This window comes from Carya illinoinensis, chromosome 1 (genome assembly GCF_018687715.1).
Source record: "Carya illinoinensis cultivar Pawnee chromosome 1, C.illinoinensisPawnee_v1, whole genome shotgun sequence".
Taxonomy (NCBI): Eukaryota; Viridiplantae; Streptophyta; class Magnoliopsida; order Fagales; family Juglandaceae; genus Carya; species Carya illinoinensis.
The window spans coordinates 5,847,746-5,956,188 of NC_056752.1; the positions used below are offsets into that span (position 1 = coordinate 5,847,746).

The window sequence follows — 108,443 nt, forward strand, 5'->3', positions numbered from 1 at the left end:
AAAAGGAATTGAATTCGAAAAGAGTTCCAGAGAAGATAGCAGAGGAAAGGAACCCAAATTGAATGATAATATTGACTGCTGATCAATTTCTTAATTCCAAGGGACAGAGTGAAAAACAGAGAGAGAGAGAGAGAGAGAGAGAGAGAGAGAGAGAGAGAGAGAGAGAGAGAGAGAGAGAGAGAGAGAGAGAGAGAGAGAGAGAGAGCACCGACTTGAGAAGAATGAGAAAATGGTCCTTTTATTCAAAGAATGAAAGGCTATCAAAGTATTTTTATTGGGAGACTGTTAGGGATTGTGTTGTTCCATGCACAATTTGCAGAGAAAAAGGTAGAACCATTACCTGTTCCAAATTCTATTTGGTGAACATATCTGTGCATCCAGCATATACGTAGGGATGAGATTCTCATTTGTCAAAATCTAATGCATCCACACCCATACTTTGAAAATTCATTTACCCTAAGAGCATTGACATTGGTTTCATCAAAACCATCTCTAAAATTTAGCTAAAAGGACATGTTTTACATCAAACTAAAACCATTCAAGATATAACTCCAAGTCAAAATAATGATATTTATAACAAAAATCATCACAAAGAAATAATACCAAATAATCTATAGTAACAAAATAGTGGCTTAAAAATGACTTATCATATTCTTTTCCGAACTATATTTTTTTTCTTGGAAGAGTTCTTTTCTACACTATGTTCTACAATATAAAATAAATCAACATGATTATAACTGATATCAGGCTCCAGTACATTTTGAGGAAAAACCAATAAAATTCCCGATTCTTTACTCTATTTTGGTTAGGGGTGTAAAAAAAACTAGTAAACCGGTGGGTTGGGTCCAGAACCAAGTTTGGTTCAGTTCGGTACCGGTTTTATTTTTCTTTAAATAGATCAAATTTGATTTTTCTTTTTCTAAAACCAGACCGAACCGGTTCATATATATATATATATATATATATTAATTTTTTATATTGTATATAATTTTTTATATATAATATAGAAAATAGTTTTGTATTATTTGATAATTTACTAATTAATATAATACTAAATTTTAAAATCTTATATTACTATAGTTTATTGTATTAATAGTTATACTAATATTATATAGTGCATATTAATAGTAATGCTAATACTATATCACTATATATTATAATATACTTTAATATATCACTATATTATATATTATAATATATAACTATAGTCTATAATACAATTATAATATATATTATAATATACTATATTATATATTATAAAATATATAATATAGTATATTAAAACCGAACAGGACAAGAAACCGGTAAAACTAGAGTACCGGTTTAGGAGGGTAATCAATATGTAATTGGTTTTGAGAAATGCAAAACCGGTACATACTGATTCGGTCCTAAATTTTATCTAAAACCAGATCGGACCAGAATGGTTATACCCCTAATTCTAGTATATAAAGAGACCTTGAAGCACATGAATATGGTTGACCACTTAATCTTAAGTTAGGAATTGCATTTTTAACTTCTATTGAAACTTAATCATTGTAACTCATTCTCCATGTATTCGATATGTTACTTCAAACACTAAATTTTTAGAAGTATTTAAAGAAATCCAAATGACCAAATTTTAGCAATACAAACAGGGCTAGGTTTAGTAATTTTTTCGTACACATGGTGTGCATGCAGTGTTCACTATTTACCACATAACCACTCATCTAACTTATAAACAGAACAAAATATGAAGTGAAAATGCAATTGATGTATATAGTTAGTAAAACTGAAAATCATGAACCCCATCCGTCACAGAAAGATTTAGAAATCAAATGAACAATAATTTGATAGTTAGGTATTACGTAAAAAATAGCTTTGGTTGAGACCTGGGGGAAACTCTACAAGATAGCCCAAGTCAAATACAACCTGGTACCATCTTTAAAATTGCGTTTTAATAATAAGGAGATTTTAGATATTCTGTGAATGGTAATAAAATAATAATAATAATGAATAATTATTAAAATAATAAAAAAATATTATTAAAATACTTTAGTATCCAAAAACTCAATTGGGATCTCTTTCTTTTTCTCAAATAAATTACTTCATTCCTTCATTTTGAGAATTGTCAAGATCGCCCCGATACAGGCTAGGCCCAATTCGAGGCCAAAGCCCAACATTTATATTGAAACATACTTTCTAGTACCGTTTAATTAATAGGTGTACAAACTACCAGGACAAAAAGAAAACGGAAAGCTCCTTTCCTGTGTCTACGGCCAAGCCTTCGAGAAAACGGAAAGCTCCTTTCCTGTGTATACGGCCAAGTCTTCGAGTACTCAAAAGCCTCATCTACAAGAGGAGCGTGAAAGAAAGAAGATCTCTACCAACAGTTCCGCATTTACGGTACATTTCTTGCACCGTACCTGATTTTCCTAATCTCTTTATCTCCCGCATTTACGGTACATTTCTTGCACCGTACCAGATTTTCCTAATCTCTTTATCTCTGTCTTCCCTACATTATGACATAACAATAGGAGAAGAAAGGGAGAAAAACATACGACAAACCCTTTTGTTACGATTATTATACTTCTTTTCATAAACGTTTTCCTGATATTTCAAAATGGTCGGATTAGCCAGAGATTAAAGGCTTTTTTTTTTTTTTTTTTTTTTAGGACTGGGGTTTATAAATGTTATTTCTCACTTGGTTTTATGACAGATAATTTTGGGTTCATCGTCGATGGCTCGCCGACAAATTTTAACAGAGATGGGATACGAGTTCACAATAATGGTATGGTCATACTAGTGAAAAAAAAAAAAAAAAAAAAATTCTTTATCTGGGATGGAGCCTGTTAGAATATTTAATGCATTGAATAAATTTATTCTTTCATATCTTGTAGACTTGAGCATGGTACACAGCAGTTTCCTATGTTTTGATCCTGTCTCTTAATTTCTTATTCCTTCGATTCAGTTAAGTAATCAATAAATTGAGTTGATTTAACAGAGCTTCACAAGATTAACTGGGCTTGTGAATTAGAGTGCAGATCGACATAGATGAGAAAGTTATTAGGAGAGAAAAAGCCAGCAGATTTGGTAATGGCTCTAGCTGAAACGAAGGTATATTTAATTGTTAGCTCTCTCTAGCTGTTGAACCTCTAGGAATTGGAGCTCAATGTTAATTGTATGCATATCTGTGCATATATTTTATGATAAAATCCTGTGAGACAGAACCCAGGTCATTTTTATCTGTAGCGATTTCTGTGAATGGAATGTGAATTATGTTTCAGATTTTGCCTCAAACTGATATGAAAATAAAATACTCACCATTGCAATTCATCGAGCTTTAGAGGCAGGAGTGTATCTAGGGGGTTGAAGGGATGTGCCCCCTGAAACAGCTTAATCAGCATTTAGGTTTGGGAGCACCTTGAAAGTAAGGAAAAAGACTTCAAAATAGAAATTGGAATGAATTATGGTGGAGTTATTCTGTGGTGGGTTGGGCGTGGGCAGTACACCTCATCCTCCACTAAAACATTAACTCTAGCAGCGCGAGGTGTTGTGAAACCAACGATGACAAACAAAGTAGAAGCAAACAATCACACGACACAAAATGGTCTGGCAACGTGCCTATATCCAAAGAGCTGTAGAAGATTTTGTTATGCAGGAGAATCAAAAAATACACTTTGGAACAAAATATTTGTGTTCAGAACACTTAGAACCGTTATTAAGTACATATTTATAGTGTCACATGACGAAACCTTAATTTTTACTTTTCTGCATTATTCGCTCGAGTGGCATGTCGAGCGTGCATTGAGTAAACTCTTTGTTCGAGCTTTAGCTTGAGCGGATTATCGAGCGTACGTCGAGCGAACTCTCTGTATGAGCTTTGCTTGAGCAACCTGTCGAGCAAGTTTTCTGTCTGGCACTTTTTCTGATAGCCCCCATAACTTATCATGGGAACGTCATTTGTTCCCCATCTTTCTGTGATTTTGGGTACATTATTTCTTTTATATACTTGTATGATGATAATTTTCATTAAACCTTCTTGTCTTGATTTTCTTCTTAGGCAGATGCCATTGTATCCAGGCTCAAAACTACCGCTCAATTTGAGGTGGAGGCTCATTCAACACTGTTGATAACTGCAGATACGGTATGCCTTGATTCCCCTTTAGTTACTACCTTTTTGATAATTTAACTGATTTTAGCATAAACTACATCCTTCTACTCTCTCTCAGGTAATACCTGAACAACCGGTTTTCTTATTTTTCTGGGCCTTGATTGCCCATAAGTCACAGCTCTAGTAATTGATGAATCTACCTCCTTTAAGAGCCGAATGGGAACCAGGTCTTTTGATACCTACACACTTGAGTTGCACTGTAGTTGAACTTGCACAGAGCATGGTTTATAAATTACTTGATACCAAACCTATTATATGAGATGGCTCTGTAAGATGAGTATGGGAAGAAGATATGTTTCGAGCCTATTCTCCCAGTCCTGTTCATGCAGTTTGTCTAAATTGCCAAATTTTATTGGTTTTCCATCAATAATCTTCTTGATAAGTTTTAATCATAAATCCTACTTCTAACTGCCCTATTTTTTTTTTTCAAAAAACAATTAAAACTTTAAGGGGTTATAATCAACTTATAATGTTTATCTGGTGGACAATCTTCTTTAAGTCCATCAAGTAAAGGCTTCCAAGTTACAAGAATGTATAATAATCCAGGCAATGGATTTTTCCTCGATCCCATGCAAGATTGACACTTCTTTTGAACATATTTTGTCATATCTAATCTACAGACAACCTGCTGGGTTTTGGGCTGGCATATTCATCTCGTTCTGCATAACATATACATCCTTTGCCTTTTATGATTATGAAGATGCCCCTTACTATTTATAGAGCCTCTTTGGCTTCTGTATTTTTGGCAATGGTTTCTGGCACTTTTATTTGGATGCGCTCTTCCTGATGAGTGAATATTACATGGTTTTATGCCCACCTAATCTTAGGACATGTTAAAAATGTATTTCTCTTCATATGGAAAAGGTATTGTTGCTGTTTTACATCATATCTCCTTTTCGTTAATCTGTTTGTGTCAGATTCACCCGGGTTTTTGTTATTGTAATGAATTCCATTAATGTTTTGCATATAGAGATCTAAAATGTCATTAATTAGAAGCAATTTGGCTTTGCTAAGGCAAGAAGAAACTAGTTTTTGAAGGTTTTATATCCATTACATTCTCGTGTTGTTGATGTCACATATTTTCCAGGAGAGTAAACAGAGGGAGGGAATTGAAGCATTTTGATGTAGATAATGATCAAATATGTAACGTAGATCGAAATAGGTAATCATATCAAACCAAACCCTCTGATCACTTAAGTTTTGAATGAATCTAACAGAGGATGAATATTACGAACTTAGTCTGGTGATGCGTGAAAGCACATAAAATTCTAAAGGTGTTGGTTCTATGAGATTTATATTAGGATTTTTTTACTTAAAAGTGGGGATAAATAAACATATGGATCGAGTGAGTTTTGCGAGTCTCTCAAGGAACATTAAATAATCAATAAATATGGTGAACCTATTTTATTATATAGTGAGAGAGCCATCAATATCATTTTTTTTTTTTTTTTGGGTAAGAATTGCCCTTCAAACGATGATGCATCACTTCTTAAAATAAGAAGAGAAAACATTCACATAATCTAATATCATAAATCAAAGCTAACTCTCCCCACAAACATTCAATTAGCAAGAGAATGATATGAATAGCATGCAACTTATAATATAGCTTAAATATCGTTCATATATACAACATTTATTGAATTTTAATTCAATATGGTTGTAGAATTACATGGTAAACTCTACATTATATATGTGTTTATCTCTCTCGCTCCAAATAACTCTAAAGTTCAAATAGAAATCTTGGAATACCGTGATTCAAGCTAGAAACAATCAATGTTTTCTTTTTTTCAAGTTCTTGTCAAATAGTATGACCTCTGAATTAACTCGATCGGCTAATATGCTAATTAATGGCAACGTTTCCACTTTCCACTAACCTAATACATGATCATAAGGCAGCTTCTAGCTAATTTAATTAGATGAGTCTGTTTTGTGTCACTCCAACGCCTGGCATCAATATCAGGAGAATGTTGTGATGAAAATCAGCAAAAAATTCATTGAGATTCTAGCTAGCTCGCCCGTAGAAAAATGTTAACGACATTTACGAAAATTTTAAATAGCTAGTCATTAGGTGAAAACATAAACAATAGGTCAGTAATAATTGCATGCAGTGCGCATTATTCTAAATGTTTTTGAATACTCAAAAGCTTGTTGGAAGAAGTACATGGATTAGACAATATTAGAAATCAAGACCATATTAGAAATTAAGAATTAAGAATTCATTTCAAAAAAAAAAAAAAAAAAAAGATGTTAAGAATTAAACTATTATAAAACTTTCTAAAAAGAGAGAGAGATAGAGCTCAGAAAAGTTATGAAACTTATGAATTTCTTAAAAGATTCAACGATATATATAGGCGTATAAAGAGGACTATGCTTTTGACAGCTAGCTCACTATGCTAGTACTATTCTAGCACTATGCACTATGCATATGTTGGCTAACTCACTATGCTGGTACTATGCTAGTACTATGCACTATGCATATGTTGGCTAACTCACTATACTGGTACCATGCTAGCACTATGCACTATGCATTTGACGACTAGATAAATGTGGTCATACAATTCAAGATAGTTTATAACACTTTCCCTTTGGATGACCATATTTAAAGAATATGCCTCGTTAAAACCTTGCCAAGGAAAAACCCTGTGGGAAAAAACCAATGGCGAAGGAAAAAGAGTACAATATTCATGTATATCGCCGAGTGCTTTAGGATTGCCTCATTAAAACCTTGCAAAGGAAAACCCAGTGGGATAAAACCTCAGCGAAGGAAAAAGATTACAATCAGCACAAGTCTTCAAGACATTACTTCCCCTGAAAAGTGCATGATAACAGGTCTTCAAACCTCCGCATTCCAATGTTCTGCATAATCTTCTTAAATGTTGCAGTTGGTAGTGCATGATAACAGGTCTTTAAACCTCCGCATTCCAATGTTCTGCATAATCTTCTTAAATGTTGCAGTTGGTAATACTTTAGTGAATAAATCTGCCAGATTTTTACTTGACCGTACCTTCTTGATATCAATTTCAACTTTCTTATCATGAATTGCAATGATCTTCTTGTGTGTATCTGAAAGATAATTTGCATCTGTACATCCAACTAACTGTGGACTTGATCCATGTTGATAAAATAATCATAACTGGATCTTTCTGCTCATCACTACTCTTCTGGATTTGTACTCTTCTGGAGTTCTTGTAAATAACACAGTTAGTGGAGAATTCATCAACATTAAACCGCTAACCTCATTTTTTAATAAAAATGGTGGCCAGCCTTTTAAGATCAGACAAGCACCGCGGATTTTCAACTCTTCTGTAGGTGTCAAGCGTGCTGTCAGGCACCGCAGCTGTCAGACGCCGCAGAGCTATGAAGCTATATTCCATCTCTTTTCTCTTGCTTCACGAGAGATGCTGTATCATAATTTTCTCTATAGAAGAGATATTCAGCTCATCTTCATTCGCATCTCATCTTCTTCACTTTTCTGTAATCATACTGCATTTTTACTATGCAATCTCTTTCTGCATTCTTATCCTGCAATCTCTCTCTGCAATGGCTCAGCAATCTTCTCAGGGTCAATATATGAGGTATTTTGTACCTCTTTCATCAGCTTTTCCTGCTTCTGCCACAGGTGCTATCATGCAATATAGTAATGATCTGACTAATAAGTCAGATAATGAAGCTATCTATGAGCTTGTTAGTCTCGGTACCCAATACTCATCATCCATTGTCGCATTTTCTCAGCGACTGCAATCCAGAACTTGTGGAGTTGACAATCTCCACGAGAATATTGCTATACTTTAGCGATTTCTTCTGAAGTCCAACATGAAGATAGAATCAATAAAGCAAGAGAATAGGAATTTAAAATCCTTGCTTAAATCTTCTTTTCGATTGCCCACCCCTTTAGATAGGGATGCCATGCAGATTCTTGAAGAACAAGAGCGTTTAAAGAATGAGGTAAAGTGCTTCAAATTTCTATAATTCTTGCTTCAAGATAATAAAATAATATTTCACAAATATTCATATTTGTGTTTCTATCTTTTGGTAGATGTTCTGTGTGCTCCCTTTTATTTCTTCTTTAATAATGCACACTTCATATCAAACCCATAATATGAATCTGAAATACTAATTGTATTAAAAGATGGTATTTCATGACTAATAACATCATCTATCTTCCCCTTGAAGCCGCAAGGGTTTCAGATTTATATTTCAAATATGTGCAGTTTTTATGAGCTCTTCTAGAGCCTCAATGACATTTAAATCATATATATAAACTGCAATAATAGCTTGTTTCTATTTGCGTTTGGATTGTTTTAGATCATATAAGGATCTTTGAAACTTGATAGAATAGATATTTCCAGATGTATTCATATTAGAAACTTCAAACATTTTCTATCCTTCAGGGATTTTCATATATATATATATATATCATGATCCAATGATCCATATAAATATGCAGTTAATCATGCATATCCAAACTCTCGGCAACTTTCAAGCTAATAAAAATCTCAATATGATTTCAACCACTTTAAAATCATATCAATATTGTTTCTTCAAGAAACTAACTTGTGATTTCTATATCACATTTTTATATTAAAAGCTTCAGGTTTTTTATATCATGTATATAAATATCCACTGATATTTAACAAAAATCATCTCTTTAGGTGTTTGGACTTCAAGTCTATATTTATCACATTTTACTTAGTGATATCAATTCTGCAGGAATTGAGAAACTGACTCGTGATTTATATATCACATTTTTATTTCCTTTCCATAAATACCCACTGACATTCAACAAGTATCACCTCTTTAGGTGTTTGGACTATAAGTTCCGATGCATCATATTTTACTAGTGAATCAATTCTGTAGGAATTGTTTCTTTCAAATTTGGCCAATATTTTACGTCGTATTCTTCGACGATTCTTGATTCACTTTCATCATTACTTCTGGTAATGTCAATTGCCATCTCATATGGAAATACATTGTCGACAACAATTTTATTTCTATTCATAATTTCTCCATTATTTATGAAATGTAACGAGATCTCATTATTTTCAGGTACCTGTCCCTCTTCAAGGGAAGACATTTTCATGAAAAATGTCTTCAGGAGGCACTCTTCAAGAGTTTATATAAGAGAATTTTATACAGAGAATTTGGATGGACTTTATTGTTTGTTTTGTGGGAATGGCCTCTTCAGGAGTACCAAATTATTTGTGTCTTTCTCTTTTGAGATACTCTATCTTTTGTATCGATAAGTTTCACATGCCTTTATACATGTCTTTAGACTGCTGAATTTCTTAATTGTCCTACAGGGACTTCAATCCTCGCTGGGATTTTAGCAGCTAGAATATGAGACATTTTTATCTTATTGTATCCAAAATTTAATTATCATCTAAACTTCTGGTTCACATATGATAATCAAGATAACATCGAATAATTTCATCTTATTTGCTTCAAGCAAATTTTTCTTTCCGCTTCTGGTGGTAAAACTTTATAGTAAAAGAATCTTCTGGTTCTTTTATGGACGTCCATATGAAAATCATTCGACTTATCGTAATTGATTTTGGATGATCAAGATAACCATGAAAATATACAAATATTTTGAATCATATCACCTTTTGATGCATCATAATATTTGATTCAATAATTTGTATAATATCATCTCAAAGAGAAAGCTTACAGCTTTTCCAATACGAGCTTCTGGCCCGAAAAGATATTCATTATCACGTCCAATCTCTTAGTTTCTTTGAATGAAACGCATCATTCTTTTCACTTCAGGGAATAGAATGATATAAATTCATTATCATTCACTTCAGGGAATGATATAGATCTAGTAAGACGTGAATAATGATTCTTATCAAAAGCTCATTATTTTGCTCAGTCACTGAAAGACCTGATACAAATTTAGAATATATTGTGAACGTTTGCATTTCATATTGCTACTTCAGGAGCATACTCGATATTGCTACTTCAGGAGCACATTCGAGACGTTCATTCAAATATATATTCTTTCCACAATTTCAATTATGCAACTTCAGGTGCATAAATCATAATGAGCTTTTGGTACAAGTAAATATCATCAATAATTTATAACAAGTATAAAAGAATAAATAAAACTTGTATCTAAACTATGTAAATAAACATAGAATTTATCAAACTTGTAACCAAATGTTGAGGTGATACCTGTGATCTCGGATTCAATAATTTATCAAATAATACCTGTGATAGTTGTTGACTTTAATCCTCCAACGTAACCAAATGCTTTACTCCTCCCACCTGCTTTCTATTCCTCGCAAGTTGTTTGAATAAAAAACAAAAAAACAAAAATAGTAAGGGTCCCATGTGTTTCTAAAAGTAAATCCGTACAAAATGAAAAAGAAAGAAAAAAAAACTTTGCTTTTTGATTTGAAAAACTCTAAATATTTTTTTTTTCTTCAGGATCACGTGAATATGTCTCCCATGGTGCCAAGCCCATCCTCGAGCTTTTATTATATTAGCCAAATCATTGGCCACATTGACCAAGTCATGAAGTGGTTCTAGGCCTTCTATCTCAGCTAATCTCCCATGGCCAATGCATTCACTTCGAGAACCTTTTGAGCTGCAAAAGCAAGTCATGATTTGATGTCCTTGTCCAGCTTAGTCTCATTGACTAGATCAACGGCAGTGTGGAGAAGTGAGGTTGAGATAGACACCACAAGTTTCTCTTTGCCCACAATGCCCTCAAATGCTTGCAACGTGGCATCTAGAAGGTGGGGCTGCCTACCTCACCTTTGTCTACATTCAAACAAAGGTGCTGCACAATATCTTCAACAAAGACGGCCACCTCCCTCCAAAGTCAAGAAAGTGGGGCTGCAAAGTCAAGATCTCCTGCGTGCAATGGCTGCAAATGCCGCAATAGAAGGTGGCTTTGATTGCACCATTGAGATTCAAGATCTTCGGCGTGCTCTTGCGCAAATCCCAGCGCCAACATGCTCCTTCGGTTCGAGGAGCTCAACCTTGAACTTATTAGATCCTCACACGCTGGAGGCTACCGAGTTGTATGGCCCAGTTGTTGCCGGCTCCAGACTGCCCGAAGATGAAATTATCGGGCCTAAAGATCTGGCCGAATAGACCGGATTGGACAGAATCCATGGTCCCCGGTTCAAACTTCCGTCGGATGAGCATGGATCCAGTAACAGCCTGCACTCTCCTTCTCCATGCCAAAGAAATCGAGCTCAACGGTTACCGTCGACATGTTGTGTCTTTTTCCGGACGAGTTAGCTTCGGATTGTGAGAGGAATGTTGGGGCCGACGAGTAATGTTATTTTACTGTCATTGGATCAACCTGAAAAGAACTTTTCATGTATATGGCGTTGGGTAGATTTCCATGGGTTTCTTCTTAAAGGCCTCGATCACGGACTTCCAATGCAACCCAACATGGCTCTCTTGGAACTGAGGAGTCAGCACCGGTTTCTACGTGGGAGAGATACACGAGCTGAAACTGCTGCTCCCTGTGTGGTCCAATTCCGTGGCACATCTCGAACGGGTGTTCCCATTTGCAGCACACGTTTCGCAGCGTAAGCCGGTGACGCAATCCCCCACCAACACCACGAAATACTCGTCCCTCTTTTACGACAGCATCGAGTGGGTGATCGGAGCCGATGGAGTAATCTTCTGGTGCTTGAGAGCAAGTGGTGGTATTGCCAGATCTGCTGTCATAGTGAATCTGACGGTGGTGGGAGATCAAAGCCAATGAAGGGTCGGGTTGCAGCCATGTGGCTGGCATAATGTCTGGTTTCCCGTGCAAAAGTTGGAATACAAGTGTAAAACCTGTATCTGCATGGTTGTCTTCTGTTTGGTGGGAGGGACTTTTCAAGTGAGAGATATATTAGAAAAAGGATTGGTTTTGCTGGTGGCCTTGTCTGATCATGGTCTTTCCCATGAGAGAGAAACTCAAGAACCATGCAGCAGAAGAAAGATTTTTCACGCATCGTGCTGATAACGTGTTATAAAACTTTCTAAAAGGAGAGAGAGAGAGAGATAGAGCTCAGAGAAGTTATGAAACTTATGAATTTATTAAAAGATTCAACGATATATATTGGCGTACAAAGGGGACTATGTTTTTGACGGTTAGCTCACTATGCTAGTACTATGCTAGCACTATGCACTATGCATATATCGGCTAACTCACTATGCTGGTACTATGCTAACACTATGCACTATGCATATGTCGGCTAACTCACTATGCTGGTACTATGCTAGCACTATGCACTATGCATTTGACGACTAGATAAATGTGGTCATACAATTCAAGATCGTTTATAACATAAACCTTATAATTAGGGGATTGTCGCAGTAATATATTATTTGGAGTGGCCCCAGATTGCAACCAATCTAGTAATTAGGGGATTGTCGCAGTAATGTAAGCATTTAGAAGAAGCTTAAATAAATATTCCTCTGGGAATGGCCTGGTGATCGAAGTACTGATTCCAGAGATATATATGTCAATTAAGGAACTCGATCAATCGGGATCAGCGTTGATCTGACTCTCAGTCAACAGAATCTGATCTGGATCCATCTCAAATTGCATGCACTTCAAGCCTCATCAGTCATGATCTAATCCCCTAATTTGCTTTTTCAAGTGACTTAGCGTCTAACCAACTGCCTCACATAACACGATAATATCAAAAATAGAGTAAAACCACACAAAAATCTCATTTATAGTCTTTGGTGCCATATCCGTGGGGTCATTTGAATGACTTTCAACAAAAGTTTGTGATAAGAGTTGTTCTATTCTTCTACTTTAGTAGCTTTATACTGTTGAGGAAAAGTAAGTGTGTGATCATGTAGAGCTCTCCATAAATTTTTTCTCGTGATAAGGACGTATAGAAATTCACAAAATATTCCTATTGGATGAAAATTTCACAAACTCATGATCAAGGGCCTGTTCTACTAGATCAATTGCAATCCCTAAAAACGATGTCTTCTGTTTTCCTTCTCCATGTCGACTTTCTCCTCTCCTATGGTGAGACTTGGGCAAGTTTGGCAAACATGAAAGTGTATTAAAATTATTAGAATTTCTAAATTTTTCATGACTTCTTTTCCAAACATTACTCAAACATAAAACACTTTTCGATTTCGATTTCAAATTTTTAACATTTTTATCTAATTACTACTCAAACACAAAAATCAATACAACCTTTACAAACCTTAAAACAAAAATTATATTAAAAATTAATATTCAAACATCTTTTTAACTTATCTATTTATTTTATTCAAATGGAAATCAAAGATTTTGTGCGGCCATACCATGTTTTAATACAATATATATAGTAAACCTTAATTATCAAGTCAGGTTAGATTAGTAAACCCTAACCGACAGATCGGGTTGGACCAAGAGCCAAAACGTGTTAATTATGGGTTCAAGCCTTCGCTCCATAGCTTGAGCCTCATTGAAAATTTACCAAAAAAACTGTAACGAATCTTTATCGAATCAAATCATCAAACCGTACCTTACACAAATAGAATCAAGCTCCATGCAAAGAATTCCAACAGAACCATCGATGGGTTATATAAATTATAAGTTCTATAAGTCCCACAGAACACCCTTTTTCCTAACTGTTGATAAGTATAACCTTAAATAACAAAAACGCTAACAAGATTTGCAGAGAAAAAAAATCAGTCAACTGGATTACTACTATTGGACAATATCATCAGGCCATTAATACGCATTTCACTTTTTTCATTTTACGGCTTAGGGTTTTATTTTTCATATATTCATTTGCCTTGATTTTTCTATATAAAAGAAATTCCAAATTATTTGCCTATAAACTACAAGTTCCACAAAATTCGAAAGCAATCTCTTACAAAAACTTTATCTGACACAACTACTCGAATACAAAAGGTATATATTATTTTCTTATACAAATAACTTCCCATTTTTATTATCTGTTAGAATATTACCATACTTATGATGGAATATAATCAAGAAATTTTGACATACATATGGTAATATGACTTATTTTCTACCATATTTAGTTTATTGTATAAATCCATTAGTATCAACTAGTTTCATTGAATTATTGCATTTTCACTCTTTATTAATTGGCCTCATTCACTTATAAATAGGGGCAAATGTTAGGTATTCAATAACAATTGAGAATAGTATAGATATAGCTCTCAAATTCTCTCAACATCCATCTCTCTTCTCTATTTCATTTTCGATTCTATTATATTTTCTAACATAGTATTAAAGAGGACATCATCCGGGTGCCTCTTGTCGCTATTGTCAATGACACAAATTTTTGTAGCAGTCGTTGTTGTTCCCTTGCTCTTTTATTGACAGTCCACAACTATTGCTAGGTTGGTTCTATTATACTTGTCAATTTCCACTTCCTCGTGCTCTCCACTCTGTGTTTTGATATGGCATCAAAGTCACTAATTTTCTATTGTCTATCACAACATTTCTTTCTATTCGTGCATGATAAGTCTCATATTTGACTGTTCTTTTTCATTCACCACACATGTCCTACGTAATGGACCGCTGCCCCCCTTTCACGTAGTCTAACACCCGTTCCCCTAGGATTAAGAATAAAGTCATGTTTAGAAATTGGAAAACCGGAGTACTACTAACCTTGCCTATAAAATTTTCTTCTTAATGAAGTACAAGGTATAAAAGATTTCATAATTTAAAATAAAACATATTTCATTAAAATCTAAAAGAGAGTATGCAGAAGAACTTATTAAAAGAATTGAAAATAGTAAAGGTGTAGTCCTCAAATAATTCTCTTTTCCTCCTCTTTTCTCGGTCACGTTTTCTATTTTATTACATTTGCTGACACTATTATAATAATTTCACAAAACTTAATAGAAGACATGCAAATCTCAAAGATTTTTTTAAAGAATTCTAAAAATTCCTTAAAAACAAACATGCATTCGATTATTTCCTTCAAATCTTTGTAACACTTGGACATTAAGAAAAGAAAGAAAAAGTTAATGTAGTGGACAGCGCATTTAGAAAAATAAAAAATAAAAATTGGCATCATTGGATTAAATAATGTAAGCATTTAAAAGAAGCTTAAATAAATATTCATGTGGGAATGGTCTGGTTCTGTGAAAGGCTTGATTTGAGAGAGATTACAAAGATTGTATTTTGATAGTTATAATTATAAGATAGAAGTATTGATTCCAGAAGAAATATATATGTCAATTAAGGAACTTGATCAAAATCAACGTTCATCAGTCTCTCAAACAATAAAATCTAATCTGGATCCATCTTAAATTGCAAGCACTTCAAGCCTCATCAATCATCTAATCCAAATTCTAATCCCCTAATTTGCTATTTTGAGTGACTTAGTGCCTATCCAATTGCCGCACATAACAGGCTAAGGTGGCCCTTCGCTGCTTGACTGGAGAGAGGGAGGAGAAGAGGTGCTTGGAGGCAAAGGTAGCAACAGCGAAAGAGCAGGCCGAGTTGGCCCGAAACGAAGCCTTGGCTGCTTCGGTGGTGACCACCTTAGCCTAGGAGTTAGTTGGCAAGCTGACTGCTTCGGTGGCAATGCTAGAGAAGTTGATGGGTCAGCTTCAGACGAAGAGCTAGGAACTGAGGGACCGTCTAGACTCTGATGCCCAGCAGCTCAAACTGCTGGAGGGGGAGTGCTCCTAGGGGGAGGGCAGTTTGCTCCTCTTGCTTTTCATTATATGCGTCCCCCATTCCTCCTCTAGCCAGGCAAGGGAAGTAGTCGACAAACACTAGATGCGGCTTCATGTGAGGCCTATATCTACCTTTCACCCTTGGTCTCCTCCTACAAGGCTTCACCTTCTCGATGGGTCAGGGTGCACGCCATGTGTACCCCGCTTGCTCTTGGCTTTAGCTCATGTACGTAGCATTCCCTCGCTAGGACCTATTCTCCCCAGATCTCTTCTACCCCTTGAGAGGTTGGGAACTTTTTCTTTATATGGTAGGTAGAGTTGGTTGCCTTTAGGCTGTTGAGGGTTGGTCGGCCAATTATGACATTGTAAGATGATGGGGCCTTTACTACCAAGAAGTCAACCATGATAAAGGTCGTGAAAGGAGCACCCTTGAGCGACATTGGAGCCGGTTGGAGTTGGGCAGCATCTATTCCCATCCAAGTGAATGCTTCCCAGAAAGGGATGTCCGTCAAGCTGTCGTTGTCACTGAGGATCCTTCTCATAGTGAAGTTGGCAACTAGCATAGTCACCACTAAGGCATCATCATGCAGATAAAAAACCCATTCCTTGTTGCCTTCCCCGAAGGAGATTATGGGGCCCGGCTCACTTCTCCTGTACTTGGGTGGGCGGTATTCAGTTGAGTACACCTCTCGATATAAAGGCTTCCTGGCATGTGCTTTTCTCTCAGACAAGGTCGCTCCTCCGGTGTTAGACCCCTTGGCGATGGTCCTGATTTTGCCTAGCGGAGGTCTTTCCTGGCATCATGACTGGGGGTGGCAGCACGGAGACCTTTGCTTGGTTTCCCTTTGACATGGGCTTTCTGCCCTCTTTAGCCTGGTGCCTCTCTCGGCGCTTCTCTCCTAGGACCACCTCCTCCATACTTGCTCTGGACTAGCAATCCTCAGTACTAGCAATCTTTTGTTTTGTGGGTGGTAGACTGGTGGAAGGTGCAATAGTAGCGAGCTGGCTGATCGTCTTCTTGGGTGGGCTGTTGTTCGAGCTTTTGGATGGTAAGTGCCGATTGGTCTAGTCGAAATCCCAAGCCTTTTGAGGGGGCCTCCTCTCTCTTTCTGTCGTGCGGTCTCCTTTCCATCTTTTTGGGAGCTTGGCCCTTTGCTGGGACCTTCCCCTTCTTGTTCGCCCACTCCAATTCTTTCTTCCTCGACTCGATCAGAGCGTGGAGTGTGTCCTCAGCATTGATGAAGTTGTCAGCGTAATTCATGAATGCTTGTAGTGTGGCGAGGTGGTTTCTCCAGGCCAGCTTTGCCATGAACTAGAACTAGGGTCATACTCTTTCCAAAAGCGCTGCCAAGGTGATCTTGTCGTCTTGATCATCCATCATCATGTGCTCCTTGTTGAACCAAGACAGGTATGCCTTCAAGCTCTCATCCCTCCCCTATTTGATGGTGAGGAGGTATGTCACAGGGAGCCTTCTTCTCCTGCTAGCCATAAACTCGTAAGAAACAATCTAGCCAGCTCCCTGAAACTGTCTATGGACCCAGGTGTGAGGGACTTGAACCACACTCTCATCGGTCCCTTCAAAGTCAGCGAGAAGGCTCTATGGGCTACCTCCCCTGTAAAAACATGTAGAGTCATGTGTGTCTGAAGGTTTCCAGGTGCTCAATAGGGTCTGGGTCCCATCATACATTTCCATGAGGGGGACCCAAAACTTCGGTGGCAAGGGCACTACCGTCACCTCTTCGATGTACGGTAAGCCCATGCTGGTAAGTAGCTGGTTCACCAACGACGTGGTGCCCATCTTCCTTGCCATCTCCTCATATTTTTCCTTGAGGTTACGCAGCTCGTTCTGCATATTCCTCCTCTCGTCGTCTATGTCGCCTTGTCCTCTGACGTTTCTGGACCCAACATGCTAGCTATTGCTAGGTTCTACATCGTGCCCTGTCTCATTGGTGGTTCCCTCAAGTGACTTGTTCTCCTTTTGGAGGACAACCACCTTAGCTGTCATTTTTTCCACCAATTGTTCCATTATAGTAAATTAGTTTTTCATGTTATGGCGTTTGTGCAAATGCCGTCAATATACTAGTGGTGGCGTTTAATTAAACATTGTTAATTTATACAATGCGGCGGCAAGATACTAGTGGTGGCGTTTAGATAAATTCCATTCATTTATATCAAAATGTTGGTAATGAGTTTTTCAATTCTCAATGTTTGGGCAAATGCCAGAACACACAAGTAGCGACCACCCACTATCGGCATTTGGTTGGGCTAGTAAATAAACACCGTTAATCGATTAGCCGCATTTATTGTAACCATTGACGACACTTTTCAAATGCCAACAAATCGCATGTTTTTAGTATTTCTCAATTCTATAGGGGATTGTTCTCAACCTAGTTATGTTTGTAATTTTGTAAAAACAAATTGAAAATTGAATTTTTCACTTTAGTAAATATAGGTAAATTGCTGAATCACTTAAATATTTGTGTCTATCTCATGTGTGTGTGTCCTTGTTAATTCTCTATCCCAAAGACACACACTTGTTAATTCTCTATCCCAAAGAGGACAAAGAAAGGTCAATGCTGGAGTATGAGATTTGTGCGGACTAAGAGCTCCTTAAGTTCGAGTAGGAACTTATGCAAGACCTCATGCGAGAGAGTACTAAAACCATAAATTCGGGCTCATTTTTTTCCTAATTGGGAAATTGGGACTCTTGAGTTTTGGCAAAAAATTGAGGGGACCTTTTCTATGAGTAGTATAGTACCTTTTGATTTGAGCCTCTTTGTGCAATTTCTATTCATAGGGGAGCTCAATGTATAGTGATGCTAGTATATACCCTACTGGCTAGCTTGCATGCAAATCTTCAGCTAGAGACATGTTTGATTCTTTAAGGATCGATTCCATTACAGTTACTTACAATCCCTGAAAATGAATCCTTTTCCTGTGTCCACTTTCTCCTCTTCTCCACCGACAAACGTAGGCTCATTTATCTGATTGGTATTAAGAGTCCATCACATGAGCATTTTCTCAATCAATTTGAGACAATTTATTTTTTCAGATGACTAGTTTGGTTATCATATGCTTGAATCCCCATGATTCTATCCTCTCTGAACATTTAAATTAATGTTTAATAGTTTGACATGACTTGTAATCCACTGCTTGAACCTTGATGTCTATATGCATTTCCTGGATAATCTTAAACTGTCTAAAAATTCATTCATTAGAAGCAATTTGGTTTTTCTAGGGCAAGAAGAAATTATTTTTTGAAAATTTTATATTTGCTAAATTCTCATGTTGTTGACATCACATATTTTCCAAGAGTAAACTGAGGGAATTGAAGCCTTTTGACTTAGATAAGGATCGATATGTAATGTAGATTAAAATAGGTAATTATATCAAACCAGACCTTTTGATCACTAGCTTGAGTCTTGAATGAATCCAACAAATGATGAATGTTACGAACCTAGTTTGGTGATGCATGAGAGAGCATGTAAATTTCTAAAGGCGTTGGTTCTTCGAGATTTATATTAGGGTTTTTTACTTAAAAGTGGAGATAAATGAACATATGTTTTAACGTTGTGTTTCGCACACATTTGGGCCAAGTTCCAACAACTAAGGTCTTCAAAGATGGGCCCTGCACAAGTAGAAAATACTATGGTTTGAGAGAGTTGTTTGGGGCTGGATAACCTCTGATGCCAAAATTAGTAAATATTCTTAGAGTGTAGTAAATAGGTAAGAAAGTCTAGGGATCAGAGAGAGTATTCTTGTACCTAGGATTTGCTATTTATACTATCAGTTTGAGGAGTAAACAATGTCTGCTTCATGATGTCCATGTTCCCTGTACTGGTCATTGTGTCAGAGCTTTTAAGTGTGGCATGGGCATGGCTCTACGATGACGTCATTTAATATGGCGTGTTGTCCGAGTGGTGGAGCCATTAATGTGGCGTGGTTATCCGACTTCCTTCTCTCAATCTATCTACCTTCTGGTTCGTTTATCCTCATTCTATCAGTGGATCAAGGGCTTCCTGTATATCATGCCTGCTATGTGGACCGGTACTTGAGGGGGTCTCAAATCGATGAGTCACATTCTCTGCAGCACCATCCCTCCTACAGGTCATGTACAGAGGAGCCTCCTAGTGAGCCTAGTTAATAGCTTTCTTCTCCAGGCAGAGCTTAATTGGATCTCTTGGGCTTCGAGGAGAAAATCCTCTTGTAATTACCCTTCTCATTCTCATGGGACAAGTACGTGGGAACATATCATGATTCGATCCCTCCTTCTTACCAAAGGCCGGGAACCTTACTTAGGTTTTCTGAGATCCAAGAGGCTTTTGCGGATTGGCATTCCTGACGGCATTCCCCATCTTCTATGATGGGCTCACCTTTTCATAACATCTTGTCAACCTCAGTGGCAAGCGGTTGTGTGCGTCGCTTCGTAAACCACATTCCCCGAAATCAAAACGACAAGTATCCTTGTTGTCACAGTGCACAAGAGTCTAACCGTGACCTTCTTTTTATAAAACGTGGGATCGGGACCTGGTTTCCATCTCTTTCATTATGATTCTCCCTCTATTCTAGTTTTCTTGGCTTTTTTTCTTTGTGGCCAGTTCTTTTTCACTATTTCATGCCTTGGCAATGATGGCCTCTGAAAAATCTGTTCAACCAAACGTCTCCGGTGAGGGCTCTGCCGATACTGGGCCATTGTTTTCGGGTAGTGGATGGCACTCGACTACCAACAAACCAACGCTGGCCTCCTTAGCCCTCACCTACCAAGTTCCAGAGTCTGCTTCCTTCGAATTTCTTGGCCCAGATGAAGGCGATGTCGATGTACAAGGTCATTCCACTAAGGTGGCCCTATACCCTTCGCCCTGTTCATGGCCTTTTGCACCACCTTGGCTTGGCCCCTTTCTCAACTGCACCCAAATGCCTGGAGATTATTGATGTGCTGTAGCATTATCTGGCGGCGAGCTTTGTTGGAATCATTCCTGGACGACGCGGACCTTTCTAGCTACGACTTTCTTCTTGCCAATACGGTGCAACGTTTGAAGGGGAATGTCTGCAGCTTCAGTAGCCCATGCTCTAGTCACCTTGATATAGAGGTACCATAAAGTGAAAGACTGATCTCCCAAATTCTTCTTCATATCTGGTGGCCAATGGGAGTTCTCGGTAGGCTAGGTGAACCAGAGTTCCCAATAAGGACAGACTAGGGAAAAGTCTCGGAAGACAAGGTTGTGCATCCGAAAGCCACTGCTTACGAAGTGAAGTGCATGGCGATCATGCGAGAATGGGTGCAGAACCATCCTGACATTTTCGAGGCCCTTCTTTCCTAGGAGAGTTTGAGGAGCTCTCTGCCTCCTTAGGGACACCTTCCTTCTGATGATAGGCAGGTTGCCATGCGGCCCCAAGTTGCTTCACGGAAGCATTCCTCAGACCTTTCTCTGCCAGACAAGGGGAAGAAAGTTCGTCAGGAGAGTGTTCAGACCAAGGATAGGCTTCTTCCCAGGGTACGAGACCCCTCAATACAAGGAGAGGCTACCTTGGAGGCCCGCCATCCCATATTGTGGCGGTTCCTAAGCTAGTTGCTACAGGCGAGCTGGTGACAAGTTTTTCTATGGTGCCTTTACCGGTGGTGACTGTTGAGGCGTCCAAGGGCGAGGCCGAGATGGACGATCTCCTCTAGGGTATTTTCACGTCTATCGCTCCTATTGAGGGAAAACATTCTTCTTCACAAATATCTCCTCATTCTTCATCTCATTCGACTATGGGGAATCATTCCCTTGAGCTACTGATGAGGAGGTGGTGATTACTTCCAACAACCGCGTGGAGGTAGAGGACTATACTGGAGGTAGAAGCATGGTGATCTGCAGGGTTTCGAAGAGTCCAGTTGTCGATCACCTGTCTAGATTGAGTTTCCTGAGGAGGGAGATTCTACGGATGTTCTAGCCAACGTGGAAAACTGTCCACCCAGGCCGAGTGCCTAGCTAGTGTTGATACTATTTCGAGTATTGCAATTGGCCCTCATCCGAGAGGGTTGAGCCAAGACCCACTTACTCCCGTTGAAGTCTCTGCGGGATTGCCTGAGTTTGCAAGCCTTGCGGAGGCCCTTCTTTAATGTCCCAACTAGCCGTGGAGGGGAGCCGAGAGGAAGTCATTGGTCGAGTTGTTGAGTACTTGTCAGGCTTCTTTCCCGAGGTTCAGCCGTTTCTTTTCCACCTTTTACTTTTTTCTCTTTTTCCTTTTTCTTGGTCTTTTATTTATGTCGTCAGGGCACTTCTTAGCTTGCAGCCTCCAATGTGGATGATCAGGAGGCCACTGTTTAAAAGAACTTAGACCGTGCTCACGACAAAAAGGAGGAGAGGGAACAGCTGAAGCTCGACCTATCAAATGAGCGCAAAAGAGCGAAGAAGCTAGAGCGTCGTCTGTTAAGGAACAAGCAGAAGTAGGAAGAGGAGAAAAGCCGATTGGAATGCCTTAACCAAAATCTTCAAGAAGACTTATTCCGAGAACTGGAGGAGAAGAAGCGGTTGGAGTGGCTGAACCAAAGCCTTTAAGGGCAACTAAGGTGGTTCCCGAAACTTTGCGACGAAGAATGGGGACGCAGGGTTGTTGAAGGCCTTAGATCAATGCGGGCATTCCTTCTGGAGAGTCGAGCTGTGTTCAAGATCTTTCACTGAGTACCTTCGGCGGCTTACACTTGCCAAAATTCCCACCGATGAGGCATCTTTTCAAACCAACCACGACTTGGGAAGGAAAGAGATGCTGAATGCTTTCTCTGGTCTAGTCGCAACTGTGTCGGCATTAGTGGAGTCGGCCAACCTTGCTCCTGCCGACGCTGAGACCGATGCTCCTGGCACTGAGGCTTGAAGATTTTATTTGTTTGGTTACACTTTCTCCCCTTCTTTTTTATACACGTATCCATTTTGTGGCTCGGTGTATATATATAACAGAGTGCTACGGCCCGCAATATATTATAAGATCCGTTAACTCAACACGAACACGACACGATAATAGCGGGTTAGGATTTAGTCTTAACGGGTTCGGGTCAAAATGGGTTGACCCGTTAAGACACGATTGCTTAACGATTTGATAACAGGTCAACTCGTTATGACACGTTATAATCCGTTATAACACGTTAAGAAAGTTAAAGTTACAATTATACCATTATACTTATAAGTAAAATTGTTTGGATTGTAATTTTGGACTTGTATTTAGTTTTATAATTTTTATAAATATTTTGATTTTTAAATTTATATAAAATTATGCTAAATTTAATTAGGTCAAACTGGTTAATTTCGGACCTTTTTAAACTATTTAAATAAATAGTTTGAAAGTCGTATTGTGTCGTGTTAATGTATTTCATACTATTCACTAACAGGTCAAAACGGGTTGACACGACATGACCCGTTATGTTAACGGGTCGTGTTAGGGTTTGAGATTTTGACACGATAAGCTTAATGGGTCGGGTTAGGGTTGAGCTATATACTATAATATACATGCTTTAACACGACCCGTTAATACGATTTGACACCCCTAGCCACAACTGGGGCTCCCGCTTGGCTAAAAAAAAAAAAAATTGTCACATTATTTTTTAATACTTTAAAATATTTAAAAATATATAAAAAAATTTATAATAATATTAAACAATTTTTTCTTAATCATTAAGAAAAAAAAAAAAAAAAAGGGCTGGGAGATACCCCAAAGCGGGATCTGGCATTTTCCATATATATACATATTGACTAGTGCACATATCTTGTTTGTCATGTCTTGTCTTTGCCTCTTTTTCCCTTCTTATTTTCATTTTTGGGTGGTCGGCCTAGGGAGTGATGGTGAAGGGGTCCGTAGAGCTCATACCTACCCCGCTGGCTAGTCATGCTACGCTAGCTTGCTTACCCTCAATGGATAGTCACTCTTGAAATATGACCATCATTTTAATTGTTATTTGGGCGGCCATGTTCGACTGTGCCTTCAAAGTTTCTCGGCCCACTTTGCTGGCGTCCAGTTTAACCCTTTTGACCCCATAGCTGCTTAACCTTTTGCTCGTGTCTCTAATACTGGCTTTCTTTGTTGTACCCTACTAACCCTTTTTTCTCCCTTTTTCTTTCCTTTCACTCTGTCTTGCCGCTTTTCCTTAGATTTTCTTTCCATTTGCTCCTTCCTCTCCCTTTTTTTTTTTGGAACAAGTCTGGGAAGAATTCTTCTTATTTCTGCTGACCATTCGCATTTTGCACGCATGACAACACCATGTGAGTTACGTTTCTGCATTAAATGGTGTCCCTTCGATTTTTCTGTCATGGCTCCATTTTTTTCTTATTGGCATTAATTATGCACATCGTATTAGTGAGAGCTGTAATGGAGCCGAACCGAGCCGGTTTTTGGCTTGCTGAGCTCGAGCTTGAGCCTGAGCCCGAATTTGAAATTTTTTTTAAATCTTTGTTCGAGCTCGATTCGATAAGTTAAAATCTCAACTCGAGCTCGAGCTTGAGCTCGTCCCACAAACGAGTTCGAGTCGAGCCGAGCTCGAGCTTGAATTTTTTTCTGAATAAGATTTAATAATTAATGTTTAAAATAAATAAAAAAAGAACTAATATTGAATTTATACAACTAACAAGTAAAACCTTTACTAAATTATAAAATTTTAAAAAATTTATAAATAATTAATATCTAACCAGTTAATATTTATCCAAAATAACAATATATTATATGCCTACATATATTATTAATACATATACTTAATATGATAACATATATGTATTTCATATATGGTTTCCACATACTAGTATATGAAATTATTAAATTTTATCGACTAATTATTATACAAATTATAAAATATACTTATGAAGTATATTCACTATATAGACATAAGTAATTAGAATACATATTATATATTTAATTTTAAAAGTAGTATGCTTATATTATTAACTAATACATATATACATGTATAAGTGTATGTATATATTTATCAATATATGAATGAGTTTTAATCGAGTCGAGCTAACGAGTCGACTCGAGTATAAACGAGCCTTAGCCGAGTCGAGTCGAGTTTTGTGGGGTATGTGTCATTTACAAATCGAGCGGGTATCTGCTTTCACGAACGAGTTTTTTTTTTTATGAGTTAAGTTCGATTCGAGTTTAATCGAGTGAGTATCGTTCGGACTATTGAACAAACTGGTTCATTTACAGCCCTAATATTAGTAGATATGCTTTTGCAGCAATTGCAATAATCAAGGAATTCTGATTCTCTGGGGGACACATGGTGATTCGTGGATTTATGGTGCCTCGGGAGGCCAAACGTCAACCCCGCCTATATAAGGACCCTTCTCCATGTTAAGAAATCCATTATACTTACTTCTGCCTTTTCACTTTTATTATGTTACTCTTGCTTCCCTGCTTGGGTTCCTAGTTCCTTTGTTTTCTTTTGCTTTGCTTCTAAAGTTCATTTGCATTTATCTTTCATGGCTCTGAAAAAATCTTTACACCCTAGTGGGCGGCAGATCCTCTAGTGGTGCTCAAGTTGCTGTTTGCTGTGGCTGTCTGAGCGCTACAGGGTGGAACCACCCATCCTTTGTTGTTGGGGTCCTGGACCCTTTGTTCTCATTCTTTCCCTTTTGCCTATTGTGCCTCACGCGTTCTCGCCCTTTCTCTTATGAGGCTCAGCTTCAAAGCCATTCTTCTCGACTTGCTTCCTACACCGAACTCACTGCCTGGTTGGTTGCATGCAGTGGTGAATGGCTTGGTTACTGTGATGCCATGGCGACCGTCACTGTCTAAAACACACACAGCTACAAACCCTGAACTCATGTTGGCTTCCTTGGGCCCGAGATTAGTGAGATCTTCTGGATCTTTTAGACTATCCTTGGCCGTTTTACAGTCTAGGGTCAGGCACTGAAACTTGTATTGTTGAAAATATAAGCTTCCCGTTGTAACTTGCTCCTTGTAGTCCTACGGCCTTATGACGTAACTTGTTCCTTGTAGCTTTGTGACTTTTATGATGTAATTTGCTCCTTACAGCTTTGTGACTTATATGATTTAATTTGCTCCTTGTAATCCTACATAATTAATAAAATGATTTTGTGTATCCGGTTGTGTGGTTTCCTTATTTTTCTTACTGCATTTCTTTTTTATTTCTTTTTTATCCGTTTCATTCCATTTCCTTCACACTTTTTTTTTTTAACCCGCCAGTGCCTGGTTGCAATTGATGACCCCGCCATGTTGATGGCCCTTTGGCTTGTGCTTTTTCTATTGGGGCATTAGTCTTTTCGTTTGTCGGTCTTTAATGGGGGTTCCACCCCACCAGCCTTCAAGCTGTCGTTTTGTCCTGCTAATTTATTTTAATCTTATTTTCTTTTCTCCTTTCTTTTGGCTGCCTTTTCCTTTTATTCCTTTTTCCTTAGTCGCCTTTCCCTTAGCTCCTCTTTCCTGCATTGCCAAAGTGGTAGTTTCTGTTTTGTGAAGATTCCTTTGTTGAAGATTCTTTTGAAAATTCTTTTGTTGAAGATTCTTTTGTTGGAGATTCTATTAATGGAGATTCTTTTGATGGAAAATCCTTTAGCGCAGATTCTTTTGATGGAGATTCTATTGTTGAAGATTCTTTTTGCTTCGAATATTTGTAAGACTAAAACTTGCACTCCATTGGGGAGTGGTTAGGCTACCTTAAATTAGCCTACCCCTCTTGGTTCTCCAAGTAGGTAACTTCTTCAGGTTGCCATTGGGACAATCTGCTCTCTCACTGTGATAAGAGTCGGGGTAAGTTCTTTGGGCCGCCTTGAAGGCAGGATCCACTCTCCTTTACTAGAGGGATAAGGCCGCCTTTAGGCCGGCCTTTTCCTATTGAGTCCCGCAGGGAGGTAAGTGATTCGGATAGTTTATTACTGGACCCGCTCCTGCTCGTTAACATCACAGGAAAATGTAACATTTTGGGCCAGGCTGGTGCTAGATCTACTCTTCACTCGTAATTGAGGTTGTGGTAAGTTTTCGAGTTGCAACAAGAGTCAACCCCAATCTCCTCCATGCAAAGGACAAGGTAACCTTTTAGGCCTACTTTACCCCTTGTACCTCGTGGAGAGGTAAGTTATTTGGGTAGTTTGTTACTATACCCGCTCCTGCCTATTAACACTTACGAGGAACGTATAGTTTCTGATTTCGGGTATCTGAGGACTAACCTGCACTCCATCGCGAGAGGGACAAGGCAACCTTAAGGCCTACCTTTCCCTGTGATATTCCTTGAGGAGGTAAGTTTGGACAGCAATTGATAGGAGACGAGGTATGCTCTTCGGGCAAGGTTCAAGGCAGAACCCACTCTCCTCTGCGAGAGGGATAAGGCCACCTTTAGGACGGCCTTTCCCTGTTGAGTCACACAGGTAGGTAAGTTGTTTGAGCAGTTTATTATTGGACCCGCTCCCTCTCGTTGATATCACAATAAAGGTAAGTGTTAGGTCAAGTTGGTGCTGATCTCACTCTTTGTTGTGATGGAGTTCAGGCTAATTTATTCTAGGGTCGGTGAGGCTGATCCTGCTCTCCTATACTGGAGGGATAAGGCCACCTTTAGGCTGACCTTTCCCTATAGTATCCCTCATAGAGGCAACTCCAGGTAGGCCTGCAACCTGTGAAGCAAAGTCGGATCTGTGCATGGTCGGATCCGACCCGGTTACCCAAAACGCGCCAACCCGACCCGACCCGTCAGTACATGCCGGTTTGTATAGACGGATCTTTGTTTTTTCTTTTTTTCTTTTTTTCTTTCTGGTTCTAGTTCTGTTTTGATGAAATTCTGCACCCACTTTGAGGTCTTTTCCATAGAAATCAAATATCATTTCATTACTAAGGAGTGAGCAAAACATTAGTACAAAACTATCAAGAGAAGAACTGCAAAATAAACATCTTTTTCTATACAATTGCTGTTAAAACCATTAAAACCTCTACCAAACTATTAAAACCAATTCCACAATTTGTTGAGAAGGCAACAACAAAATTCCACTGCATCACATATAATTCGAAAACCTCCACTCATCCTTGGGTTTCCAAAGCTACTACCTACATTCCATTTTAATCTACCATTTTGCAAGTGAATCTACAAATCCAATATCAAAGGTTTAGAAACTAACATTAGGGAAAATCAAATCAGAATTTTTAATTCATGCAAATCATATAAAAATGAGTGAAAATGAAAATCATACCATTCATGCATACCATAAGCCTTGAGTTACTCCTCAATCTCATCATCATAAGCAAAGCTTGATTTTGGACCAAACTCTGAAAAAACACATGATGATTATTAAAATGATATAAAAATAAACATTATGAAAAAGTTTAATAAATATGTAAATAAGAAATAAATTCATTACCCAATTCCGCCTCAAAGCTTTTATTATCTAAGGAGGCACGAAGATCAATGGGTATTGAATCTTTCAACCAATTTTGTATACAAACAAGTGCCTCGACTGTTCTTGGAGATAGTGAACTACGAAATGGGTCAAGCACACAACCCCCTGCATTGAAGGCTGACTCAGAAGAAACTATAGAAACTGGAATGACCATTACATCCTGTGCAACTTTTGCCAAAATAGGATATTTTACTTCATTGATCTTCCACCAATCCAAAATATCAAAATTTGGAGCTCGTGCCTCACATCCATGTTCTAAATACTGATCAATCTCTGATTTGTTCATCAAATTAGACTCAATAACTTCTTGCTCATACTCAATCCAAAAACTCTGTTGAGAATTAGAATCAATCATAGTAGGATCAACTGAGGAAGGAGGCTCAGAATAGGAAACTCCACTTGAACTCCCATACACAATACTATACTCCCAATAAATGTCCATCATCAAGTGTTTCACTATTGCAATCATTTCTTCGACTAAATTACCACCATATATCTTTTTGAACTAAAAATGCAAAAGACTAAATTTACATCTTGGATCAAGAACAACAGCAATAAATATCATCAAGTTAATCTTTTTAATTGATCCCCAATATTTGTCATACTTAATCTTCATATTTTCTGCCATACATTTCAACACTGCATCATTACTTTGACTCATTTTTGACAAATGTGATTGTATGCCACAAAGCTCTTGGAAATATACATTAGATGTGACATACAAAGAGCTAGAAAGTCTCACAGTAGCATCATAAAAAATCTTCAAAAACTTTATCAATACTCTAACTCTCTCCCAATCATTAGAGTTAGGGGGGCCCAAGTTCACACTTCGATAATAACGAACAAAAGAATCATCTTCCTTCTTCAATCGCAAAAAATGTTTTTTATATGTTTCTGCAACTTCTATCATTAGATAAGTTGAATTCCATCTCGTGAAAACATCAAGACATACCAATTTTGTACAATCAATTTTCTCCTTCTCTATACACTTTTTGAATTTCTCCATTCTTGCAGGAGATGATCTAACATACCTAACTGCATTGCGCACCCTTGTGATTGAATCATCACAATCTCTTAGCCCATCATTCACAATGAGGTTCATTATATGGGCATAACACCTAATGTGAATATACTTCCCTTCAAACAAATGACCTCCTACAAACTTTATCAAATATTCAATGGCAACATCATTTGAGGAAGTATTATCAACTGTAACAGTAAAGATTTTGTCAATGCCCCAATCTTGTAAACATGAATCTACACACTTTCCAATAGTTTCTCCTTTGTGATTAAGGATCATACAAAAGTTTAGAATTCTTTTGTGTAGTTTCCAGCTAGAGTCGATAAAGTGTGCAGTAAGACACATATAATTTAAGTTTTTGATTGACGTACATGTGTCAGTGGTTAAACTAACCCGCCCAACCGTCTTAAAAATTTTCCTTAACTTATCCTTCTCCATTTTAAACAGTTTAATACAGTCTCTCACTGCAGTGGTTTGAGATGGCACTTGAAACCTTGGTTCAAGAGATCTACATACCTTCCTAAATCCTTGAGCTTCTACTATCCTAAATGGAAGCTCATCACAAATGATCATTTCAGCAATTGTCATTCGTACAGTTTCCGAATCAAACTTATGTGCATTTGCCGAGTTATTAACGTCACTATCTCCAACTCCCTCAAGAGGCCCATCACGACTCATATTCTGTTGATCCGTAAGTCTGATTCTATGAGGATGTTGCTTACAAATACCAAGATGCTGCAGCATACTTGATGTACCGTGTCTTTTGGGATGACAAGAGTAAATCTTGTGACAATAATTACACTCCGCTTTTGGGTCATTTAAAGGGCATCCATCTATTTTAGTGAAATGGTCCCACACTACTGAGGGGTCTTTATTTGCCCTCCTTTTACGAGGAGGGAGACTTGTATCACTAGACAAGTTAATATTTGATGCCTTTTGTGATCGGTTATCCAAAGGAGTAGCCATCTCATTATCTCTTAAATTGCTATGAGTGTCACTTTCAAATCAATCCATATATGAATTGAGATAAAATATTACATACAAAAATCAAGATATTAGTAATGCATAAATGCATCCAACCACACACACACACAAATATAAAACTGGTACAAGAAAGGAAAGCTTCCAAAGAACCAGAAGGTAATTTAGTTTGATGAGGTGCTCCAAAGAAGTGCATATGTGTTTAAGAGAAACATATATCCAAACCCATCTATTTGTAGACCAACTGATATACAAATGAAATAAACGAATGCAGTTTGGATTTGAAGAAAGGGTAGGAATGTTCCTACTAGCATACATTAAAGGGAGAAACACAAAAAATAAATCTTTGGCTCGTAACATCATATCATGCACCTTTCTTTCTCTTCTTTTTTCATGCCTCGACTAAAAAGACTCGTATTCTCTACAATTTTCTGCTCGAAATATTTTCTATAACTAAAGAGATATAAATATAACATTATTTAAATTGTCTATAAACAGCTTTTAACACTGCAGGGTTTATAGAGGAAAGCGTCCTACTGTTCCCACTTGAATGTAGAGCAACACCAAGAACTAGTATAAGCTCATGAACCACATGGGCACATTTTGGATGGGCCCTAGGTCGCAACAATTTATGAATCCTTGGGTCTTAGGCCCACAAAATTACAATTTTGGATTTGGACAAGAGTGGTCTGTGGAGGTTGGAAATAAGTTTCTCACGAGTTCTCTCTGATTGTCTGTTCGTGTTTGGTTATATAGAAAATTCTAGATTAGTAATAAAAAAAAATTATAAGATTTGTTTATTTTTGTTATAGACTTTGAATTGAAGTTTTTGTTTGTTTTATGAAAGATTTGATGTCATGAAGTCCAAGTTTTATCATCACCCAAAACAAAATAATAATTATAATAAAAAATTGAAAAATAGAACATGTAACAAAAGAATGTTGTTACACGTAGAGAGGTCCTACAGGTCCATCAAAGACAAGACATATTTATGGATCATTTCTCTACAAATAAAGAGTTTTTTTTTTGGATAAGTTCGTAAGACTACAAAACTTCTTTTGGGCAGCTAAACTTAGCTGTCATAATAAACTTGCAGTAAACTTTTGTCAATGTGAACACAAAAACAAGTCTGGACTTTTTGGAGAAATTCATGTTGACCGAATGCAGTTGGTTTGGTCTTGGTTTATGGGATGAGATTCTTCATAAATTGGGTGTAGGCATTGGTTTTAAGTGCTTGCTTTAATGGTCTGAGTTGATGAAATGTGATTTTTTCAAACATCTGCATTGATCAAATCTAGTATCTAATAAGCAATCCATCTTTAATTGTACCTGAAAATTTCAGACAGTTAAATTTCTTTAGTTGTTAAGGATGTCTGTTAATGAAACCATAAAAACTGCAATTTGGGTCCAAAGTGGGGAGATTAGAATTGCTTTGTGTGTAGTTTTTTCATTGCTTTATCTTATATGGCATATAGGCACTTCAATTGATAACTCTGTGCTTGGCGGTATTGTATTTTTTTTTTCTGCCTGATAAACTCTTTCATTATGATTGAACTGCCATTTATCTACATTTTGTATAAAATAAGATAAGTTCAAGTACTTACTGGTGTCTGGCTTATCTAAAGTGATGGTCATGTTTTGTTCTCATATCTACAGTATACATCAATTAAGCCTTTGGGTGATAGAGTGTTGGTGAAGCTCCAAACTTCTGAAGAAAAGACTGGTGGAGGAATTTTACTTCCTACAACGGCTCAAACAAAGCCTAAAGGAAGTGAGGTGGTTGCAATTGGAGAGGGTAAGACAGCTGGGAATACGAAAGTGGACCTCAGTGTCAAGGTAACTTTTACATATTATCTCCCTTTCCTTTCCTATTTATCTCCCTTTTCTCTTAGAAATTAACAGTTAAATAAAAAAAATCCATTATCCAAGCAATTTTTGAACCAAGAAAATGTAGTGGAGTATGGACCAAAACTTTCACTGTTTTTTAACCAAACCATTATCCAAGCAAGAAAGGAATGAAGTTTCCCAACCAATGCTGAGAAAAACTAGAACAGTTTCCAAATTCCCACTCTATTCTCAAATATGAAATATGGCTAAGCTATAATATCGTTTGATCAGAAAGGAAATGGACGAAACATGCAACACTGATCAGAAAGGAAAATAAAACTAACAATCTTTCCAAAAAAAATTAATCAGAAACGAAGCTCTACAAATAGAGAGCATAATCTTTTCATTGCAAATAGAGAGGGGAAGGACCCAGGGCACAAAATCATCATTCAGTTCTGGGGAAATGTGTTTAATAGAGGGACTTATTGGTTTGGATGACGAGGACGAACGGCGAAGTCGACCGACGAAGACGAACGGCATGGTGCACTGGAGGCTAGGGTTTGTATAATCAGAGGAAGGGTTTGAAACGAAAACTGCGGATCTATCGGTTTCGACCGATGTTAGGATATCTTAACCCGTAATAGAGTTGGATCCGAATAACCCGACATTTGTCGGGTGGACTCACTTCGGTTGCTGCGGACGGACCGACCCAAGACATTTTTTGCACACCCCTAACTCCAAGTAGTCTGTGACTAGACCTACACCCACCTATTGACGTCTGCAAAGAAGGTGAATTTTCATCTTCGGGCCACCAAAGGCTAATCCACACTCTGTCGCGGGAGGGACAGGGCAACCTTTAGGCCTACCTTTCCCTATGGTGCCCCGCGGGGAGTTAATCTTTTAATGCTTTTGTTATCTTAGATTTCGTTAGTTGCACTTTTTATTGTTGGTACCTTATTGGTAATGTGAAAGCATTGAGCAGATGTTTTGCACTATCCTAAAAAGTAGCAGTTTTATTAAATAAAAATGAAAGTACAAGCTAGGTGAAGAGGTATTACAAAATTAATGGACACATAATCCCGCTTTAGGGAGGTCGTCGTCCATCTTTCTCTTCAGGGTCGTGTACTATCCCTTTCCCCCTCGAAACTGGCAGGGCGAGTTGTAGATAGAGGCCTGCCACAGTTTCTTCGGTGGTTCCCAACCTTTTCTGTTCTGCTGGTGCCATTAGAGGTGGGCCCTTCATCTTTCTACTTTAGCTCTTGGACATAGCATTCCCTCACTGATACATGCTCTTCTCAAACGTCCCACACTCCCTATGGAGTTGGGAACTTCATTTTGAGGTGGTTTGTCACCAAACAACCCTTAAGCTATTGAGGGTGGGCCTCCTGATGATGGCGTTGTAAGCTGACGAAGTCTTCACCACTGGAAAGTTGACCATAACAGGGGCCATACGGGGGCTACTTCCCATAAGGACAGACAACGTGATGGTTCCGACCGGCTAGACAATGTTTCCAGAAAAGCCTTTTAAGGGCATGGGGCTGGCAGTAGCCGGGAGGCCTCAATACCCATCTTAGCAAAAGCTCCCCAGAACAGGAACTCCGCGAAGCTTCCTTATTGATGAGGATTTAGCGGGTGGTGAAGTTGGCAATCAGCATTGTGACCACTAGGGCATTGTCATGGGGGTACAAGACCCCTTCTTCATCATCCTCGGTGCACCCCTTCTTCATCATCCTCGGTGAATGAGATTGCTGAAGTAAGGTCACCTCTTTGTTGTTTTGCAGGATGATAATCTGCCAAGTATCGGCCCATCTGGTGTGTGCTTTCCTGCTTCATGAGGTAATGCCCCCGCATGTGAACCAACCCTCTAGCTATGGTTTGAATCTCCCCAAGAGGGGGGGAGGGGGGGAGAAAGGGGGGGGGGGGGGGGAGCTACCTTCTTGGTGCATAATGGGAGGCCAAGCGGTGGCCCTCTCATTGCCAATTGTCGTTGAGGGATGTTCTCCCGTCTGTTCTGATCATCTCAATCCTAGTGTCTCTATTGTTTTGTATATTCCTTCCTTCTGTGGAGAAACAGTCCTTGGTATTGTGTGATGTGGACCAATGATATGTCTAGTAGCAGCGCATAGTTCTCCAGTCATCTTCCTTTTGTATGGTGAACGTGGGCTGGTCGTACCATGGTCCAAATCCCTTTGCCGGGGGGTAGCTGCTTCTCCTAGGAGCCTTTCTCCCCTTTTTCATAGGGCGTAGCCTTGGTTGGGGCCTTCTCCTTCCTCTCTACGCACTCCACTTCTTTCCTCTGCAACTCTGCCAACGCATAGAGAGTGTCTTCCGCATTGATGAAGTTGTTAGTTTGGTCCATGAATTTCTGCAGTGTCATAGGAATCTATCTGGCTAGCTCGGCCATAAACTGGGAGCATGGCTAGACGCTTTTTGTTATTGTCTAGTCTTGGTCATTGGTGGTCATGCGCTCTTTGTTGAACTGGGCTAAGTAGGACTTCAGGCTTTCATCCTCCATTTGTTTTATAGTGAGGAGGTACACAGCAGGACGCTGCCTCCTTTGACTGGACATGGACTGGGTTAGGAACAGCCTGGCTAGCTCGCCGAAGCTATCCAACAATCCAGGTGTCAGTAACCTGAACCATACATGTGCCAACCCGTTCATGGTCAACGGAAATGCCCTACAAGCTATTTCTCTAAGGAAGCCATACAGGGTCGTGTGAGCCCTGAAGGTTTCCAAGTGCTCGAGGGGGTCCCTACCTTCGTCATACATCTCCATAGCAGGGACTCTAAGTTTCTGTGGCAAAGGAACCACCATTACTTCTTCAATATAGGGCAATGCCGTGCTTGTGAGCAACTGGTCTATTGTTGACGACATACCCACTTTCCTCGCTATTTCCTTGTACTTCCCTTTGAGGCTGAGGAGCTCATCCTACATGTTTTTCTGCTCCTCATCCTTGTTGAGTCCTGCATGAGATCCTTCATTCTTAGTGTCGCTGGATCCTACACCGTCGTCTCGCTCCCTTCAAGGTTTTTTAAGTTCCTCATTCTCTTTGCGAAGTGTCTCCACTTCGCCAGTTAACTTCGTTACCCACTCCATGGTTTTTAACCTTGCTTCCATGGCACCTCCCACATCTCTCTTGAGTTGTTTGGAACGGGTTGTCGCGGGCATGAGAAGAACACGTAAGATCTATTACAATCCCACAGATGGCACCACTGTTAACATCGTGTTTCGCACACCTTTAGGCCAAGTTCTAACAACTCAGGTCTTCAAAGATGGGCCTTGCACAAGGTAGAAAATAATGAAGTTTAAGAGAGCGGCCTCAGGGCCAAGTAACCTCTAATGCCAAAGTTAGTAAATATTCTTGGAGTGTAGTAAATAAGTAAAAGAGTCTAGGGATTAGAAAGAGTATTCTCGTACATGGGATCTGCTATTTATACTATCAGTCTAAGGAGCAAACAATGCCTCCTTCCATGACGTCTGTGTTCCCCGTACTGTTCATTGTGTCAGAGCTTTTAAGTGTGGCATGGCTCTGTGATAGCGTTATTAATGTGGTGTGTTGTCTGGGTGTTGGAGCCATTAATGCGGCATCGTTATCCAACTTCCTTCTCTTAGTCTATCTCCCTTCTAGTCTGTTTATCCCCTTTCTGTCCGTAGATCAAGGGCTGGGGTATATCATGCCTGCTATGTGGGCGGGTACTTAAGGACTAGACACTACTTGAGGGGGCCTCAGATCGACGAGTCTCATCCTTTGTAGCACCATCCCTCCTATAGGTCATGTAAAAAGGAGCCTCCTAGTGGGCTGAGTTAATAGCTTTCTTCTTTGGGCTGGTCTTAATTGGGCCTTTGGGCTTCGAGGGAAAAATCCTCTTATAATATGTATCGAGTGAGTTTTGCAGTATTTATTATTGTTAGTCATGTGAGTCTCTCAAGGAATATTAAATAATCAATAAATATGGTGAACCTATTTTATATATGTATTGATGATCGATGTTGTTCTTTTACTCTAATCTTGTTGCGAAAATCACCAAAAATTCATTCAGATTCTAGCTAGCTCGCCCGTAGAACAATGTTAACGACATTTAAGAAAATCTTAAATAGCTAGTCATTAGGTGAAAAACATAAACAATAGGCCATGCAGTGGATAATTACAAGTCAGGTAGATCGAGAACTACGTACTGATCATACTTTAGTTGATAAAAAACTGGGGCGCATTAATTTAAATGTTTTTGAATACTCAAAAGCTTGTTGGAAGAAGTGCATGGAATATTAAACAAGATTAGAAATCAAGACTAAGAAAGTTGACCATATATATGTAAGAAAATTACAGATTTTCGGGTCCACCAAATATTATTCCTTGACTTCCAGTCTATTACAATGCATTATTTCCACACATATTCAAGTGTAGATAGACGCAAGCCGTGATTTACGGATAATGGTCTGGAGGATGTTGAGGCTTGGTTTCAAGCAGCTTCCTATTGTACTGTATCTTGATTCTTTACAGCTTGCTCCTTTGATTCTGTGTCAATATTCTTTAATTTACAGCGTTGATCAGACTTTGAAATATATAACAGAATATCTCAAATTACATGCACTTCAAGCCTCATCAGTCATCATCTAATCCAAATTCTAATCTCCTAATTTACTTTTTCGGGTGATTTAGAATCTAACCAATTGGCGCACATAACAGTATGATAATATTAAAATGGAGTCCATCACCAAAAATCTCATTTATAGTCTTTGGCGCCGTAGCCGTGGGGTCATTTGAATGACTTTCAACCAAATTTTGTGATCAAAGTTCTTCTATTTTTCAATTTAACAATCTTATTACACACTTGTTGAAGAAAAGCAAGTAGGTGATGTAGAGCTAGCTGCTGATTAAATATTTTCTTGTGCTAAGGAGGTATAAAAGCCCCATCCCAAATTGCACTGAAGCCTCAGCCAACTAATCTCCTACAAGGCTGCAAGTACGTCATACGGCTCCAAATTCTAATTAATGATCCCCTAATTTCTACTCACTTTTAACCGTGCTTAGCTTAGGTCGACTAACCGGACCCAGCGAGATAGCTTTTAGGATTGGCTGTCCTACTTACCATGCTTTCCATACCTGATTGGTCGAGTGACTTGCGTCTGTTTTGGGAATCACCAAAAATTTCATTAGTCTTTGCCGTAGCCCGTAGGTCATTTCAATGACTTTTAGCAAAATTTTAGGATCTTGTGATAAGGATTTGGGTAATAATATATGTATAAGCTTTTTTGATAATTAATGGTTATATAATTATTTTTAAAATGAAGATATTTATATAAATTGATATTGCTTTTACAAATTATTTTATAAAAATACTCTTAATTTAAAATATAATTATATAAAAAATTATAAAAAGAAATGTATGTCTATCATTTCCTCAATATTGAACTAGCCCCGTGTGGATAGATGATCATGCAGACGAAAATACTACCTGTTGGCCGGAGTGGAATGATATATCCACAATCGTTTTTTGTAATGATATATTATATCCCCAATCATTTATTATTATTTTTTTTACAATTATGTTTTAAAATATGGATATTTATATAATTTAAGTGATGTTATTTTTGTAAAATTTCTAAAGGCGTTGGTTCTTCGAGATTTATATTAGGATTTTTTTTACTTAAAAGTGAGGATAAATAAACATATGGATCGAGTGAGTTTTGCTGTATTTATTATTGTTAGTGTGAGTCTCTCAAGGAACATTAAATAATCGATAAATATGGTAAACCTATTTTATATATGTATCGATCATCTTGTTCTTATACTCTACTCCTTAAAGTCGGAGCGAAAAATCTCCATTCTACTATAAGTGTTATATATTTAGTGAGAGAGCGGCCAGCAATATCATTTTTTTTATGAGAAGAATTGCCCTTCAAACGATGATGCATCACTTTATAAAATAAGAAGAGAAAACATTAAATGTTTTTGAATACTCAAAAGCTTGTTGGAAGAAGTGCTAAGAGTTAAACCTTATAAATGGCCACGCTTATTAATATATAAGAAAATTACAGATTTTCGGGTCCACCAAATATTCGTCCTTGACAGTTTCCAGTCTATCTGATTATAATTAGAAGGGTAAGTTATTTCCACACATATTCAAGTACTGTACAATTCACGATGTTAAATACAAAGACTAAGAAAGTTGACCATATAGGAAAGTAGATAGACGTATGAGCCGTGCTTCACGGGTGCACGAGGAATAAGTAATGTTTGGCATTGTAACACTTGGAAATTAAGAAAAGAAAGAAAAAGTTAATGTAGTGTACAGCGCTTTTAGAAAAATATTGGCATGATTTGATTAGATAATGTAAGCATTTAGAAGAAGCTTATATAAATATTCTTGTGGGAATGGCCTGGTCCTTTGAAAGGCTTGATTTGAGAGAGAAAGATTACAAAGATTGTATTTTGATGGTTATAATTATATCAAAGAATTAATTGCAAAAGAGATATATATGTCAATTAAGAAGCTCGATCAATCGGGATCAGCATTAATCAGACTCTCAAACAACATAATCTAATATGGATCCATCTCAAATTGCATGCACTTTAAGCCTCATCCGTCATGATCTAATTCAAATTCTAATCCCCTAATTTGCTTTTTCAAGTGATTATTGATTGTTTGAACAGTGAGTTGAAATGAAACAGTTTTAGATAAAAATTAAATAAAATAGTATTAAAATACTATTTTTTAATATTATTATTATTTTAAAATTTTAAAATATGAAATTATTTATTATATTCTTGTGTTGTTGACTTGCGTCTGTTTTGGGCCATTTGAATAACCGAATATTTACTGACTTTTTGCAAAATTTTAGGATCTTGTGATAAGGATTTGAGTAATAATACATGAATAACCCTTTTTTTTTTATATATATATAATCATGTTTTAAAATGAATGTAATTATAGAAATTGATATTATTTTTATAGGTTATTTTATAAAAATACTCTTGATTGAAAATATAATTATATAAAAAATTATAAAAAGAATTATATCTCTATCATTTTCTAATATTTTTGTAAACTATTTTCTACACGTAGTACTAGTGCTAAACCAGGAAAACCATATATAGCAAGGAACTTGATTTATACCTTAACAAATATCACCAGATTAAATCAGGAAAGTTGAAACATGACAAAGTATTAATCACTTATAATTACCCAGACAATATCATCAGGCCATCAATACATACACATTTCACTTTCCAACAAAAATATTATAATTAACTTATTATTCACTTTTTTTCTTTTAATTTTACGGCTTAGGCTTTTATTTTTCATATATTCATTTGCCTTTATTTTTCTATATAAAAGAAATTCCAAATTATTTGCCTATAAACTACAAGTTTCACAAAATTCGAAAGCAATCTCTTAAAAAAACTTTATCTATGTAAATGTTACGAAGGTAAGATATGAAAAATGGTGTTCTGTTTTTCATTTCTCTGTTTTGAGTACATACATTTCTATATATAATATAATTAGAGTATTTAATGTAAAACTAATGTATACATTCAAAATTCAAATATAAAAATCAAATCCCAGATTTTATGCAGCTCCTTCTCCTGTGCATGATTTATGGTGGCCATTTGTGATCTTGGCTTGAGATGCTATTTCCTCATGATCTTCAGTTGGTTGAGAATCGACAGTTTGAGATATGCCAATATTCCCCCCGCAATCAAAAGGGCACTTCGTGCAATTGAAGATTGTCACGTAATAGAGTAAATCTGGATGCATTTAATGCCTTGGTGAGGAGGTCGGCCAGCTGGTCTTTTGACGCTAAAAATGACACTTGAAGCTCCTTTTGAAGAACTTGATCACGCACATAATGAAAGTCAATTTCAATATACTTTGTGCGTGCATGGAATACCAGATTAGATGAGAGATAAGTAGCACCAATATTATCACACCATGGTTGTGGACAACTACGTAGAGAAATACGTAAATCATGTAAAATTGACTGAATCCATTGAATTTCTACCGCTGTGTTTGAGACAGATTTATACTTGGATTCGGTACTACTTCTTGCAATGGTTTGCTATTGTTTACAGCTCCAAAAGATTAAGTTTTTTCCGTGAAAAACACAATAGGCACCCATACTTGTACAGTCATCTCTATCCCCTCCCCAGTCGGCATCACTAAAGCCATGAAGAGTATGATCAAATTGTCTTGAGAAGTGAAGACCAAATGATATAGTATGCTTGAGGTAACGTAGAATTCTCTTTACTGCTTGCTAGTGAGGCTCCTTTGGTTGATGCATGAACTTGCTTACATGTTGAACACTATAAGCTATATCTGGCCGGGTGAAACCGAGGTAGTGAAGAGCTCCAACTCTACTTCTGTAAAGTTAAGGATCATGGAAGTCAACACCTTCAAATTTTGAAATATGGCAGGTGGTTGCCATAGGTGTTTGCGTAGCTATTCACTGATGTACTTGCATTGCATTAAGTATAAAGCATCACCTTCACGCAAGGCTTCGACACCTAGAAAAAAAAAAAATTGGCCAAGATCTTTTACTGGAAATGTTTTTGATAATGTGCCAATTAAACTATCAATAGCCCTTATATCGGATCATGTAACAATTATATCATCCACATAAATGAGAATGATTAATTGAACTTTGTCTCGATGAAAGGTGTAGAGAGAAGTGTTGGCTTTTGATCCTTTAAAACCAAGTTGTTGCAATTGATTCGTGAGGCGAGAGAACTAGGCTCTTGGGGCTTGTCGAAGACCATAGAGGCTTTTCTTCAATTTGCAAACATGATGAGGATAATCGAGATGAAGAAAGCCTTGTGGTTGTTGCATATAAACATTTTCTTGAAGAAAATCATGGAGAAAAGTATTCTGAATATCTAATTGGCGTAGTTGCCAATTATTTGAGACCGCAATAGAGATTACTAGGCGGATTGTGGTTGGTTTAACCATCGGACTGAAAGTCTTAGTAAAATCAACACCCTCGTGTTGATGGAATCCCTTTGCAACAAGGCGAGTTTTGAATATTTCAATGCTCCCATATGCTTTCCTTTCAACCCGATATACCCATTTGTTCCCAACAAGGTTGTGTTCCTATTGAGGTGGAACTAAATCCCAAGTTCCATTTTGAATGAAGGCATTAAATTCATAAAGCATCACCTCTCTCCAATGTGAATGTTTGTTTGCTTCCGTGAAGTAACTCGGCTCTGTATAATAGGAATTGGCCTCGACAAGTAGGACTTTTGGAAGAGGATATTTGGTAAATCCAACATACTACATCCATGGCTTGAGACTATTGGTTTGAGATTTGGTAACCATGAGCTGGGTGGTAGCAGAGATGTCCATTTGGTTTGTTATGGCTTGGGTTGGTGAAGTTTCATCAGCCACTGATGTTGATGCAGCATGCGGCTCTCGAACATTTGCATTATCCGATTGCTGTAATATAGCTGGAGAATCACATGGCACATGATCAAAGACAAGTGGCGTAGGCAAAGGTTGATAACCTTTAGCACCTGCATGTAGAGTTAGAGGATGTGGACGAGTAGTGTTTAAGCCGAATGGAAGGAAGGCTGTTTCGGACTGAGGTAACTCTAGAGATGTGGTCTCTGATTTTTTATAAGGGAAGGAGGATTCATCAAAGACAACATGCTGAGAACCATAAATTTTTCCTGTTGATAAGCCTAGGCATTTGTAACCCTGATGTGAGAGACTATAGCCCACAAAAATGCATGTTTTTTTAGTGGAAATCAATTTTATGGCAATTGTATGGTCGAAGATTAGGCCAACAAGCACATCCAAAAACACGCATAAAAGCATAATTGGGTTTTTTGTGGTATGCCTTTTCAAAAGGAGATTGATTGTTTAGAATTTTGGTAGGCAACCGATTAATAATCTATGTAGCCGTTTGAAAAGCATATTCCCAATATGATTGAGGAAGGTTTGAGTGAGCCAATAAGGCGAGTCCCATTTCAACAATTTGACAGTGGCGCCTTTCAACGGAACCCATTTGCTCATGAGTGTAGGGGCATGCAATTCGATGCTCAATTCCACAATTTTTAAAATGATTGTTTAGTCGGCGAAATTCACCACCTCAATCTGTTTGGACAGCTTTAATTTTAACATCAAAGTGCCATTCAACATGTTTTTTAAATTGGAGAACAATGTTTTCGACTTCAGACTTATTTTTGAGTGGAAAAAGCCAAATGAGTTTTGTGTAATCATCCAAAAAACAAACATAGTAACGAGAATTATAGCTAAAAGTAACAGCACTTGGGCACCATACATAAGAAAAAATAAGTTCAAAGGGTCAAGTTGCATGATTAATAGAGTTAGAGAAAGGCAAATTGTGGCTTTTGGCCATCTCACATTCAAGGCAAATAGATTGCCACTTTTTAAGATCAACCGAAATTTTATTAGAATTCAAGACTTGATTAACAGTGCAAAAGGAAGCATGGCCTAGTCTATGATGCCAATCAGAGATATAGACACGAACACCGATGAAGGCAAAAGAGACAACTTGTTGAATAGGTTGAGAGAAGCAATACAACCCATCTTTGCTGTGGCCTTTATGTAGGACATTCCCCGAGTAATCCTTAATGAGAAAAAAATTATCATGAAACTCAAAATAAACATTGTTATCTTGAGTAAATTTTTGAACAAAAATAAGATTTTTTGTGAGTTGCGAAACAACAAGACTTTTATCAAGAACGAAAGACTTTGAAGGTGTGGATAAGGAGGTGGTGCCAGTGTGAGTTATGTACAAACCTGAACCATCACCAACTTAGATTTGATCTGTGCCAACATATTCTTCTCCACGAACATTAAGATTGTTGAAGTTGTTTGTCAGATGATGCGTTGCTCCAGAGTCAACATGCCAATCTTGATCAATCTGCTGCGAGGTTTGCTTGGTTGAGAGGTTTGCTTGGGCATTTGATCGAAGTGGAGGCAGGGGCAAGAAATAAGGGTCATAGCATTTGTAACAATGAGAGGCAGTACCATTTTTTTCACATACTTGACACCATAAATCAGAGTTACAAGGCGAAGAATTACCTCAACCATTGCCTCGAGATGAGCCTCCAAAGCCACGGCTTTTACTAGAATTGTTACAGCCACAATTTCCAAATGAGTTGGGCTGCCTTGCAGCTACATTGGCTGAGGCATTTGAGATAGGGGAAGACTGAGAGTGATTAGTGATCCGGGCCTCACAGGTAAGAAACATAGAGTAGACCTCCTCAAGTGTGAGTGATTCATCTCGGGTAGAAATTATGGTGACCAGCGAGTCATATTCTGGTCCCAAACCAGCAAGTAAATAAGTGGTGAGGTCATCGTTGTTTAAAGGTTGTCCGGCAATGGCAAGAGTGTCTGCTAGACGTTTGATGTGCATGAAATATTTGCTTGTCGTCTGATTAACTTTGCGGGCTGTTGAAAGTTGAGTCCGCACCTGAATGACCTGAGCCCTGGATTGAGAAGCAAATGAAGAGGTGAGAGTAAGCCACACTTCACGAGAGGTAGTGCAATGGGCGACTTGTGCAAGAACTTCATCAGTGAGTGAGTCATTATGACAGCTAAGAATTAAGTTGTCTTGAGTTTCCCAAATTTCAAACAGGGGATTTTGAGATGTGGTGCCGGTAGCATCAGTAAACTCCTTGGATGGTTGTTTGAGAGAACCATCAATATAACCAAAAACGTTTTGGCCTTTTAAGTATGGAAGCATGGTAGCCTTCCAAGTAGGATAGTTGGTACGACTAAGTTTAGTGATATTAAGAGAAGAGGTGGGATTAAAGAGGGTAAGGTGACTGGGTTGAGCATTAGACATGATGAGGAGAAGGAGGTTTGGAAGTGACGTTGGGCAATGGCTTAAACTGATACCATGTAAATGTTACGAAGGTAAGATATGAAAAATGGTGTTCTGTTTTTCATTTCTTTGTTTTGAGTACATACGTTTCTATATATAATACAATTAGAGTATCTAATGTAAAACTAACGTATACATTCAAAATTCAAATATAAAAATCAAATCCCAGATTTTATGCAGCTCCTTCTCTCGTGCGTGATTTACGGTGGCCATTTGTGATCTTGGTTTGCTATGCTATTACCTCATGATCTTCAGTTGGTTGAGAATCGGCAATTTGAGATAAACCAATAATCTAAAACAACTATTAATATTTACTTACTCGCTTTTAGAAACTCGAATACAAAAGGTATATAATACAAATAACTTCCCATTTTTTTTTTTTTTGAATCAAAGAATCCTTTATTCAATATAATCAATCAAATAAAAGGGATAATACATAAATGACTATCCTCCAATCTAACTTCATCCTCATCACTACTTAATCCATACTTAGCTAAAACATGTGCAGCCATGTTTACCTGCCTCTTGACATGAACAACATCCCAATAATCAAACTGATTTAGAATATGCTTGGCATCCCATAACAGAACACCTGAATAGTGAGACTCAGAAGAATCAGTTTTTAAAAAATTAACAACATTTAGTGCATCCCCTTCTAAAATGATCCTCCTCAAGCCTATTTCCTTTGCAAAGCATACTGCCTGTAAAGCTCCTTGAGTCTCGGCTGTGAATGCATCAGTAAACATGAATTTCTGCATGCTTCTAGATGCAACTACCCTTCCTTCAAAGTCCCTTATGACAATGCCAATTCCAACTTTACCAGCTTCTTCCTTTATTGCAGCATCCCAATTAACTTTATACACACCTAAAGGTGGAGGAATCCAAGTCGAATTACTGCTTGCAGATGAATCTTTGAAGACCTGCTGAAGCACTTGACTGTCTTGGAAATCTATCAAAAATTGCTGAGTCTGCTGCATTACCTTCTTAGGATGAATGAAGACTTCTTCAAAGATGAAAAGGTTCCTTCTCTGCCATATCTTCTTTGCTGTCATTAGGAACCTTTCCAACACCTCCTTCTTTAATAAACCATCCATATAAATTAACAGCTGCAGAAAACTAGAACTAGAAAAACTACTTTTCTGAACTTGCCTTGAGAAATCACTCCACACATCCTGAGTTGTTGGGCACTCCCACAGTACATGAACAACAGTTTCTGTATTGATCAAACACAATAGACAGGCAGAAGACTCCACAATTTTCCTTCTAAACAAATTCTCCTTTGTAGGCAAAGATTTTAAACAAGCCCTCCAGACAAATACTTTTGCTACATTAGGAATATTCAACTTCCACAGCTTGATCCAGAAGCTTCTATTGGCATTAGAACTCGACCCCTGTCCTCTCTCCCTTCCAACCATTTCCATGTGCAAATGGTATGCACTCTTAACAGAGAACATACCATTGTTTGAGCATCTCCAAATAATTCTATCAGGACAATTAAAGGTGCTTAAGGGAATCTTCTTAACCAATTCTGCTTCAGTACTGTTCAGAACAACATCAACTAATGGAGAGTTCCAACTCCTTAGGTCTGGATCAATCAGCTCAGCAACAACAGCATTACTATCTAGTACCTGTATTGGGCTTTGAATTCGATAAGAAGATGGTTTGGGTAACCATCTATCTTTCCATAGTCTTATATGAAAACCATCACCTACTCTCCATAAGGACCCTTCCTCTACCAGATTTTTTGCAGCATGAATACTCCTCCATATATAAGATGGATTAGTACCAATCTTAGAATCAAGAAAGGAGGAGTGAGGGAAGTATTTTAGTTTTAAAATCTTACTTGCCAAAGCTTCAGGTCTTTGAATGATTCTGAACCCTTGTTTTGCAAGCAAAGCCATATTAAAGCTTCCCAATTCTCGAAATCCCAATCCTCCAGTAAACTTAGCCTTTCCCATCTGTCTCCATGAAACCCAATGAACACTGCCCTCCCTGTGGTTTTGACTCCACCAAAACTGCTTCATAACTCTGTTAATATCTTTGAGTAAGGAAATTGGAAGTCTGAAAACACCCATACAATAAGTTGGAAGAGATTGAATAACAGCTTTCAGCAAAATTTCCTTCCCAGCTTGAGAGAGGAACCTCATCTTCCAGTTGCTAATTCTACTTCTCACCCTGTCTAGAATGTTACTAAAAGCTCTCCTTTTTGATCTACCTATTATGGCTGGCAAGCCAAGATAAGTTTCAGAGGAATTAGAAGCCCTTACTCCTGCTATGCTCAGAATGAATCTCTTTGCCTCCTCCTTGGCGTTTCTACTAAAGTGAACAGAAGTCTTATCCAAATTAAGCCTTTGTCCAGAGGCTTGTTCATAAAGATCAAGAATCTCCTTTATTCGACTCCATTCCACTGCATTTGCTTTACAGAATAACAAACTGTCATCTGCAAAAAACAAATGGTTAATAGACATTTTACCACTGCCTATTGGGATACCAGTGATCAATTTAGATTCCTCAGCTTGATTAAGAAGAGCACTTAAAACTTCTGAGCATAGAATAAATAAGTAAGGTGACAGTGGGTCACCTTGTCTAATACCCCTTGAAGCTTGGAAAGAGGTTTGAGGAGAGCCATTAATGAGAATGGAATAAGTTACTGAGTTAATGCACTTCATAATTAACTTTATCCAATCTAAATGAAAACCAATCTTCACCATAACAGCTTGCAAAAAAGCCCACTCCACTCTATCATAAGTTTTACTCATATCAAGCTTTAGAGCTATAAAACCTTCTCTGCCTCTAAGTTTTTTATCCATTGTATGCATAGCTTCATAGGCCACAATCACATTATCCATAATGAGCCTCCCAGGAACAAATGCACTCTGTGTTGGAGCTATAATTTCTTGTAATACTCCTTTCAACCTATTAGCCAGCACTTTAGAGATTATCTTGTAGAGGACATTGCAGACAGAGATTGGTTTGAAGTCAGCAACCTTCCTTGCATTTCTTTTCTTAGGAATGAGAACAATATAGGTGCTGTTGATTGGTCTAACATCACCATCGGAATTAAGCACCTCAAGCACAGCTCTACTAACCTCCCTACCAACTGTGTCCCAATGAGTTTGATAAAATCCAGCTGGGAAACCATTAGGTCCTGGTGAACTCATAGGATTCATTTGAAAATTTGATGCTTTCAATTCTTCCTCAGAAAACCTCCTGGTCAAGCCCTCATTCATTTCTTCAGTTATCTGAATCTTCATAGGCCCAACACAGTCAGATATATTCATAGGACTGGAAGTAGTAAACAGTCCCTGGTAATGTCTTAAAGACAAGCCCGCAATTTCCTCAGTTGAGCTTGTAACAGATCCATCTTCCCTCTCTACAATTTTAATGGCATTTATCCTTCTCCTTTGGTTAGCACAAGCATGAAAAAACTTAGTATTTCTATCACCTACTTGCAACCACTTTTGTTTAGCTTTTTGTTTCCATTTGAGGTTGTCCTCTTCCAATAACCTTTCCACCTCTTTTTGTTTCTCCTTAATGCACTCAATAAGGCTACCTATATTAGCAGCCTGCAGATTGGAAATTTCTTTCAATTTGTTTAGAATAGCCCCTTTCCCCTTCCTGGCTTCTTTTTTACTCCACTTAATCAAAGACTCTTTACATAACTGCAAACCCTTAGCAACTGACTCGAGCCTTGAACTGCACAGAATAGGACTCCTCCAGTTATCTTCAATCAGCTTCTTACATTCTTCATGTTTGTCCCAACTTGCTTCATATCGAAAAGGCCTGATTGTATTAAGCCCTTCTTGCCATTCCTTCCTAACCTCAACCACCAAAGGACTGTGATCTGATGATTGAGCTGGAAGTGTGAAAACAGAAATACTAGTGAACCAATCCACTAGCAATTTATTCCCAAAAACCCTGTCTAGCCTTTCTTTGACAAACATGGAACCTTCTCTATTATTACACCAAGTGTATTTATTTCCTATATACCCCATATCACTCAAACCACATTCCTCCACTCCCAATCTAAATTTCTCCATCTGTTGGTAAGGCCTTGGAGCAGTCCCATATTTTTCATGTTGATGGAGAATTTCATTGAAGTCTCCCATACAGATCCATGCCATATTCATACTCGATTTAATAAGCTTGAGCAGGTTCCATCCTTCTTCTCTATTAGCAATTCTTGGAAAACCATAAAACCCTGTAAGCACCACCTGTCTAGCACCATCATCTTCTGAAATTGTAACTGAGATGTGATTCTGACTATACGAATTAAGGCAAACATCCTTGGAACTATGCCAAAAAAGAGCCAGTCCTCCACTTAAACCCCTACTATTCACCACTATGCTACAATCATATCCCAACTTATTTCTCACATAATCCACCCTACCCTTACTACACTTTGTTTTCATGAGGAAAACAAAATATGGGAACTTAGTTTTCACCCATAAGTGAAGCTCATGAACTGTCTGGGGGTTCCCAAGCCCCCGACAGTTCCAACTTAAAAGATTCATGACTGGTGGTGGAGCTGCATTGCAGCCTCCACCACTGTATCATTGACAAATGACAGATCCATATCACTTCCTGATTTGGATTTGTTTGAGACAGGTAGCTCCACCCTATCATAACTGTTATCTTCTTTCCTTTTCCTACTCTCAAAATCTGCTCCCGACTTTGACAAGTATGGCACATTCTTTGATCTAGCTCTCTTTTTCCATGAAGATTTCCTACACACCTTATTTGAGCCACTAATTTGTCCATGATGTTTTTCCTGTTCAGACTCCAGTTGGCCAACAATGCCAATACTACCCCCAACCACCTCTATAACAGAAACTTCTACCCCTCTCATCTCCTCCCCCTTATCAGGACTATTCAAATTCATCGGGTATTTATCCATTTGGTTTATATTATCATGTATTTGAATATTTCCAGACCTTAACTCATGAGATAAAGGATTTGAAAATTCAAAATTTAAATTACCCGTCAAACCAGGAGAAGAGATCTCCTCAGAAGCCACAGAATCCTCACCCTTATCCTCTCTACCAGATTGGAAAAATGGATCCTCCATGCCACACCCCTTACCGGACTAAAACTGATTCTGGTGATCTGAATTTTGCCTGCCGCCATATTTCTTGGCATCAAAGATAGTAGAGTGCATTGGTTGAGCTCTTAGCCAAGGTCCATATTGAAATTTGATGTCAGTAGATTGCCCAGAACAGCTCCTCCCCTTATGTTTCAGAACACCACATTTAAAACAAAAGGATTGCAGCCTCTCATACTTAAAATCAACCTAAGCAGACTTCCCCTTGCTGAAATTCTCTTGCCTCGAACCAGTGGTTTGTATAAGTCCACTTCAACCTGAACTCTCAGACACCTGCCCCATCCCCATCCTTCCTCATCCACATCAACTTTCAACACCTTACCAATGATGGCACCAACTTGCCCACCAACTTCCTGGTTCATACTATTTAATGGAAGATTATGAATTTGCACCCAAAAGAGTTCATAATTGAATACAATTTCATTGAAAGGAATGCTTCCATCAAATAATTGAATAGCCACAATGCTTCTATCAAAAAACCAAGGCCTACCCAAAATAACTTTCTCCATGTCTAATTGAAATTGGAACTCAATTAGAAACATGTGATCACCCATATCTTTAAAGGAAACCCATCCATCCAGTTTCCAAATCTGTGACATGGTATCCTTGAAAGCTTTTTTATTTGCTCCTTTCTCCGTGAGTATTAGAGCAAGAAGACAATGTTTACCTCGACTTTCAGCCTCCTTATCTACCACAATGGGCAGCTCCAAGACTTCATTCTCCACATCTGTTAATTGAAAACCTTCCCACCGCCTAGTCAATTCCTCTTCCACCATCTTCACTAAAACAAAAGACACAACCTCTCAGATCACACTGAGAGACACTATTCTTTGTACTAAGGTACAAAGAAACTCTCACCTCACTCTCACTCTCACAGAGCAAAGAGAATGACTCTCAATAACTTCCCATTTTTATTATCTGTTAGAATATTACCATTCTTATATAGAATATGGTCAAGAAATTTTGACATACATATGGTAATATGACTTATTTTCTTTATTGTATAAATCAATTAGTATCAACTAGTTTCATTGAATTATTGCATTTTCAGTCTTTATTTGGCCTCATTCACTTATAAATAGGGGCAAATGTTAGATATTTAATAACAATTAAGAATAGTAAAGATATAGCTCTCAAATTCTCTCAACATCCTTCTCTCTTCTCTATCTCTTTTTCAATTCTATTATATTTTCTAACATAGTATTAAAGAGGACATCATTCGGGTGCCTCTAGTTGCTATTATCAGTGACACAAGTTTTTATAGCAGCCATTGTTGTTCCCTTGCTATTTTATTGACAGTCCACAATGATTGCTAGGTTGGTTTTATTATACTTGATAATTGTCACTTCGTGCATGTTTGGGATTGTGGTAAAAAAATAGAACTTATAGTTTTAGGGCTTATAGCTTATGACTTAAGTAATAAGTTCTACTTCCAAAAAGTTATTTATTATTTGGTATCTACATGTTTAAAGCACTTTCAAACATTTTATATTCATTTGTAAACAAATTAAAAAAGTGTTTTCTGAGGAGTTATGATTATTTGATTTTTTAAAAATTATGACCATATCTTTGAAATTTTGAAAATTGTAATTATCTAAAAGATGTATTTGCATTTTCTCCTATTAACAATCTTTTTAAAATTTGAATTACGTTATGCAATATCCAAAAAAGCACGTTTGAGGAAAAGTTTAAAAATGTTGCTTTTCCTCAAACTTACTTTCGAGCTTATTTGAGATTAAAAAAAAAAAGTATTTTAATATATATACAACACCCAAACAATCTAATTTTTCTATTAAAGAGATTTTACGACTGTTAAGCACTCTTTAGAACCCCTAACGCAGCCCCAAACAAACCCTTCTTCATGCTGTCTACTCCATGTTTTGATATGGCATTAGAGCCACTAATTTTCTACCATTTATCACAATATTTCTTTCCGCTCGTGCATACTAAGTCTCATATTTGACTGTTCTTTTGCATTCACCATACGTATCCTCCATAGTCTAGAGGCGTCCTACGTAACGCACCACTGTTCTCCTTTTCAATTGTAACACCCCGTTCCCCTATGGCATGGTTAAGAATAAATAATTCTAAAAATTCCCTAAAACCAAACATGCATTCGATTATTTCACATGTCAAGACAAAATACTATTCATATTTCATGGGGTTATTCAAATAAAAATAATAAAAATCGAAAAACTCCATAATAATAAACAATGTACAATTTGGCAAAAGAGATGCTTAAGGATGTCAAAGTAAATTCGCATGTCAAGGAAAAATTTACATATAGAGTGAGAGAAAGATTGTTAAAAGAGAGTGCTATATTATTTATTAATTTATTAAACTAATTATTTGGAGAATTACACATATATATTATATTATTTATGTTAAAAGAGAGTTACTTGAGTGTGTTTTGCTTTTCCGAGTGACTTGAGTGTTTTTCGGAGTGAATCATGACCACTGGCGCACATAACACGAGAATATTATTAACAATGGTGTCAATCACCAAAAATTTCAAAGTCTTTGCCGTAGCCCGTGGTCATTTGAATGACTTTTAAGTAAAGTGTTAGAATATTGTGATAAAGGATATATAGGTAGCCCCATGTGGATCGATTCTTTTGCAGATGAAAAGAGATTACATTTGCTTTCGAGTTTAGTTGCGACAGTGGATTACACATTAGATTAAACAAGATTAGAAATCAAGACTATATAGATGAGGGACGAAGCTGCTAAGAATTAGACCTTATAAGGGGATTGTCGCAGTAATATATTAAATGGTGCTTGACTTGCAGTCTATCTGATCGTAATTAAAAGGTAAATTACAGTGTATTATTTTCACACATATTCAAGTGTACAGTTGATGTAATATATATAAAGACTAAATAGATAGACGTCGGCCCTGATTCACGATTTCTGGTCTGGACTCTGGAGGATGTTGAGGCTTGAATATTTCAAGCATGCTATTGTACAGTATCTATATATACAGCTTAATTTCACCTTTGATTTTGTGTCAATATTTGGTGCGGATTCTTGTGGCTTCATTCTTGACAGCATTGATTGGTGCTCTTATTATAATAATTAATATTTGGCATTGTAACACTTGGAAATTAAGAAAAGAAAGAAAAGGTTAATGTAGTGAACAGAGCGCAGTTAGGGAAAAAAAAAAGTATTAGCATGATTGGATTAAATAATTTCAGCATTTAGAAGAAGCCTAGATAAATATTCCTGTGGGAATATTGGCCTGATTCTTAGCCTTGATTTGAGAGAGAAAAATTGGATAGATTAAAAAGACTGTTCCTTGATGATTACAATTATAAGGTCTAAGTATTGATTCCAGAAGAGATATATATGTCAATTAAAGAACTCGTTGATCGATTAGGATCAATGACTTTTAGCAAAATTTTAGGACCTTGTAATACATGTATAATCTTTTTTTTTTTTTTTTTTTTTTTTTTTATATAACCATATTTTAAAATGAATGTATTTCTATAAATTGATATTATTTTATAAAAATACTCTTAATTTAGAATATAATTATATAAAAAATTATTAAAAAAAAATTATATGTGTATCATTTTCCGATATTGATACTACCTGCTGGCCGGAGTGGAATGATATAGCATCCACAATCGTTTTTTATTTTTTTATTTTTTTACAATCATGTTTTAAAATATGAACATTTATATAACTAAAGTGATGTTATTTTTGTAAATTATTATCCTCTACAAGTTGTACTAGTGCTAAACCAGGAAAACCATATACAGCAAGAAACTTGATTTTTACCTTAACAATCACCATATTAAATCAGGAAACATGAAACGTGAAAAATTATGAATCACATATAATTACCCAGACGATGATGAACGACTTATATATGTCCATTTGGCCGCAGCCAAATGTACGTATCCGACTAATTATTTATAAAAATAAAATTATAAATTGATGTGGCTAAGTTGTAGTATATCAATTTCTAAGTTTATTTTTATAAAATTCCTTTATAAATATATCACTTCTCTAATTAGAAAATAGTAAAATGAAAATAATTTTAACAAGGCTTCTCATTGTACGTAATTGCGAGATTTGTGCATCAAGAAATTAGGAGAATAATTTCTGAAATCAAATTTGCTCAATATTCTCGAAGTTTATTTATTCTTTATTTCGAGTCCACAAAAATGAAAAAGAAATATCGATAAATTTAATTCATTAGCACTCGGTCGAATTTTTAATATTTTGGAAATTTTAGCTCCGCATTTTATAAGAAGAAAGGATTATTTGTACGTAGGATACAAAATCAAAACCCGGCCTACTGTCATTGACTTGCATGAGCAATGATTGACTTCACTAATTCCTATATATTAGTTGCTTAACACCCCTTATTGTACTCACCACTGTCATCGTTTCACTCTTCTTCAAAAACATTCTCCTATAATTCTCTATCCTGCACTAATGGTGCTCATAGGAAATCTGTTCCCTCTAATGCTATTGAGTTTTCTGTTTGTGCAGTACTCATGCATGTTTCAATTGGTCCAACCTTTTAACAATTTTACTGACCAATCTGCTCTCTTTGCCTTCAAATCTCGCATCAATTCTAGTCCAAATGAAACCCTCTTGGCTACTAATTGGTCTACATCAAACTCGATCTGCAATTGGATTGGGGTCTCGTGCAGTCCATGTAGACAAAGAGTCACTGCTTTAGACCTTTCCTACATGGGTCTCCAAGGCACCATTTCTCCTCATATTGGTAATCTCTCCTTCCTAGTCTCACTTCTTCTTTCTAACAACAGCTTCTTTGGTTTTATTCCGCATGAAATCAGTCGTCTACATCGGTTGAGAATACTCATTTTGGAATTCAATCAATTAGAAGGAAGCATCCCTCCTTCCATTCATAACTGTCAAAAGCTTCGCAAGGTAAGCTTTGTTTCGAACCGTCTTATTGGTGCAATTCCATCGTCCCTTGGCAATTTGTCAACGTTGGAGCTCTTGAATTTGCAACATAATAGTCTCACTGGTCCAATTCCTGTAGTCATCTTTAACATATCTTCTCTAAACCATTTTGGTGTTACGTCTAATCTCATCTCAGGAGATCTTCCGAATGATCTTTGTAGCCGCTGTCCAAATCTTAGAGGACTTTTTTTGTCGTCTAACAAATTTGGCGGTCGGCTCCATTCGCAATTTAATAATTGTGGGGAGCTTGTAGTTTTATCTTTATCATACAATAAATTCCATGGGAGTATTTCAAAAGCTCTAATTGGCAGTTTACAAAAACTTGAAATTCTGTTTCTTGGGGGTAACAATTTCACTGGTATCATACCTTCTACCATATGTAATTTGTCGAGGTTGCGAGAATTCGGAATTGAGCAAAATCACATCCAAGGAAGCATTCCAACCGATTTGTGGCAACTTCAGAAGTTAAATGTTTTGTATTTGGGACGGAATAACTTTGAAGGGGCAGTACCTCAAAAAGTCTTCAACCTTTCTTCTTTACAAATGATCTACTTTGAGGAAAATTCCCTTTCTGGATATCTTCCATCACCAGATATGGGGCAATCTTGCCCTAATCTTGAAAAAATTGTACTTAGTGTCAACAAACTCAGTGGTCATATCCCATCCTATCTTTCAAATTGTTCCAAGCTCATCTCAGTAGACTTTTCATCAAACTTATTCACTGGAACAATTCCTAAAAGTCTTGGAAACTTGAAGCACCTCCAACAACTTTTTCTGAGTGAAAATCAGCTAATAGGCGGGGAGGCTAAAGATCATAAAGAGCCTGATTTCATTTCATCTTTATCCAATTGTAGATCGTTGATATTTTTAGACGTAAGCCATAATCCATTGGATATAACAATCCCAGATTCCATTCAAAACTTTTCGGCTTCCTTTCAAAGCTTTGTTGCATATAATTGCCAAATAAGGGGTCATATTCCTATGGGAATGGGTTTTTTGAAAGGCTTGAACTGGATTGAATTGAGTAATAACAATATGACTGGAAATATCCCTTTCACATTTGGTGGTTTGGAAAGATTACAAAGATTGTATCTTCCCAATAATAGGATTGAAGGATTGATTCCAGAAGAGATATGTCAATTAAGGAATTTGGGAGAGCTGGATCTCTCAAACAATAGAATCTCTGGAGTCATCCCAAATTGTATTTCAAACCTCAGTCTTCTACAAATCCTATACTTAAGTTCCAATAGACTCGAATCCTCAATACCATTAAATATATGGGGCCTCAAAAATCTATTATTCTTGGATTTGTCATTGAATTCCCTTGGTGGACATTTGCCTTTGAACATGACAAAATTGGAGACTCTCAAAGGTTTGAATTTCTCAAGAAATCAAATTACTGGAGAAATTCCAAGTATCATTGGAGCATTTGAAAGCCTCAGTTATCTCGACTTTTCAAACAACTCCTTTCAAGGAGGCATTCCGCAATCTTTTGGAAACTTAAAAGGGTTAGATATCTTAAATCTTTCTTACAACAATCTTTCTGGTGCAATTCCTAAATCCCTTGAGGCACTTCCATATCTCAAATACTTGAATTTATCTTTCAACCAGCTTGTAGGAGAGATTCCATTTGGTGGTCATTTTGTGAACTTCACGGCAGAATCATTTTTAGGAAATACTGCACTTTGTGGCAATCCAATTTTTGGTGTCCCACCTTGTAGAACGATTCCTACCTACAAACAATCAAAGATGAAAGGTATTTTGCTCAAATGTATTCTTCCTGTGATTGCGTCAATTATAATCTTCGTGATGTTGGTTTATTTGTTGAGAAGACATCGAAAGAGTAACATGGAGATACCGACTTCAGTACTTGATGCATTGCCTACATTGGAACATAGAATGATATCATATCAAGAGCTTTGCCAAGGGACAAACAACTTTTGTGAAAGCAACTTGCTTGGAGTCGGTGGTTTTGGCTCTGTGTACAAAGGAATACTTTCTGATAGGACAATTGTTGCAGTAAAAGTTCTAAGTTTGCAATTTTCAGGTGCTTTCAAAAGTTTTGATGTAGAATGCAAGGTGCTACGGACAATTCGACATAGAAATCTTGTGAAGGTCATAACTACATGCACTAATCTCGAGTTTAGAGCGTTGGTGCTGGAATACATGTCAAACGGCAACCTTGAAAAATGGTTATACTCTCATAACTACTGCTTGGATCTTCTACAGAGAATAAATATTATGGTTGATGTTGCGTCAGCCTTAGACTATCTCCACCATGGTCAATCGAAATCTATATTGCATTGTGATTTGAAGCCTACAAATATCCTTTTGGATGAGGGCATGGTTGCACATGTGGGCGATCTTGGCATTGCAAAGATTTTAGTCGAAAACAAAGACGCAACACACACCAAAACTCTTGGTACCATTGGCTACATTGCACCAGGTACGTATGTACATGAATTTACCCTGCTTTTTTAATTATCAAAAGGATAAATGATAGGATGCTGATCTTACAAATTTTTGGTAACAACTTGCTTGGAAATTTTCCTCATCTTAGCTTGTCTTATAGTCGATAAATGCATATGAATATGAACTAATATATTCATATGACATGCATCCCAAACAAATCTAACAAGGTGAATATATGTTTTCATAAGGTAGTTTTGGTCAAAAACACCACCTAGTATGTTGTGAACAACTCAGCTTTAGCTTTATGTGTAATTGTTTTTAGAAATAAACCCATGTGGGATGCTTTTATTAGAAGGATGGATGCTCTGTTAATTTTTCCATCCATCATTAATATTAACAAAAAGCATATATATCGCCCAATCAGTGATCGGCAGCTTGCTTTTGCCATCATGTGAGTGGCTCAATTCTGGCCATCTCACAACCACATGAAAGGTGGCCTTCAAGCGCTTGCATAACCCAACCTCTCATGACACAATTAGCAAGATTTTTGTGCAAGTAGCGGGAGTTTTTCAACTTACAATGACTTGAAATTTTTATTCAATTTGAAAGCAAACTATTTTCAAAGCAATTATAACTCAATTGGATTAAGCATTGTTATTTAGATATGCCAATATGTAACTTTTACAAAAGACTAAAAAGAAATACTTGCATTAAAGTAAATTGTGTTATAAGCATCATATATTAATGAGTTTCAATTTTAGGATTGCAGATGCATTTATGATTCTCTTTTTTGGATGGTAATATATATATATATATATATATTGCCAAAGCAGGGTACAGAAGGAAGGGAAAGGTTCCAGACAAAGACTACAAAATACAATCTATAGTAGAAGGGGAAAAAATTAGGGAAATATTATTGAAGTTAACATGCAATTAATTGGTGCAATCCCATTATTTATTTAATGAACCAAAAAGGCTAGTTCAAGAGCTCTTCTATTTAATGGGTTCAAGAGCTTGCTTATAGTTTAGATATATACTCTTTGTTTTTGGATGGCACATGTGAATTATTATTTAATTACGTCATTTTATTGAGGCAAAAGTTGCTAACTTAAATGCCTTGTTGACAATTTGTGAGTATTTTTAGAATATGGATTTGAAGGGAAGGTATCCATCAAAACCGATGTCTACAGCTATGGCATAACATTGTTGGAGATGATCACGAGGAAGAAACCCATTGACGACATATTCGTTGGAGGCTTTACTTTGAGGCAATTGGTAAATGCATCCATTCCAGATAGAATGATGGAAGTTGTGGATGAAGGTTTACTAAGAATAGAAGATGGAAGAGACACCATTGCCTTGCAAAGTATTCTTTCATCAATCATGGACTTAGGCTTGAGGTGTTCTGAAGAATTACCAGATACAAGAATGGATATCAAAGACGTGTTGGTCAAGCTTAATAAAATCAAGTCAACTTTTTTTGAGAATAGGAACAGGGTTACTAGACATACTTGACCTTAATTTGTTTCACATGTTTTATGTCTTTTTAGTGTAGTGAAGTATTTATGAGTGGTATGTATGTAACATGTTTGTATCAACATTTATGCTTAAAGGAATGGTTTGAGAATCTACTCTTCTTCCATCTCTGTACACTTTTCATTGAGATAACTTCCTTTACTACCCTACATAAATCCCGGCCAGAAGGTGCACAACCAACAATCTTTTGTTTAAATTATGTTTCTGTTACTCTTAATTACCAACATTGATTTGCTTGTGAAACTTCTTTAACCGGGAGACCCATTCTCAGATGGGTTGAAACTTGAAAGTGGTAATCTTTAAGCTACCTTCTACTTGTTTAATTCCAAAATTCACACAGAACTAAACAAAGAAAAGGAATTGAATTTGGAAAGAGTTTCAAAGAAGATAGCAGAGGAAAGGAATCCAAATTGAATGAGAATATTGACTATTAATCAATTTCTTATTTCCAAGTGACTGAGCAAAAAATAGAGAGAGAGAGAGAGAGAGAGAGAGAGAGAGAGAGAGAGAGAGAGAGAGAACACCAACTTGAGAAGAATGAGAAAATGGTCGTTTTAGTCCGAGAATCAAAGTCTATCAAGGTACTTTTATTGGGAGATTGTTTAGGATTGTGTTGTTACATGCACAATTTGTTGGAAATTCAGACCTCCCAAATTCACCTCCTAGAATCTACCCCTTGCCGGAATAACAAGAAAAATAGAAAAATAATAACAACACAAGAAATTTACGTGGAAACTCCAAAACAACAGAAAAAACACAGATCCAGAGAAGAAAATACACTATGTGAAAAATTGTTACAATCACACAATTTTTCTCCTCACCCTCAAACACACCCACAAAGCTTCCCTAATAGCAAAACTTTAACTTTACACCTATTTCCCTTTTACACAAAAAGGTCAACAGAGGAATTTAACTAAAGTCAAAAGTTATTAAATAAGCTTTCAAGTAGTGTACTTAAACTAAGAGGCTAATCCTCTTATTTATAACTCATGGCCTATGCCCTTTACTTTAATCCCACCGATGTGGGACTAACAAAGTAACAATAAGTCAACAATCTCTACCTTGTGACTTTGACTAGTCTCACAGCCAAGCTCCACCTCAATGAAGATTTTCATAGCTTCTGCTATCATGCTTCACCATAAAAGCATACCCACTCAAAATAAACCAATTCCAAGCATTTTACTTCGGCCCATGTCAAAAAACAACCTTGCTTAAAAATTATGGTGTAACTTTCACGTTTGGCTCTCCTAGAAGTTCATCAGCCATCGACATGAATTTCCACCACACACCCTGCATCAATGCCAAACCAATGCCTGTGTGCAAACTTGTGGACCCTCTAATATTAATACATCCTCTATCATGACAACTTTGGGAATTAACGCCATGCCAAGAGGATGTACATGTCTCTTTTTAAATATCAAAATCTTCCATGGAGAGAGACACATCATTATCATCATTTTCAGTATCTCCATTTACTATCTTAGAGCTACTTGCTGAACCTACTCCAGTTCTTGGACAATTTTTCTTGATGTGCCCAAATTATCTACACTCCCAGTAGACTACTTTATTCTTCATGGAGTTCTTCATCTCCTCATTTCCAATTGCTACTATTACTAAGTTCTCAAGTGGAACATTACTTCCACTACTTAGTCTTCCCTTTTCAGAAAAGATTTTTGTTGCCCAGATGACTAACAAAAGAGGGGGGTGAATTGAGTTATATTTTAAAAAAATAACAACTATATATCAAATATATAATATAAAATATAAACAAAATACGAAATAACAATAATTAATATAAAGAGTAAGGGTAAGAGAGAAGCAAACTCAGTATGTTAACGAGGTTCGGCCCTACTACCTACGTCCTCGCCTCAAGCTACACCTTGAGGATCCCTAAATTCACTATTCAACCTCCTTCAGGTGGAGATAAAAACCTATTATACCTTTGAACAACACCGCTACAAATGATCCATGTAGAACACCCTCTACACTTGCAATCACCTTACACGTGGTGATTCAACTATTCCCTGTGTAGAACACTTTCTACACACACAAGGATTATACATACCCTTTTACGAATACAAGAGCTGATAGTAGGTAGGTTATCAGAAAATACCCCTCAATGAGTGAAATAAGAACAATACAGCGCAAACTATATTTCTCTCAAAATGAACAAGGATTAAGGCTCAATGCTTAGAGAAGAGAGAATGAAAGCTTTAAATAAATATTGTATGCTCTTGGTGTTGTAAATGTGAAACTCTCAAATGATCTATTTATAGACATATAAGACTTCATATTCAAATTTAAAAAGATTCACATGTCAAAGACAACATCATTCACTTTTTCAAAAAATTCAAATAAAAGGTTACTCCTTTTCAATTGTCAAAGACAACATCATTCATTTTTCAAAAATTCAAACCTAATCTTTTACTTTTGGCATATGACAAAAGGAGCACACTTTACTTTTCAAATATTTCAAATCTAATCTTTTACTTTTTGCATACGACAAAAGGAGCACACTTTACTTTCCAAATTTTCAAAGCTAATCTTTTTACTTTTTGCATATGACAAAAGGAGCACACTTTACTTTTCAAATATTTCAAACAAAAACATCTACCTTTTGCATAAGTCAAAAAAAGCATCAATCACTAATGAAAATATTCAAATAAAACATGCACACGTAAAAGATGACAATCAATCATCTTTAATATTTTCAAAGTTCAAACCTTTAATCATGTAATGCACATGTGAAAGATGACAATCGATCATCTTTCATAATTTTCAAATTTAATTTTCAAAAAATTCATGCACATGTTGAAAATGTATTTTAATGCTTTATGATAAAATATTAATTTTGAGCCTTAATCCTAATTTTGAATTTTTAAGAGATTTACAACATTACTCTATGACTTTAATGTGAACTTGTTCCCTTCTTGCTCATCCTTATTTTTTTTATGTGCTTGACTCCATTGTGTAGACAACTTGAGCTTGAGACTCCTTTATTGTTTGAATTCATTTGTTATCATCAAAATCCATATGTAGATATATAATTATACAACGCTTGAAACCTTAGGTTCAACAATCTCCCCCATTTTTATGATGATAAATACTTGATAGAACCTAATGCCTGTATTAATACTTAAGCTCCCCCTGAGAATGTACGTTAGTTTTTCAAGAAAAAGTATAAATATAATTCCATGCATATATAACAATTTTAGCAATTCAAACAATGTTAATGTTCTAGTCTAACACTTATCTCCCTTTTGGCATCATTAAAAAGGATCTGCAGCAAGTAAATGGATTGAAAAAAATGGTGCGTTAGTAAAAACTGTAGATAGTTGAAAAAATGAATCCATCTGTGACCCGACAAATGTGGCTGGAGATTTGAAAAAATCGCTTGATGTTGTTGACAAACAAGATTAAGGGCTCCGAGTTTCTAAAAAAATGTCATTTTCACCAATCGGTAAAAAAAAATCACATTGCTCTTTGACTTGGATGATAGCTCGTCTTGTTCTTTATACTATCTCTATAAAATCAGTCTTAAAGTTCATCTAATCCGCATCAAGTTTTTTTCTTATCTCTATAACTCATCTGCATTCCTTCAACATTCTCGCTTTAAGCCTTCAATTCTTTTCTCAATGTTTCATTCTTCTAACATTTCTCTAGATCCATCCATGAGGCATTCTGCACCTCAACCTCCTGTCCTTTCTGCAACTGCCATTGGTGCCATGTTGCAGCAAGAAAATAATAATTTGGTTAATAAGTCAAATTCTAATGCTATCTACGACTTGGTGAGTCTTAGGACTCGCTACTCCTCCTCTATTGTTGTACTTCAATGAATTGTTCAAGAGCTCACATAAGGGAAGGAATCATTCGGCAGAAGAATAAATAGTTGAAATCTCTATTAGATTCTTCATTTCGCTTGCCAGTTCCCATGGATAGGGATGACATGATATTGTATGAAGAGAATGAGCGTCTCAAACATGAGGCTAAGAATCTCAAGTTTATGTAAAAGTATTTAAAAAATATCTCTCTATTTTTATTGACTCTGGTCTATCTTTTAAGAGATATTCATAGCATGCATCATACCTATTTCTCTTCTAATTATACATAATCTATCTTCTAGTAAAGGTTTTATGAGAATATCTGCTAACTGATCGTGTGTGTTTGTGAACTCTAGTACTATATCGCCTTTATGCAAATAATCTCGAAGAAAATGATATCTTATTTCAATATACTTAGTTCTAGAATGTTGTATTGGGTTCTCTGAAAGATTTATAGTACTTGTATTATCACATTTGATTGGAATGTGATTATACATGAGTTTAAAATCTTCAAGTTGTTGCTTCACGTAGAGAACTTGAGCACAACAACTACACGCAGCAACATATTCTCCCTCAGCAGTAGATAATGCAATAGAATTTTGTTTTTAACTAAACCAAGAAACTAGTGCATGACCTAAGAAATGGTATGCTCCAGTAGTGTTTTTTCAATCTATTTTACAGCCAGCATAATCTACATTTGTGTAACTGATTAGATCGAAAGATGTGTGCTTAGGGTACCATAACCCTACGTTAATTGTACCATTAAGATATCTAAAAATGCTTTTAACTGCAATTAAATGTGATTCTTTTGAAGATGATTGAAAGCGTGCACATAAGCACACACTAAACATAATATCTGGTCTACTGGCTAAATATAATAAGCTACCAATCATACATCGATATATTTTCGAGTCAACTGACTTACCGGATTCATCTTTATCAAATTTAGTTGATGGGTTCATTGGTGTTCTAATTTCCTTAGCACCTTCCATCCCAAATTTCTTCAGTAATTCCTTAATATATTTTGATTGATTGATGAATGTTCCACTTTTCGCTTGCTCAATTTGCAATCCGAGAAAGAATGTAAGTTCTCCCATCATTCTCATCTCAAATTCTTCCTGCATAGTCTTAGCAAAAACTTGACACATATTTTCATTAGTAGCACCGAATATTATATCATTAACATAAATCTGAATCAAAAGAATATCATCATTTTTATATTTAATGAAAAGAGTTGTGTCGATTTTTCCTCTTGAAAAATCTTTTTCAATCAAGAAACCACTGAATCTCTCGTATCAAGCTCTAGGAACTTGTTTGAATCCATATAGTGCTTTTGTGAGTTTGAAAACATGATTTGGGGAGATATGATTTTCAAAACCTGGAAGTTGCTCAACATATACCTCTTCGTTTATAAAACCATTTAAGAAAGCACTTTTAACATCCATTTGAAAAAATTTGAAATCTTTATAATAAGCATATGCAAGTAGCATTCGAATAGCTTCTAATCTTGCGACTAGTGCATATGTCTCATCATAATCGATTCCTTCTTCTTGATTAAAACTTTGGGCTACAAGTCGAGCCTTATTTTTAGTAATGATTCCGGACTCATCTTTCTTGTTTCTAAAAACCCATTTTGTTTCAATAATAGTATGATTTTTAGGTCTAGGAATAAGTGTCCAAATATCATTTCTTTCAAATTGATTCAACTCTTCTTGCATAGCTAGAATCCAAGATTCATCAAGAAGTGATTCATCAATATTTTTGGATTCAATCTGAGATAGAAAAGCAGTGTAATTGTAAATATTTCTAAAAGATGATCCAGTACTTACACCTCGTGAAGGTTCTCTCAAAATTTGTTCCACTGGATGATCTTTCACAAATTTTCACTGTTTGGTTGCATCTTATATTAAATTTTGATGATCTTTCCTTATGGTTTCATGTTGAACTTCCTCTATTGTGTTTTCTTTGTTGAGATTGAGACTTTCTGTGTTATTTATACCTCATGTTTCTTCATCAATAGATTTCTTGGAGAGTGGAGAATTAGATTCATCAAATGCTACATGCATAGATTCTTGTACAGTGAAAGTCTTTTTATTGAATACTCTATAAGCTTTACTATTAGTAGAATACCTGAGAAAAATACATTCATCAGATTTTGCATTAAACTTGCCTAAATTATTCCTGTCATTCAAAATAAATATTTGCATCCAAATACATAAAAGTAACCAATATTGGGCTTTTTCTCATTCCAAAGCTCATAGGGGGTTTTATCTAATTTAGATCTTAGCATAACTCTATTTATAACATAACATGCAGTACTTACCACTTTGCCCCAAAAATAACTAGGCAAGTTGTTCTCATTGAGTATTGTTCTTGCCATCTCTTGAAGAGATCTATTTTTCCTCTCTACTATCCCATTTTGTTGAGGAGTTCGAAGAGCAGAAAAATTATGCACAAAATCATTTTCATTACAAAATGTTTCAATATTTTTATTAACAAACTTTTTTCCCCTATCACTTTGGATACTTGAAATAGTATAGCCCTTTTTATTTTGAATTCTCTTGCATAACTTGGTAAAACCACCATGTGCCTCATCTTTATGAGCAAGAAAGATGACCCAAGTATATCTAGAGAAATCATCAACAATAACAAATGCATAATATTTTTCTCCTAGACTTACAATTCTATTTGGTCTAAAAAGATTCATGTGTATTAGTTGCAATGTTCGAGTAGTGGAAATATGTTTCTTGGTTTTAAAAGAATGTTTTGTTTGTTTACCAAATTGGATTGCATCACAAATTTTGTCTTTAAGAAAATATGTTTTTGGTAAATTTCTCACGAGATCATTTTTTGAAAGTTTAAAAATAAGTTCCATGTTGACATGACCTAGTCTTCTATGCCATAACCAATTAGTTTCATTTTGAGCTGAAAAACAAATAGCATCTTGTGAGGTAATTTCTTCAAAATCGATTGTATAAACATTATTGCTTCTAAAAGGAATAAAACAAATATTACAATCACGATCATTTAAAATAATGCACTTATCCATTTTGAAAGTAACTGTAAATCCTTTATCACATAATTGACTTATACTCAAAAGATTATGTTTTACACCTTCAACAAGTAGAACATCTTCAATTATGAGAGAATATTCATTACCAATTTTACCTATTCCCACGATCTTCCATTTCAAGTTGTCTCCAAATGTTACGTGTCCTTCTTCTTTAGATCTAAGATCAAAGAACTTAGTTTTGTCTCCCGTCATGTGTCTTGAATATCCACTATCTAAAAACCATTTATTTTTACTTGTGGAGGACTTCATGCATACCTATAAAAACAATTAAAATGATTTTCTTGGTACCCAAGTTCTTTGGGTCCTTTATTTATTATTATTAGAAGAAACAAGATTTTTAGGTACCCAAATGGCACTAATAGTCATTGTATGCTTTCTTCTAATAGGACAAGCATGATAATTATAACCATTTCTATTACAAAAATTGTAAATAATATGTGACATATATGAAGAACTTGAATAATTATAATAGTATATTTTTTTGACAAAATTATTTTTATGAAAAAAATTTTGAATATTAGACTTTGATGTAGAAGGATTCTCAAAGAAGTTTTTATAAGATTTGTATTTTTTGTTTGGTATATATCCCAAACCTGCCTTGTCAAAAACGCATCTTTGACTACCAAGAAATTTTTCAAAATTTCTTTTTCCATCCGTAAAGTTTTCAACAATATTTTCTAAATCAGTTTTCTTCTTCTTCAACTCAAGATTTTCAATTTTCAAAACGATGCTTTCTTTTCTTAAAATATCAATTTCATTTGTTAAAGAAGAATTTTTTTTTTCAAAGCAGTATACTTGATACCCAATTTTTTAAGTTACTCATATACCTCTTCTAAAATATTTTACAATTTTTCATATGAAAGATCTTCAATATTATTAAGATTTGTTACTTCAATATCATCTTTAGTTATAAGACAAAGATTTGCTGATTCTCCATTACTTGCTTCACTATCTAAGCTACTTGAATCATCATCACATGTAACTTTCATTGTTTTCTTGCCCTTGTTTCGATCTTTCTTTAGAAGAGGACAATCTGGCTTGATATGACCAGTCTTATTGCATTTATAACAAATTAAAGTGTCATTTTTACCTGAATCTTTCTTGGAAAACTTTCTGAAGGATTTCCTCGAAAAAGTTTTATTTTTCTTTAAAAACCTCTGAATTCTTCTTGTTATCATCGCAACTTCTTTATCTTTGTCATCATTTTCCTCATCTTCATCACTTTCATTTTCATGAGGAACAGCTTTAAGTGTCAAGCTCTTCTTTGGCTTTCCTTCTTCTTCTCCTCTTTTCAATGTGTACTCATGGGTGATAAGTGACTCGATGAGTTCATTCACTTCGAGCTTTTTGAAGTCTCTAGCTTCAAGAATCGCTGTCACTTTTGATTCCTAATGTTTTGGTAGAGAGTTGAGAATTTTTCTTACTATCTCCACCTTGGAATAAATTTTGCCAAGAGCTGTCAAGCTGTTTATGATGTTAGTAAAACGAGTGTGCATACTATAAATAGATTCATCATCATTCATCTTAAACATTTCATATTCATAAGTAAGAATACAAATTCTTGATTCCTTGACTTGCGAAGTTCCTTCATAAGTAACTTCTAAGTTATTCCAAATTTCTTTTGCCGTAGCGCAAGTCATTATTCTATCAAACTCATTTCCATTGAGAGCATTAAATAATAAATTCATAACAGTTAAATTCAAAGTATAAAGTCTATCATCTTCACTATCAAACTCTTCTTCTTCTTTTTTGACCTTTATTCCATCAACCACTTTTGTTGGAATATAAGGCCCATTTATAATGCATTTCCAGATTTCTCGACCTTGAGCCTCAAGGAATATTCTCATTCTAACTTTCCAGAATGAGTAATTGTCTCCACAAAAGAGTGGAGGCCGACTGCTAGATTGACCTTTACTAAATGAAGCTATAATGTTAGTCATAAGATCTTAACTCAAAAGATAGTTAATCTTATAATAGAGCTCTTAGCTCTGATACCAATTGTTACTGATCATAGGCAGCACTTATGTCAGCTAACAATTGTACCTACCAGACTAGCCGGCCACTATCTCTACCGGTGCACTATCACCCATGGTCGGAGAGTCTTGCTTCGGTGATACAGTCACAAGCGAGAGTTCCCATGAGTGATCTAACTGTATGAACAGTACAGGTCAACTAGCTCTGATACCAATTCTTGCCTAGATGACTAACACAAGAGGGAAGGTGAATTGAGTTGTATTTAAAAAAAATAACAATTATATATCAAATATACAATATAAAATATAAACAAAATACGAAACAGCAATAAACATAAAGAGTAAGGGTAAGAGAGAAGCAAACTCAGTATGTTAACGAGATTCGGCCCCATTGCCTACGTTCTCGCCTCAATCTACCCCTTGAGGATCCCCAAATTCACTATTCAACCTCCTTCAGGTGGAGATAGAAACCTATTACACATTTGAACAATACCGCTACAAAGGATCCGTGTAGAACACCCTCTACACTTGCAATCACCTTACACGTGATGATTCAACTATTTCCTGTGTAGAATACTTTCTACACACACAAGGATTATACACACCCTTTTACGAATACAAGAGCTGATAGTAGGTAGGTTATCAGAAAACACTCCTCAATGAGTAAAATAAGAACAATACAGCGCAAACTATATTTCTCTCAAAATGAACAAGGATTAAGGCTCAATGCTTAGAAAAGAGAGAATTAAAACTTTGAATGAATGTTGTATGCTCTTGGTGTTGTAAATGTGAAACTCTCAAATGATCTATTTATAGGCATATAAGACTTCATATTCAAATTTAAAAAGATTCACATGTCAAAGACAACATCATTCACTTTTTCAAAAAATTTAAATAAAAGGTTCTTCCTTTTCAATTGTCAAAGACAACATCATTCATTTTTCAAAAATTTCAAACCTAATCTTTTACTTTTGACATATGACAAAAGGAACACACTTTACTTTTTAAATATTTCAAATCTAATCTTTTACTTTTTGCATATGACAAAAGGAGCACACTTTACTTTTCAAATTTTTCAAACCTAATCTTTTTACTTTTTGCATATGACAAAAGAAGCACACTTTACTTTTCAAATATTTCAAACAAAAACATCTACATTTTACATAAGTCAAAAAAAACATCAATCACTTTTGAAAATATTCAAATAAAACATGCACATGTGAAAGTTGACAATCAATCATCTTTAATATTTTCAAAGTTCAAAAGTTTAATCATGTAATGCACATGTGAAAGATGACAATCGATCATCTTTCATAATTTTCAAATTTAATTTTCAAAAAATTCATGCACATGTTGAAAATGTATTTGAATACTTTATGATAAAATATTAATTTTGAGCCTTAATCCTAATTTCGAATTTAAAAGAGATTTACAACATTACTCTAAGACTTTAATGTGAACTTGTTCCCTTCTTCCTCATACTTGTTTCCTTTATGTGCTTGACTCCATTATGTAGACAACTTGAGTTTGAGACTCCTTTATTCTTTGAATTCATTTGTTATCATCAAAATCCATGTGTAGATATATAATTACACAACGCTTGAAACCTTAGGTTCAACAATTTTACTTGTAACATCTGAAAAAATTATTTTCTCATTTCGATGTATCAAAATAGGTTTCATGTGCTTATAGGAATGTGGAAGATACCAGATAAGTCTCAAGGCTTGATCCTTATCATCAATTTTAACTCAAATATCTTCTAGCTCAGCGACAATGCCATTTAGAACGCTTAAATGATCTGAAATAGTTATACCTTTACTCATCCGCAGTGTATGAAACTGCTCCTTCAGGTACACATAATTTGAGATGCCCTTCGTTTGATACAACTCTTCAAGTTTTTTCCAGAGTTCCTTTGCCGTAGATATTCTATGCATATTTGCAAGAACATTTTTGGCCAGGCACAGACGTATCGCACTTGTTGTTCTCAAATCCATATCCTTCCAATCTTCGTCGCTCATTTTAGACTCTCCTTTCACCAGTCACACTAGTACCAGTGCTGACTTCAAGTGTTAGTCTATCCTTCAATGCCTTATGTAATCTTGATTGAATCAAAACATCCTTGACTTGTACTTACCACAAGCTAAAATTGATTCTCCCATGAAATTTCTTCACCTCAAATCTGACAAGATTTGAAGGCTTACTTCCTGACATTGCTTTGATAAATTTTACTGTAAAAAAGAATAGTACCTCACTAAGTCAGTTCCCAGGAAAGATTGGAGAGTCACAATGGACACACTTAAAATTTTCAATCTCCTAGACAAAACCTCCTTAGACTGTACGTATCCACACTACCACACCAAAGCTCCACCCCACGAAAAAAAAAAAAAAAAAAAAAAACCCTAGTAGCTCTGATACCAACTGTTGAGAATTTGGACCTCCCAAATTCATCTCCTAGAATCTACCATTTGCAGGAATAACAAGAAAAATAGATAAATAATAACAATACAAGAAATTTACGTGGAAACTCTAAAACAGGAGAAAAAACACCAGACCCAGAGAAGATTTTCACTATGTGAAAAATTGTTACAATTATATAATTTTTCTCCTCACCCTCAAACACACCCACAAAGCTTCTCCATTAGCAAAACTTAACTTTACATCTCTTTCCCTTTTACACAAAAAGGTCAACAGAGGAATTTAACTAAAGTCAAAAGTTATTAGATAAGCTTTCAACTTGTGTACTTAAACTAAGAGACTAAGCCTCTTATTTATAACTCATGGCCTATGCCCTTTACTTTAATCCCACCGATGTGGGACTAACAAAGTAGCAATAAGTCAACACAATTTGGAGAGAAAAAAGTAGAATAATTACCTACTCCAGATCCTATTTGGCTAAGAAGATATATTTGCATCCAGCATATACGCAGGGATCAGATTCTAATGTATCCACACCCACACTATCAAAATTCATCTACCCTAGAGCATTGGCATTGATTTCATCAAAACCATATCTAAAATTTAGCTAAAAGTACATGTTTTGCATAAAATTAAAACCATTCAAGATATAACCCCATATTGGATTAGCCAAAATTATAATATAATATTATTTTTTTAATAATAATAATTTTTTAAAAATTATTAATAAAAACCATGAAGGTGCAAAACCAAGCACCTCCTTCATCGCAAAGAAAGAATACCGAATAATTTGTAGTAACAAAATAGTGGCTAAAAAATGACTTCTTTTCTTCTTTTCCAAACTATATTTTTTTTCTTGGACGAATTCTTTTCTACCCTATGTTCTGCAATATAAAATAAATCAACATGATTATAACTGATATCAGGCTCCAGTATGTTTTGAAGAAAAACCAATAAAATTCCCGGTTCTTTACCCTATTGTGATATATAAAGAGTACCTTGAAGCACAATAGGATTGACATCTCACATGTTCACTTAATCTTAAGCTAGGAACTGCATTTTTAACTTCTATTCAAACTTCATCATTGTAACTCATTCTCCATGGATTCAAGATGTTACTTTAAACTCTAAATTTTTAGACGTACTTAAAGAAATCCAAATGACCAAATTTAGAAATACAAACTCACAGGGCTAGATTCAGTAATTTTTTCGTACATATGGTGTGCATGCAATGTTCACTATTTACCACTTAACCACTCATCAAACATAAATACATAACAAAATATAAAGCAAAAATGGAGTTGATGTATATAGCTAGTAAAACTAAAAATCATGCAATACTTGCCTCGGTGATGGACCAGTTGATCACCCGGGAGATCACAAGTATGTGACTCTGAGTCTGCCAATCATGAACCCCATCCATCACAGAAAGATTTAGAAATCAAATGAACAATAATTTGATAGTTGGGTATTACGTAAGAATAGTTTTGGTTGAGACCTAAGGGAAACTCCATAAGATAGCCCACGTCAAATACAACCTGGAACCAATCTGTGGCAGTCTTGCTGATAGCGGGCGTTGGACGGCATCCTAAATGTGTTCATCGCCGGACTCCCTGAGTGTCTGGACCGCAAGGTACAAGACTTCAAGCTTGAAATTTTTGGTCTGTGCTGTGGATGTGTTCGAGAAAGGCGAGTACGAAAAACAAGAAGCACACGGAAACAAGAGGAAACCAACAGAACACGTGAACTAGCAAGGAAACGGAAGCACAAATTTCTGCACAGGGGAACGGAGACAAAATGGTGAAGAGGGAAGCTTAGCGTGACAGAGAGAAAAGGGGGGAGAAATAGGGAAGCTCCAGCCAAAGAAATTGAAATTTTGAGGGAAAAAGGGTTCCTTTCTGATTTACTCCAATAGCTCATACTCCAGTAGCTTTAGATTAAATCCAATGCAGCAAATTTAACAAAAAATGAACAATATTTTTGGCTTGACCAGTTCTCTAAGTGTAGGACTCAAATGGGCTTAAACTCTGAAGGGATTGTTTGATTTTGGCGATGTCTGCCTCTGGGTTCTTTTGCTTCTGAAGAAACAAAAATGCCATTTTTTTGCACCTACTGTGCACTGAACGTGTAAAACATTCAGGAAAGATATGGCATTGTTTTAGGATGTTCTTCATTAGAATGTTGCTACTGGCATGAGCCAATATCAATTTCTTTTGCACAACGTGTTGGCATTTTTTTATTTTTTTCTGTTTATGGGTCCCGTCTTTTAAAACTCAATTGAGATCTCTTTCCTTTTCTCAAAGAAATTACTTTTTTCCTTCATTTTGAGAATTCTCAAGATCGCCCGACATAGGCAAGGCCCAATTCAAGACCCAAGCCCAATATTTATATAGAAACTTTCTTTCTACCTACGTTTAATTGACAAGCGTACAAACAACTAGACAAAGGGAAAAGGAAATCTCCTTGCCTCTCCGTACGGCCAAGTCTTCGAGTACTCAAAAGCATCATCTACAAGTGAAGCGTGAAAGAGAGAAGATAAAAGAAGATGTCTACCAACAGTTCCGCATTTACGGTACATTTCTTTTCTTGCACCGTAAATGATTTTCCCAACCTCTCTGTCTCTGTCTTCCCTACATAATAATAGGAAAAGAAAGAGAGAAAAAGAGTGCGCAAAATACCGTTGATGTTGCGCTGCAAAAGTGTCGTACAATATTGTCTATTCGTTTCAACTTATGTAGCTTCTATAAAGATACGACAAACTCTTTTGTTACGATTATTATACTTCTTTTCGCTAACATTTTCCTGATTATTTCAAAATGGTCGGATTAACCAGAGATTAAAGGTTGTTACTTTTCTTTTCTTTTTTTTAGGGCTGGGGGTTACTAATGTTATTTTTCACTTGGTTTTATGGCAGATAATTTTGGGTTCAACGTCGATGGCTCGCCAACAAATTTTAACGGAGATGGAATATGAGTTCACTATAATGGTATGGTCATATTAGTGAAAAAAAAAATACTTTCTTTATCTGGGATGGAGCCTGCTTGAATAAATTTATTCTTCCATATCTTGTAGACTTGAGAGCATGGTACAAAGCAGTTTCCTATGTTTTGATCCTGTCTCTTAATTTATTATTCCTTCCATTCAGTTAAGTAATCGATAAATTGAGTTGATTTAACAGAACTTCACAAGATTAATCGGGCTTGTGAATTAGAGTGCAAACATAGATAAGAAAGTTATTAGGAGGGAAAAAGCTAGCAGATTTGGTAATGGCTCTAGCTGAAGCAAAGGTATATTTAGTTGTTAGCTCTCTCTAGTTGTTGAACCTCTAGGAATTGGAGCTCGATATTAATTGTATGCATCTGTGTGCATATATTTTATGGTAAAATCCTGTAAGACAGAACCCAATTAATTTTTCTTTGTTGCGATTTTTGTGAATGGATTGTGAATTATGTTTCAAATCTCGCCTCAAACTAATATGAAAACAAAATACTCACCGTTGCAATTCATTGAGATTTGGAGCCAGGAGTTTGTCTAGGGGGTTCAGAGGGATGTGCCCCCTGAAACAGCTTAATCAACATTTAGGTTTGGGAGCAACTTGAAAGTAAGGAAAAAGACTTCAAAATAGTAATTTGAATGAATTATGGTGGGCGGTTTATTCTGTGGTGGGTTGGGCCGTGGGTAGTAGACTGCCACAAAAACATTAACTCTGGCAGCGCAGGGTGTTATGAAACTAACGATGGCGAACAACGTAAAAGCAAACAATCACATGACACAAAATTAATGTGGTCCGGCAACGTGCATACATCTACATAGCTATATAAGATTTTGTTATGTTGTAGAATAACAAAACACCCTTTGGGCAAAATATTAATGTTCAGAACTCATTAAATACATATTTATAGTGTCACTTGCTCGAGCGGCGTATTGAGCACACATCTGGCAAACTCGCTGTCTGATCTTCAATTAAGTGGAGTGTCGAGCGCGCGTCGAGCGAATTCATATTGCAGATTTTACAAGATCGCTCGAGCGGAGGCTTTTGGCCGCTCGAGCGTATTCAGGCAGATTCAAACGCTCGACTGCCGCTCGACAGGGAGCTCGAGCGAGTTGCTGGAAAACAAAGATCGCTCGAGCGGAGACATTGGCCGCTAAAGCGAAATCAGGCAGATTCGAATGCTCGATGTGCGCTTGATAGGACGCTCCAGTGAAATCAGGCAGAGTCGAATGCTCGACGTGCGCTTGACACCCCGCTCGAGCGAACATCCTATTTTGACAGATCTAGGGTCTTCCGCCGTCACACTATATAAAAGGGATTTTTCACTCTATGGCCGTACTTGTTGACTGGAGAACACTTCTTGGGACAGAAAAAAACAGCTAGAAGGATTCAATTCATCTGTTTTGGAGAGGGAATTCCATATATTGCACGTATGTTGGAATCATACACGAGCACAGATGGGAGAAAAGTATTGAATCGTTTCCTTGAGTTTTGGAAGACGAGTTGCGGCTGCGATAAGTATTTTTCAGTGTTTATTTTCTTCCAATCTTCTCAGAACAATTATGGTGAATTCGTTTATGTTGAATTCCATTTCTAGCATGAGCTAAATTTTATTTATTCTAGGAAAACGATGTAACCTAGTTCCGAACTATGCTTGATTGTCTATGCTAATTTAAGGCAATTCTCTCTTTGTTTATCTGATTTATTCTGAGTTTATTGCTTCTAATTAACTGGCCATTGATTAGATAATTTCTTTATCTTGTGATTTGCTATCGAAAGAGGGAATCATAGGGTAGATCTTGAATATTTCAGCATAGGTAAGTATAGAGATCGAAAGATTTGTATGAACCTATGTAGTATTTAAATCGTTGGTCTTATTGCTTTCTTGCTTTATTAATTTGCATAATCTTGTGTGAATTGATGAACAAGCATAATTTCCAATTGACTATCGAAAGAGGCTGTTGGATGAATTAGAGATTTGCTCATGAACAAAAAGAATTAAATTAAATTAGTTAGATGAGAAAAGCATAGTGAAGAATTAGGTGAAATCGATTTCCTAGAAGTTTTCTTCCCCATTAATTTGATCTTTGAACGTCAGTTTTATTTCCTTTACGTATTTCTCTTTGAATTGATCTAGTTTAATTTGCAACTACAAAAATCTTAGTGATTCCTCTAGATAAAATCGAGATTAGAATAATTTTGGTATTTGGCAAAAGTAAAGTACCAATCCCTGAGGACGATACTCTTCTTATCACTTTATTATAAAACTACGATACTGTGCACTTGCAGTTTTGCATCGGTCAAGTTTTTGGCACCGTTGCCGAGGATTGGTTTATTCTTATTCTTTTTGTCAATATCGATACAAAGTAATCTTGGTTTTAATTTAGAATTTTATTTTAGTTTGTTCTACAGGTGTGTTTTTTACGTTGGATGCGCCGTATTAGATCTCGTGATATTATTGCTGTTGATCCGGAGATTGAAAGAACTCTTACATCACTAAGAAGAAATAAGATACTAGCCATGGCTGAAGAAGAATGTAAGGCACTACCACGCACCTTGAAGGACTATGTACGACCAGTTGGGAATGGAAATTACTCGAGCAGAATGCGCCAGACAATTAATGCCAACAACTTTGAGCTCAAACCAGTTTTGATTAGCATGGTGCAACAGGCTCAATTCAGTGGATCGCCACTAGATGATCCCAATATTCATTTGGCAATATTCTTGGAGATTTGCGACACTGTAAAGATCAATGGTGTTGCTGAAGACACCATTAGACTGAGATTGTTTTCTTTTTCTTTGAGGGACAAGGCTAGAGGTTGGCTACAATCTTTACAATAGGGAAGCATCATTAGTTGGCAGGACATGGCTGAGAGGTTTCTTGCTAAATTCTTTCCTCCTGCAAAAACAGCTCAACTCAGGAGTGAGATTGGCTAGTTCAAGCAAAATGATTTTGAGTCACTCTATGAAGCGTGGGAGAGGTATAAAGACTTGGTTCGACGTTGCCCACAACATGGATTGCCAGATTGGTTGCAAGTTCAGATGTTCTATAATGGGTTAAATGGGCAAACTCGAACTATAGTTGATGCTGCTTCTGGTGGAACTTTGATGTCGAAAACAGCTGAGGGTGCTACTGCCCTTTTGGAAGAAATGGCCTCAAACAACTATCAATGGCCAACTAAGAGGACTTTGGCTAAGAAGGTTGCTGGAATTCATGACTTGGAGCCGATAGCAGCCCTTTCAGCTCAAGTAGCCCTCTCATCAGATTTCAGCCTTGACAACACAAAGGATACCACAAAATACAGAATATGTTGCATCTACAAGTATAACAGTTCCAAGTAATGAAGCGAGTCAAGAACAAGTTCAATATGTCAACAATCAGAACTACAACTATCGTGATAATCCTATGCCAAATTACTATCATCCAGGGCTTAGAAATCATGAGAATTTTTCATATGGAAATACGAAGAATGTGTTACAACCTCAACCTCCTCCAGGATTTGATAGCCAACCAAGCGAGAAGAAGATGTCAATTGAGGATGCCATGGTTTCCTTTGTTCAGGAGACCAATGCAAGATTTAAAAAGACTGATTCACGGTTGGACAACATTGAGACTCATTGTAGCAATATGGGAGCCACTATGAATAATCTTGAAGTGCAAATTGGGCAACTAGCCACTACCATTAATGCCCAACAAAGAGAAGCTTTTCCTAGCAACACTGAAGTGAATCCAAAGGAACAATGCAAGGTCATCACACTTAGGAGTGGAAAAGAAATTGAGAGGTCACCATTAAAGGAGAGCAAGTCCACCCCTACCGCAGCAAACAATGGCCAAAGCAAAGATCAAGTAGAAGAAGAGAAGATTGTCAATGATACACTAGAAGAGACCGACTTGCCTCCAGCAATTTCATTTCCTAACAATCCTCCTATTCTTGCTCCTCCACTTCCTTATCCTCAGCGGTTTCAAAAGCAAAAATTAGATAAGCAATTTTCTAAGTTTTTGGATATTTTTAAGAAAATTCACATAAATATTCCTTTTGCAGATGCCTTGGAACAAATGCCAAATTATGTTAAATTTCTGAAGGACATCATTTCCAAGAAGAGAAGGTTCGACGAGTTTGAAACAGTGAAGCTTTCTGAAGAATGCAGTGCCATTCTTTAAAAGAAATTGCCTCAAAAATTAAAAGATCCATGGAGTTTCACTTTGCCTTGCACTATTGAAAATTCATTTTTTGATAGAGTTTTATATGACCTTGGTGCTAGCATTAATCTTATGCCACTTTCTGTTTGCAGGAAATTAGGACTTGGAGAGATGAAGCATACAACAATTTTCTTGCAACTAGCGGATCGGTCCATCAAGTATCCACGTGGAATCATAGAAGACGTATTGGTAAAGGTGGATAAATTTATCTTCCCTGCTGATTTTGTGGTGTTAGATATGTAGGAAGATGAAGATGTCCCACTAATTCTTGGTCAACCATTCTTCGCTACGGGAAGGGCTTTGATTGATGTTCAAAAGGGTGAATTAACATTGAGAGTTAATAAGGAAGAAGTTATGTTCAACATCTACCAAGCCATGAAATTCCCAGAAGATCCAAGTACTTGCTTTCGGGTAGATGTCATTAAGAAATGTGTAGAAGAGGCCTTTCAAGAAGATATGCCATCCAATCACCTAGAACGATGTATTACCACTTCATCTCATGCTTTTGATTTTAAAAATTCTGTTGTTTGTGAATCTGACTTGCCTTTTGTTAGTGAAGAATTTCTCCACTATGTTTTTGCTTTGGGAGCATTGCAGCAGGTTACATCACTTAGTAATGAAGTGGGGAAGCTAGAGCCGGTTGTACCAAAAGCTGAATCTGAAAATGCTAAAGAAAAGATGCAGAAAAATACAACTCCGGAGTTGAAGCAATTACCTGAGCATCTTCGCTATGCGTTCTTGGGTGATAGTGATACCTTTCCAGTGATTGTTGCTACATCACTCACACCCGAAAAAGAGGAAAAGTTGCTGCGTGTATTGAGGGAGCATAGAACAGCTTTGGGATGGACTATTTCTGACATAAAAGGAATAAGTCCCTCCATTTGTATGCACAAGATTTTAATGGAGGAGCTTTACAAGCCAACGATCGAGCACCCAAGAAGATTAAATCCAGCAATGAAGGAAGTAGTGAGAGCTGAAATTTTGAAACTCCTTAATGCTGGAATCATTTATGCTATTTCAGACGGCTCATGGGTAAGTCCAGTGCAAGTTGTACCAAAGAAGGGTGGAATGACGGTGATGAAAAATGACAATAATGAGTTCATTCCTCCCGTGGCGTGTATGCATGGATTACCGCAAGTTGAATAAAGCAACAAGGAATGATCATTTTCCACTTCCATTCATTGATCAAATGTTGGATCGATTGGCTGGGTACTCCTACTATTGTTTTTTGGATGGCTATTCGGGGTATAATCAGATTGCTATAGCTCCTGAAGATCAAAAGAAAACTACATTCACATGCCCCTATGGAATGTTTGCTTTTAGGAGGATGCCCTTTGGATTGTGCAACGCCCCTGCGACATTTCAACGTTGCATGATGGCTATCTTTTCTGATATGGTGGAAGATATAATGGAAGTTTTCATGGATGATTTTTCAGTTTTTGGTACATCTTTTGATCATTGTTTGCATAACTTAGCTCTTGTTTTGCAGAGATGTGAAGATAAAAATCTCGTCCTGAACTAGGAGAAGTGTCATTTTATGGTTCAAGAAGGGATCGTGCTTGGCCATAGAGTGTCATCTAAAGGAATTAAGGTGGATCGAGCCAAAATTGCAACCATAGAGAAACTACCACCTCCAAAGAATGTGAAGGGAATCAGAAGTTTTCTGGGACATGCGGGATTTTATAGAAGATTTATCAAGGATTTTTCTAAACTCTCTAAACCTTTATGTAATCTTCTTGAGAAAAATTCTACATTTGACTTTGATGTTGTTTGTTTGAAGGCCTTTAATGCACTCAAGAAGAAACTAATTTCAACACCAATTGTGATTGTGCCTGATTGGAGTCAACCTTTTGAAGTTATGTGCGATGCAAGTGACTTTGCAATTGGAGCAGTGTGGGGGCAAAGGCGAGACAAGTTGTTTAGAGCCATCTATTATGCAAGCCGGACATTGAATGAAGCTCAGTTGAATTATACGATAACTGAGAAGGAGATGCTTGCTCTGGTGTTTGCTTGTGATAAATTTCGATCTTACCTCATTGGTACAAAGGTGATAGTGTTCACTGATCATGCAGCACTTCGCTATTTGTTTGGCAAGAAGGATGCTAAGCCTAGGCTAATTCGTTGGATCCTACTTCTTCAAGAATTTGATTTGGAGATTCGAGACAAGAAAAGAAGTGAAAATTTAGTGGCTGACCATCTCTCTCGGTTAGAACAAGAGAAAGAAAGACCAGATTCAATAGTCAAAAAGACTTTCCCTGATGAGCAGTTGTTTGCATGTGAAATCAAGCTTCTGTGGTATACTGATATTGTTAACTACCTAGCTTGTAAAGTTTTACCACCTGATCTTACTTACCATCAACGTAAGAAGTTTTTGCATGATGTGAATTATTATCTTTGGGATGAGCCTTTATTGTTCAAAAGATGCCTTGATCAAATCATTAGAAGATGTGTGCTAGAAGAAGAGATGCAAGACATCCTCCATCATTGCCATTCATCATCATATGGAGGACACTTTGGAGCCACCCGTACAGCAGCTAAGGTGCTTCAAAGTGGGTTCTTTTGGCCTTCTATTTTTCGTGATAGTTACACTTTGGTGAAAACTTGTGACCGGTGCCAACGTATGGGAAATATTTCAAGGCGTCATGAGTTACCACTGAAAGGTATCTTAGAAGTTGAGTTGTTTGATGTTTGGGGAATAGATTTTATGGGGCCTGTTCCTCCTTCTTTTGGTTTTGCTTATATCTTAATAGCAGTTGACTATGTGTCAAAATGGGTGTAAGCAATTGCTACAACAACAAATGATGCAAAGGTAGTGCTCAAATTTCTGCACAAGAATATATTCACAAGTTTTGGCACTCCACGAGCTATTATTAGTGATGAAGGGACTCACTTTTGCAACAAGTTATTTGATAATCTTCTTTCTAAATATGGTGTAAAGCACAAGATAGCACTTGCTTACCATCATCAAACTAATGGCCAAGCTGAAATTTCAAATAGAGAAATCAAGAACATCCTTGAAAAGACGGTCAAAACCAATAGAAAGGATTGGGCGAAGAAGCTTGATGATGCTTTGTGGGCATACCGTACAGCCTTTAAAACACCTATCGGGATGTCTCCATACCGATTAGTGTTTGGAAAGGCATGTCATCTTCCTGTGGAGTTGGAGCATAGAGCTTATTGGACTGTAAAAAAGTTTAACTTTGATTTGAAGGCAGCAGGTGAAAAGCGACTTCTTCAATTGAATGAGATGGAAGAGTTTCGGAATGATGCATATGAAAATGCAAAGATCTATAAAGAAAGGACGAAGAAGTGGCATGACAAACAGATTCTTAGGCGAGAATTTGCACCAGGACAACAAGTTTTCCTCTTCAATTCACGACTCAAACTCTTTCCAGGAAAGTTAAAATCAAGATGGACAAGTCCTTATACAATTCATAAAGTTTTCTCTTTTGGAGCAGTAGATTTGAAGGACAAGACAGGAAATATTTTTAGAGTTAATGGTCAGAGATTGAAGCACTACTATGGAGAACAAGTGGAGAGGAACTATGCATTTATTCCTCTTGGAGATCCTAATTGATGATCATTGAAAAGTCTGGCTGTAGACTTTAAAACAAGCGCTTATGGGAGGCAACCCATAGATCTTTCTTTCATTCTTTCATTTATTTTATTATCTTTATTTATTTAGTTTTAATAATTTAGTTTTTGATGCAGGTTTATTTAGCATGAATAAAGAGCTAAAAAATTATAATCTACGGAAGATTCACCATGAAACCAGGGAAGTTCCTTTATTTCTTCAATCCTTTTTACTTTTGCATTACAATGAGGACATTGTTTAGTTTAAGTTTGGGGGTGTAAACTCCTATAGTCATTTGATCCTCTTGTTTTCTAAGTCTTGGGTTGTTGATGGGTTGTTTGATTCTCTTACCAAGCATGCATTGGAGTAAGATTGAATTCTCTATGACTCTGAAATTTGTGATTGAAGATGGTTTTGAGAAAAATTTTCAAAAATTTCTTTTATGTCAAGTGGAGTTTTGTGATACATTGGTTTAAATCTTTGACCTTGAACATAATTGAGCACATAGTCATTTTTCTCTTATTCCATTTTGCTTATGAAGAGAAGAAGTTGAATTAATTGAAAGATGGACGTTCAATTTTGCTTTGCTCTAGAATCCGTTGATGGGTCCTTGAGGCGAAATCCTAGTTGAGACCAAATATTAGAGAAATGATCTAAGCATTTCTTTGGCATAACCAAAAAGCTTTACCAACCGTCCTAAATATCATGCCATCATTACATGGTGTGTTTCCATAGTCAACCCCCTTAAGCCTTCATAAGCCTTTATTTATTCTTTGAACTACATAAATCATGCTAGCTCTAAGCCTGAAAAACAATGAATCTAACTTTGATAGTTTGAGAAAATACTTTGGTGGAGAGTACATTTAAAAGAGAAAATTTGTTTCATGATGAACCATATTATGTTTGCTCTGTTTGATCAAAGAAGAAGAAGAAGAAGAAAGGAAGTGACTGAAAAAAAAAATGGAAAAGAAAAGAAAAAGAAGTCGCTAAGCGGAGTGTGAATTACCTCAGATTTTGTTAAGGGAATTGTTGGTATTGCATGAGTGATTACATCAATAATAATGCCACAAGTATGAGCATATTGCCAAAAAAGAGCTATGATTTGAATCATGTGGGTATCTCTTTTAGTGTTCTTTTCACTAAGTATTTTTCCAGTTTGCTTTGATTTTTCATATCCAGTTCTTTCTTAACCCTCACCCTATGGCCTATCATTACAACCTTATTAAAGACTTTTGATCTCTGAGTTTGGTATTGACTACATTAGTGGAGAGGATTTCTGAAAATTGGACTTATGGGGTTAAGTTTTAAGAGAATTCTTCTGATTTTAGTTGTTCTACTTTTATCTAAGTTTGCAGGTGGTTTGAGGTTAAATTGACTATATCACACACACACTCAAGGTCTTAGCTTTAGGTTGAAGTAAACGCCTAACTCTTGTTTGACAAATTGCAAAATTTTTGATTGATTTTCTTGTTATCTTTGATGTTAAAAGAGTAAGATACTAGTGATGAAACCTAAATTCATAAAAGCTTGGGGAGTGATGATGCTTTTCTTTGGGGTCAAGTTGATATTGCCTAAACTATCATTTGCTTTTCTTTTTGTTTGAGGACAAACAAAGTTGTAAGTTTGGGGATATTTGATGACTTGCAAAATTTCGTATTGCAGATTTTACAAGATCACTCGAGTGAATTGAGGCAGATTCAAACGCTTGACTGCCGCTCGACAGGGAGCTCGAGCGAGTTGCTAGAAAACAAAGATCGCTCGAGCGGAGACATTGGCCGCGCGAGCGAAATTAAGCAGAGTCGAACGCTCGATGTGCTCTTGATAGGACCCTCGAGCGAAATCAGGCAGAGTCAAACGCTCGACGTGCGCTCGACACCCCGCTCGAGTGAACATCGTATTTTGACAGATCTAGGGTCTTCCGCCGTCACACCATATAAAAGGAATTTTTCACTCTATAGCCGTACTTGTTGACTGGAGAACACTTTTTGGGACAGAAAAACACAGCTAGAAAGATTCAATTCATCTGTTTTGGAGAGGGAATTCCATATATTGCACATACGTTAGAATCATACACGAGCACAGATGGGAGAAAAGTATTGAATCGTTTCCTTGAGTTTTGGAAGACGAGTTGCGGCTGCGATAAGTATTTTTCAGTGTTTATTTTCTTCCAATCTTCTCAGAACAATTATGGTGAATTCGTTTATGTTGAATTCCATTTCTAGCATGAGCTAAATTTTATTTATTCTAGGAAAACGATTTAACCTAGTTCCGAACTATGCTTGATTGTCTATGCTAATTTAAGGCAATTCTCTCTTTGTTTATCTGAGTTATTCTAAGTTTATTGCTTCTAATTAACTGGCCATTGATTAGATAATTTTTTTATCTTGTGATTTGCTATCGAAAGAGGGAATTATAGGGTAGATCTTGAATATTTCAGCATAGGTAAGTATAGAGATCGAAAGACTTGTATGAACCTATGTAGTATTTAAATCATTAGTCTTATTGCTTTCTTGCTTTATTAATTTGCATAATCTTGAGTGAATTGATGAACAAGCATAATTTCCAATTGACTATCGAAAGAGGTTGTTGGATGAATTAGAGATTTGCTAATGAACATAAAGAATTAAATTAAATTAGTTGGATGAGAAAAGCATAGTGAAGAATTAGGTGAAATCGATTTCCTAGAAGTTTTCTTCCCCATTAATTTGATCTTCGAACGTTAGTTTTATTTCCTTTGCGTATTTCTCTTTGAATTGATCTAGTTTAATTTGCAACTACAAAAATCTTAGTGATTCCTCTAAATAAAATCGAGATTAGTATAATTTTAGTATTTGGCAAAAGTAAAGTACCAATCCCTAAGGATGATACTCTTCTTATCACTTTATTATAAAACTACGATACTGTGCACTTGCAGTTTTGCACCGGTCAGAGCTCCCCTCGTGCAAGTTGTCACATGAATTTTCTGTCTAGCACTTGTGCTAATAGCCCCCATAACTTATTAGGGCTGTACAGGAACCGACGCCGCCGACCGCCACCGACGTCAACCGACCGCCACCGCACGGAACCGGCCGAAACCGGCAGGGAACCGGTCGGCCGCCGGTGCTATTTTTGTAAAACCGACGTCGATCGGTTCGGTAGCGGTTCACCCCCCTAAAAACCGCTGAACCAGCCGACTATTTATATTTATATTTTTTTAAAAAATATACTTATCTAAACGGCGCCGTTTCACTCATTTAAGTGGAACGGCGCCGTTTAAAGCCCGTTTATTAAAAACATTACCTATAACGGCGCCGTTTGGCCTAAGCCAAACGGCGCAGTTTCAATCTAGGGTTAAGAACTTAACCCTTTCACTTTCAGACTCTCTCGAGTCTTCCTCACTTGAACCCTTTCCATTGTTCTTCCAGCCACCTCTCCCTCACGCAGTCACCCTCACCCTCATAGTCACCTCACCGGCTGACTCATTCTCACGATCTCACTCTCCAGCGACGAGCGGCACACCTCACGGCTCACGTTCCTCACGGAGTGCACCGCCGCACCTCACCGGCTCGCCGCTCACCCCCACGGTAAGATTACCTTTTATTCTTTATTTTAATTTCAGTTTTTCTATTTGAGTATTTTAATTTCTATTTATTATAACTAATTATAATTTGTGTTTATATAAAATTATAATTCTAACATTTTAATTAATTATAAAAAAAATAATAATTCTAACATTTTAATTTGCACTGGACAGTGGACGGTTTGGCATTCTTTTTAATTTATTATCATATTATTTGAAACATTTGTTGTCTAAATAATTAATTGTGTATTGTGTATTGTGTATGGACACTGGACAGGGATATTGAAGTTTTGAATCCACGTAGTAGCACTGTGAAGCCTAATCCGAGACTTATTGAATCTGAATTCACTGTGAGTATTCTGTATTCCCGTTAGATTAAAATCAAATGGTTTGGTTGTGAATTAAATTTTTAATATTGTGGAATGTGAGCCAGTGAGGTTATTTATCAAAAAAAAATCTGTGAGCCAGTGAGGTTGATGACTGATGAGTGATCCAAAATATAGATTAGAGTCTTAGACTTGTGATGTTTGCCATGTTGCAAACTAGCTGCTGTGTAATTGACAAATTGTGTTGGTTTTTTTTTTTTTTTTTGGTTTGTTTTAATTGTTGTGTAATGAGTCATGACGTGATGTATATGATTTTTCAAATGGTAGATGGATTCTTCTTCAAGTCCAATTGATCTTGATTCGAACTCCCAAACAGTTAATTTGGAAGAGACCCAAACACCAAGACCCCAAAGTGGCCCTAAAAGTAGTAATTGTCCACGTCCTAAGAAACGGAATGGAAAAGATCCGTCAATTGTTTGGGACCATTTTACAAAAGTTGAGGGTTGTGCGGTAGATGATCCTAAGGCCAAGTGTAATTATTGTGGCAATTTATATGCTTGCCACTCTAAGAGGAATGGAACTTCAACCATGCAAAACCATCTACCTTCATGTCCCAAGAATCCTTATAAACGTGGGCCATTGGATAAATACCAAAAAACATTGGTAGGTGAGGCAACTTCGGAGGGGGTTGGAGAGAGTGAGAGTGTCATAAGGAATCTTGTTATCCACAAATATAGTGAAGAGGCTGTGAGGTTGGCACTTGCGGAGATGGTAATTATTGATGAATTACCATTTAGATTTGTTGAAGGGCAAGGATTTAAGAAGATTGTTTGGTTGCTTGAACCTAGATTTAAGGTGCCATGTCGAGTAATGGTTGCAAGAGATTGTATGAAACTTTTTTCATCTGAAAAGGCCAAACTTAAGAAGTTGTTTAAGGATGGGGGAATGAGGATTTCATTAACTACCGATACGTGGACATCGGTACAAAATCTGAATTATATGTGCCTAACTACTCATTTCATTGATAATGATTGGAAATTGCAAAAGAAAATCATTAATTTTTGTTTAATCCCTAATCATCGAGGGGATACTATTGAAAAATATATTGAATCATGTCTTCTTCATTGGGGTATTGATAAGATATTTACTGTTACTGTTGATAATGCTAGCTCAAATGATACTGCAATTTCATATTTGAGGCATTTTTTGACGGGGAATGTGTTGGGGGGAAAGTATATGCACATGAGATGTTGTGCTCATATTCTAAACCTTGTCGTGAATGAGGGTCTTAAGGAGTGTAATGACGCCATTACAATGGTTAGAAATGCGGTTAGATATGTGCGCTCCTCCCCTGCAAGGTTAGAGAAGTTTAAGAGATGTGCAGAAAAGGAGAAAATTGATAGTAAAAAAATGTTGTCCCTTGATGTGCAAACCCGATGGAATTCAACTTACATAATGTTGGAGGCGGCTGAAAAATTTGAGAAGGCTTTCAGGTGGATGGAGAGTGAGGATCACAATTTTCTCTCTTACTTTAAGGATGGAAATATTGGGCCTCCTAGAGTTGAGGAGTGGGAGACAGTGCAGGTATTTGTAAAATTTTTTAAAATGTTTTATGATGCCACTTGTAGATTTTTTGGGTCTTTGTATGTCACGGCAAATACCAGTTTTTTGGAGATTTGTATGCTTCAAAAAGAGTTGGTTAGGCTGAGTGAAAGTGATAATAATTGTTTGATGAATATGGCCGTGAGCATGAGAATTAAATATGATAAATATTGGGGTTCATTGGATAGGATGAACTTGATGTTGTTGATTGCAGTTGTGCTTGATCCACGTAGTAAGTTGGGGCTTCTTACTTTCCACCTGAAAAAAATTCATGATGAGTGTCGGGCTGAGGAGTTGGTGTTGAATGTGAGACAGTTATTATCAGATTTGTATGCGGAGTATAATGATGCTTTCAGTTCTAGCTCGGTTAACTCGACTGAACATGTTCCCCCTCTGCCATCTACATCCACAAAAGTTAGTGAAGACAATCATGAGTCACAATTTTTTGCTGAGTGGTTGCTAGCATCGAGTGCCTCTAGATCTACATCTGCCAAAAGAGAGATTGAACGGTATTTTTCAGATGGTTGTGAGGCATTCATCCAATCTTTTGACTTGTTGAACTGGTGGAAAGTTAATGAGCCTAATTATCCTATTCTTGCGAGGATTGCACGAGACTTATTGCTGATGCCTGTTTCCACGGTTGCATCAGAATCAGCATTTAGTACGGGAGGTCGTGTACTTGATCCTTTCTGGAGTTCATTGGCTCCAAGAACTGTTGAGGCACTTATTTGTACTCAGAATTGGTTGCGACATCCATCAACCCCAATTGATATTCGAGAGGCCATGGATAATGTTGAAAGCTTTGTGGTAGAATCTGGTAATGTTTTTCTCATTCAATTTAGTATTTACATATTCATTTGCTTTTATAATTTAATTTAAATTCTTTTTCATTATCATAATTTATTAATATTGATTATTTGATGTTTTTCTATATAGAGTTAGGAGTATCGTGCATCACAACTATTGATGACTGAAGAGTGAAGACTTGAAGACTTGAAGAATAAAGATTGATCTCTTATTTTAAGACAATTTGGAATCTATATTTTAAGACAATTTGGTTTTGTTTTGTAATGTGTATTAGACATTTAGTGGAGTTTTTTATTTATTTGCTTTTAGTTAAGTAGTATAGTTTATAAGTAGTATTAGTAATTATCAAAAAAAAGTATATAAGTAGTATTAGTAGTTAGTTATTAGTTACTAGTAGTATAAATGACATTAAAATAAAAATGAAATTGAATATTTAAATTTAATTTTAAAATTTCAGCAAATAAAAGCTCACAAATGTTGATGATTTTAACTACTGAATTGAGCCCAAAAAGAGGATGAATTGGACTTTAAAAAGGCCCAAAAGGTCCGGCCCAAACCGCATAGAACCGACCAACCGACCGTGAACCGGCCGGCAAGCGGTCCGGCCGGTTTTACCCCTTTACACAGTCGGTTTCGGCCGGTTTCTATGCCTTTGTAAGGTCGGTCGGTCGGTTTCGGTTTCTCTAATAAATCGATGCGGTTAGTCGGTTTTTCACCCCTATAACTTATCATGGAAACGTCATTTGTTCCCCATCCTTCTGTGATTTTGGGCACATTATTTCTGTTATATACTTGTATGATGACAATTTTCATTAAAACTTCTTATTCTGATTTCTTCTTAGGCAGATGCCATTGTATCCAGTTTCAAAAGTACCACTCAATTTGTGGTGGATGCTCATTCAACACTGTTGATAACTGCAGATACAGTATGCCTTGATTCCCCTTTACTTACTATCTTTTTGATAATTTAACTGATTTTCGCATAAACTAGATCCTTCTGTCTCAGGTAATACCTGAACAACTGGTTTTCTTATTTTTCTGGGCCTTGAATGCCCATAAGTGACAGCTCTAGTAATTAATGAATCTACCTCCTTTTAAGAGCCAAATGGGGACCAGGTTTTTTGATACCTACATACTTGAGTTGCAATGCAGTTGAACTTTCCCTGAGCATGCTTTTTTTTTTATAGGTAAATAAAGCTCTGAGCATGCTTTATAAATTACTTGATACCACACCTATTATATGAGATGGCTCTGTTAGATGAGTATGGGAAGAAGATATGTATCGAGCCTATTCTCCCGATCTTGTTCATGCAGTTCATCAATCATCTTCTTGATAAGTTTTAATCTTAAATCCTACTTCTAACTGCCCTTTTTTTTCAAAAACAATTAAAACTTTAAGTGGTTATAATCACCTTACAAAACTTATCTGGTGGACAATCTTCTCTTAGTCCATCGAGTAAAGGCTTCCAAGTTACAAGAATGTATAATAATCAGGCAATGGATTTTTCCTCGATCCCATGCAAGATTGACACTTCTTTTGAACATATTTTTTCATATCTAATCTACACACAACCTGCTGGATTTTGGGCTGGCATGTTCATCACATTCCTCACAACATATACACCCTTTGCCTTTTATGATTATGAAGATGCCCCTTATATTTATAGAGCCTCTTTGGCTTCTGTATTTTTGGCATGTAGAAATTATTCAAGGTTATTTCTTACTACTCCATCTAATTGATTTTGAGGTGGTGGTGTATGAAGGGATAATCAGAGAAAAACCATCCAGCAAGGAAGAAGCACAGAAGTTTATCAAAGGTTTGCTTAATGCGCTTCAGTCTCACCATTTCTCATTCAAAAGTTGAGCTGGATTTGATGGTCACATCCCTGTGGGTTGCAGGATATTCTGGCGGTCAAGCAGAGGTGGTAGGATCTGTTCTTGTAACTGATCTTAAGACTGGAGAAAGAAAAGGTGGATGGGACAGAGCCGAGGTAATGGTTTTTGGCACTTTTATTTGGATGTGCTCTTCCTGATGAGTGAATATTACATGATTTTAAGCCCATCTAATCTCAGGACATGTTAAAAATGTATTTATCTACGTATGAAAAGGGTATTGCTGCTATTTTACATCATCTCTCCTTTTATTCAGCTTCTGTCGGATTCACCTGGGTTTTTGTTATTGTAATAAATTCTGATAATGTTTTGCTTATGGAGATCTAAATTTTAGCATGTCTATTCACTTCCCTTTAGAAGTAACCATGTAAATTAACTTTGGAAAATTAATATTTTTCGGCACGATGATATAGGTTTTTTTTTATAACATACCAGATGAGGTCATTGATAGCCTGGTAAAATTCTTAAGATCCATATTCTCTTTGCTATTTGATATTTTTTGCTAGGAATCTTTCTTTGCAAATACTGTTTATTAACTTCTTCCTTGACTTCTTTGTTGACGAACGAGCTGCCCTCAGATCAATGAGGGATTTACACTCAATGTTGCTGGAGGTTTGATGTTGGAACATCCAATGACTTGCCTTTTGTGGAAGCAGTGGTCAGCAGAGCTCTATCTCTCTCTCTCTCTCTCTCTCTCTCTCTCTCTCTCTCTCTCTCTCTCTCTCTCTCTCTCTCTCTCTCTCTCTCTCTCTCTCTCTCTCTCTCTCTCTCTCTCTCTCTCTCTCTCTCTCTCTCTCTCTCTCTCTCATACACACACATACACATGCCCACACTTTGGAGGAGCTAGTTTTAGGCACCACGCTATTGTGGATGGCACCGAGACTATTCAAGTCTTTCTGACACCTAAGCCACTCCAAAGAACTCGCTTGACCAGTGATCCACATCCCCAGTTAAAATCCTTCTTCCTTATGCTCCATCAATGAGTTCTAACAAACGGAGTTTCTACCACACTCTCTCTATCAGGCATTGGCATGTTTACTCTAACCAATGTTGTTGATTTGGACCATATTATGGTTTTGTTTGGTCTATCAAGGGGGCTGAACTGATTTGCATTTCTTTCTGAATCGATTATAACATGCGAAAGCTACGATACATTAAATAATTTTTCTTGTCACTTGCTAGGAGTTGTTGCCTTCCTCCAATTCCTGTGACATAAGCTCTGGTTTTGATATTTGTCAGGTGGGGACAATTGATATGGGACTTCCTAAAGCTCTCATGGAAAAATGCATACTCGAAGCTGCATCTGTAATGTTTTCAACCAGCATTTCAAAGTGGTCTTCAAAGCCTGTTCTGATACAAAACTAAAGATTGTTTGGTCATCAATTTTTAACCTAAAGTTATAGTTGAACTTTCAAGTACTTGAACGCACAGTATGCCTTCTATTTCCTGTTCACAAGGCTCTGGGCTAAGCCCAACTTCAGAAAATGTATGACTATCTAATCTTACTAATAAAAAACAAGATATGTATGACTATAGCGTCTATATCATGAAACGCGTGGCACTACAACCATAGGAGGAGCCAAGGATCGAGGGCCAGTTCACTTTGGTTTCCATAATGATCTCAATTTTAACGTAAAGTTTAGGTAATACGCTATCATCTTGTTGTTATATGGTAACATTGTCTATTAATTGTTGAATTACTTTTTAGAAAATTCAGAGATGATGAAAAGTGTCACATTTATAAAATTGGATGAAAGTGAGATTGAAATGTATTATATAGTATGATCACCCTCATTTTGAAACCATGTTTGATATTAAATCATGCAATATGTTAAAGCAAGATGAATATGTATACGAGTTCAAATTGAAATCGCAATTAATATATCAAATGAGTTTAATGGTTTTCTCTGTTTGATTTTGTAGCTAAACCCCTAAGGGTTAGCTCGTGTGGTAAAGGCTTTGGCTTGCAGGTATGCTCCACCCTAGGTGTCTATGGTTTAAATCTCCTTCAATGCAAACAATCTCTATAGGTCATCGAACTGAAGGATTTTTCTTTTGAATGCACTTACGAGAAACTCTTTGCCAAGGGCTTGTGCACTTCCAAAATTAGTCAAAAGGTTATTCCTAAACACCCTGGTGCCTGTTAAAAAAAAAAATGTAACTCAAAAATTTGTAAAATTATTGAATTTTCAATAAACTTTTCTAAATAGGATTTTCAATGCAAACACGACAGTCATTAAACAATAATGAACAATAACAAAATTAATAATTAAAAAAGAAGTGTCTTCGTTCAACACCAAATTTATCTAAAATAAATTCAAATTCAAATTCGAACGGGAATCTAATACAAACCATTGAATGTATACTTTAGTTCTCAGAGTATGGATTTTTCTATAATAATGGGGGTTTGTAAATATTAAATGGCTCACTTAGAGGGTGAGAACTTCTATGGATAGAGTAGAGAAGGAAGGGAGAATGCAGGAAAGGAATAACAAACTTTTCATAAGATTTTGCATACTGGCAAAAGTGTAGGACGTATCATCCAAATAGATCTGACACAGACGAATCGCTTCCTTTACTCTTGCCGGAAATTTCAGTACAGGAAAATGAAGCTTTGTGTGCCGCACCTTCCATGGAGGAGGTGAAGATGGCGCTTCAGTCCATTCCATCGGACATAGCCTAGGGCCCAACGGGTTCTCGGCAAGTTTATTTACACTTGCATGGGATAATATTGTGAAGCAAGATCTTCTGGATATGGCTTGTGAATTTTTTGAGGGGATGCCGTTCACGACTTTCTTTGGGTCGACAAATTTAGTATTTATTCTAAAGGTTGATGAACATGTGAGGTTTGGCCAATTTCGACCCATTAGTCTATGTTCAATGGCTTATAAAATCATAGCAAAAATCATGGTAATTCGTATGGCACCTATTCTTCATCGACTTATTTCTTCCGAACAATCCGCATTCATCCCAGGAAGAAGTATCTTTGATAACATGGTTCTTGCACAGGAGTTGGTTCATGGGATTAATCGGAAGGTTAGGGGTGGTAATGTTATGTTGAAAATTGATATGGCCAAGGCATATGATTGGGTGAATTGACGTTTTTTACTAGAGGTTTTGAGACGATTGGGTTTTTCAGAAAAATGGAGAGATCTGATTTTTAATTGTATTTCTTCTCCATTTTATTTAGTTATGTTCAATAGATACACTAGGGGCTTCTTTAAACCTTCTCGTGGACTTCGGCAAGGTGACCCTTTATCACCTTATCTGTTTATTTTATCAGAGGAAGTGTTGTCGCGAATGCTACATAAGGAGTTTCAATTTGGAAGGATCAAGTTGTTTAATCCCAATGGAGGAACTATGATTAGTCACTTGTTGTATGCGGATGATCTCTTGATTTTTGTGAATGGTGGAAAGGCTTCTTTTTGAAAGCTTATGGAAGTGCTGCACAAGTATGAAAATATGTCTGAGTAGTTGAGGGAGCTTGGCCATGTACATACTTGGGGGTACCATTGCATGTGGGGCAAATGCAAATAAGAATGTTTGATCCGTTGTTGGGAAAAATTCAAAAGAAATTAGCGGGTTGGAAAAGCAAATTGCTTTCTTTTGGAGGTAAAATTATTTTGATAAAGCATGTTCTAAACAGTGTGTCAATTCATATGCTCTTAGTAATGAATTTGCCAAAGGGGGTAATGTAGGCGATTAAAAAAAAATTCTCTAATTTTCTATAGGATTCTTGGAAAAATATTTGATTGTCGGTAGAGGAAGGTGGACTTGGAATAAGAGATTTGGAGGAGGTTCAAAATTCTTTACTTATGAAGTTCGCCTAGAAATTAATTATGGGAGGTTCGCTGTGGTCAGATTTTTTCTCCGCCAAATATGTGGGTAATGTACACATGTCTTCGGTCATGTCCTTGGGCAGAGGAACTCATTTTTGGAAATGAGTTATGCAATTAATGCCAACTGTACTATGTAATTCAAGATGGCGGATCGAGAATGGGGAGGTGAGTTTCTGGTATGATAATTGGTTGGGAGATGGGCCTTTAGCAGAGGAGCATTTAGTGGTTGGGAATAGGAACTTGAAGGTGCGTGAGGTGATGGATACAAATGGGTGCAGTGTGGATGTCTTGAGATCTCTTGTTGTACCATCGGTGGTTGAGAAAATCTTGTACAAAGGTTTTCGGTTGAGGGAAGGGGCTGATAAATGCATCTGGGTTCATACTGTTGATGGCAGCTTCACCACGAAATTGGCATGGAATTTGATTCAAAAATAGGGGAATGTGGGCCACGGAGGAGATGGTTGTGGAAGGATTACGTGCCAACGAAGATGTCGTTCATGTGTTGGAGGGCAAGACGACTGGCTTTGCCTGTGGATGCAGTGGTTCAAAAGCTTGGGATTCCTTTGTGTTCCAAATGTTGCTGCTGTGTTGAACCCAAAGTAGAAACATTAAACCATGTCCTCTGGGAAGGGGAGGGGGCGACGACAACATGGAGGTTTTTTGCAGCAAGTTGTGGAGTGCTAATGCCACAAGCTCGGAGCTGTGAAGGAATGATGAATTTCTGGTGGAGTCGTGCCAGAGGATCTTCTCAAGTTAGTTCGATTAAAGGCATTCTACCAATTATTATTTCTTCTCTTTGGAAATTTAAATGCAAATCTAAGATGGAAGATACACCTAATGACTAGAGGAGCAAGATCTGGATGGTGAAAGTAATGTTAATGGAGGTTACTAGCAGATTCAGAAAAATTGAAGCACAGGACTTATGTGTGTTGTAGGATTTAAACTGCCCCATTGCACTAGTGCTTTCGAAAGTGCCGAAGTCGATAAAGTGGACGGCGCCGGATATAGGTATGCTAAAGCTAAATGTGGATGGTGGATCTTGTAGAAATTAGGGAATGTCAGGTGGTGGAGGTGTTGTTCGGGATGCATAGGGAGATTCTTGGCTCGATTTACGCATTTTTATGGCCAAGCGACGAATACAATTGTAAAGTGTCGTACTTTACTAGACGGATTACGGCTGTGTCATGCTCTTGGATTGAGGGATTTCTTGGTTGAGTCTAACTCTAAGGTAGTGGTTGGTTGGTTGGTATCGGGTAATTATAAATATTGATATTTATGGGATTTTTGGGAGGAAGTTAAGGTGCTTGTAAGCTTTCTTATGCCTCGAATTCGACACAATTTCAGAGAAGCAAATATGGTCGTAGATTTTTTGGCTAAGGAAGGGTAGAAGATTTTATCGGGGAAACTAATGTTAACGGCAAACTTCGGGGTCTAATTCGATTAGAAAAATTGGGGATTCCTTTTATTCATTATTGACATATTTTTTTTCACGGTTTTCCTCTGCCTTAAGTGAGGGTTTGATTAATAAAGTTGAGTTGAGGTCACTATTGTACATGTGACTTCCTTCTCTTCCATATAAAAAAAAAAAAAGTCTGACAAAGCAGACAAAACAAACTATTTTTATTCTAGTAGACTAAGGCTAAAATGACACTACCTTATACAATAAATGGTAAAGATAATAAAGGTACTGGATGGGACAAAGCCGAGGTAATGGTTTCTGGCACTTTTATTTGGATGTGCTTGATCCTGATGAGTGAATATTACATGATTTTATGCCCACCTAATCTCAGGACATGTTAAAAATGTATTTATCTACATGTGAAAAAGATATTGTTGCTGTTTTACATCATATCTCCTTTTCTTTAATCAGTTTGTGTCAGATTCACCCGAGTTTTTGTTATTGTAATGAATTCCGTTAACGTTTTGCATATAGAGATCTAAATTTTAGCATGTCTATTCACTTCCCTTTAGAAGGAACCATGTAAATTAGCTTTGGAAAATAAAAATTTTTCTGCATGGTGATATATTTTTTTTTTAAAAAAAAAAAAAAAAAGAGCCAGTAGCCCCACACATAGAGGCCCCGTCCCAAGTTTATTCAAAAATCTCACTTATGGTGGAGAAAACCATGGTTACAACATCAATACATTAGGAAATTGCTCCCCACGTATACACCCATAACCAACTTATTACATCCAAAAAGCCAAACAAAACAACCCCCAAAAAAAAAAAAAAACTCCTACTGTCCAGAGTAAACCAAACTAAAAACGTATATAATGCATACCTGATTTATCTAATCTGTACAGACCTCTCATTTTTACATCCAACAGACCAACATTTTGGACTACCTTATTCACCCCTGTTGCACCTTCTTTTGCTAACAGATCAGCAACACTATTAGCTTCCCAGAAGCAATGACTAATAGATAAATCAAATTCTTCTAATAAAGCCACTATTTTGTCCCAAAAATCCCAAAGGTACCAAACAGTACACTTTTTAGTAATTAACCAATTAACAACCACCAAAGAATCACATTCCATATCAATCTTAAAGAAACCCAGCTGTTTGCATAATAACAGTCCCTCTAAAACCCCTCTGAGTTCGGCTTCATTATTAGTACAATGACCAAAGTACTTTGTAAAAGCAAACCTCAACATACCAGTATCATCCCTCAATATACCACCACCACCTCCTTCTCCAGGATTACCTAAATTACTACCATCTATATTTAGCTTAAATCTTCCCGGACTAGGCGCAGCCCACTTCACAATTCTCGGCGCTCTTCTCTGTTTTTCCACAATATTAACATTCAATTTCTTCAAAATATCTATATCCCTCTTTGACAATTTTTTTACATTTTCTATTTTCTTAGCAACATACCTTATCCAGTACATCACAGATCTCCAAACCACCTCCAACTTCTCATGTTTTCCTTCCATCCAAGCTGTACATCTCCTTTTCCACAGCCTCCATGTCACAATAACAGGTGCTAAACCCAGCAGCATCCCCAGTTGAGACTGTCTTGATGCTCGACTAAACCAGGCATATACCCTTTCTCTCCACCGTTGCTGAGGCACAAACAGAATGTCTAATTTAGCCGATACCCTGCACCACACAGACCTTGCAAACTGCCCACTTCCAAGCACATGATCCAAGTCTTCAACTTGACCCCTGTTACAGCAATTACAGCATGAGGCTAGCGCTACACCAACCTTTTTTATTTTCTCATCTACACTAAGGCATCCAAACATTGCCTTCCACATACATAAAGACATTGTTTTTGGTAGACTTTTATTCCACACCCATCGATACCACTCATTCCTTACTAACCTAACTCGAAGGATATCCAATGCTGATTTTGTTGAGAAAAGACCATTTTTATTTGGAAGCCAAATTAACACATCCTTCTTATTTTTCAAATTCCCAATAGTCTCCATAACATCTGTCCCCAACCAATTACCAACCATTTCTTGCAACTTGCCAATGTCCCATAGATCATTAATCACCAACTCTCTAATTCTAATATCAGGATACTCTACCTATTGTACAAGATCACATAACATGCCTTCATCTAGGAACTTATCATACCAAAATGACAGGTCCCCCTCATGCACCTTCCACTTTGAGTTTCCTATGATAAAAGGAATTCCCTCCATAACTTTACGCCAAAAATTGGAACCTGATCTTCTCCCCAACCACAAACACATTTGTTTATTCTTCACATATTTAGCCCGAAAGAAATTTGCCCATAAATTGTCCTCAGTCAACAGCTGCCACCCAAATTTATGAAACAAAGATCTTTGCACTTCCCCCAACTTCCTGACACCAATCCCTCCCTCCTCCACCGGACCACACATATGATTCCATGCCTTCCATCTTCTTTTAACTTTACCATTTTTATCTCCCCAGAAAAAACCAGAAAATAAACTATTTAGCTTCTTAATCACAGATGCTGGCATTTGAATTACTGATAACAGGTGAATTGGCATACTTGATAACACATGTCTCAAAAGGATGAGCCTACCTCCTTGTGACAAGAGCCAGCTCTTCCATACTTCCAATTTATTTTGAACCTTCGCTACTAAATAGTCTAAATGCCTGGCTTTCAGTCTTCCATCTACAATTGGAGCTCCCAAATATTTACAAGGGAACTCACCCTACACAAAACCAGTCACCCTCCGAATATCATTAATACGCTGATTTGATATCTTCTTAGAAAAATAAATCGCTGACTTCTCATAATTAACTTTCTGACCAGTCCATCTCTCATACTGTTTGAACACATCCATCAAACATCGAATCGTTCCTTTGGAAGCATTGGTAAACAAAACTATGTCATCAGCGTATAGAAGATGAGAGACCACCAGAGAATTTACCGGATGAGAGAACAGCTGTATCTTCTTTTCAGCCACTTTTCCTTTTATCATCTTTGAGAGAACCTCCTCCATAATTATAAATAAATATGGCAAAAGCGGATCCCCCTGTCTAAGCCCTCTCTTTGACTTGAAAAAACCTTTAAAGGTCCCATTCAACATTATCAAAAACCACGGCGTTGTAACACAATTTTTAATCAAATCAGAAAAATCTCCCGGCACTCCAAAGCTAGACAACACATGCATTAAGAACTTCCAATTTACCCTATCATACACTTTTGACATATCAATTTTTATAAAGACATTTCCACCCCGTGCATTCCGATGTAATAATTTTAACATTTCCTGAGAAAGGGAAATGCATGTTTTGAAAAATACTTCGACCTTTTACAAACGCCCCCTGCTCCGGCGATATCATTCTATCCAGCACCGTTGCTAATCTATTCACAATCAACTTTGCAAACACTTTATAGATCACGTTACACAAACTAATAGGCCGAAATTTATCAAAACTTGTAGGATCCTTCACCTTTGGGATCAAAACAATAAAAGACGCTGTATAAAATCTTGGTAATTCCATACCTTGAAAAAATTCCATAACTACATTGCTGACTTCCATGCGAACTATTTCCCAGGATGTCAAATAAAATTGCGAACCGAAACCATCTGGCCCCGGACTTGAATCCTTTGGAATAGAAAGTAATGCTTCATAAATCTCCTGATCTGATGGTGGCTTCCTCAAGCACCTTTCCTCATTTTCACCCACCACAGAGCTAATTAATGTAGATAAATCAGGCAACTGCAAATTCTCTTCTTCAGACAAAAACCTTTCAAAATACCTTGTAGCTTCTTCATGTATTTCTACAGGTGACTCAAGAAGCCTACCACCAGAAAGTTACATGTTCTTCACCATAGCATTTCGCCTTCTTTGTGCAATTACGGCATGAAAGTACTTTGTGTTCTGATCACCTTCCTCCATCCATCTTTGTTTAGCCTGCTGCTGTAATTGAGTGTCCTCCCTTTGTACCCACCGATCCAGCTCATTACTAGCTTCAAGAAAATCACATTCAAGTTTCCTCGTGTATTGGTTTTGAAGCTCAACATCTAGCACCTCCACTCTTTCTTCTAATTCTCTAATTGTCCCCTCCATTCTACCAAAAACCTCTTTATTCCATCTTTTTAATGTCACTTTCAATCTCTTTAATTTTCCGGCCAATACCAATAATCCATTTCCAGGAAACGGTTCTTTCCAAGAACTCTCCACAATCTTAAGGAATTCTTCATGAGCTACCCACATATTTTGAAAGCGAAAAGGCATCGGACCATACCTAGTAAAGTCCTCCACAAATTGTACCAAGAGAGGGGCATGATCAGAAGTTCTTCTCTCCAAAAAATGAGCTGAGGCAGTCCCGAATTTTAATGCAAATTTATTATTGACAAGCATTCAATCAAGCTTAGCCCAACTCCTCGCCATACCTTGCTGCCCATTACACCAAGAGAATTGCTTCCCTTCAATTTACCAATCCAACAAGCCACAAGAATTAATACAAAGGTTAAATTCATTCATAGCACTTCTTGATCTTGAGAGCCCACCTGCACATTCATCATCAGCTCTAATAATATTAAAATCGCCACACACCATCCACGGGATATTAGGACAAGAAAAACTGCACAGATGATCCCAAAGTTGCCTCCGATCCACCATAAGACATTTAGCATATATAAATGTTGATAAAACCATACTTCCATCTCTTGAAAACAGACAAGTAATCGATTGGTTAGTAACACTAACCAAATCCATATTCAAGTCATCCCTCCAACATACCCATATCTTACCACCATCGTCAATATTCGACATGAAATTATTAAAACCAGCTCTAAAGCCCATCTTTGTATTTTCTCAATAGATAAAAAAGGCTCTAAAATAGCCAAAATTGAGATATTATGCTTACGAATCAACTTCCATACTCTACTTTTCGACATGCCCAGTCCGCACACATTCCACACCATTACCTAGCCAATCATAACTTCAGCTTGTTTGGTTGGACCTTCGTCCTTCGAGATTTCCTCACAGGTACTTCTTTGGCATCTATATTCAGAACACTCACATGACTTCCTCCCAGATCCGAACAATAGTCTTTTTCACAATTCACCTCTTTGGGCGTTTCTTCTTCAGAGAACACTTCAATACCTTTCTGATATGTATCTACTTCCTCAGCTTTGTCAAAAACAACTTCTCCTGCTATATCCAATTCGTCCCCTACCATTGCATTCCGCTCTCTTACCATTTTTGATCCCGTGTTCACAAACTCGCCATTCAGACCTGTCAATACATCCGTCATCCCTTCTAAAACAGTCTCCCCTGTCTCACCATTCCTAAACAACCCTACACCACTATCAGCACACACTCCATTCTCATCTCTACTATTTTCAATTAACGGAACAGAATCAACCTGTACACCATTTTTACTCCCCCCACTAATCATCCCATTATCAAAACCAGGATCTGGGCAGTGGTCAATTACCACTTGTTTACCTTTATCAACTACCACCTCTACAATGTTATCTTTCTTTTTCCCCTCTCCTCTATCCCCCTCCACAACTTCCACTTCTCCATCTTCTAACTGTTTTTTCCAGCCCACTACCTTCCAAACACTCTTTTCATTCTTCTTAATCCCCAACTTTCCTTCATTCATTTTTTCTGTTTTTTGTTTAATCTTCAACCCCATTCTACATACCACATCCGTGTGTCCCTGTCGAAAACACTTGTTGCAGTAGAAACCTCTTTTCTCATAAACTACGTCCTGCCAAATCCGGTGTTTTTGTCCCACGACAATTGGAAACCCACCAACCATCTCATCTTGAAGATCCACTTCTACACAAATTCGAGCTCCAGTAGCACGAGTACGGTACAGGGTTGCATTATCTATCCCAAGAAATCTCCCAAATCTTGTAGCAAAGCTTTGAAGACAATCCAATCTGTACAAATGTAAAGGTAACCCAGGCAAGAAAATCCATTGTGGAGCAATCGACAGTTCCTTCTTCACATCAAAATCAACTGTCCAATTAAACAACCGAAACTGACAACCAGCCACCATTCTTCCTTCCCTAGCCCACGCATGAACATAATCTGACTCATTAGCCAAATGCAGCAACACATGATGATCATCCATAAAGCTAATCATTGGTACCTCATTAAATCCCCAAGTTTTGATAATATGCAACCGTAAAACATCAATGGATGGCCTTGTCGAAAGAAATTTTAGAACCAGCGCATATTTTAAATCCTCAGCCGCTCTGTCCATCTCCATTTCAAAGAAAACAAAACCAAACTCCCCATCAATCTTTTCAGGTTTCCTCAAAGGCAAACGAAACTTTAGTTGCTGCAAGGGCCGCTTCAACGCCTGAACAAACGACTGTCTAACACCATCAGCATTCTTCGCATTTCCACCCTCAGAAATCTGCCCACCTGGATCTTGGACGCCCTCACCCATCCCGCTGGTAACAGAGTCACCGGCAGCCAAAGAGAAGTCTTCGGTCTCTCCTAAAAACGATGAAGCCCTAGCAGAGGACAAAATCGCCCTACCACGTCAGCTACTCTCAATTATTAAATTTCTACATGGTGATATAGGTTTAGTTTTATAACATACCAGATGAGGTCATTGATAACCTGGTAAAATTCTTAAGATCCATATTCTCTTTGCTATTTGATATTTTTTTCCAGGAATCTTTCTGTTATAAAACCTATGTTTTATAGTTATAAAATTGCCAAGATTTTATTAATAAAGAAATTCAAAAAAAGCAGATAACAAATCTTTATATGTTTCGGTTCTGAAACTCAACAAATATATTTCTATTTCTTGACTCAAAATCGAAATGCTCAAGATTCACAATAGTCACAATATTATCAACTATGTTCATAAAACCAACAGGATACCAACACAGATCTATAAAAGAATATACAACACCTTCCAGATCCAATATAAGCACGAATCAACAAAATAACCGAGAGCAAATATACCAGAAAGTAGCGAGGAAATAAGCATGAACAATAAAATAAGAAAAATAAGTAAAACATAGAAAGAACACACCGAGATACATGGTTCGACCCTAATGATCTATATCCACCGCAGGAATGGCCTTAGAGATCTTTATTGATAATCAATACAGCACAGAGAAGCCTCAATTCATTAGAGTTACAAGCCCTCTCATAAAACCACAAGAAATCGCACAGATTTCTCTCAATAGAGATCAAACCTCGAAACCCTAAATAGCCCCTTCTCCCTTTTCTCTCTGTCCCTCTGCCTCTAGAGAAAACCCAGCCGCTACACAAAAATGAATCAACTCTCTTAGGGTTTACACGGTAAGGATGCAATATATATGTTACAACAGATGGTGACAAGTGTAACAATCCAGCGGCTCAGCTTATGGAGAATCAGATGGAAGCACGAGCTCCTCACGTGATCTGGCAGCTCAGCACTTAATGATATCAATGACCCTGATCTTTCCACCTTACACATCATTCACTTATTACACATATAAGAGAATACATTAATTGATTAAATAAATAATGTAACAGATAAATGTATTGACATACATATTACACTTTCTTTGCAAATATTGTTTAATTATCAACTTCTTCCTTGACTACTTTGTTGACGAATGAGCTACGCTCAGATCAACAAGGGATTTACACTCGATGTTGCTGGAGGTTTGATGCTGGAACATCCAATGACATTGCCTTTTGTGGAAGCAGTGGTCAGAAGAGCTCTCTCTCTCTCTCTCAGACACACATGCCCACACTTTGGAGGATCTAGTTTTGGGCACCACACTATTTTGGATGGCACCCAAACTATTCAAGTCTTTCTGACACCTAAGCCACTCCAAAGAACTCACCTGACCAGTGATCCACATCGCCAGTTAAAATCCTTCTTCCTTATGCTCCATCAATGAGTTCTAAAATTCTGCTTTATATTTCTGGTGTTCTAACAAGCGGAGTTTCTACCACACTCTCTCTAACAGGCATTGGCATGTTAACTCTAACCAATGTTGCTGATTTGGACCATATTATGGTTTTGTTTGGTCCATCAAGGGGGCTGAACTGATTTGCATTTCTTGCTGAGTCGATTATAACATGCGAAAGCCACAATACATTAAATAATTTTTCTTGTCACTTGCTAGGAGTTGTTGCCTTCCTCCAATTCCTGTGCCCTAAGATCTGGTTTGATATTTGGCAGGTGGGGACAACTAATATGGTTATGGGACTTCCTAAGGCTCTCACAGAAAAATGCATACTCAAAGCCCTATAGTTGTAGTGGCCATAGATTCTCTGTCAAAACCCCTCGGGGGATGGAACTGAATCTGTAATGTTTTCAAGCAGCATTTCAAAGTGGTCTTCAAACCCTGTTCTGATACAAAACTACAGATTGTTTGGTCATCAATTTTAATCTAAAGTTATAGTTGAACTTTCAACTCGAACGCACAGTATGTCTTCTGTTTCCTGTTCACAAGGCTCTGGCCTAAGCTGAACTTCAGAAAATCATGTATGACTATCTAATCTCACTCATCATAAAAAAAAAAAAATAAGTATGACTTTAGCATCCATGGGTTCATGAAACTCGCGGCACTACACCCATAGGAGGAGCCAAGGATCAAGGGGCAGGTCACTTTGGTTTCCATAATGATCTCAATTTTAAGGTAAAGTTTAGGTAATATGCTATCATCTTATTGTGATATGGTAACATTGTCTATTAATTTTTGAATTACTTTTCAGAAAATTCAGAGATGATGAGAAGTGTCACATTTATCAAAATTAGATGAAAGTGAGATTCAATGTATTATATAGTATCACCCTCATTTTGAAACCATGTTTGAAATTAAATCATGCAATATAGTAAAAGCAAGATGAATATGTACTTGAGTTCAAATTGAAATCGCAATTAATATATCGAATAAGTATTTCTCTATTTAATTTTGTAACTAAAATCTTAGGGGTTGGCTCAAGTGGTAAAGGCCAAGATTTTTTAAGGGCCGGATATGCTCCACCCCAGGTCTATGGTATAAATTCTCTTGAATGCAAACAATGTATAGTAGCTATCGGACTGAGATATTTTTCTTATGAAAAAGGTATTGTTTCTGTTTTACATCATATATCCTTTTCCTTAATCTGTTTGTGTCAGATTCATCTGGGTTTTTGTTAATATTGTAATGAATTCCGTTGATGTTTTGCATATAGAGATCTAAAATGTCATTAATTAGAAGCAATTTGGCTTTGCTAAGGCAAGAAGAAACTAGTTTTTGAAGATTTTATATCCACTACATTCTCATGTTGTTGACTTCACATATTTTCCAGGAGAGTAAATAGTGGGACTTGAAGCATTTTGACATAGATAAGGATCAAATATGTAACGTAGATCAAAATAGGTAATCATAGCAAACCAGACCTTCTGATCACTTAAGTCTTGAATGAATCCAACAGATGATGAATGTTATGAACTTAGTCTGGTGATGAATGTTATGAACTTAGTCTGGTGATGCATGGAAGCACAAAAATTTCTAAAGGCGTTGGTTCTTCGAGATTTATATTAGGATTTTTTACTTAAAAGTGGGGATAAATAAGCATATGGATCGAGTGAGTTTTGCGGTATTTATTATTGTTAAGTGTGAGTCTCTCAATGAACATTAAATAATCGAAAAATATGGTAAACCTATTTTATATATGTATCGATCATCTTTTTCTCACTACAACAAAATTGATCTTTTCCCACTAGTTCTTTTTCCACTATATGTATTCATGAAAAATAATTACTTGTTGTTACAAATTGTATTAGTGGAAAAAAATATGTTCTTTTGTCACCATTTTCTATCCTACGGTTTCAAAATAGTGGGTAAAACTGTTTTTTGCCACGTTTTTATATAGTGGAAATAAATTTACCTTTTGACACTAAAGAGGAGAGACGGCAAAAAAAGAAATACTTTTTCCCACGACTTTTTGTCGCCGCAAATAAGCTTTCTCTAACCATTTAATCATCATCGTTGGATTAAATTTAGATCAACGGCCCACATTAAATTGAAACCCTAATATTTCCCCCCACCCGTTCACTGTCTCTCTCTCTCTCTCTCTCCTCCCATCAGCTCCCCCGCGCAGCCCCCCCTCCCCATTCGCTCTCGCTCTCCTCGGCTCCATCCCAGGCCACCGTCGCCGCCACCGAGCACGACCACCTCACCGGACCCCAGCCACCCCATCCCACGCCTCCCTCTCCCTCTCTTCCCTTTCTCTCTCCCCGAGGCAAGCCCAAACCGAGTCCCTCACTCGGTTCCCTGCCGTCGTGAGCCAATCTGACGCCAGCGGTTGAGCCGCACCACCACCACTAGCCCCCCACCTCGCCGACGACCCGCTTCCTCCCTTTCCCACAGCCGAAGCCCTCAAATTTCCCTCTCCCTCGCACGCTCCATCTCCCTCTCGGCATTCCCTTCATCACGGCCCAGATCCGCCGCTAGGCCCACCGTGAGCCACCTCGACCGTCTCAACTCCTTCCTCCCTCGCGTTCTCTCTCTCACGGAACCCCTGTGCACAGATTGGTTGATCTGCCGCCGTGAGCCAACATCGCCGCCTCTAGCCACGACGCCGCACCACCACGAGCAAATGGTAAAATCCTACCTTTATATATTTAGATTTTTTTTGGACGTGTATATATAGCATAGTGTTGATTGCTTAGACAGATTTATATTCATGGATATGTAGTATTTTGATTGTGTTGTTGTGGAAATCGAAGGAGAAACAGATTTGGTTGTGATATCGTTGTTGGATTGTGAAGTGTTGGGTCTTGTGTTGTAGTTGTGAAGTTGTGCAAAGTGTTGGAAGCACGTGTATGTTGTGTTGAGGGTGTTGGTGATGTGATTTGTGTTGGGCCTTGTTGAGAATGTGTTTGTAGTCGGTAAAGTGTTGAGATTTCTTATAGTTAGTGAATGGAGCATGGGTATTGCATTTGTTGGAACTTGAGAAGCTATGTGATTAGTTGGGTGCATGGTATGTGAGTTAAATGGATGATGGTTGGGATTTATGTGTGTGGTATGCATTAAGAGACTTATTAATTTAATATAGTAATGGGGAAGGTTGAGTTGTGTGGAGTAAATTCTAAGTGCATGATAATGTGTAAGTTGGGCTAGGTTTATAATTGAGTTGTATTAAGGTGCTTGAGGTGTTGGATATGAGCGTATGGTGTGTCGATGGAGATGGTGTCTTGTATTGTTGAGATTGAATGATGGAGTTGTGGTGAGCTAAAAAGGTATGATGAAGGTGTTGGGTGCTATATGGACATATTGTTAATATTAAATGTATTGATTATGGATGGGGTTTATGTGAGCAAGTGAATGCTCAAGTAGATTATAAGTTGATCTTAGGTGATAAGGGGGTATGACACATGTATGCTTGGTGGATTGTATATGTATGACTTGGAATGTATTGTGTAATATGTTTGTAGGTGAGAAATGGATGAGGACTTGAGTGATGTTGGATCGCTTTGTGTGCATGTGGAGGATGGGTAATGTATCTTAGTGGTGATCTAAGAGTGAGGAGGGATTAAATTGTAAGGCTTGATATTATGAAGAGGGTTATATTTCAAGGATTAAGTGATGAATTGTATATGTATGAGTTGGAATGTATTGTGTGAATGAAGCTTATAAAGTTAGTGATTGTGTTTGAGTTGTTATATAGTTGATATGGATAGAATTCTATATATTGAATGTAGTTGTAGGTGAAGTACTTATAAAAAAATATATATATAGTTGTATGTGAAGTATGATGTTAGCACTCTAATGTCACTCTAGTTTTTTAATAGCTAGACTTGTTGGGGTTGACATGTTTATATACATCCTGCATCTTTTCTTGATTTCACTAACTTTATTAACATTAATATTCAGATTAATGATGTAGCTGCAGTTGTAACAGACAGGAGTAATGAGCAGTTTTTTACTCAACTTAGAAAATGGGTTTTTCATGAAAGAGGGCATCTCAAGGTCAGCATCTTGTTGTAGTACTTATGCTTATGGGATCAATGATGACTAGCTTGGTAATTTTACTTTTAGATTTCAATGTAGTTTTAGGATACATGAATTAAGATTATTAAAAAAAGGGGTTTTGTGTCTACTTACAATTTGTATATGTTGAACGGGAATATTCACTTAATTCTTCTACTTCCTCCTTTATTTGTGATATTTAGTAATTTAGTTGAATGTTGATTAGTAGGTGTGAAACAATATCATTATTTTTATTTTTACAATTATTTTTTTTTTCTGAATTCTTTTACTATTTGCCGCAAATATGCCTCGTGGCAAATACACTTTTTTTTTGCCAGAAAATATTTTTTTCCACCAAATGCTCCAGTGGGTAATATTAATACCCACCAGCACATTTCGTCATAAAATATAGTATTTCTCACTAACCAATCTAATTTGAGTAACTTTTTGCCACGAAGTTCATTGGACTATCTCCACTATCTATTTGGTGGAAAAATGTCACAATTTTCCACCAATTCATGAATTAGTAGAAAAAAACACTTAGTGTCACCAACTTTAAGTCACTAGTCTCCCACGGATAGATTTAGTGGGTAAAGATCATTTCCCACTACGACTATAGTTTTTCCGACCACATGCCTTGCGGCAAAAACTAACAAATGTTGTAGTGTCTTTTACTCTATTCCTTAAAGTCGGAGCGAAAAATCTCCATTCTACTATAAATGTTATATATTTAGTGAGAGAGCGGCCAGCAATATCATTTTTTTTATGAGAAGAATTGCCCGATGCATCACTTTATAAAATAAGAAGAGAAAACATTAAAAAATAGGCCAGTAGTTGCTAGTGCGCATTATTTTAAATGTTTTTGAATACTCAAAAGCTTGTTGGAAGAAGTGCTAAGAGTTAAACCTTATAAATGGCCGGCCACGCTTATTAATATATAAGAAAATTACAGATTTTCGGGTCCACCAAATATTCGTCCTTGACAGTTTCCAGTCTATCTGATTATAATTAGAAGGGTAAGTTATTTCCACACATTCAAGTACTGTACAATTCATGATGTTATATACAAAGACTAAGAAAGTTGACCATATAGGAAAGTAGATAGACGTATGAGCCGTGCTTCACGGGTGCACGAGGAATAAGTAATGTTTGGCATTGTAACACTTGGAAATTAAGAAAAGAAAGAAAAAGTTAATGTAGTGTACAGCGCTTTTAGAAAAATATTGGCATGATTTGATTAAATAATGTAAGCATTTAGAAGAAGCTTATATAAATATTCATGTGGGAATGGCCTGGTTCTTTGAAAGGCTTGATTTGAGAGAGAGATTACAAAGATTGTATTTTGATGGTTATAATTATAAGATCAAAGTATTAATTCCAAAAGAGATATAGATGTCAATTAAGGAACTCGATCAATTGGGATCAGCGTTGATCAGACTCTCAAACAACATAATCTAATATGGATCCATCTCAAATTGCATGCACTTTAAGCCTCATCCATCATGATCTAATCCAAATTCTAATCCCCTAATTTGCTTCTTCAAGTGATTAGGGATTGTTTGGATAATGAGTTGAAATGAAATAGTTTTAGATAAAAATTAAATAAAATAGTATTTTTTTAATAGTATTATTATTTTAAAATTTTAAAATATTAAATTATTTATTATATTCTTGTGTTGTTGACTTGCGTCTGTTTTGGGCCATTTGAATAACCGAATATTTAATGACTTTTTGCAAAATTTTAGGATCTTGTGATAAGGATTTGAGTAATAATACATGAATAACCTTTTTTTTTTATATATAATCATGTTTTAAAATGAATGTAATTATAGAAATTGATATTATTTTTATATGTTATTTTATAAAAATACTCTTGATTTAAAATATAATTATATAAAAAATTATAAAAAGAATTATATGTCTATCATTTTCTAATATTTTTGTCTTCTACATGCACGTAGTACTAGTGCTAAACCAGGAAAACCATATATAGCAAGGAACTTGATTTATACCTTAACAAATATCACCAGATTAAATCAGGAAAGTTGAAACATGACAAAGTATTAATCACTTATAATTACTCAGACAATATCATCAGGCCATCAATACATACACATTTCACTTTCCAACAAAAATATTATAATTAACTTATTATTCACTTTTTTTCTTTTAATTTTACGGCTTAGGCTTTTATTTTTCATATATTCATTTGCCTTTATTTTTCTATATAAAAGAAATTCCAAATTATTTGCCTATAAACTACAAGTTTCACAAAATTCGAAAGCAATCTCTTACAAAAACTTTATCTATGTAAATGTTACGAAGGTAAGATATGAAAAATGGTGTTCTGTTTTTCATTTCTCTGTTTTCAGTACATATATTTCTATATATAATATAATTAGAGTATTTAATGTAAAACTAAGGTATACATTCAAAATTCAAATATAAAAATCGAATCCCAGATTTTATGCAGCTCCTTCTCCTGTGCATGATTTACGGTGGCCGTTTGTGATCTTGGCTTGAGATGCTATTTCCTCATGATCTTTAGTTGGTTGAGAATCGACAGTTTGAGATATGCCAATATCCCCCCGCAATCAAAAGGGCACTTCGTGCAATTGAAGATTGTCACGTAATAGAGTAAATCTGGATGCATTTAATGCCTTGGTGAGGAGGTCGGCCAGCTGGTCTTTTGAAGCTAAAAATGACACTTGAAGCTCCTTTTGAAGAACTTGATCACCCACATAATGAAAGTCAATTTCAATATGCTTTGTGCGTGCATGGAATACCAGATTAGATGAGAGATAAGTAGCACCAATATTATCACACCATGGTTATGGACAACTAGGTAGAGAAATATGTAAATCATGTAAAATTGACTGAATCCATTAAATTTCTGCCGCTATATTTGAGACAAATTTATACTCGGATTCGGTACTACTTCTTGCAATGGTTTGATGTTGTTTACAGCTCCAAGAGATTTAGTTTTTTCCATGAAAAACACAATAGGCACCCATACTTGTACAGTCATCTCTATCCCCTCCCCAGTCGGCATCACTAAAGCCATGAAGAGTATGATCAAATTGTCTTGAGAAGTGAAAACCGAATGATATAGTATGCTTGAGGTAACGTAGAATTCTCTTTACTGCCTACTAGTGAGGCTCCTTTGGTTGATG

General features: G+C 36.8%; 4 protein-coding genes, 1 non-coding gene and 1 pseudogene across 5 annotated transcripts; 3 read left to right on the forward strand and 3 right to left on the reverse strand.

The window, feature by feature from the left end:
- Window positions 1–31,508: 31,508 nt before the first annotated feature.
- On the forward strand, window positions 31,509–33,801 carry LOC122279153 (20 kDa chaperonin, chloroplastic-like). The gene is made up of 3 exons (XM_043089936.1): window positions 31,509–31,649; window positions 31,796–31,975; window positions 33,748–33,801. Exons 1-3 carry the CDS (start codon window positions 31,509–31,511, stop codon window positions 33,799–33,801), a joined length of 375 nt encoding a protein of 124 aa, XP_042945870.1.
- Window positions 33,802–43,013: 9,212 nt separating this feature from the next.
- LOC122279823 lies at window positions 43,014–43,676 on the reverse strand. Its single transcript, XM_043091044.1, has one exon. It carries the CDS (start codon window positions 43,674–43,676, stop codon window positions 43,014–43,016), a length of 663 nt encoding a protein of 220 aa, XP_042946978.1.
- Window positions 43,677–49,052: 5,376 nt separating this feature from the next.
- On the reverse strand, window positions 49,053–49,694 carry LOC122281356. The gene has a single exon (XM_043093166.1). It carries the CDS (start codon window positions 49,692–49,694, stop codon window positions 49,053–49,055), a length of 642 nt encoding a protein of 213 aa, XP_042949100.1.
- A 3,609-nt stretch (window positions 49,695–53,303) lies between these two features.
- Window positions 53,304–57,902, forward strand: LOC122307624 (LRR receptor-like serine/threonine-protein kinase EFR). The gene is made up of 3 exons (XM_043120621.1): window positions 53,304–55,615; window positions 55,727–56,305; window positions 57,416–57,902. The coding sequence occupies exons 1-3, from the start codon at window positions 53,362–53,364 to the stop codon at window positions 57,784–57,786; spliced, it is 3,204 nt and encodes a 1,067-aa protein (XP_042976555.1). The 5' UTR covers window positions 53,304–53,361; the 3' UTR covers window positions 57,787–57,902.
- Window positions 57,903–71,628: 13,726 nt separating this feature from the next.
- LOC122307631 lies at window positions 71,629–101,561 on the forward strand (annotated as a pseudogene).
- On the reverse strand, window positions 74,995–75,101 carry LOC122294205. Its single transcript, XR_006237565.1, has one exon. It is a non-coding gene; the product is annotated as a small nucleolar RNA R71 (small nucleolar RNA).
- Window positions 101,562–108,443: the final 6,882 nt, after the last annotated feature.

Bases quoted from the DNA above. Each gene is read 5' to 3' on its own strand.
- LOC122281356 (XM_043093166.1), bottom strand. From the start codon at position 49,694: ATGGTGGAAGAGGAATTGACTAGGCGGTGGGAAGGTTTTCAATTAACA.
- LOC122307624 (XM_043120621.1), top strand. From the start codon at position 53,362: ATGGTGCTCATAGGAAATCTGTTCCCTCTAATGCTATTGAGTTTTCTG. The intron at 55,616-55,726 runs GTATTTTGCTCA...TACCGACTTCAG, and splicing joins CAAACAATCAAAGATGAAAG to TACTTGATGCATTGCCTACA. The intron at 56,306-57,415 runs GTACGTATGTAC...GAGTATTTTTAG, and splicing joins CATTGGCTACATTGCACCAG to AATATGGATTTGAAGGGAAG.
- LOC122279823 (XM_043091044.1), bottom strand. From the start codon at position 43,676: ATGCTTCCATACTTAAAAGGCCAAAACGTTTTTGGTTATATTGATGGT.
- LOC122279153 (XM_043089936.1), top strand. From the start codon at position 31,509: ATGTCTGTTAATGAAACCATAAAAACTGCAATTTGGGTCCAAAGTGGG. The intron at 31,650-31,795 runs GTATTTTTTTTT...TCATATCTACAG, and splicing joins ACTCTGTGCTTGGCGGTATT to TATACATCAATTAAGCCTTT. The intron at 31,976-33,747 runs GTAACTTTTACA...GTTGTTTTGCAG, and splicing joins AAGTGGACCTCAGTGTCAAG to GATGATAATCTGCCAAGTAT.